This window comes from Macaca fascicularis, chromosome 1 (assembly GCF_037993035.2).
Source record: "Macaca fascicularis isolate 582-1 chromosome 1, T2T-MFA8v1.1".
In the NCBI taxonomy this organism is placed as follows: domain Eukaryota; kingdom Metazoa; phylum Chordata; class Mammalia; order Primates; family Cercopithecidae; genus Macaca; species Macaca fascicularis.
In genome coordinates this window covers 125,478,969-125,590,851 of record NC_088375.1, presented here as the reverse complement: position 1 = coordinate 125,590,851, position 111,883 = coordinate 125,478,969, and the positions used below count along the sequence as shown (strand labels likewise).

Sequence of the window (111,883 nt, the reverse complement as noted above, 5' to 3'; positions counted from 1 at the left end):
GAGATACAGCAGGAGGGCATACCTCAAAATTGGAAAGCTAAAAAAAAATTTAAAATGATAACTTTGATACATGCAACTGTAATACATGGATGAATTTCAAAATACAGTTACATGTCACCTAACAACAGATACACATTCTGAGAAATGCATCATAGAGTGTACTTACACAAACTAGATGGTGTGGCCTGCTACACACCTAGGCTATATTGTATAGGCTATTGCTTTTAGACTACAAACCCATACAGCATGTTACCATACCAAATGATGTAGGCAACTGTAACACAATAGTAAGTATTTGTGTACCTAAACATAGAAAAGTTTCAGTAAAAATATGGTAATATAATCTTACAGGACCACTGTCATAGATGTAGTCTGTCATTGACCAAAATGCTATTATGTGGTGCATGACTGTAATTTAGCTATTTGAAAGAAGTCAGATTACACACACACACACACACACACACACACACGCAGAGGGTATATATTGTATAATTCCATTTATATAAAATTGTGAAAAATGCAAAGTGATGTATAATAATAGTAAGTAGATCAGTGGTTGCCTGAGTTGGGTGGAGGTTGAGAAGGGAGATGGGGTGACCAAGAGACATGAGAAAATTTTTAGAAGTGATAGATATGTTGATTGTGGTGATTTTTTTTCAGAACTTCACAAATCGTGCCCTTTAAATATGTCCTGTTGATTGTATGTCAGCCATAGCTCAAGAAAGTTGTTAAAAATAATACGTTATCCCAGTGTTTTGGGAGGCTGAGGCGGTCAGGAGTTTGAGACCAGCCTGGCCAACACGGTGAAACCCTATCTCTACTAAAAATACAAAAATTAGCTGGGCATGGTGGTGCACACCTGTAGTCCCAGCTACTTGGGAGGCTGAGGTGGGAGGATCGCTTGAATCCAGGAGGCAGAGGTTGCAGTGAGCTGAGATCATGCCACTGCACTCCACCCTCGGTGACAGAGCCAGACCCTGTCTCAAAATAATAGTAGTAATAATAATAATAATACATGAGCAGGCCTTCGTGGCTCACACCTGTAATCCTAGCACTTTGGGAGTCTGAGGGTGGAGGATCATTTGAAGCTTGGAGTTTAAAACCAATATAGTAAGACCCTGTCTTTAAAACACACACACACACACACACACACACACACACACACACACACACACACACACCAGCTGGGCATGGTGACAGAAGCTCACAAGCTTGTAGTCCTAGCTACTCAGGAGGCTGAGGCAGAAGGGATCACTTGAGCCCAGGAGTTGGAGGCTGCAGTGAGCTATGATCACGCCACTGCCCTCTAGCCTGGGTACAGAGGGAGACCCTGTCTCAAAAATATAATAATACATGAAAAGAGACTTTAAAATCCTCCAAAGCACACAGGAACTTCATAAAATGAGATCATAGAGCCAGGGAGAAACTTGTATCAAACAGCAGTAACCTTATCTATAAAGCTCTTCAGAAAATGTTTAATGACCTCATTCAGATGTTATCATTTTAGGATGATTACAGGTTTGCAAGTGTAACACATTTAGCAGTTTGTTTTGCATACTGTCTAAGCTCCACATGGCCTCTGAGGCCCTTTGTGAACTGTGGCAGCCTACCTCTCCAACCTGTCTTCCTACCACACCTTGCCTTGAAATTCATGCTTCAACAATCCCAAGCTATTTATAGCTCCCCAAGCTCACCTGGTGTTTTATGTCCCTGTCTTTGAAGAAGACATGCCTGGAATGCCCTTCCTCTCTGGCCTCTTTGGCCAGGAGAGGTCATCCCTTCGTCTTTTGTCAATTCATGCCCTGTACAAGGTTCCCCGGTTACACTTTCTCCACTATCTTGTAATTAATTGTTTCATATCTGTCCTGTCACTAGCCTATCTGTAATCCCAGCCAGGGCATATAGCAGGGATGGCAGGGTCTCAACATTTATTTTATGGAACTGGAAATGCTCTCAGTGTGTCATGGTGGTATACATGAGAACCATTAGGATGTCTACAGGGAAGAAGATCTGCCAAAAGAGGAGTTTGAATGTTGCTGGATGAAGGGACAAAGCACGGTCCTGAAGTTGGTGGCAGTGACACTCCTGCAGCCTGAACTAGAGCAGTTGGTTCTCAATAGGATGGCAGGGCCACCCAGGGGCTTTTAGAAATGGAGGGGGAGTGCAGCTGGCATTTAGTACTGAGGGGCCACGGTGGAAGCAAAGTCCTGTGCAAAGAAGAATGCTCTCGTCCAAAACGCCAGTTAGAAACACTACTCAAGGATAAAGTGTGTTTTCTCTGTAAAGACGGCAAATGGGCTGGGCACAGAGGCTCACGCCTGTAATCCCAGCACTTTGGAAGGCCAAGGGGGACGGATCATGAGGTCAGGAGTTCCAGACCAGCCTGGCCAACATGGTGAAACTCCGTCTCTACTAAAGATACAAAAAATAGCCGGATGTGGTGGCAGGTGCCTGTAATCCCAGCTAGTCAGGAGGCTGAGAGAGAAAGGAATCGCTTGAACCCAGGAGGCAGAGGGTGCAGTGAGCCAAGATCGCACCACTGCACTACTCCAGTCTGGGCGACAGAGAGAGATTCTGTCTCAAAAAAAAAAAAAAAAAAAAGACTGCAAATAATCCTTTTCCCTAGTGCTTCATGTGAGTGTGATGTGCAGCTAGTGAGGAGACTGGAATCCTCTCCCCGAAGTGCTCACTCTCTGCACTTACTCCTTGACCCCTGGGGATCCTCTGTCCCCTGAACTTCTTTTGCTCCTCAAATACACTGCCTACTGCCTACCTTAGACCTTCCCTTCATCTGTTCACAGGGCCTGAAGTGTCCACCCCACCTTCCTCCTGCCTTTCTACATGGTTCTTACTCAACTCTTAGCATGCCACTTCCTCCAGAACCTTCTCTCATTCCTACAGTTGGCCAGGGTCCCCTGATATAAGCCCCCAGAGTACTCCGCTTATCTCCTTAGTAGCATTTATCACAATAATAAAATACTGGTGAAAGGAGAGAGGGGAGACAGTGAGAAAAAGGAAGGCAGACAGGGAAGAGGGAAGGAAGGGAAGAAGACCTATTTGGCTGCTTGAGGAGAGTGGAAAAGCACAAGTTGTTTAAAAACTGAGTTTGGACAGGGCACAGTGGCTCACGCCTGTAATCCCAGCACTTTGGGAGGCTGAGGAGGGTGGACCACCTGAGGTCGGGAGTTCAAGACAAGTCTGACCAACATGGAGAAACCCTATCTCTACTAAAAATACAAAATTAGCCGGGAGTGGTGGTGCATGCCTGTAATTCCAGCTACTCGGGAGGCTGAGGCAGGAGAATTGCTTGAACCTGGGAGGTGGAGGTCACGGTGAGCCAAGATTGCACCTCTGCACTCCAGCCTGGGCAAGAAGAGCAAAACTCCATTTCAAAAACAAACAAACAAATAAACAAAAAAAAAACTGAGTTTGACCCTTAGCTCTGCTCCTTAGTAATTGAGGACCTGGATGAGTTATCTAAGTGATCTGAACCTCAGTCCCCACATCCACAAAATGGAGAAAAAGGGTGCTCGCGGCAATTAGATAAGTATATGGAAGTGCCTTGCTCAGTGTCTGACACATGGTAAGTGCTCAAAAAATGTCAAACCTTTTTACCTTCTCTCTTTCTCCCTCTTCCCCAAATGGAAGGGCAAGTAAGGGTGAAAATTTAACTGAGAAATGTGGACTGAAAAAGCCTTAGTACCTAGCTTGCTAGAGAGAACATCTATAATCCTCCTAAATGGGTTTGAGAGGCTCTGTGAACACAAAAATGTCTTAAAGGAAGCCTGTGGTCAGGGGATGAACAGTCATAATTGGTGAGAGTGGAGGCAATGGGTAGAATTCATAGACATTGGCATGGTCGTGTTGCTCAAATATTCATAAAAGATCTACCCTTTTCCGCACAATCCCTCCAGCATGCTAGCAAGTATCTGTAGGATGACTACACTTGGTTTCTTGGAAAGAATGTGACCCAATGAGGAAGTGAGACACCGCTAAAAATTTACTTAGTTCTTATGCCTAGTGTTCCATTATTGGAAGGCTAAGCATGTGGGAATTATTTATATCCTACTGCTCAAGGTCATCACCAAGGTCTGATTGCAAAAATTCAAAAAATTGCAACCTCAGGCATAAATGGGTTAATGTCTCTGAGACCAGAGCCCTACCAAGGTTCTACTAATGCAAAACACAATGGTTTGGGAAGCGTCAGTGACAACTATCTGAGGTGGAGTCTAGCCACTAAGGTAGAAAGAATTCCAAATGATGACAATTTGGATTGGTATGATTTGCCTAAACCTCTGGGCACATTTGCAATCCCATTATTAAAACTGATAATAACATCATAAAACAGTGTCATTATCTTCAGAGGAGAACATCTGAGCAAGCATGTTACCCTAAAGGCAAACGGACTCTTAGAAGTTAAGTACATGGAAGACTTCTAGGGTCATCATAAGAGTCTCGCTTCCTTTCTAAGCAAGCCACCCTACTGAGTTTTTGAACAATATGGCAGTAATGAAGTTTTACTAGGCAACTTATTTGCAACTTCCTTTACACCTGACACCATGTAAATTAAGAGTACTTGATTGTTTTGCTGGCAAAGCAAAGGCAGCCTCTAGATCTGCTGTTAACCAGTGATAGCACCCACCTCAACTTTAGTGAACACTAAAAGGTATTAATATATCTTCACCAACCCTGTAAAGAAAGAGAGGTGTCTCCTGGTTAAAGCCCTAAGCTACTTACTTACTTCTCTTTCTCAGACAGGCTTCTTAAACCTACCATCTTTGATCTACAAGTCCTAAAGGGTTTCCATGCTCAATTGCCTTTGCCAACTCCTCAAGGTTTTAAAATAGGAAGTCCCTCATCCTGGGACCCTATCAGTCTCGGGATGATTGGTCACCCCAGCTCAGAACAGATTCTCTCCACCCTACCCAACCGCTAACATCTGTATTATCTGTCTCCCCCAAGCACTTAATCTCTTTTCATACCTTTTTTTTTTTTTTTATAATAGAAAGATACCAGAAGGAGGTGATAAAGAGAGGCACGTGTGGGAAATATATACAAATCCACAGGGGGTTTTCTTAGTTTTCAACTTTTTTTTTTTTGACACAGGGTCTCACTTTGTCATCCAGACTGGGGTACAGTAACATGATCTCAGCTCACTGCACTCTCTGCCTGCCAGGCTCAAGTTATCCTCCCACCTCAGGCCCACAAGTAGCTGGGATTACAGGTGCATGCCACCATGCCCATCTAATTTTTGTATTTTTAGTACAGATGGGGTTTTGCCATGTTGGCCAGACTGGTCTTGAACTCTTGGACTCAAGCAATCCACCTGCCTCGGCCTCCCAAAGTCTTGGGATGACAAGCGTGAGCCACCACTCCCAGCCAGTTTTTAACTTTTTTATGTTTTACATTTACCTGCTTATTGTAGAAAATGTGAAAAATCGAAAAAAGTATAGAAAGACAATGCTTCATCGTAATTGTTTCTTGTGTTTCGAGGACACAATACATAAAAAATTGCATACGATGCTTTTTTCATCTAATGTCAAGAACATTTCCCCATGTTATTAAAAACTTTGAAATGAATACTTGTTTTTAAGAGTTATATCCACTACATGGCTATACTATAATCATTTCCCTAATGACAGACATTTAGGGTATATCCAAGTTTTCAACATTTTCTTTTTTTGTTTTTGAGATAGGTTCTTGCTGTCACCCAGGCTGGAGTACAGCAGTACAGTTACAGCTCAAGCCATCCTCTCACCTCAGCCTCCTGAGTAGCTGGGACTACAGGTGTGTGCCACTACACCTAGTTAATTTTTAAATTTTTCAGTAGAGATGGGGTCTTGCTATGTTGCCCAGGCTGGTCTCAAACTCTTAGACTCAAGTGATCCTCCTACCTCAGCCTCTCAAAGTGCTGGGATTACAGGAGTGAGCTACTGTACCTGGCCTCAATATTTTAAAATAACACAACAGTAAAACATCCTTGCCTGTATTTCTAATTATTTCTTTAGGATAGATTATTAGATGGGAAAGTATTAGGACAGAATATAAGTATTTTAATGCTCTTAATATAAAAACAAAATGGATTACAAGCATATTCATCAACAGTGTGGGAATAATATATTGATATGCTCTCTGCAACACTAAATTGTAATTTTTTAAAATCTTTGTTAATTAAAAAAAGGTATTTTAGTGTTTTAATTTGTAGTACTTCGATAATTCATGAAGTTGGACATTTTTCATGTTTATTAACCATTTTTATTCCTTCATTTGTGTATTATCTCTGTCCTTTGCACATTTAGCTATTATCTACAATATGGTTGTTTTTTAATTACAAGTAATACATGCTCACTGTAAAACATATTAGAAAACGTTAATACTTATAGTACTTTATAACCTGCTCCTGAAAGAACTGAATCCAATACATTGTTAATACCTTTCCATGTCAACCAATATGCATCTTAGCTAGCAAATAAATTCAATTGCTGCACAACATTCCACTGTATGGGTGACTTGTTTTCACTGCTCTTTTGGACATGTAAGTGGTTTCAAATGTTTGAATATTAAAAATGATTGTATGATAAGCTTCCTGGTACATTTATTTTGCACACTTGCCTGATCGTTTATGTAGGTGAAGTCCTAAAAAATGGAATTGTTTGGTCAAGAGGTACTAAGGCTTTTGACACATATTACAAAATCTCCCTCCAAAATGATCATACTTATTTGCAGCTCCAACAGCAGCTTATGAGAGGACTCGTTTTATCACATCCTCAGCAACAACGGGTAACATGATTTTTAAAAATCTGAAGTCTGATGGGCAAAAAAGGAGTCCCATTGTTGTTCTCGTTTGCATTTATTTAATAATAATGAAGCTGAAGTTCGTATGTGAGCTCATTGTGGTCACTTAAGTGCTGGTCCTTGTCCTTTGCCCTATTGGGTTGTTGTCTTTTTCTTCTTTGAGGTTATTTCATTGTTAGAGGTTAGGCTGTAAGGTAATTTCATTTAAATACTAAGTATTCGGTATTAACTCTTTGTCAGTAACACAGGTCTCCATTTGTCATTTTCCTTTTGATTTTTTAAAAGTCAGTATATGTAGAGAGAGTAAAAGCATGGCTCCTGAGACAGATTGGTTCTACTATTTACTAGCCTTGGTGGATGCCGTGTTAGGTGCCCTGTTTAGATACCCTTCACTGGCCAGTACACCTGTCTCTCCACTGTTGTGAGGTTGGCGGCTAGAGCTCACAGGTGCCTTTTTCTCTAGAGAGTCTACACTAGGGAAGGCAGCCACACCTGGGGGAAGGTTACGCCCCACTTTATCCTGATACAAAGGTACAAACACCTTTGTGTAAGATGGGGGCTAATTCTGCAGTTTGGTTTATGCTCTAGTTTCCAGAGCCCTCCCTCAGTGGAGCAGATCACGGCTAGGATTTCCTAAGATCCATTTTTCTTGGATCTTTTCCCTTCCCTATCCTGTTTCACTCTCTCCCTTATGGGTTCCTCCTAAAGAGCCCTCCCTCAATAAATTATAGGGATCTAAATCCCATCTCAGGATTGGCTTCTAGGGAAACCAACCTAAGATACTGTAAAATGGGGATGATGTTAGTACCTACTTCATAGGGTTGCTGTGGAGATTAAATAATAGTCAAAATAATAATAATAGCAAAATTTAGCACTTATATGTGCTAAGCCCTGTTCTAAACAGTTTATATGTATTCATTCATTTAATCCTTACATCAGTCAATGTCCAGGTATAATCCTCAAACATGAAAAAAGTTTAGAATTGTGCTTGGCATATATTTAGCACCAATAAATCTTAGCTATTATTATTTACTGATTTACTCTAGATTTCACATGAGAGATTAGGCATGTTAGCAGGCTGTTTCCCTGCATTTTGAAGTCTCTTTCCCATTCTCTTTTTCTTAGCTATTCCTTTGGAAAGCTCTTACCTACTCCGTGCCCTCATTTTTTCCTCCTTTTATTCTATTTTTATTTTATGTATATACACATACACCTACATATGTGTACATATGTACATACATATATACATACATATGTATGTGTATATATGTACACACATATACATACATATATATTTTTTGAGACAGGGCCTTGCTCTGTCGCCCAGGCTGGAGTGCAGTGGCACAATCATGGCTCACTGTAGCACTGGCCTCCTGGGCTCAAGTGATCCTCCCACCTCAGCCTCCCAAGCAGCTGGGACCACAGGTACATGACACCACACCAGGCTAATTTTTATTTTTTTGTAAAGACAGGGTATCACTATGTTGCCCAGGCTGGTCTCCAACTCCTGGGCTCATGCAGTCCTCCCACCTCAGCCTCCCAAAGTGCTGGGATCAAAGGCATCAGCCACCATGCCCAATCTTTTATTCTAAAAGATGGAGTTACAAGTCCACATTCTTGCTGAGGAAACTACACAACCAGTCTTCTAACTTTCTTTTAATCAAAGGAGCACTGTTACTCTGATAGATTTTGTTGGGGGAGGGAAGCAACAAATGTTATTTACTTGGTTATTCAAGTTTGCCTTGATTCAGTGTGGTCATTTATAATTCAGGGAAGTCTAGCGACCCTGGTTTCATCTTAAAGCAAAGCTTGGCGTATCCTAACAACTCCACATGTTGTGAGGCTATGTACATGCTCAGTGCTCTCCCCCTACTCCAACACACTGGAAAATGGTCAAGGAAGCCTGTCAGCAGTGTGAGCACCAGGGGGTTTCATCTAGTATTGTGGAAGTGGTGTGGTAAAAACTTCATTGCTGTGTTCCCAGCATCCAGCAAAGTGCCTGGCATAAAATAGGCATTTAAACATAAATGTTATGGAGCAGATCACAATACGTTTTTAAACAGATCCCTTTCTCTTTCTCTTTCTCTCTCTCTCTCTCTCTCTTTCTCTCTCTCTCTCTCTGATTCAGGATCCCCAAGAAGACTAATGTGCATTTTTTCGTTTGTTTTCCATGGCATTGACATTTATGAAGAGTCTGGGCTAGTTGTAGAATGTCTGCAGTTCTGGATTTATGCCAGAGTGCTTTTTAAAAAATATAAATCAGGACCAGGCGTGGTGGCTCATGCCTGTAATCCCAGAACTTTGGGAGGCTGAGGCAGGTGGATCACCTGAGGTGAGGAGTTCAAGACCAGCCTGACCAACATGGTGAAACCCTGTCTACTAAAAACACAAAATTAGCCGGGTGTGGTGGCATAGGCCTGTAGTCCCAGCTAATCAGGTGGCTGAGGCAGGAGAATTGCTTGAACCTTGGAGGCAGAGGTTGCAGTGAGCTGAGAGTGTACCACTGCACTCCAGCCTGGGCAACAAGACCAAAACTCCATCTAAAAAAAAAAAAATTCACACACACACACACACACACACATATATATACACACATATACATATATAGAAAAATAAGATGAAGTTATTCCCATGTTTAAAACCTTCCACTGACTTCCTATAATATTTAGAAAATAAAGTCCAAACTCACTACCCTGGCTTACAAAGGCCTACATTGCCTTTTTTATGTTTTCTTCTTTCTCACAGTGGCCTTCCTCCAGTTTCTCAAGTCCACGAAGCTCTCAAATCCTGCAAAATCCTCACAGGATTTTGCATTGGCTGCTGCCTTTGCCTAATGTGCTTTTCCCTGAAGTTTGCTTGAAGGCTGCCTCCTTCTCATAATTCAAATCCCAGTTTGAATGCCATTTTCTCAGAGAGACCTTCCTTATCTTGGCCCCCAATCTGAAACAGTCACTTACTCACTCTCATATCACCCTTCTTTTAACTCTCTGCATGGTACCTATCATATTTTTTCTTTTTCTTTCTTTTTTTTTTTCTTTCTCCTTTTTCTTTCTTTTTTTTTTTTTTTTTTTTTTTTTTGAGACAGAGTCTCGCTCTGTTACCCAGGCTGGAGTGCAGTGGCGTGATCTCGGCTCACTGCGAGTTCAGCCTCCCAGGTTCATGTCATTCTCCTGCCTCAGCCTCTACAGGAACCTGCCACCACTTCCAGCTAATTTTTTGTATTTTTTTTAGTAGAGATGGGGTTTCACTGTGTTGGCCAGGATGGTCTCGATCTCCTGACCGCGTGATCCACCCTCCTTGGCCTCCCAAAGTGCTGGGATTACAGGCGTGAATCCCGGCCTCTTTTTTCTTTTTTGAAGCAGGGTCTAGCTCTGTCACCCAGGCTAGAGTGCAGTGGCTGGATCATAGCTCCCTGGAGCCTTGAACTCTTGAGCCTCAGCCTCAGCCTCCTGAGTAGCTGAGACTACAGGTGTGTGCCACCACACCAGGCTAACAAAAAAAAAATTATTTTTGTAGAGACAGTGTCTCGCTATGTTGCCCAGGCTGGTCTCAAACTCCTGGCCTCAAGCAGTCCTCCCACCTCAGCTTTCCAAAGTGTTGGAATTACAGGTGCGAGCACACCCAGTCCTGATATTTTTCTTGTTATTTATTTTTGTTGAGCTCCAAGAGATCAGGGGCTGTGTTCTGTTGTGCTCACTACTATATTCCCTGTACCTAGAACAGTTCCTGATACATAGCAGAAACTTAATACATACTTGCTGAATACTGTAATGAATAAGCTGAGAGCTGAGGATGAAAAGAAGCCAACCATTTAAGGAGCTTGGAGGAAAATCTAGGCAGAGAGGAGGTCCTGAGAGAACCTTGAGGCTTAGTCCGTTCTACGGCATGAAGAATGCCTTGTATACTTGGAGGAAAGTGAGGCAGCAGGAGGGAAAAAATAGGAGAGAAGAGAGAAATTGGCAGGGGCTAGATGGCTTAAGGCCTTTTTCCCCAATAGGAAGTTTGGATTTTATTTTATTTTTAATTAAATGGGAAATCACTAAAGGTTTACAAGTAGGAGAGTGACATAATCTGACTTATGCCATTTAAAAGATATTTTTCAATTTGAGTGATTAGGAAGATGGAAGTAACTAATATCAGAGATAGAAATCACATACGTAAGAGAAGATTTGCAGGGGGAAATAATTTTGGACATGTTGAATGTAATGTTTTACTTCCAGCTGGGTGAGGGAGCTCACACCTGTAATCTCAGCACTTTGGGAGGCTGAGGCAGGAGGATCCTTTGAGCCCAGGAGTTCAAGACCAGGCTGGGCAATGTAGTGAGACCTTTTCTCTACTGAAAAATAAAATTAGCCAGACATGGTGTCAAGGTCCTGTGGTCCCAGCTACTGGGGTGTAGGGGTGGGGTGAGATTGGAGGATCACTTGGCCCTGGGAGATTGAGGCTGCTGAGCCATGATCTCCAGCCTGGGTGACAGAGGGAGGTCCTGTCTCTCTCTCTATATATATAAAACTTCCTTTGTGGCTTTCACAGTATCCATACTTTAAAAGAATTTATGATTAAGAAGGAATTAATACCTACCTCTGAAACAGTACAGCCAACCAATTCCGTTGTTATTTACCAGAACCTGATATTAAAGATGGTTGTTGATAATAATAATAATAGGTATCAAGTATGGAGCAGTTTCTATGTGTCAGGCCCTATGTCAACCACTTAACAACCTTACCTCACGGAAGCATCATAGCTACCCTTATTAGAAGAGGCTTTATTATGTTTCATAGTTGGGGAAACTAAGACTAAAGAAGATAACTCATTCAAGGTCAATCAGATAAGTAAGTAGCAGAGTTGGAACTCAAACCCAGGTTTAGTTTGATGACAAAGCTGTTCCTTTAAGCAATTTGCCACAACATGCACCTAATGGGAAATGTTGCTCGGATCGCTGGTGATGGCCATCATTCACAGAGATACTGAACCCAGAGTTTTCTTGAACATAGGCTTTACCCTGTAGAAACATTTAAACTTTGTTTCAGAAGAGAAATATCTATTTGAGAAATAATCTAAGTAAATTCATCAGATGCTTTACCCCAGAGAGACTCTGGTCTTGGTATTTCGGTTTTTGTTGTTGTTTGAGACGGAGTCTCGGTCTGTCGCCCAGGCTGAAAGTGCAGTGGCGCAATCTCAGCTCACTGCAACCTCCGCCTCCTGGGTTCAAACCACTCTCCTGCCTCAGCCTCCCGAATAACTGGGATTGCAGGCGCCCGCCACCAGGCACGGCTAATTTTGGTATTTTTAGTAGAGATGGGGTTTCACCATGTTGGCCAGGCTGGTCTCCAACTCAGGTGATCCACCCGCCTCGGCCTCTCAAAGTGCTGGTATTACAAATGTGAGCCACTGCGCCCTGCCGGTATTTTGTGAAGAACAAACTACAAGGTGACTACTATTTGGGGGCCACCTTGACATGGAGGAGAGGTGAATGGAAATAAAACTTATTCTTCCCTGTGTCTTTAGAATGTAGGTGCTGAAACTGAGTAAAACTGCCACCCGATTTTCCTGGGAACCAGCGATTCTGCAGTCAACAGAAGTTTGCTTTTCCAACAGCTGGAAACGCCAAGATTGTGGCACAGCCTCAAGAACTGAGGCTGCCTTGTTCAGACTTTCACACGGTCCCTCTGTTCCTTCCACAGAGGCCTCTTTTTCTTCTACATCCCGCATCTGCCGCTTGGGACACTCATTCTGCAGGGCAGCACCAAGTCTTCCAAAAAGGCGGCGCTGGTTTTGTGCTCCATTTTTAAAGGGATCTAGGCCAGCCCCTATCTGAACTCCGTATGATTTTTTGTTTGTTTGTTTGTTTGAGACGGAGTTTCACTCTTGTTGCCCAGGCTGGAGTGCAATGGCGCGATCTCGGCTCACCACAACCTCCGCCTCCCAGGTTCACGCGATTCCCTGCCTCAGCCTCCGGAGTAGCTGGGATTACAGGCATGCGCCACCACTCCCGGTTAATTTAGTATTTTTAGTAGAGATGGGGTTTCTCCATGTTGGTCAGGCTGGTCTCAAGCTCTCGACCTCAGGTGATCCGCCCGCCTCGGCCTCACAAAGTGCTGAGAGTACAGCCGTCAGCCACTGCGCCCGGCCAACTCTGGGCAATATTTATTGCTCTACTTTTTAGTGTCTGAAGAAGAAAGAAGGGGACAGGAAAGAAACTTCAATTTGAGAGTTGAGGACACGTGCCAGAGCAGAGGAGGACCAAGCTCCCAAGTCCCCTGTCACCTTGACACGCAGATGGGTCGCCAGGACTGCGAAGAGTGGGGCAACCAGCGCCCCGCCCCGCCCCGCTGCGCCGCCAGCCATTGGCCGGTCCGAAAGACGCGGGGCGTTGTCGGTTTGAATGGAGCGCCTGGAGCCGGGGCGCAGGCGCAGAGGGCGGCGTTGAGGCCGGCGGAGCGGCGGGACCCCTAGGTGGCGGAGGGACGCTCGGGGGAAGCGAGGGGCACTAAGAGCTCTGGCCCACGTGACCTGCCGGGGGCGGGAGCAGGGGGCGCGCCGGCCTCCCGCGGTGCCCCTGCCTGGGGGAGGGGCCGTGACCACCCGCCTGTCGCCCGAGGCGGTCGCCGCTGCACCTTCACCGCGTACCCGGGACCCGCCGGCCCGCGGGAGGTGAGCGCTACCGCGACGAGGGGTCTGAGGCGTTTGAAGGGCTCTCGGAGGGAGGTGACAGGGAGGGGTGCGTGTTCGTGCGTGTGGAGCTTCTGTGTCCAGAGGTCTGGGGGCGACGTCCTTTGTTTTGGGCGGAGGGCGGGCGGGGGACTTTCGGGACCTGTGGGCGCTGCGGGGACGCGGCGTCGATGCTCAAGAAACCAGAAACTCGGCTTGAGGAGTTGCTGCTTTTTTGTTGGAAAGTCTTAAAATGAGAGTAAAGCGTAAGAATCTCACTCCCGAGTCTTTTTTTTTTTTTAAGGTAAAGAGTTTGCTAGAGTCCAGCGACTTCTTACTATTCTGAGTGTGAGTAACAAATTGTGAGTTAAAGCCCGAATCCCCGTGGAATGCAATCCGAGGCTGATTGCAATCACTTGGAGTCGGGCGCTTCCTACCTAAACCAGGCAGTTTGTGGCAAATACCTGCGTTGACCGTGTTTAAATTAGTGAACTTTCGGGCACCCACTGGTCGATTTACGGTAGAAATTGGTAGTTGCTGCAAAAAGTGTGAGTAAACATAAAACGTTAAGAAAACCCTTTCTTGAAATCTATAGAATGCCTTCAAATAAAAAATGAAAAAAAAATCTGAAATTTCCTTGTTTTAGTAGTAACCAATTAGAGCATTAACTCTGGTTAAAGAAAACGAGTAAGGATGGAAATTTTCTTTGCCCTGATGCATAATTTAACCGCACCGTAGAATTAAACGAAGTAGGTTCTTGGCTTTCCTTTCTGTCGGGTTTGCGTTGGAGCCTTCATGGGTTGTGTTGGAAGTTAACAGGACCAACCGAGCTGAGTTTTCAAGCTGCCACTTTAGAAGGGTGTTCCGAAGATTTCTGGCCTGATAATAGCCAGTGTGATTGCTTCTGATAAATACCACTTTTGCTTGGGTTCTCACTATTCAGGAGCAGCTTTTGTTGATTGTTTAGAAGTGAATAAACAACATTAAAAAGGGTAGATCACTGTTGGTTGACACGGTGTGTGTAAGGAGAGGGGGGCCTTAGGGATCAGGGGTGGTCTAACACTCCTCTTTACAACTACCATGAGTCGTTTTCACAAGCTATCTCCCAGGCTATTATTTATAATTTAAGTATTGGAGCGGTTTCAAAGTAGAAAGTTGCCCGATGTTGTTGTAGAGGCATGTCTCCAAAATCCTCTTTGGCCAGATAAGCAGTTTAGTTGTATTTTCTTACGTTCTTAAATCAGATATTCGGTGTTACAGACATAGTTTAATATAAATCTGAGACTTGGTTACTAGACTAATTAAAACAGTGATAAGATATAGTAGTTTTTAAAATGACCTTTTCATAAACATAAAATATTTCTAAGATCTATCTTAAAAATTTTGTAATTAGTTCTCTGGAATTTTAAAATTGAAAATGTGACATAGATTTAGGTTATTCTAAATTTGAATATATATTAAATCTGTCTATTTTATAATAACAGTTACTATTATTACTACAGCACTATGTTGAGTACTTTTGTTATGTATCAGAGCCAGGTGCTGGGTCAGGTGCTTTATAAATCATGTCTGTAATTATCACAGCACATTTTAGGTAAGTGTCATTATGCCCACACCAACTGAGAGTTTAGCATAAGATCATATAACTAATAAGTCACTGTGCTGAGATTTCAAATCATGGGCTGATCCCAAAGCACATACTGTATTTCTTCTGTGTGTCTGTTTAAATCTCTGCTGTGTCTCTGAATTCCATTTGTAGGGACAAGTTCTACTTTAAAGATGGCTTTAGGTGCTGTGTGTTGTAGCTTCGCAGAAATATTTCAGTCTTTCTGTTGGAACTATCTTGCTTCATTAACTTATAAATCATCTTATAAATCACATTATATTTTCAATATCCTCTTAATCATCTTTATACAAAACATAAGTGAAGAGTAAGACTTTTCTGAGTTTCTTACATAAATATGAATACAATCTTTCCTGTGGAAAAGAAATGTATTAAAGTCCGGTTTTCTCACTGTTACCGGATTCTTTGGCCTCATCATAATTCCTATCTTTTTCCCAGACAAGAAATGAAAGTTTGTTGGGCATCCCTTATGTGCAAAGCAATGTCTTTGGTATTGTGAGATGACAAGAGAATGCTTGCTATTCAGTAGTTGTTTCTGGTGTTTTTGTAGTATTTTTCTTTCCTCCCCATTCCTGCCTTATATGTTGCTGTTGGCTTATCTTCCTAGCAGAGATCCAACTTGGCTATTCCTTTCTGGGGAAAAAATACCAGCAAGGTTCCCCATTGTGTAAATAAAAGGCTGAGGCCGGGTGCGGTGGCTCATGCCTGTAATCCCAGCACCTTGGGAGGCTGAGGTGGGTGGATCACTAGGTCAGGAGTTCGACACCAGCCTGACCGACATGGTGGAACCCCATCTCTACTAAAAATACAATAATTAGCTCGTTGTGGTGGTGCACGCCTGTAATCCAAGCTACTCAGGAGGCTGAGGTAGGAGAATCGCTTGAACTCAGGAGGGGGAGGTTGCAGTGAGCCGGGTTCGCGCCACTGCACTCCAGCCTGGGTGACAGAGCCAGACTCCATCTCAAAAAAAAAAAAAAAAAGGCTGAATATGAATATATGCTTCTGCCACATATTCAGAGTCTCTCACAATTTGTTAACTGTTCTAACTTCTCAGACTTCTCTTTCACTACTCTGAACACTATGTGCTTATCCTGGAACACATTCTGCGCATTTCTACCTCTCCCTTTTTCTTGAGCTGTTCTTTTCCCTTGACTGTAATGCCTTTCCTTCATTTGGCTAATAAGATCAAGCCATCCTTCAAGGTGCAGTACAAAATTCTTTGCTTCCAAAATTTTTCCCTGGTCCTTTTTAGTTAGAATTATTCTTCCCATATTATCTCAAAACATTATTGAATAGAAACATTTATTTTCCCACAGAATGTTGATAACTTTTGGGAAGAGAAGATAAAATCATGCTTAATATATTTTGCTATGGAGAATTCTAAACTCAAACTCTCTAGGGACCCTTTCTAAGCATTTATAATATTTCCGCATTTGGAATTTATTTCTGCTTAAAAATGTGTTTGGGTCGGGCGCGGTGGCTCACGCCTGTAATCCCAGCACTTTGAGGGGCCCAGGTGGGCGGATCACTTGAGGCCAGGAGTCGAGACCAGCCTGCCCAACATGGCGAAACCCTGTCTCTACTAAAAATACAAAAATTAGCCAGGCATGGTGCTGGACACCTGTAATCCCAGCTATTCGGAAGGCTGAGGCAGGAGAATCACTTGAACCCAGGAGGTGAAGGTTGCAGTGAACCAAGATGTCACCGCTGCACTCCAGCCTGGGCGACAGAGTGAGACTACATCTCTTAAAAAAAAAAAAAAAAATGCTTAGTGGAAAGGACCATTTCCTTTCTATTTCACTGTTGAGCTTTAAAATTATCATGTATATGTATTAGTTGATTGAAGCTGATGACCATCATTGGTAGTAATAAATGGCTATGTTTACCAAAAAGATTTATATATAGTTCAGATGATCTAACCTGGAGGCAAGAAAAGTAAGTTATATATTTATTGTCTGATGAATGTTACCAGTTTGTATAGATCCATGGATGGAAGAAACAGACCAAATAAACAAACAACAACAACAACAACAACAACAAAAAACAAACAGACCAAAAGTTATTGTCACTTAAGTGCCAATCAGGATCAGATAGGTTAGACAAATTCAAAGAAGCACAAAATGTAACCTGGTTTGCAAACTTTTTACTGCCAATGGAGTAAAGCAGGGCTAGGATCTCTGATAAAGAGCTTTTCTTGTCTGCTCTGATTGCATACCTTGGACAGTGCCTGAAAGTCCACCTAGCTGTCTAAATGAAGTCTGTCTATTTTGACTTTCTAATTAGATAATTAAATGTGAGGCAGTTAGAGTTGTGTACTAGTTGATCTTTCTGTATGTTTCTGTCAATTCCTGGGATATGGAAAAAATGATTGCCTTTTCTTTAGGGTTAGATGCTGTGATCTAGCAATTTTGTTAATTTTGCAGTTTTTGGAGCATTGCTTGGAAGATACTGTTAGGAAACAGATTTGTTCCTTGCAGATTGTTAGTTGTAAATAATAATGGAGGTTGAACTTGATGACTTCTCAGTATCCTTACAAACCTATCATTTATTTTCCAATTGTTGGTCCTGTGGTTAATTTTTCTTATCCTAATGAACAAATTTGTAATTTAATATTTGTTGCAAATTTTACTAGTCTTACACTACATACACACGCATTGTATCTAGGAAGTAGATTTGTTAACTCCATGTAATGAGGAACATGAGTGAACACATTATTGCTAAATTGGCTACAGAGTTCTTGAAACATGAATCATGAATCAAGAATTGCTTGTTTGTTCAGTGAATTTTTTTTTGTGAAGTGCTACCTAATTGTTATGGAGATTGTAACGTAAGAGGCACTTTTAAAGATATTCTTCCCTTGAGAATAGTAAGACTATATTATAAATTGCTCTTATTGAAATAGTGAATAGCATTCTGTCTTCTTGCTTATTTTGATAGTCTTAAAAATGGTTCTACATGCAGTTTTCATCAAGTAAAGTATTTTGCAACTTTATGTTCATTTACTTATTCGTTAATTTGTTAAACATGTAAATGCTATATGTTTCTTCTTAAGGAGTATGAAATTAACATTTTATAATGATTGCAAAATTTATTTAGAATTTCATTAAGAACTCATGGATGAGAAAAATATTTTATTTTTTTAGAGACAGGATCTCACTCTGTGGCCCAGACTGGAATGCAGTGGTGCGATCATAGATTACTATAACCTCCAACTCCTGGGCTCAAACAGTCCTCCTGCCTCATCCTCCCAAGTAGCTGGGACTATAGACACAGTCCACCACACCTGGCTGATTTTTTAATTTTTTGTAGAAACAGGGTCTTATACATTGCCTGGGCTGGTCTTGAACTGCTGGTCTCAAGTGATCCTCCCACCTTGGTCTTCCAAATCACTGGGATTACAGATGTGAGCTACCGGGCCTGGCTGAGAAAAATATTTACATTTAATATCAGTATCTGTGGGGAATTGGTTCCAGGACCCCCTGAGGATACCAAAATCCATGGATGCTCAAGTTGCTTATATAACATGGTATAGTATTTGCATATAACCTGTACATATCTTTCCACAAACTTTCAATCCTCTCTAGATTACTTATGATACCTAATATGATGTAAATGCTATGTAAATAGTTGTTATACGGTAGTGTTTAGGGAATAATGCCAAGGAAAAAAGTCTATACGTGTTCAGTAGAGACACAACTATTCATTTTCTTTCCTGAATATTTTTGATACGCAGTTGGTTGAATCCACTATGCAGAACCCACAGATCTGGAGGGCCTACTATAATTTAATTTAATTCTCAGGTAAATTAATTCTAATACCTCTCTTTCTGCTCCATTTTATAAATAACAGCCCAAACCTCATAGTGGATAATGGGAGACAATTTCATTGCCAGTTTAGCTATTTGTGTAATCTGGATGCACTTTGGAGCTATTGCTATGAGTGTCCACACTAATTCCCTTTATTAATTTTTTTATTAAGGAAAAAAGAGGCACAATGGAATTCTGAACAAAAGGAAAAGAGATTTGATGTGTTGATAGCTGCTACCTTTTTGTTCTTTCTTAAAATACTGCTTCCTAGCCAATGCTGTGGCATGCACCTGTAGTCCCAGCTACTTGGGAGGTTGAAGCGAGAGGATCACGTAAGGTCAAGAGTTCCAGGCTGCAGTGTGCTATGATTGTGATGTGAATAGCCACTTTACTCCAGCCTGGGCAACATAGCAAGATCCCATCTCTAAAAAACAAAACAACAACAAAAGATAGTGCTTCCTTTTTTGGCCAAGAGAAGGGATCAGAGGAGTTAATATTTTGTCTTTCTTGCATGCTAAACTTGTTATTAATATGAAAACCTTATTTCCTCTAGGAAACTTCGTCAGTATTCCCAAGGCTGTTTCTTTCTACCTTCCCTCCTCTCACCTTACTGCTCTGTTCCCTATTAACCTCTAGCTGTACTTAACTGACAGAGCAGTGAGTACTCATTAGAGTCTGGTTTATGTTATAACTGAAATACTTAAAAGGACGTTATATAGAAGAGGAATTGGGCTTTATTGTATATGGCAGCAGAAGGAAGAAGTAGAACAAATGGGTAGAAATGGAAGGATTGCTCAAAGTATGGAAGAGTTTTCTTATAGGAATATTCAAAATTAGGATTAGCTGCTTTATGACCTATGTAGGAATGCTATAGTAAAATAGTGGACTAACTGACCTCTAGGATTGTTTATAACACTGAGATTCCAGGACTTTATGATTGTTTATCTATGAATTTATCTCATATATACATATGTATATCCTTCTTTGTCTTTCTCAACTGTTATCTCAGAGGTTATAATTTATATCTGATGTGCTGTAGCTCTCTCTAATGTATCGGTATGGATTCGTTTTTGTTTTAAAATTCTCAGTCTTTATCACTGAAGATTTTGCCTTTATTCCTCTATTTCTTTCTCACCCTCCTATTAGATATATTATAGGGCTGCTCATTTTATTCTCCTTTTCTCTGAACTTCTCTGTGTTATTTTTCGTCTGCTTATCATTCTCTCTTTAGCTGCTTAACTAGTACATTGAGGGTTTGTTGTTGTTTTGGTGGGGGGAGACAGAGTCTCGCTGCGTTGCCTGGACTGGAGTGCAATGGCATGATCTTGGCTCACTGGAACCTCCGGCTCCCGGGTTCAAGTGATTCTCATGCCTCAGCCTCCCAAGTAGCTGGGATTACCGTCGTGCATCACCACACCTGGCTAATTTTTGTATTTTTAGTAGAGACAGGGTTTCACCATGTTGGCTAGGCTGGTCTTGAACTCCTGGCCTCAAGTGATCACCTGCCTCGGCCTCCCAAAGCACTGGGATTACAGGCATGAGCCGTTACACCTGGCCTTAACTAGTACATTGAGTTATTAATATCAGTGTTCATGGTAGTTTTTTGTTTCATTTTGTTTTGGGGCAGTGTCTTGCTCTGTCACCCAGGCTGGAGTGCAGTGGCGTGAATATCAATACTTTTAGTAACAGCAATCAAAAACCTATAATCAAAATGTCCATCAACAGCAGAATGAAAAATACATTTGGTATACAATGGAATATACATGCAAGTTGTAGCTATGTACAACAATTGAGAAAAATCTCAGAAACATAGTGTTCAGCAAAATCATACAAAACTCAATTGTATCTTATTTAGGACTATACCGACATTTGTAGTAAAGTTGTAAAGACAAGCAAAGGAATAAGGAACAAAATTCAGTTTAGAAATCACCTTAAAGGGAAAAGGAAGGAGATGGGTTAGGTTGGACTACCCAGGAGACTTTAAAGGCAGTGGTAATGTTCTTATTTTAAACTGAATGGTGTTATATAAATATTTGTTGTGTCATTCTTTTTACCATATACATATTTCCCAAATTTCTTTTGTACCTACCCAATATTAATAAAAAACATTTTAAAGACCTTAAAGAGTCTAAGTAGAATATATTTTGAAAGCAAATGAATCCAACTATAACCTAAGTATCAGTGTGATATCTTCTTTGAAGAAATAAATTTACTGAGTTTGGAGTTGACTATTTCAAATAATTATTGAATTTTCATTTGATTTGTTAGTAGTAGTTTTTAAAAGTGGCAATTTTGTTTTTAGATGTTAATATGATACCTACTGTTATTCTTTTTTGTTTATAGCAGAAAATATTACATAAAATTATTAAATTTCAAACATTTTAAAAATTAAAGTACAGCTCTCAAATCTCATCTATTCCCACCCCTATTTAGAAGCTCCATGATGACAGTTAAGCCCTGTGCTGTCTTCTGTAGTGATTGACATGACAGCAGTCTGTGGAGTTAGCTTGTGATTATGTACAGCTCAGGGTTACTATAGGTTATTCTTTGAAAATAGGACTTCAAGCAAAGCATCTTGTATTCCTTTTGCAGAAATGTTGCTGAAGTGCTGCTGAAAGGGCCAGAGATGCAAGGATTTGGGACACATTTTGAACCTTTAAGCTGTCTGACATTGACCTCCTTTCGTTATTAATAAAGAAGAAGCAGGAGCTTAGGATGTATTAACACCAACTCATTAATATACTAACCGGACAATGTTCTACAAATAATTCTACACTGTAAAGGACTGGATTGGCACAAAATAAAATAATTTCATTTTATTCAGCTTATAATATGACTTGATGGAGGAAAATTTGATAAGCATGAGGGAAGACCATTCTTTTCATGTTCGTTACAGGTAAGACTATTGCTGTCTTAATGGATGACCTTTAATCCTTATTTTAAAATGTTTTTAACTCTGATGACCATTTCAAGTTTCAGATGAAAATACTCAAATATACCAGCCATAGTATTGTCTGTAGACAATATTTTCTTTTTGTTGTAAGTTTTTATGTCCTTTCTATAGAAAAATGGAAGTAGAGACCAATTGTGTACTATGGTTTGTTTAATGTTCCCTGGAAGAGTTTATGAATAATTTCTTTATAATTTGTAACTTTTTATATAATGCAAATATGTAAATGAAATATGTTTGAAAATCTTTGAGGCTAAAAGATGGATTTTTTAAAAATGTGGTCAGCTGAAGGACCTAACCTTTGCATTGTAATTTAATGGTGATCTTTTAGAAATGAACTTTTTATTTTTGATTTATTTTTATTTTTTGTAGTGTATTGTTTTGATTCCCTTCTCATTTCCTTTTTTGTATTTTTTTATTTTATTAATTTTACTTTTTAACTTCTATATTATTAGAGATGGGAGTCTCACTATATTGCCCAGGCAAGTCTCAAACTCCTGGGCTCAAGCAGTCCTCCTGCCTCAGCCTCCAGAGTAGCAGGAACTGCAGGTGTGTGCCACTGCACCTGGCTTTTTGTTTTATCTTTAAAGGAAATTTTATTTCACTACCATTATTACTATTTTAAATATTTACCTAATCCACATTAATGTAAATACATTATTATTAAAATACAAATAAGCACTGCTCAAAAGAAATATCACTTTTAAGCTTAATGTCTAGTGACATTTTGTGTTGTTTTGCTGATTTAATACATAAGACCACAGTTTTACATGAAGTAGTGGTAATCCCTAATTTACTTCAGAAAGCAAGTCAGGCTGAGGAAAGGCACCCACATTCTCTCACAAGCTTCACGGGCCCTAGGGAAATGGCCTGGCTCCTCTAGGACCTACAGTGTTCCCTTGGATGCCCAAATGGACTGTCTACATTCCAGGTAAAAGGTTGCAGATTGTAGGGACCAGTGTTCCCACCTTTGTTCTGCATCCACAAGTATCTTTCACAAATACAGCACACTCCCTTTGGCTATACCTTATATATAATATGTTATGCAAATGTATGTGTATTGGGGGGGATGCTTCCCACTGATCTAGATCAGGATCCAAATCAGACATACACATCAGGAAAGGAGTGAAGCAAGCCAGGAAGTAAGTGATAGCTGGGCAGAATGAAGGTATAGAGTGGGCAGGTCTTCCTGATTTTTCAGGAGAGCACAGGAAATCTGAAAATCTGAAGTGTGTGTTTGTTTGTTTGTTTGTTTTGAAACAGTCTCACTCTGATGCCCAGGCTGGAGTGCAGTGGCATGAGTTTGGCTCACTGTAACCTCTGCCTCCCATTTAAAGCGATTCTCTTGTCTCAGCTTCCCGAGCAGCTGGGATTATAGGTGTGTGTCACCATGCCCAGCTAATTTTTTGTATGTTTAGTAGATACAGCGTTTTGCCATATTGGCCAGGCTGGTCTTGAACTCCTGGCCTCAAGTGATTTGCCTGCCTCGGCCTCCCAAAATGCTGGGATTACAAGCATGAGCCACCAAGCCCGGCCGGAAGTGTAAATCTTTAATATGCTGTCTCCAAATTCTGAAATGTTGGCAGCTAATGCAAATTTTTTTTTTTAAATGTGGGTTGAACATTTTAAGGAGGAGAAAAAGCCCTGTAACAGACGCAACTCTCTAAAAAACCACACAGACAGGTGGGGGAGGTAGAGCTCGAGGTTTTGAGAAAGCTCCTCTCTAGGACGTAACATACACTTACCCTGGGACTCCGAGGCTGTAACCCTTCTGCACCTCGAGGTCCAGAACACCAAGTGTGAAGTCTCCATCTCCTGGCCTTGCCCACCTCATTGCCCTCCATACCTCCTCATCACACCCTCCATTCCCCAAACCCCATAGGTTCCTCTGCCTCCCAGACTTTGGCCCTTATTCCTTGGATGGCCTAGAATGCCACTACCTGTCATCCTACCAGGCACTGCCTGTTGCAAGCCAGGGTGCCATTCTCATTCCTCACTCCTGGAGGGTTGCATACAGACCTTCCTATTGCATCCTTCTAGATGGGCTGCTTAGGTCAGTGTCACCCACAGACACCATGCACCCAGTGACAGTCTGTGAGAGCATGCGGCCCACCCCCATCCATGTGTGGAGCTCAGCCTTCGTAAATGAGCATTTTGAAGGAATGGGTATTAAATAAAACCGGAATAGGTGGGCACTTTGTAAACATGATAACCAATAGCCAGTTTAATATTTAGTGATAAAATATTAATGACATCTCTATTGCAATTAGGAACAAAACAAAACTATCTGCACTATGATTATTAACATTTATTCTGGAAGTTCTGGTAATTGCACTAAATGATAAAATAAATGCAAAATGCAAACTTAAATATTATAATCATTTAGTAAGGTGATTAGGGAATATGTTCTTTTTTTTTTTTTTTTTTTTTTGAGATCGAGTATCGCTCTGTCCCACAGGCTGTAGTTCAGTGGTGTGCAATCTTGGCTCACTGCAACCTCTGCCTCTCAGGTTCAAGCAATTCTCCTGCCTCAGCCTCCTGAGTAGCTGGGACTACAGGCATGCACTGCCACGCCCGGCTAATTTTTGTATTTTTAGTAGAGATGGGGTTTGCCATGTTGGCCAGGCTGGTCTCGAACTCCTCATCTCAGGTGATCCACCTGCCTCGGCCTCCCAAAGTGCTGGGATTACAGGCATGAGTCACCGCACCTGGCTTTTTTTTTTTTTTAACCCCTTGAGACAGAGTCTTGTTCTGTTTCCCAGACTGGAGTGCAGTGGCATGATCACAGCTCACTGCAGCCTCAACCTCTCAGGCTTAAGCAATCCTCACACCTCAGCTTCCTGAGTAGCTGGGACTACAGCCGTGCCTGGCTAATTTTTAAAATCTTTGTGGAGATGCGACCTCACTGTGTTGCCTAGGCTAGTCTCGAACTCCTGGGCTCAAGAAATCCACCTACCTCGGCCTCCTAAAGTGCTTGAATTACAGGAATGAGCTGCCGTGCCCAGCTGGTAATAGATTCTTTATCAAAACTGTTACAAGTTAATTATTAGATAAACATCAGAATATTGTAGCAATTAATAGAATTCAAAATCTCAGAAGGAAGGTGTATCAAATTTTATATGTCTTAACATATTTAGGAAATAGGAGATTTATTATCCTGTAGAGTAAATGGTTCATGTTCGGAAGGTTCATGCCAAGGAAGTTAACATAGGTAAGATGAGGACATTTCTATTAAAAAAGAGTTTCAAGTAAAATAAAATGGAAGACATTTAAGATATAATTAAGATGAGATTTTAATATATGAAATGCTCTCATCCTACCTGTTACATAAACTTCCAGAAACCTGGGAATTATCTACTTTTTTCCTTTCTCATTCTGTATCCAGCATGAAGTATTGCTGGTTTCATCTCCTAAATGTTTCTCAGATTCATCTACTCATGTGTGTCCTTCCAGTTGTATGAAATGCTTGTTCCCTGGTGCCGTAAAGAAATATCACTTGAACATAAATGTATTTAGTAAGACATTTAAGACTTTCTGTATTTCCTGCAGAAAGGGTACACTCGCCAGCAGTTTTGCCACGAGAGTACACTGAACAAAGGAGACAGGGTCATTTATAACCTGACGCATCCACCCTACTGCTGTGTCCGGTTTCCATTGGCTGGAACGGGACCTCACATTCTGTATTTGTCCCGAGTGGCTAGCAACTTAGAACTTTTTAAAAGAGACAAAGGTAGAGGGCAACAAAGGAAGGAGGAAGTAACTTGTGGAATGTTGAGAAAGGTAAAAACACTTTTAAAGAAGGAAGAGGAACAGGTTATGACCTAATGCTTGCTTGGACCAGTATAAGCATGCTAGGGCAAATACTTAGGCTAAATTGTGGGAGCTAAGAACATAAAGTACATTGATTTCCTTATCGTGGCTAGCAGATATTTAAGAATGTTAGCACAGGTCTTTGAATAAATTTTGCTTCTAAGAGAAGCTACTATTTATTCCTAATTAGATGGGGAGGAAAGTCTTTGAAGAGGAACCTCTACTTTTTACACCACCATAGCTCAATTGAGATCCTCAGGATCTTCCTTCCAGACTCCCTCCATTCTTCACTTCTTGGAACCCATCATTTTGATTTGTCACGTAGTGGGCTCAGTCTCAAAACAGAGAGCTAACCGTGCAACCTCTCTGCTCAAAACCTAGGGTGGCTTCTTGTCACCGAGCCAAGCTGAACATAGAACACAAGATCTTCCGTTATCTGGCTTCTGCCTATTCCTTGGACCTTACTTCCTGCCATTCTTTAACTTGCACTTTGAGCTCTGGTTTCCTACATGTCATGCTGTTTTATTTCTCAGTGTCTTTGCTCATACTATACCCTGTGTTGAATTCCCTTCCACTTTCTTTGTTTAGCTAATTCTACTCAATATCTAAGATACAGCTCAGAGATTATCTCCTCCTGGAAACCATTTCTAAGCTCCATAGTTAGGCTCTGTGGCCTCCATGTGATTATATTACAATCTGTGCATTTTTCTTAGCACCACCAACTATATTAAAATTAAATGAATCTGTTTTTATGGTACTGTCTTCCCCCTCACCTCTCCCTTTGAGCATTAGCTCCTCAGCTATGGTCACTCCTCAGCAGCCATGATAATTAGCATGTTCTCTGGCACATATTGAACTTCAGTGGAATATGAACATAATAAGATGTTTGTCTTGCTGAATGTTTTGAATAGTATTGTGCTTTCTAATATGGTAAGAGCAGTAGATAAGGAGGAATGGCTTGTACCTCTACCTGTTGGAAGATCTTAGAATTGTCTTTTTTTCCATGATACAGTTTAGATCAAACATGGTTGCACATTGCTATAGGACTTCACCAAGGGAAACTTAAAAATCGGTACTGTCTGTAATAGGACTATACCAAACAAATCCCTGACTTTATCAGTGCTCTACAACCAGCATTCTGTATATTGATTGGATTGTCGTATAATTGGAGGTAATGATTTGAACTCTTTATGTTAGGCCATAGGCTAGTATAAGTTATTCTTCTGCTCTAGTAAATACTTATGAAATGTTTTATCCATCTGGTTCTTCCATTGTGGAAGTCCTCATCTATCCCTGGAGGAGCTTCTGTGGCACAATGAATTTGTAATTTTGAAATGGAATGTTTCTTGGGACACTAAGTCACCTCCTAAGCGGACATCAGAATGCTTTAATGAAATATTTTGCACCTATTTCAGAAGGTGGAGACTGATAGCAAAGTACAGTTTATTTCTAAGTTAAAAAAATTACATGGTTGATTTTTAGGAATTATTAAATTTTTATGTGTGATAATGGTATTGTGATTATATTTTTTGAAAAAGATTAATCTTTTAAAGATATATACTAAGGTATTTACAAATGAAATCATATGCTTTCCAGAATGTACTTCAGACTGATCTGGGGTTGGAAGAGTAACAATGGGAGTAGGAATGAATAAATAATATTTTGATTATATATGTGTAATTATTGAAGTTGAAAGATGGATACATTGGGTTCATTACACTAGTTTCTCTGGTTTTGTGTTTCTTTGGGAAATGTCATTTATGCTGCTTACTGTGAATAATAAACATTTCAATACTTTAATATTGTAAAAGTTAGATTATTGCACGTAAGTTGTGAAGGAATACAGATATGGTGTTGAATTCTTTAATTTTGTTAGCTCAATGTAGTTGTTAATAATGTGCTTTCTTGAATAGTTTAAGTTAACATGGAGTGATGCAAAGACCACTGGATTTGGAGACAAAGACAAATTTTCTTATCTCAGCTTTGCCATCCCATGACCTTAAGCAAGTCATTTAACCTGTCTCAGCATCAGTTTCTCCTTCTGTAGCAATGCCTATCTTAGAAGGTTGTTTTTATTTTATTTGAGAAGGTTATATTTATTTTATTTTATTGGAGTGCTCACTGCACCCTCTGCCTCCTAGGCTCAAGCTATCATCCCACCTCAGCCTCCTGAATAGCTGGGACTATAGGCGCATGCCACCACAGCCAGCTAATTTTTTTTTTTTTTTTTTTTTGGTAGAGATGGGGTTTCGCCGTGTTGCCCAGGCTGGTCTTGCACTCCTGGGCTCAAGCGATCCACCCCGCTTAGCCTCCCAAAGTGCTGGGATTACAGGTATGAGCCACTGCACCCCACCTCAGAGGGTTATTTTGAGAATTAAGTTTGATAAAGGTTAAAATCACTTTTAAGACTAAATTAACTTACAAAGTTTTATTTTTAATCATTTTCTTCCTTCTTATTCTATATTATTAATCATCTAACCATACAAAATGTAAATCAATATAATTGAGCACTTTTCCTTTTACAAAATAAATGAGAACAGCTAGATATATGTGGTAAATTGAATGGGTGAAAACTGTTTATTGGGGCTAGGACTGGTGATGGAAAAGGTTCATGCCCAATTAGAATACAGAGAAGGTAGAGCTAGGGTCTATGAAAGAAGATTCCACAACCACAGAAGTGGAAAGCATAATAGAGAAAATGGAGAGTACTCTTGTTTTGGCTCTTAAGTCCTGAATCCCATCATTTATTCTTAAATAGTATGTAAGCTCCTTGAAGCAAGAGTCAAATCTGGACAAAATTGATGTTATTAAGTCTTCTAGAAACTTTATATGTGGGATATATTTTAATGGAGGGGTATTTTCTTGGTTTTTCTTCTATATCTGGGTATGCTCTTTGTTTTCAACCCAACTGGTAAACAAAGGAGGTAATTCTATTCTCTCATAGAGACAGAGAGAATATGAAATTACTTTCTCTGTTACTATTTAATGATCTTCTAAAAAATTTATAAACCAACCTGCCCTATTTTGCAGGCATAAACCTATATTTGATTCAGATGTTAGAGATTTTTGCCAGAATATTAACTTATTTTCTAATAAAATACAACAGAGCCCGAATCTATCTAAGAATTAATCATAAACTAGAGAGTTTTGGACATTATTTCAGGTATTAGTCACTGGAATAACTTTTCTAAGATAGTCTCTCCTGTAGGGCATTCTTACTACATGGACTTCAAAGACAGCAAATGTAGCCAGCAAGCTTCCAGTTTGCTGTCATTGTTTCTTATGGCAATTATGTAAAATGCCTTTTAAAAAATGTGTAACACTTATGATGCCATTCAACCTATAGCTAAGTTTTATTGGATGCCACATCATTTGGATCAATGGTTCCAGTAAAATGTTCTGTAAACTTAAATCCAGAAGATCAGTCATTTGTGGTGAAGTTATTTATTTGAAGAAGATAGTTCTTAGCTTTATATGAATATAAGAAAACACTTTTATACTTCTGATTTTTAAATGTTGTTCACATGAATAGCCAGTTCTGCCTTACTCCTAATTTCCTGGCCAGCAACCCAGTCATCCTGAACTGACAGTGCTGTCACATGTGACCATTTCCCCACCTCTCCCTCAGTGACATGATGTGCCATCATTAGTATTCCATTGTATAGTGGCGTGTAATTTTTTTTACCCAGTACTCTATTGGTGGACATTTAATTCATTTGTGGTTTTTTGCTGCTGTAAATATCCTTTCATATATATCTTCTTAAATTTGTATACGTATACCTTAAGATCAATTCCTAGCACTGAAAATGCTTGAGATATAAATTTTAACATAATTAGAATGCTTAAATTAAAAACTTTTTATAGGAAAAAATTTTGCATATAAAATATATTTTCCATTTTTTAAAATATTTCTTAGAAGTTCATTGGTTTCAGTTTTTGACAAAGACAATCAGCTCAGGTACTTCATCTAGCAAAATAATCCTTTAATAAAAATCACATTTTGACTGGGCACGGTGGCTCATGCCTATAATCCCAGCACTTTGGGAGGCCGAGGCAGGCGGCTCTCCTGAGATCAGGAGTTTGAGACCAGCCTGGCCAACATGATGAAACCCCGTCTCCACTAAAAATACAAAAATTAGCTGGGCACGGTGGCGCACGCCTATAATCCCAGCTACTCAGGAGGCTGAGGCAGGAGAATTACTTGAACTCAGGAGGCAGAGGTTGCAGTGAGCCAACATTGCGCCATTGCACTCCAGCCTGAGTGACACAGCAAGACTCCATCTCAAGAAAAAAATCACATTTTTACATATCTTTTGTTGACTTATATCTCTTTATACATAGAATATGACAATAACTTCATAAAATCTTAGATCTCAATTTTTTCTTTTATGAAATCTCTCGGCCGGGCGCGGTGGCTCAAGCCTGTAATCCCAGCACTTTGGGAGGCCGAGACGGGCGGATCACGAGGTCAGGAGATCGAGACCATCCTGGCTAACACCGTGAAACCCCGTCTCTACTAAAAATACAAAAAACTAGCCGGGCGAGGTGGCGGGCGCCTGTAGTCCCAGCTACTCCGGAGGCTGAGGCAGGAGAATGGCGTAAACCCGGGAGGCGGAGCTTGCAGTGAGCTGAGATCCGGCCACTGCACTCCAGCCCGGGCTACAGAGCAAGACTCCGTCTCAAAAAAAAAAAAAAAAAAAAAAAAAGAAATCTCTCATTTTCAGAAATGCAATTGTAAAGGGCAATTTTCATTTTTGGAAGACAAAAATAGGCTTTATTAATTGTGAAATGACATGTAAAGAAACGTAAATATAGCTGTTTAAGGCTTCTGATTTAACCGCTTATCTTACTATGTATTTTAGATCTTCTCTCCTGTATCTAATTGGCTTGTAGTCTAATGTTGTAGCAAAATGTTAGTTACCTGCATTATTTTGCATAGACCCATAAAGTGAAGATGGGGCCGGGAATGGTGGCTCACACCTGTAATCCCAGCACTTTGGGAGGCCACGGTGGGTGGATTGCTTGAGGTCAGGAGATTGAGATCAGCCTGAGCAACATGGCAAAACCCTGTCTCTACTAAAACTACAAAAATTAGCCAGGCATGATGGTGCGCACCTGTAATCCCAGCTGCTCAGGAGACTGAGGCACAAGAATCACTTGAACCCAGGAGGCAGAGGTTAGTAGTGAGCCGAGATTGTAGAGTGACAGTGTGAAACTGTGTCGCAAAAAAAAGTGAAGATGAGCAAGCAGTAGCCATTAACTAAGTCATTTGAATTCTTAAAAAAAAAAAAGAAAAAGAAAAAAAGAAAGAAAAAGATACCTAGATAGAAAACTTGAAAATTACCTATTGGAATTGGCTACATACATCTGCTTGCTCTGAACTAGAAGTCTGCTTTGAACCTTTACAGTTGGCTCAGTTACTTTTGTCCAGGCTTTTAGCTTCATCAGATATATTTTCCATTTTATAATCCCATTTTAATTTATGGCTGTAAGGACCCTTGACATTTTACAGACTGAAAAACAGCACTCAAAAAAACATGTTAATTGATCTACCACTAGATATACAGAATATAATCATATTTGAATGATATTAGGGTGAGTGGTGGTTTAATTCACATTTCTTATAAAAGCACTGATTCTCAACCCTAACTGGTACTTTAGAATTACTTGGGGCTTTGAAAAAATACAGATGGCCAGACGTCACCCAGAGAGTGGAGTTCAGGGTTGAGAGTTTTAGAAAGTGCTCCAGGTGAGCTCTGCTGTTGTACAACCAGCATTAAGAACCACTGGCTCAAAGCTCATTCTAGTAAGGAGTAACTTAGTGCTGTTCCAAAAATTAAAACATTTCATGAGCTTAATCAGAGCTTTTCAAAGAGTGATATGTATGCCACTGGTGGTACATAAGGTAACTTTACTCACTTTTAGAGTTTAATAATTACATATTTGTTTAATGTGTATTAGAACAGGGATTCCCAAGCCCTGGGCCGCAGACCAGTACTGTTGTGGCCTGTTTGTTAGGAGGTAAGCTGCAGGTGGGCGGGGCGAGTCAGCATTTCCACCTGGGCTCTGCCTCCTGTCAGTGGTGGCATTCGATATTGTGAACTGCACATTCGAGGGATCCAGATTGCACGCTCCTTATGAGAGTCTAATACCTGATGAGATGTCACTGTCTCCAATCACACCCAGATGGGACCATCTAGTTTCAGGAAAACAAGCTCAGGGCTCCCACTGATTCTACATTATGGTGAATGTGTAGTAACAAAAGGAATAAAGTGTACAATAAATGTAATGCGCTTGAATCATCCCAAAACCATCCCCTGCCACCCATCCATGGAAAAATTGTCTTCCACAAAACCGGCCCCTGGTGCCAAAAAGGTTGGAGACTGCCATATTAGAATATAAATATAAGTATCATATCAAATTCACAGTTTCATGAGTACTGCTTTGGATGAAGCTCCATTTTTTTTCAATGATAAAGATAGTGTGCCAATTTAAAGGGAATTTGCCAAATTACAGAAATAATTAAACGAATAGGTAGTTCATACATATGGCAGAAATCATGAAGATGCTGAAGAAACACAATGGCAATTTTGGTGAGGGGCACCCTCTAAAATTTAGGATTTGAATCCGAAGTATCAGTGTTTTTTTCTCCCAGATACGTTTACAGTAACTTCATCCTTCTTTTTCAATTCAGGGACAGACTTCCAAACTTAGTATTTCTGCAAATTTTTGAATCATTATTTTCTAACTTAGTTTCCTGACACTTAGTTCTCTTGTGAAAATGTGCCTTATAGATCAAGAATATTTTGTTCCTCTATTTTTCTGTGGTATACGTGGTCATGTGGTGGTAAGAAGAGGAAGGAGACTGAGTGTGTGTTGTGTGTGTATGAGAGAGAGCGAGGGATGGATGGATGGATGGATGGATGGATGGATGGATGGATGGATGGATGGTCAGAGGGGTTGATGAACAAGTGACTAGAGTACTTGGATAACTTGGATACCTGGGTAGAGAACAGTATTAATAATTGTAGGGCCTCACTTTCCCACATACTCATCTCCTCAGACTCTAAGGAAGTCCAGAGGTCTGTTACAACTCAGAATTGTTTGGGAAATACTGCTATAGGTTCTTTCACTAGTAACATGGATTGCTCTGGGCCAATTAAAATGAGCTCCACATACAGATATTTAGCTATCCTGACCTCTCTGAGCAGGCTCAGAGAAATTTGAGTAGGCAAATTACCTCTTGCTACAAATAACTGTTTCACTGTTTCATCAGGAATGTATATAGATTTCAGTTATAGAGGCAGCTGCCCTGAACAAGAGTAGCCATATAGTCTACATTTAAATTATATTACTGGAAGTTAAAAATACTGTGATGCAGCTGTAATGTTATGTTTAAATGTCTGTCCTGTATAATTTTGTAGAATGGAAGCTTCTTGCCTAGAGCTGGCCTTGGAAGGGGAACGTCTATGTAAATCAGGAGACTGCCGCGCTGGTGTGTCATTCTTTGAAGCTGCAGTTCAAGTTGGAACTGAAGACCTAAAAACACTTAGTGCTATTTACAGCCAGCTGGGCAATGCTTATTTCTATTTGCATGATTATGCCAAAGCATTAGAATATCACCATCATGATTTAACTCTTGCAAGGTAATTAAGCTTTTAAATATTCTTCCTTCTGAAATTAGCTATTACATTAAAAAATATTTCTATTCAATTAACAAAAACTAACTTAATACATTTAATGAGTTCTACTTCAGTAGCATCACTTTTTAAAACTAACCTTTAGGTTGAACACAGTTTAATTGAATGAATAGTAGTGAAATGACCCTAGAGTTTAATTAAATGGATGAAAACTAATTACATTTGAATCCAGAAATGTAAGTTTTAAATATTTATTTAAAGTAGGTTTCAAAGCCGATGGGTTTTTCTTACCTTAAGCATGTCAGTTTGTCCTCTTGGAAAACTGTACTCTGGCTGCTTTATATTTTAACACCATTTGTATTTCAATACCATTTTTTTTTTTGTTTTTTGCTTTTTTCAGGACTATTGGAGACCAGTTGGGGGAAGCGAAAGCTAGTGGTAATCTGGGAAACACCTTAAAAGTTCTTGGGAATTTTGATGAAGCCATAGTTTGTTGTCAGCGACACCTAGATATTTCCAGAGAGCTTAATGACAAGGTAATACTGCAGCATTAGATGGTAGGTCTAATATTTTCATTCAGATGGCTTTGCATTTTAATACTATTTAATTATTCTATAGTTTATTTAAAAATTAATACCAAAAAAGAAAACATTGATAGACTAATAGAAGTAAAAGAGAAAAAAAAATTTAATGGAGAAAAAGAAGGAAATAGAGGTCTTTCTTTTATAAGTAATTATTTGATTGGTTCTGTATGGAGAGCCAATATAAAAATTTCTTTCCCTTGTCCATAATACTAAGGATATTACAAATATATATGATAAATCTGACCTCTGTTTTCAAAATGTAAACTTTGCTGATGTCTTCATTTAGGTGGGAGAAGCAAGAGCACTTTACAATCTTGGGAATGTGTATCATGCCAAAGGGAAAAGTTTTGGTTACCCTGGTCCCCAGGATGATGTAGGAGAATTTCCAGAAGAAGTGAGAGATGCTCTGCAGGCAGCCGTGGATTTTTATGAGTGAGTAGGGGCTGATATGGGCAATCATGTAGGCCCATCTAAGCTGTGGATCTGCTATACGTTCTTTATTCAGTAGTAAAGTTTTTAAGTTTGGCAAAGGTTTTAAAGCTATGAACTAGCAAAATCATCAATTCAGTTGCTTAAATGTTATAGTGTTATTAGTAGTAATCTGCAGCTTTCATTTAAATTGCAGACCAGTGCCACTTAGTGGCAAAAACAAGAAATATCAATGGTTGGGCTGTTATTTAGAGTAATTTAGTCTTTTACCAATAGAATTTCATACAACTACTTAACTATAGGGGTTCCAAGATTAACTCTGTGCTTGACCCTGGGCAGAAACCTATCTGAATAGTTTAATAAAGTGTTCCCAGCTATTTCCTATAATTGCTCTTCATCATTGATGTCATCCTTAAAATGTTGCACATTATGGCTGTAAGCTTCCTTACATTTTTTTCTGATAAAAAGAATTAGCTATGTAAATCACATAAATAAAATTGTTTTGCAAACTTATTTTTTCGTCACTTTTTGCTATCCCTTAGGGAAAATCTATCATTAGTGACTGCTTTGGGTGACCGAGCAGCACAAGGACGTGCCTTTGGAAATCTTGGGAACACACATTACCTCCTTGGCAATTTCAGGGATGCAGTTATAGCTCATGAGCAGGTACAGTGGAAGGCCTTGGAGCCAGACCATTTCCTCCATCAAAGTTCTGAACAGTGATTAGATCATTCTTCCATTTTATTTTAGCTACATCTAATTAAAATTTTCTGTTTCAGCGTCTCCTGATTGCAAAAGAATTTGGAGATAAAGCGGCTGAAAGAAGAGCATATAGTAACCTTGGAAACGCATATATATTTCTTGGTGAATTTGAAACTGCCTCAGACTACTACAAGTTAGTCTAATATTTCTGTAGATAAATGTAAAATGAATAGTTATTCAATCCCATTAATTTATAGGCTTTAGGTTTAAAATCTGATTGCAGCAGGACTTTTGGCATCTAAGCCTCAATTTCCTTATCTGTAACAGAATATATCAATACATCATTTTGGGGAATACTGTGAAGAGTGAATGAAATAATATATTAAACACTTAGCACAGTGCCTGGTACACAGCGCTCAATAAATATTATTGTACCTAAGATTTAATAGCAGCAGTATGACCCCTTTATAGTACTGGTTTTTATCTTTAAAAGTAATTGTTTTTAAATGAAGTTTTCAGCCTTTAATATCTTTTAAACCTACTTAGCATATGTGGTGTATATTGTGTATATGCTTTATTTCACTCAATTATGGGTTAGAAGAGATGCCAAAAGAAAGCCTGGTAACAAAAATATTTATAGTCTCTATCAGTGATCACTGATTTTTTTGCTCTACCTTCCCACCTTCTTACTGAGCAGTTCTCCCTTTACCCTCTTTCTGCCCATATTTGACTGTGTCACTGTAAGCTGCGTCCCCATTCACTTACCTGAGGAGTTTGCAATCCCAGCTCCTTCTGTGGCAGGATGTCTCTTATCAGTAGATGTGAGACATAGATGATAGAAAGTTTAGACAGCTTCAAGTTGCCTGGTCTGTGCTTTCTACATTGAGTTTTCCCTAGTTAGTGGGGATTGAAGGCCCTTATAGATTTTGGGTAGAAGCCAGTTTGACTAAACTGAAGACACAGTGATTGATTTGTATTTTGTTAAAGAATCCAATATGAGACAGTTCTGGATAATTTTGTCATCTTCATAAAAAGGTAAAATTGTTTCAGGCCTATCTAAAAAAAATTGAATAGCATTCCACTTTGCTTTAAACATTAACTAATGGTTAATATTTGTTGGTTGGTTAGGTCAGTTAGATATGAAATAGCCTCCCAAATAAAACATATTACTATGTACTATATGAAGGAGTATATATTTTGATTTTAAATATAAAAGTTTCTTATGTTTTAAAGCCAAGGGATATAGAGAAGTCTTAATTATTAAATGGCATACCTGTGTTACATACTGAAAGGTTCTATTATAAAATGGATAGTGGCTATTTGACTAAAGAAGCATGAATATAAAGTAATGAAACTTACTTTTTTTCTCCCTATAAGCAGGCTGGAACTCAGAACTTTATATATATTCCAAGTTGTCGGTTAGAAATATTTTTAGAACTCTTCTTTAGATTTTTTTTTTTTTTTTTTTTTTTTTAAATACAGAGTTTTGAGTTTTGCTCTTGTTGCCCAGGCTGGAGTGCAATGGCACAATCTTGGTGCACTGAAACCTCTACCTCCTGGGTTCAAGCGATTCTCCTGCCTCAGCTTCCTGAGCAGCTGGAATTACAGGCGTCTGCCACCATACCCAGCTAATTTTTGTATTTTTAGTAGAGATGGGGTTTCACCATGTTGGCCAGGCTAGTCTTGAACTCCTGACCTCAAGTGATACGCCCACCTCGGCCTCCCAAAGTGCTGGGATTACAGGTGTGAACCACACCCAGCCCAGAATTGTTATCAGGGCCAAACAAGAAGGCTGACATAACATTGTAGATCCATATCCTTCCAGATACAAAGCAGTAGTTTGGTAAACCTATGTTAGTAATTGAATTTGGTTCCAGAAAGATTTCTGATCATTTACAAATCAACTGTACCATCAAAGAATAATGGTATGCCAGAAAGCATTATGTCACAGGATCTGAGAGCAATTCCAAAAGTCTTTCAAAAATATTTGAAAAGACAGGCAGCATTAGAATAATTAGGTAGCCTCCCAAGGCGACAGATTTGAATGTATCATCATTAAATATGTAATTTTAGATTTGTTTAAGAAAAAGCTATCACATTACCGTATAGTAATTTGTCATATAGTTATAAATGATATGAAGTAATTACACTATTTGGCAGAAATGGTGGGAGAGCCATTTAAATTACTGAATCCAAAAGCATCTGTAGGTTTAAGCACTGATAATAATAACATATTAACATTTATACAGCATCTACTATGCACAAGATGCTATTCTAAGCACTTTTTATCTATACATATTAATTTAATCCTCACAAAAATCCTTTGAGGTATTTCTCCCATTTTATATATGGAGAGACTGGTATACATACTTTGCCCTTAGCTTAGTAATTGGCAAAGTTGGGATTTAAACCCAGTCTAGCTCCAAGATCTATACTCTTAACTGCTATGCTAGCTTCTCACTGACAATACCACAGTTAGAATGGGTAATGTTTGGATGCAGCATTCAGTATTTTTCATGAGTTGATGACTAATGCCCTATACATAAGAATTTTACCTAAGTGGTGACTAATAGCCTACACATAAGAATTTTACCTAAATATTTTAAATTTTGACAATGCAAAGGTGACGGTACGATTGAAAACAGATGTCATGTGGAAAAAAGCCAATACTAAAGGGAAAGTTTTTTTTTAATGTTAAAGATAGTATGTTAACCTCTAGAAACTCTTGATTTCATGTTTCAATACTCCTTTACTTTGGTGAATTGTTAGGATTCTCAAATTTATTCTGTCTTGAATCTGCTTTCTGTGTTTCAAAAAGGCCTTTTCATTTTGTCTAAAAGTAATGAAGAAAGTATGGGATATGAATATTAGGCTCTCAGAGATTTAAAGGCAGCAGAAAGCAGCAGAGAGGAAAAATTAGAGTTTTATTTTGTGATCCTTAAAGCCCAAACTGAGAATGATCATTATGTAAGAATTAATTTCTTCTTGTAGGAAGACACTACTGTTGGCTCGACAGCTTAAAGACCGAGCTGTAGAAGCACAGTCTTGTTACAGTCTTGGAAATACATATACTTTGCTTCAAGACTATGAAAAGGCCATTGATTATCATCTGAAGCACTTAGCAATTGCTCAAGAGCTGAATGATAGGTATGTTTTACATCTTTTGACCGTAACTAAGGTAAAATATAGATGCATTATTGAATCCCTAGAGTTTTTCCTTTGTTTCTTTTCCTGTGTTTACCTTAAAATCCCTTTTAAGGAATTTTCTTTTTCAGTGATATCCTCTGTATATCGTTGTATGAAGGGCTAGTCTGTGATAGAGGATTAGTCTGTGATAGAGGACTGTCTGCAATAGAGAATTAGTCTGTGATAGAGGATTAGTCTGTGATAGAGGATTAGTCTGGTTCCATATGCCCTTGACCCAAGATCAGTGACTAGGTCCCAAACTCAGTTACCTCTTCAGAAGTCTTCCTGGAGAAACCCCATCTTTACAAAAAGTACAAAAATTAGCCAGGCGTGGTGGGGCACGCCTGTAATCCCAGCTACTTGGGAGGCTGAGGCAGGAGAATCGCTTGAACCCAGGAGGTGGAGGTTGCAGTGAGCCAAGATCACGCCACTGTACTCCAGCCTGGCGACAGAGTGAGACTGTATCTCAAAAAAAAAGTCTTCCTAACTACGTAAGTGTAATCCCGTATCTACTAAAAATGCAAAAATTAGCTGCGTGTGGGGAGGGGGCGTGCCTGTAATCCCAGCTACTCAGGAGGCTGAGGCAGGAAGATCACTTGAACCCAGGAGGTGGACGTTGCAGTGATCTGAGATCACACCACTGTACTCCAGCCTGGCAACAGAGCGAGACTGCATCTCAAAAAAAAAAAAAAAAAGTCTTCCTAACTATGTAAGTGTGGGAATTGTGGTAAACTTAAGAGATAATGCCCAGTGTGAAGGGGGCAACTGCTACCCAACTCCAAATAATTGTTGCCAGGCAGGAATGAAAATCCATTGTGTCCACATCTTCCTGTTTTTTAAAGAAAAGTTGGAAGTGCTGAGTTTTATATGAAATCTGCTTTTTAAATGTTAGTGGCTAATTCAGTTGTTTTGTTTTACTGTATTAAAAAAACAGTATTTGCCAGCATTTAGTCTGTGATATTTGCTTTGGAAAATCGATTTTTTTTTTACCTCAGTATGAAAGAGAACTTTTCGATGCAGTTGTTCAAAATGAAGTATGCTACCTCAAGAGGTAGTGAGTTCTCTCTCCCTGCTGCTCAGACACACACTGAATAATTACCTGGTAGGGCTGTTATAGAAGGAAAATGGGGTAGTGGACCAGAATACCTATCCTTGAGATTTATTACTTTATAATGTATTTTCATATTTTAAAAGAATGTCTTCTATGTTGTAATACTTGACTATGAGTTTAGTATCATGTGGGTATTATTTTTTTTAATCTGGGTATTCTAATATGTCTATAATATCATGATAGTATGTTCTTTATATGAAAGACCAAGTCAATCCAAACCTTTCTTTATATCTTTAGTTCCTGCTAGATAGCTTTTATTCTATACATAGGACCTCTTTTTCAAATAACTGCATGTTCGCTTTGAATAATATTTTAGAATTGGTGAAGGAAGAGCATGTTGGAGCTTAGGAAATGCATACACAGCACTAGGAAATCATGATCAAGCAATGCATTTTGCTGAAAAGCACTTGGAAATTTCAAGAGAGGTATGAAACAAAAAAATGCTGTCTGTGCTGTTGTAATTTACAAATTAGAGGTTGGGGGAGGGAACCCTGTTATTTCTCTAGATTGATCATGTGGCTGAATAATAAATTTGATTATATATCATTCTCTTGTCATAAGAACCCCACAAAGCATTTTGAGGTACAGATCACAGTTATGTTTGTATTGTCTTTGATGTAGGAAGACAGGAAAGTGAGGCTGGGCATGGGTAAGTGGAAAGAGAGTACTAAAATATGCCCCTACTCTACCCGCATCTCTACATGGAGAAGTAGCATGGTATTGAAGGAAAAGCATGATTCTTAGAATTAAGGACTGCTTCCTCTTGTAGTTCTGCCACTTACTGGCTATTTGAGCTTGGAAACCTTTTCTGAGCCTCAATTTCTCTCATCTGCAAAATGGGAATAATAATATCTACCTTGCAAAGTGTTTTGATGATCAGAGCTAATGTATATTAAAAGTGCCTAGCAAAATATCTGGTGCTAGCTTAATAAACATTACTATTATACTATGGGAATAAAATATTCTAAGGAAATTTGATTCATATACCAAGTTAATGTGTCCAGGATAATCTACATTATTACTTAGTATGATCCCAGAGAGCAAGAGCAATCTAATGTTTAGAGAGCTAAAGAATTAAAAGAATACAATTAGCTGTCCTATTATGATATTTTAGAAACTTGCTTTTTCTTTCTATATTCTTTAAGACAACTATTAATGGAAAAAAATTTTCATTCATTCATAGTCTCATAATTCTAATAAAACTATTTTCATTCTTCCAGTTTTAGGTTCACTACATTTATAAATAATCTTCACCATTCTTTGTCTTTAAATACTACTCTAAAATATAAATGTTTGTGTTGTAGGTTGGGGATAAAAGTGGTGAACTAACAGCACGACTGAATCTCTCAGACCTTCAAATGGTTCTTGGTCTGAGCTACAGCACAAATAACTCCATAATGTCTGAAAATACTGAAATTGATAGCAGTTTGAATGGTAAGTAATAGGACTTTTAAAACCCAATTTTTTAATCCTCAATATTTACATTAAAGTTATTTATCACAAATTTGGCATATTCAGAGAGAATATATAACATAGGAAGTTCAACTTATTACACTCTTTTTGCTGTACACAGCTCTGTAAATATATATAATTATATATAATATATAATTTATAAATGTAAAACAATATTTTATAGTTTTTATGAATTTAGGAATGGTGATGGTATTGTTCTTTTCTTTTGTAAAAATACATTTAAATTCTTTCTCTAAGCTCATTCAAAAATTTATAAATGTGAAGGTGCCAAAATTTTTAAATGTTATTGTTTATCCTTTTTATTTCATATAGTTTTACATATTTGATTTCTGTTTAGCTCTTTTTCCCCCATTTCATTTCCAAGGTGAATTTTCTTAGGACTTTCTTTTTTAAATTCAGAAAATCTAAGATACTCTTTTTATTTTTCTTTCTTGCTTTTTTTTTGTTGTTGTTTTTTGTTTTTTGGTGGCAAAACCTATTTTTAGGAAACCTTCCTTAGGTGCCGATTTGTTTGACATTTCTATAGCGAGGAAACTTGCTATAATGTCTCTTTTTGAGTGAAAAAAAATGCTTTTAAAGAAATAAAAGGGATAAGATTAGGATCACATTTTAAAATTTCATCAGTATGTGATTCTGTATGAGATCATTTTCCTAAGCTTGAGAGATTCTAAGTCTAAAAAAAACTGACAAATATTTTGAATCTGGAAGTCAGTGATAAATCTACCTTTTTCCAATTTTTTTCTTTAAACTCATGAAAAAGGAAAAGAAATTAGTGGCTAGTCATCTGATTTAGACTTTCAAAGAACATTTAGTGAAAAGTCTGAAGCGTGAGCCGTATAATAATTTGTGACTGCATGCTTTGTGGTTGAATGATGTGCTAAAACGTTTTTCTGGGTTGAACTTTCTTTTTTTTTTTTTTTTTTTTTTTTTGAGACGGAGTCTCGCTCTGTCACCCAGGCTGGAGTGCAGTGGCTAGATCTCAGCTCACTGCAAGCTCCGCCTCCCGGGTTCACGCCATTCACCTGCCTCAGCCTCCCGAGTAGCTGGGACTACAGGCGCCCACCACCTTGCCCGGCTAGTTTTTTTGTATTTTTTAGTAGAGGCGGGGTTTCACCGTGTTAGCCAGGATGGTCTCCATCTCCTGACCTCGTGATCCTCCCGTCTCGGCCTCCCAAAGTGCTGGGATTACAGGCTTGAGCCACCGCACCCGGCCCTGTGTTGAACTTTCAAATAGGTTATGCCATAAGAGCTCTCATCTTTAAAAAGCAAAAGCAAACAGTCGCTTGTCTTCATGAACCCTATAGACTGTTCCTTTGTTCCCTTTTATAACAAAACCTGAAAAGACACCACTGATGTTCATTGTCTTTACTTCCTTGCCTCCCTTTCTCTCTTTAACCCATTCCCGTTGGGCTTTACCCTCACCATGACTCTGAAACCACCTTTCAAGGTTACCACAAACCTCCATTTTATCAAATATATCATTCAGTTTTCACATGTCAGCTTACTTGATTTTTCTCAGCAGTATCTATAGCCAATCATTCCCTTCTGAGAATACTTTCTTCATTCGGCCTCCAGGATTACTGTACTTTTCTGGTTTGCCACTCTCGTCTTTATTCTCTTCTCTCCTCTTCTTCATCTTTCTGTCCTTTACATTTGCACTGCTCAGGGTTCAGTTCTTGGATCTCTTCCTACCTTCTTTCTCTCCCTATTTTCCATCTGTCTCTCCTTCCTTCTTACTGCTTTTATCCTTTTTCCTTCTATTCTGTGCTTTAAGTCAGTGCTTCCAGTAGAACTTTTCTGTGATGATAAAAACGTTTTATATCTGCCATCCAATATAAAAGCCACTAGCTATATGTGGCTGTTGATCACTTGAAATGTGGCTACTACAAGAGGGGGTGAATTTTTAATATTACTTAACTTTGCTTAATTAAAATGTAGAGAGCCACATGTGGCTACTGGCTATTGGACAGTACAGCTCTAGATAATCTCATCTGGTTACTTGGCTTTTATATTGTCTATATACTGATTATTTTCAGATTTATATTTCTAGCCAAAATTTCTCTCATAAGTTTGAGACTCATTTGTTTAACATTTTCCATTGTCATGCCATATCTAATTGGCATCTAAAACTTAGCATGTCTAAAATGTTTTCTCCTAAACATGTTCTTCCTGTACCCCACCCTATCTCAGGAAATAGTATCACCATTCACTCAAGTAATCAGGCCAAAAAACTAGGGGTCATACTTGTTCACTTTCTACTTTTATTTATTTATTTATTTATTTTATTTTATTTTTTTTAAAGACAGGCTCTCACTCTGTTGCCTGAGCTGGTCTCGAACTCTTGTCCTCAAGAGATCTTCCCACTTCAGCTTCTCAATTAGCTGGCCTTGTTCCCTTTCTTTCACTCACTTCTACATCAAACCTATCAGAAACCCTGCCTTCAAAATGTATCCCTAATCTCTCCTACAGTTTACTCTGCAATGATCTTAGTATAAGCTACCAACAGCTCCCAGCAGAGTTCTAGCCTACCAATAATTTATCTTCAATTCTGCATCTCTCACACTTGCTTTTCCTCATAGGAGCCAGAGTGCTTTTTTTTTTTTTTTTAATTAAAAAAAAATTTTGGCCAGGCACAGTGGCTCACGCCTGTAATCCCCAACACTTCAGGAGGCTGAGGCAGGTGGATCACCTGAGGCCAGGAGTTCGAGACCAGCCTGGCCGACATGGCAAAACCCCATCTCTACTAAAAATACAAAAATTAGCTGGGCGTGGTGGCACAGACCTGTAGTCCCAGCTACTCAGGAGGCTGAGGCAGGAGAATCGCTTGAACCTGGGAGGCGGTTTTGAGATGGAATCTCGCTCTGTCACCCAGGCGGGAGTGCAGTGACGGAACTGTAGGTACCATCTCCTAGGTTCAAGTGATCCTCCCACCTCAGCCTCTCAAAGCGCTGGGATTACAGGCATGAACCATCATGCCTGACCTCAGAGTGCTCCTTTAGAACATATGTCGTTCCTCTGTTCAAAACCCTCCAGTTAGTTCCCATCACACCTAGAACTGAATCCTCAGTCGTCACCATGGTTGAAAGGCCCTACGTAATCTGAACCTGCCTGTTTCTTCAGCCTCTTTTCCTGCCATTCCACCTCTTGCTCACTCTGGCTCTATGAAGACAGGTGTTTTTTGGTCTCTCTTGTTCATTGCTATATCCCCAGTGTGAGGAGAAAGGATTTGTAAGAAAACTTGTCTATTTCTGGTGTTGGCTCAAGGTAGAAAAAAGGAGCCTTTGCTAAAAACCTGAATTCATGAATTCATAAGCCTCCCTGTATACTGGTTTGGAATTTGATTTATACCATCTGCACAGTCTAAGAAACCCTAATCCATTAAAGCACTTTTGGGTTAGAGGTGTTCCTAGAGACTTAGCAGAAGTAAGACCAAATAGTTTCTGGGGGAAAGGCATTCTTGATTCCAGGTCATAAGGGTTTCACAACAAAAAAATTACCAAATACATAAAGAAACAAGCCAAGATAGTAAGGAAACAAACAACAAAATTAGGTTATCAAGATCTTCAGATGTTAGAATTATCAGATATAGAAAACAAAATGACTATGGTGAAAAGTTTACAGAAATAACAAGGAAGTGAAACAAGAGAATAACAAAAATGTTAGGTAAACAAAAAAAAAACAAACTAATATTTATTGAGTGCTTATGATATGCCAGGCAGTGATTTAAGTGCTTTACATGTTTTAACTCATTGAATTGTAACAATTCTAGTAGTTAAGTTTCTGTTATCCTTAATTTACAGATGGGGAAATGGAGGCAAGAGAGGTTAGATAAATTTCCCAGGGTTACCTGCATAGTAAGTGGTAGAGATGGGAGTTAAACTTAGTCACTCTGGCTCCAGAATCCGTCTTATGTGATAGTTATGTCTTAATGTGATGTTAACACACCTGAATAATTGATAAAAATCAGTCAGGAGTTAGACATCAGTAATAGAGATTTGACCAACACAGTTAATAGGCTTCTTCTAATGCAATATTTTGCGAACTGTGTCTGACCCATTCATGAGTTATAAAATGAGTTGCAGTTACCATTAAAAATACACATATAGGGCTGGGTGCAGTGGCTCATGCGTGTAATCCTAGCACTTTGGGAAGCCGAGGCAGGCAGATCATGAGGTCAGGAGATCGAGACCATCCTGGCTAACATGGTGAAACCCCATCTCCACTAAAAATACAAAAATTTAGCCGGGTGTGGTGGTGGGCACCTGTAGTCGCAGCTGCTTGGAAGGCTGAGGCAGGAGAATGGTGTGAACCCGGGAGGCGGAGCTTGCAGTGAGCCAAGATTGCTCCACTGCACTCCAAACTGGGCAACAGAGCAAGACTCTGTCTCAAAAAAAAAAAAAAAAAAAAATCATACAGGAGGCTGGGCACAGTAGCTTGTGCCGGTAATCCCAGCACTTTGGGAAGGCCAAGGCAGGCGGATCACGGGGTCAGGAGATTGAGACCATCCTGGCTAACAGGGTGAAACCCCATCTCTATTAAAAAATACAAAAAATTAGCTGGGCATGGTGGCGGGCACCTGTAGTCCCAGCTACTCGGGAGGCTGAGGCAGGAGAATGGTGTGAACCTGCAGGGGCGGAGCTTGCAGTGAGCCGAGATAGCACCACTGCACTCCAGCCTGGGCCACAGAGTGCGACTCCGTCTCAAAAAGAAGAAACTTGCTGTGAGCCGAGATTGCACTACTGCACTCCAGCCTGGGCGACAGAGTGAGACTCCGTCTCAAAAAAATAATTAAAAAAAAAAACACATACAGGAGCCGGGGCAGTGGCTCATGCCTGTAATCCCAGCTCTTGGGAGGATCACTTGAGCCCGGGAGTTTGAGACCAGCCTGGACACACAGGGAGACCGCCATCTCTCCAAAAAACATTTTTTAATTAGCCAAGCCTGCGATCCCAGCTACTTGGGAAGCTGAGGTGGGAGCATCGCTTGAGCCCAGGAAGTCGAAGCTGCAGTAAGCCATGATCATGCCGTTGCACTCCAGCCTGGGCAACAGAGAAAAACCAAAAAACTACACACGTGTATGTGTGTATATAAAACTGTTGTGTGAAGATTTTGTTGTATGTTTGTGTATGTTCTAGGTATATATGTGTATTTTTTAATATGGGGTTACACCTTAAAAGTGAAAACCACTGATTTAATGGAAATATATTGACCTAACTGGTCAATTTCCATTATTTTTAAGTATTCATTAAATATTTACAGAAAACTGACAATAAAGCAAATCTCAACAAATTTAAAAGGATTTGTATCACATCTGTATCACACATGCCCTGAGCACAGTGCATTTAATTTAGAAATTAATAAGATAATGTATAAAACATTCAACTGAAAACTTAACACACTTCTCAGTAACTTACAGGTTGAAAAAGAAATCTTAAAGTTAGAAAGTAACTTAGGACTGAATTATAAAAATAGTTTCAATTTTGTGGCACACAACTTACATTGGTACTTAGAGCAAAATTTATGTTGTATTTAGAAAGGAAAAAGGCAGTGGCTCATGCCTGTAATCTTAACACTTTGGGAGGCCCAGGCGGGCGGATCACAAGTTCAAGAGATCGAGACTATCCTGGCCAACATGGTGAAACCCTGTCTCTACTAAAAATACAAAAATTAGCTGGGCGTGGTGGCAGGTGCCTGTATTCCCAGCTACTCAGAAGACTGACTCAGGAGAATTGCTTGAACCCAGCAGGCGGAGGTTGCAGTGAGCCGAGATCACACCACTGCACTCCAGCCTGGCAACAGAGCAAGACTCTGTCTCCCAAAAAAAAAAAAGGAAAAAGGCTGAAAGTGAGCTAAATATCTAAAAAAAAAAAAAAAAGAAAGAAAAAACTGAAAGAAGGCAAAAATTTTAAAAGAGCAGAATTTAATAAAATTAAAGATTCAATAGAGATGGTTTTTTTTAAGTCAAAATTTGGTTCCAAATTGTTTAAATTTTGACTAATTAAGTCTACAGCAAGACTGTTCAAAAAGAAAAGGGGACATAATAAATATGCAGAGATTAAAAAGAGATTCTGAGTAACGTTGTGACAAAATATTTGAAAATCTAGGAGAAATGGGCAATTTCTGGAAAAACAAGTTACCAAAACTGATCCAATGGTAAAATGTAATGTGAATGGTTTGCTAATCGCTAAAATTATACAGAAATTAGATCAGTAATTTAAAATCTTCCCACTAGGAAAATACCTGGCTCAGATTATTTTACAAGTGAGGTAAACCAGCCACTTAAGAAAACTAATTACAATACCTTACACAAAAATTGTATAGGCAACTGAATAAGTAGAAATACTTTTATCAATCTTTCTGAGAACCATAACCTTGATATCCAAACTAGATAAGAACAATACAAGAAAAGTAAATTACGGGCCAGCCTTACTCATGAACATAAGATGTAAAAATCTTTACAAAATATTAGCAAAGCAAATCCAGCATTGTATTTAAAAACAGGGAGCAGGGCACAGTGGCTCACCCCTGTAATCCCAGTACTTTGGGAGGCTGAGGCAGGTGGATGACAAGGTTAGGAGTTTGAGACCAGCCTGACCAACATGGTGAAACCCTGTGTCTACTGAAAAATGCAAAAATTAGCAGGCCACAGTGGTACACGCCTGTAGTCCCAGCTACTCAGGAGGCTGAGGCAGGAGGATCACTTGAACCTGGGAGGTGGAGGTTGCAGTGAGCCGAGATAGCGCCACTGCACTCCACCCTGGGCCACAGAGAGAGACTCTGTCTCAAAAAAAAATTCAAGTGGATTCAACATTAGAAAATCAATTAATGTTATTCACCAATGAACATAGGAAAGAGAAAATCACCCAAATATCCAAATCTGTTAAATATATTTCATTTAATAGTACTATTAAATGAAAATGTTCCATTTATAAGACACAGTAGCAGATTGGAGAAAGAATAAAATGCAACTACACACTACTTGCAAGAGAAATATATAATATAAGGATATAATAAGCCTGAAAGTAAAAGAATAGATGATTCGCCATGCAAAAACTAACCAAAAGACAGCCAGTATAGCTATGTTAATAGCAGATAAAATGTACTTTAAGGCAAAGGGTCTTACTAGAAATGAAGAAGGTCAGCTGAGTGTGGTAAGTCACGCCTGTAATCCCAGCACTTTGGGAGGCTGAGGCCAGTGGATCACTTGAGATCAGGAGTTCGAGACCAGCCTGGCCAACATAGTGAGACCCCCATCTCTACTAAAAATACAAACATTAGCTGGGGGTGGTGGCAGCGCCCTGTAATCCCAGCTACTCAGGAGCTGAGGCAGGAGAATCTCTTGAACCCAGGAGGTGGAGGTTGCAGGGAGCCGAGATCACACCACTGCACTCTAGCCTGGGCAACACAGCGAGACTCCATCTCAAAAAAAACAAAAACGTAAATGAAGGTCACTTTACAGTGGTGCTTAACAGTGATTAACAGTTCAATTCACCAGGAAGATACGTGCATTAAATGCGTCTGGGCTTAGTAGGCCTTTATAACAAGGCCTTAACGTACATAAAGCAAAATTAAAGAAATGGGAAAATCTACAGTTATAATGGGAAATTTTAACACATCTCTCTCAGTAATTGATGGATGATAAATCATACTCAAGTGGGAAGACAATTTTTTTTTTTCCCCCAAGACAGGCTCTTACTCTGTCACCAGGCGGGAGCACAGTGGAGCCATCTCAGCTTACTGCAGCCTCTACCTCCCAGGCTCAAGCAATCTGCCCACCTCAGCCTCTTGAGTAGCTGGAACTATAGGCACACGCCACCACGTCTGGCTGATTTTTATATTTTTTGGCAGAGATGGGGTTTTCCCATGTTGCCCAGGCTAGTCTCGAACTTATGAGTTCAAGGGATCTGCCCACCTCAGTCTTCCAAAGTGCTGGGATTACAGGCATGCACCACCATGCCCGGCTGACAAAATTTTATAACAGATTTCGGTTCTTCTCAGATTGATAAAAATTAAGTGCACTGCCAAACACATCACAATTATTTTATGGAACTTCATGAAGTTATTCACAAGTTTATATGAAACAAAAAAGTTCTGAGAAATACCAAAACATTCCTAAGAACATGAAAAGTGCTTTCTTTACAGATATAAGTAATAAGACAGTGTGCTGTTGGCATAAAGACAAACAAATAGACCAGTGGAATCAAGTAGAGAGCCTATATTCCTTGCATATATGGAAAATAATCTCACATAAAAATGAATTATTGATGGATTAAGGATTTAAATGTGAAAGACAGATTTAGAGCAGTAATAGTGATGATGCAGGAGAGGTGCAGTGGCTCACACCTGTAATCCCAGCACTTTGGGAGGTTGAGGCAGGAGGATCGCTTGCATCCAGCAGTCAAGACCAGCCTGGACAATATAGGACCCCTGTCTGTATCAAAAAAAAAAAAAAAAAAAAAAAAAGTTGGAAATGGTGTTGCATGCCTATAGTCCCAGCTACTTGGTAGGCTCAGGTGGGAGGATCGCTTGAGCCCAAGAGGTCAAAGCTGCAGTGAGCCATGATTGTACCACTGCACTCCAGCCTGGGCAATAGAGCAAGACCCCTTCTCAAAAAAAGAGATGGGGGCTGGCCAGGGATGGTGGCTCACGCAAGTAATCCCAACACTTTGGGAGTCCAAGGTGGGCAGATCACTTGAGGTCATGAGTTCCAGATCAGCCTGGTCAACATGGTGAAACCCTGTCTCTATTTAAAAAAAAATAGGGTTGGAGGGCACGGGGGGGCAAAAGTGACGAACAGTACACAAATAGCCCATAAATAGAAGATACTTACTTCATCTCATCAGCAAAAATCACAGTGGAGTACTATTAGAAACTTATGAGGTAAACAAAAATTACTACCAGTATTAAAATGATGCAGGGTAATGGAAACTCTTATATGGATTATATGAAATAGTTTCATATAAAACTATTATATGAAACTGTGTGGATATGGTATTGATGGGATAGAAATTGGTGTACCCTGAAGTACAATCCAGCAACATTCTGGTGAAGTTAAAGATACGCCAATGTATGATCCAGCTGTTCCATTCCTGTTCTGCTCCCAGTTATATACTCCTGATAACCACCAAACTGGAAGAAATGCTTGTTCATGTACACTGAGAGACATTCCCAAGAATATCTGTAGTGTGCTTATCATAGCAAAAAATTGGAAGCAACCCAAATATCTATCACTAGTAAAATGGATAATTTCCTAGTCCACTCTACAGTCTGTTATTTTTGAGACGGTGTGGATAGTATAAACCAGTTATTATAAAAAGCCCTTGCCAAAAATGGCAATGAAAATGAATTAAGGTATACATGGCAACTTGGATGAATCTCACAAATATAAGGTTTCTCAAAGCTGGTTGCAGAATACATACAGTATGATACCATTTATAAGTGTTTCAAAACCCACACATGCTGTATTGCTAAGAAATACATGCATTTGTAATGAAAATGCATAAAAGCACAGGGAAGACAAGGTAAATTATGAGGGGAGTTATACAAGGGGAGTTTAATGTGTTTGTAATGTTTCATTTTTTAAGCTGGGTATTAGGTATTTCTTATGCCTTTTAAAATATTGCCTAATATTTTAAAAGATTAAATGGATATGGAAATTCTCTATATTTAATAACTTTACTGAAAAAAATTTAAGGCCTTGTTTACTTGTTTTCTGACTGGCAGTAAGTCTGTCATCTAATGAGATCTTAAAATGGAAAGGGGTGACCTAGAAAGGAATAACAGCGTGGTAGTGGGGATGCTATTTTGATTCTTTTCACACAATTGAAGGCCTACAGCCTTTTCCTTATGTTGTTATAAGGAATAAACCGCTCTACAGTTTGTTATTTTTGAAACTGTGTGGATAGTATAAAACCAGTTACTATAAAATGCCTTTTTCAAATTAAGGGGTAATGTTAGTTTCCAACCAAAATGTAACTTCCTTACATCAAAGCATTTTAGAGGGGAATGTATATTCTATTTTTGTGTAGCTGGTATGGAAAATCATTATTCTTAGAAGAATACACATTTGTACAGGTTTTCTCCTTCCATATGGGTTTGTGTATCAGATTTTAGAACTGAATAATGTAATGATGCTGAACTTGTACTCTTAAGGGCTCCCTGGTTTATTTGAATTAATTTTTTTTAAACAAAGGTGTACGCCCCAAGTTGGGACGCCGGCACAGTATGGAAAATATGGAACTTATGAAGTTAACACCAGAAAAGGTGGGTGACAGGTTTTATATTTTAAATTTCATGAACTATTATAAAATGTTTTAGTAACTTTTCATTTAATGAAATAATTTAAATAAGGCTTGCCCTATATAGATATCACTTTAAAAGTTGCCTGTAAAAAAAAATCAGAAAAAGTATAGTGCAAAAAGAATGCGTACAGTATGCTGCCATCTGTTTAAGAAAAATACATGCATATATTTCCTTTGTAGATTCCTAAAACATTTCTGGAATAAGATGTAAGAAACAGGCTAACAGTGATTTCTTCTGGGAAGAGGACTGAGTGGGTTAGGCTAGAAATACTTTATATACCAGTTTGAACTATTTGAATCATTTACCAAGTAAATGTATTACTTTTTTTTTTAATTAGATCAGGAAGATCAAAAGGACAACCTTTTTTTCCCAACTACATAGCAACTTTATTGCCAAGATAAATGAAATTTATGATCAAAAGGAGAGTTGTTCTTCTAGCTGCATTCTTGAAAAGCTTTTTTTTTTTTTTTTAAACAAGTACTTTGTGTTGAAGATACATCTTCCTTAGGCTTTTTCTTGGGGGAGAGGGGTGCATAGTAAAAGGGAAGGGACTTCATAATTAGAAACAGGTTATTGAAGAACACATCAAGACTACTTTCTTCCATTTCCTTTGAACTGAATATTACATTGTCAAAATAGGCTCTCAGCCGGGCGCGGAGGCTCGCGCCTGTAATCCCAGCACTTTGGGAGGCCAAGGTGGGTGGATCATGAGGTCAGGAGATCGAGACCATCCTGGCCAACACGGTGAAACCCTGTCTTTACTAAAAATGCAAACGTTAGCTGGGTGTGGTGGTGCACTCCTGTAGTCCCAGCTACTCGGGAGGCTGAGGCAGAAGAATCGCTTGAACCAGGGAGGCGGAGGTTTCTGTGAGCTGAGATCGCGCCATTGCACTCCAGCCTGGCCACAGAGCGAGACTTGTCTCAAAAAAAAAAAAAAAAAAAATTCTCGTTCTTTTATGTTTTTGTTTTTTTTTTTCGTGATGGAGTCTTGCTGAGACTGGGACTATGGGTGTACATCATCATGCCTGGCTAAGTTTTTTCAGAGACAGAGTCTCGCACTGTGTTGTTTAAACTGGTCTTGAACTCCTGGCCTTTAGCAATCATCCTGCCTCAGCCGCCTGAGTTGCTGGTATTATAGGTGTGAACCACTGTGCCAGCTGTGGTATATTTTTAAAAATACTTTTTATAAAATATCTTCATTACAGCAACTTTAGAAAATTTGAATACAGAAATAAAGATAATCAGTAATCCTGCCTCCTGATGGTAACTACAGTTATTTTGGCATCTATTCATCTGGCATTTTCATATGGATGTTATAGACACTATTTTCTAATATGTGGTAATCTATCAAGAACGTCTTTCCAGCTGGACGCAGTGGCTCATGCCTGTAATCCTAACACTTTGGGAGGCCGAGGCAGGCAGATCACTTGAACCCCGGAGTTTGAGACCAGCCTGGGCAACATGGTGAAACCCTGTCTCTACAATTAAAAAAAAAAAGATAGAAAAATTAGCTAGGCTTGATGTTGCATGCCATGCCTGTAGTCCCAGCTACTTGGGAGGCTGAGGCAGGAGTATCGTTTGCGCCTGGGATGCAGAGGTTGCAATAAGCCATGATTGTGTCACTGGACTCCAGCCTGGGTAACAGAGTGAGACCCTGTCTCTGGAAAAAAAAAAAAAAAGAAAAGAAAAAGGAACATCTTTCCATGCCATTAAATATTCTTCTGCCCTATCATTATAACAATAACATATGCTTTTTCAATAGTGATAGTTTATGTGTGAATAGTCTTCAAAAAACCAAAATCTAATTGTGTTAGAATCATATCCAAGATATTTTTATTCCAGCAATTCACAGTTATTTGGAAACTCTAGTAATTTTTAAAGGACTTTGTGATTTTTCCAAATGTCCAGCTTTTCTTTGTGAGTGGCTCTCAAATATAAATTTGTTAAATCCACAAATTATTTTTTAAAAGCTTTTAAGGCAATTTTTGTCTACTTTCTTCTTTTAGGAACATACTAATAAGTAGCAAAATTAATTTGCTATCTTCTGCCTACCTATGTAGTGGTACTAACAGTGTTATGTAAGAAGCTGACCAGATTTGACCTTGTAATTCTCCAAGAGCCAAGTGATAAAATTCTATCCTTAATTTAAAATATGTTTAAGTGTAATTAGTTCTTTGTATTGGTTTCTTTTCCTCATAATAAAGCTGTCAAATAATTCATTATTTCATTATTCTCAACAAAGTAAAGAAGCATACATAAGGAAAAAGGGAATTGCTTCGCCCTGTATTCTTGTTTTCAGTATTGTTGAGAAGTTCAAATAAATATATAAGGAACATTTTTAATTTTTCTTCTTGGGTTTTGGGTACAGTTTTATGTTCTCACATCAAGGACCATTTTCCTTTTCTCTAAACAATAGACCATGAAATCCACTGTAGTAAATAATTTCCCCTTATAATGTGTATGTGAAAAGGAATCGATGGCTTGGTTCACTTACTAACCACATGTTTTAAAAACAGCAACAAGGCCTGGCGCGGTGGCTCACGCCTGTAATCCCAGCACTTTGGGAGGCCAAGGTGGGTGGATCACAAAGTCAAGAGATCGAGACCATCCTGGCCAACGTGGTGAAACCCCGTCTTTACTAAAAATACAAAAAATTAGCCGGGCGTGGTGGTGGGCACCTGTAGTCCCAGCTACTCGGGAGGCTGAGGCAGGAGAATCACTTGAACCTGGGAGGTGGAGCTTGCAGTGAGCTGAGATTGCACCACTGCACTCCAGCCTGGCAACAGAAAAAGAAGAAAAAAAAAACCAACAAATGTATTTATATGCGTATATATATATATACACATACACACACACACACACACACACTCTATATATATATATAAATGGGTTCTCACTATGTTGTCCAGGCTAGCCTCAAATTCCTGGGCTCAAGCAATCCTCCTGCCTCAGCCTCCTGAGTAGCTGGGATTATAGGTGTGAGCCACCATCCCCAGCTACATGTCTCACTCCCCTGTACGTTTATTTCAGTTTGTGCCCCATGGGTCACTTTTCTGGATTGGTGGAAATGTTCTATGTATTGATTGGAGTAGGGGTTATATGGCTTCCAATCATAGACTTAAAGTCTGTGCATTTGACTGTAATTTTACCTATGAAAAACTGTGTGTAACTAAAATTATTACATAGCATGAACCTTTAGACTTAATTATAAACATTTAAGACTGAATGTTAAAGCTGCAAATGTCAGAGCTATTGTATGTAGTGCATATTTTTCCCCTGTACTCAATAAATGTTATTTTGTTATTTGTAGGTTGTGTATTTACATCAGATCTAGACCTTTATAAATTGGTTTTGCCTATTGAGAATTTAGTACGGTATTAGTAAAAACAGTACTGTTTTATTTTTTAAAAATTACTGCTATGTTTCAAATATTAATTTTTATGTTTAAAAATTCTACATACATCCAAAAATTCCAGTTGTAACATATTTTTAAGTAACTCACGTCTAGAGTAAAACTTTGGCTCCTTCTCTGACCGTTCATACTTTATAAGGTTTTGGCAAACCTTGCTTTCTTATTCATAGGTTCTTTAAAAACCAGCATTTTAATGTTTTGATAATGAGAAATCCACAGTATGCATTTGGTACAAGATCTTGAAAATAGTGCAATATACTAAAAAAGATATTTTTAAAGAGATCTAAAATTCTTCCTCTCTCCCCCAGTAGTAAATAAGTGAGTATGTCAGGTTAATATTATGGGAAACCAGAAGAGAGCTGGGGATTTGGAGGTGTTTTTTCACCTACCTTCCATTTATAATTTTGTAGATACAGAACTGGAACAGTGAAATTCTTGCTAAGCAAAAACCTCTTATTGCCAAACCTTCTGCAAAGCTACTCTTTGTCAACAGACTGAAGGGGAAAAAATACAAAACGAATTCCTCCACTAAAGTTCTCCAAGATGCCAGTAATTCTATTGACCACCGAATTCCAGATTCTCAGAGGGTACGTTTAAGTTTTTGAGTATTGTGTTTTGAGTACCAACATTTGGGTTTTCTTGTATTCATACTGAATTTTTAGTAATTTAAATTAGACATGTAATATAAAATACCTTTGTATTCATATTTCCCTATCTTTTCTATCTTCTTCAAAATTAGAAATGGTAATTACTGTCTTAGTAGATAAGTTGCTCCCTTGTATTGGACAATAATTATTTTTCTTTTTGTTTTTTTTTTCTCGAGATTGAATCTTGCTCTGTCACCCAGACTGGAGTTCAGTGGCGCAATCTCGGCTCACTGCGACCTCTGCCTCCCGGGTTCAAGCGATTCTCCTGCCTCAGCCTCCTAAGTAGCTGGGATTACAGGTGCGCACCACCATGCCCAGCTAATTTTTATATTTTTAGTAGAAACAGGGTTTCACCATGTTAGCCAGGCTGGTGTCGAACTCCTGACCTCAAGTGATTTGCCTGCCTTGGCCTCCCAAAGTGCTGGGATTACAGATGTGAATCACTGCGCTTGGCCAATAATTATTTATTTGAGTCACTGTTGTTTGCAAAAATACTACCAGTTATTTCACTGCATTGTCTCCCAGTAAAACCACCCTCTACTCAGCTCAGAGGGCAGAACAAATTAAATTCAGATGCTCAAGAATTTTTAAATATTAATTTAGAATGAAGAGTGTCTGTTAGCATCTACTTCTATTAATCATATTATTGAAACTGTAATGATAGAATTACAAACTTTTGATGAAAAATGAGCCTGGGCAACATGGTGAAACTGTTTCTACCAAAAAATAAAAAGTTAGCCGGGTATGGTGGTATGTGCCTGTGGTCCCAGAGCCCAGGAGGTGGAGGTTGCAGTAAGCTGAGATCATGCCACTACACTCCAGCCTGGGCAACACAGCAAGACCCTGTCTCAAAAAAAAAAGAGAAAAATGAGCATAGCAAACAGTTTATTTAATTTATTTAGAAATAAAAATATGATGGGTTTACTGATAATCAGTATCAGGGAAATCTCAAATCCAGCTACCCTATAATCTGGTAAAAGTATCAAAGTAAATTACAAAGAAGGTACTTCATATTATCAAATCCATTTATCTGCCAGGCGCAGTGGCTCATGCCTGTAATCCCAGCACTTTGGGAGGCAAAGGTGGGTAGATCTTCTGGATTTAAGAGTTCGAGATCAGCCTAGCCAACATGGTGAAACCCCATCTCTACCAAAAATGCAAAAAATTATCTGCGTGTGGTGGCACACACCTGTGGTCCCAGCTACTCAGAAGACTGGGGTGGGAGGACTGCTTGAGCCTGGGAGGCAGAGGTTGCAGTGAGCTGAGATTGCACCACTGCACTCCAGCCTGGGTGACAGAGTGAGACCCCATCTCAAAAAAAAATTAAAAAATAAAATTGGCTGGGCACGGTGGCTCATACCTGTAATCCCAGCACTTTGGGAGGCCAAGGCAGGCAGGTCACTTGAAGTCAGGAGTTCAAGACCAACCTGGCCAACATGGCAAAACCCCGTCTCTACTAAAAATACAAAAAATAGCTGGGTGTGATGGCACATGCCTGTAATTCCAGCTACTCAGGAGGCTGAGGCAGGAGAATCGCTTGAACCCAGGAGTTGGAGGTTGCAGTGAGCCGAGATCGTGCCACTGCACTCCAGCCTGGGCGACAGAGTGAGACTGTCTTCAAAAGAGTAAAATAAATAAAATCAATTTTTCCAGCAATGAGAGCCTTTGAAAAAAAAGTTAACCTTTTTGTTTTAAGTTAGAGATTTCTTTTGTCAGCATTTCATTTATACTTATATCCTTGTAGTGTCTTTTGTCTCAATTTCTTTCCCCCAAGTCTGTGGTATTGTTATAGAATGCCTCGATTTTTATCAGTGGTTTCTTACATAGCTTTTCTGGGATAGCTATGACTAATAAAATTAAAACTTATGGGGTATATATAAATTCAGGGATATTTTTGTAGATCTAGAGCAGGACTGGAATTCAAGGAAGTCACGCCTTTGTTCAAAGTTTGGGGTCTTAACTAAGTTCACTTAGCTCAACTGAAAATGCCCATACTTTTGGAGCCATATATATTTTTATGTTCAGTCTTTAATTCTAGGCTTTTTGCTCCTAGGAAAAAGTCTTTTGTTGGTAATTAACACATTTGACTGTGGCTTATGTATATATCATTCCCAAACCTCAAATTTAACATGTTAAAAACTTCTCTTAATCACTCCTGTTTTCCTTGTCCCAGTTAAAGGGATACCATTTACTCTGTCCCTAAGCCAGGAACCCCAGTGTCGTGCAAGATTCCCTCTTTCACTAACCACATCAAATCTACTGTGTCCCTCAGATCTGCTCTCACCCTCACCCCTTTTAAAAAATATCTGCTACCCCAGCACTTTGGGAGGCCAAGGCAGGCAGATCACCTGAGGTCGGGAGTTCAAGACCAGCTTGGCCAACATGGTGAAACCCTGACTGTACAAAAAATACAAAAATTAGCCAGGTGTGGTGGCATGCACCTATAGTCCCAGATACTCAGGAGGCTGAGGCAGGAGAATCACTTGAACCTGGGAGGCAGAGGTTGCAGTGAGCCAAGATCATACCACTGCACTTCAGCCTGGATGACAGAGCGAGATTCCGCAAAAAAAAAAAAAAAAAATCTGCTACCATGTCTTAGCCTAGTACTTACTCTCTTACCTAGACTTCAATAGGTACCTGAACTGATCTCCCTGCCTTCATTTATTATCGCTAAACAAAACTGCTTAAAATTGACTATTGCCAGTGCTCATCTTATTTCACATAGGATAAAGTCTACATTTGTTAGTATTGCATACAAAGGCCTCTTCCCTCCTCTATACCTACCCCTACCCTTCAGTTCATCATCAATTGAATACTATTGCATATTAACCAGTATGAAACATCTCTCACCTCCAAATGTCTATTCATTCTTAAGGAGCCAACACAAATACATGCTATGAAATTTTCCCTGTTTCTCCTAAAAATTAGTTCTTCTCTCCTCCTCAGGCCCATAACATTTTTTGTATATGTGCCTCTATTATAATACATCATTATGAAAAAATTAAAATAATTACTTGTATTAAACATTGCATTAATCATTTCAGTTTTGAAGCCTTCCAAATGAAGTATAAATATAGATCTTGCTCTCCTCACAAATATTCATTTATTTGAAGTTTTTGTATTTTTTCAGGGTCTTCAAATCTAAGTATAATAAAAAGACCTTAGAAATCACTATGGTAGGAAAATACCCTTGTTTTCTTTCTTAGACAGCTCTTACAAAGAGGTAAGTGTACTTAAATTCCACTGTAGAATGTTTAGAACTGAATGCAGAGCCTGAAGTACAGGCCTGTATCACCAGTGTTTGCATAATTCAGTATCTGTAGTGGTTCTGTTACGTCTGAGGTATGTTTCTTTAGCTTCAGAAATACAGGAATTAAAAACTAGAAGTGCTTTTTGTTAGTTGGATTAAAATAAGATTTTATTACCAATATTTGCCATCTTGTATTCTTTTTCAAAATGTCAATTCTCATTTTTAATCCTCATCCTTTACCTTTTGCATTTAAATGCATCATGATGTTCACTGATGATCTAAAAATAATACTGGAATATTCAAATGAACTAGACTTCCTCTCAATATTTTAGAAAATCAGTGCAGATGCTATTGGAGATGAAGGGTTCTTTGACTTATTAAGCCGATTTCAAAGCAATAGGATGGATGATCAGAGATGTTGCTTGCAAGAAAAGAACTCCCATACAGCTTCAACAACAACTTCTTCCACTCCCCCCAAAATGATGCTAAAAAGTAAGTCATCTCTGTTTCTCCCCCGATTTTAATAGTTCTCTTTGATATTCTTGTGGTTTATTTCTGAGAATTGAGTTCCCATCATAAGAGATATAATAAATGAGCCTGAATCCAGGTATATCCGAAATGCTGCTATTATACAGTTCAAACAAGGTTTTTTCAGTTCCCTTATGTATATCTGTGTTTTTAGTCCAATGTGCCTTCTACTAACTATATTATACTACCTCCCTAGTTTTCTTTGAAAAATCTGTTGTGGAAAATGTGACTGTGAGCCAGGTGTGGTGGTGCACACCTGTAATCTCAGCTACTTGGGAGGCTGAAGTGGGAGGATCACTTGAGGTCAGGAGTTTGAGGCTATAGTGTGCAATGATCGTGTTTGTGAATAGCCACCGCACTGCAGCCTGGGCAGCATAGTTAAAGCCTATGTCTAAAAAATATATAAAAATAAAATCTGATTTTATTTATTTATTTGAGACGAGATCTTGCTGTTAGCCAAGCTGGAGTGCCAGGCCATGATCATAGTCAGTGCAGCCTTGTGCTTCTGGGCTCAAGTGGTCCTCCTACCTCAGCCTCCCAAGTAACTGGGACTCCAGGTACACACCACCATGCCCGGCTAATTATTTTTATTTTTTGTGGAGATGAGGTCTTGCTATGTTGTCCAGGCTGGTCTCAAGCTCCTGGCCTCAAGTGATCTTCCTGCCTTAGCCTCCCAAAGTGCTGGTATTCCAGGCATGAGCTACCATGCCCAGCCTTAATATAACTTTTAAAAATACAAATGAGGAAGAAAAGTAGTTATACATACTTTATGATTATATATAAAATGTCAATACTTCGTATCTGAATTAAGAAAGAAAAACAAAGACAGACTGAAGAGGAACCTATGGCTAAGGCTGAGGCTAAGGCCTGGCTGAGTTAGAAAGGACTAAAATAGGTTGCTTATGTTTTTCTATTTCAGCTACCAAAAGACTTCTTATACCATAGACCAAGACTTGCCAGCAGCACTTAACTGTTAGTTTACTAAATGATTTGTATCCAGGGCCTAGAATAAAAAACACTGTCCCACACATCCTGGTCTGAGAAATTATGTAAGAAAAACAGTTTATTCACTTTCTGAAATCTGGTCACATATAGTTACATTTTGAGTGAGCGTTAAATAGAGAAATATAGCCAAATCTGAATAACCCCCAAGTGGGTCATTTGAAGTACTCTAGGGTTCATTTTTCCCTCCCGCCAGTAAAAACCACACCCATCTAGCCAAAGCCCATCCGTGTCAGCGCTATAGCAGGAGGGCAGGGCAGGTATTGGGACTGGCAAGGCTGAAAAGATCTAGGTATATATAATAAATGTGCTTAGGGTTTTTTGTTTTTTTGTTTTTTTTAACCTTTCGCTTTCTTCTACTATTCTTAGCACCGTCTGTTCCTGTGGTATCCCCCAACACGGATGAGTTTTTAGATCTTCTTGCCAGCTCACAGAGCCGTCGTCTGGATGACCAGAGGGCTAGTTTCAGTAATTTGCCAGGGCTTCGTCTAACACAAAACAACAGCCAGTCGGTACTTAGCCACCTGATGACTAATGACAACAAAGAGGCTGATGAAGATTTCTTTGACATCCTTGTAAAATGTCAAGTATGTCTGTATGTTTTTTTCATTCTGCATACAGCTCAGATGCCACTGAGAACATTGGCAGTGTTATAATTCTCATTCAGGAAGGGCTTATTTTTTATTAGAGAGTTATTATTGTCCCTCATTCAGTAAAAAATTATTGAACACCGATTATGTTTCAGGTGCTATTCTAGGCATTGAGGACACACTTGATTTTTAAAGGATCTTACATTTTAGGAGAGACAAGTACATGTGTGTGTGTTTGTGTGTGTGTGTGTGTGTGTGTGTATAGAGAGAGAGAGTATGTGTGTGTATGTGTGTTGTATTAGGTAATCATACTTGCTATGAAGAACTTTAAAGGAGGATAAAGGGGTAGTGGATAAGCGAAGGTGTTGGTGGTAGGGGGAGTGTCTGTTTTAGGTAGGGTGGTTAGAGAAGACCTTTCTAGATTGTCATTTGAACAGAGACCTGAATGCAGTGAAGCAGTCAGCCATGTGACTATCTAGAGAAAGAGTATTCCATGCAGAGGCAGCAAGTCCCCTCTTGGATATAAAAGCTTAGCCAGTTCAAGGAATGGCAGATGTGACTGGCATGGGATGGGTAGGGGAAGGGAAGAGTCGCACAAAATGAGGATGGAGAAGTAATCAGGGCCTAGATCATCTAGGCTCTTGGAGGCCATGATAAAGTCTTGTGTTTTAGATGTATTAAGAAAGTACTGGGAGTATCCTCAAAGAGGATCCTGGCTACTGATGGAAGAATGTAGAGTGGCAAGGGTGTTAGTATGAAAACCAGCTAGGAAGATAGTATGGCAATGCAGGCAAAAAATACTGGTGATGTGGACTAGAGTGGTAACAGTGAGTAGTCAGCGTAGGGCTACATTATTAGTTATTATATCAGTTATATATTATGGTTAGTTGGCAGGATGTCTTAATAAATTGGGTAGAGGGTTTCAGGGAAAGAGAATCAAAGATTACTTATACCTTGAATAACTGGGAAATGAATGGTTCTATTTACTGAAATGGAGATGACTAGAGGAGAAGCAAGTTTGGAGACAAAAAGCAAGAGTTCTGTTTTAGACATGTTAAATTTGGTAAACTGTTAGCCAGTTCAAGGAATGGCAGGTGTGACTGGTATAGACAATGAAGTAGAGGTGTTAAATAGGCAATTTGATGTGAAATCTGGAGCCCAAGGGAGATGTAAACTTGGGAGGCATCAGCATATAGCTGGTATTAAAGCCCTGGGAAGAAATTACCTAAAGAATAGGACAGGAAGACTAAGCCCTGAGCATTTCAAAGTCTACTAGTTAGATGGAGGAAGATGAGCTGGCAAAGCAGCAACAGCCAGAGAGTTGGAAGGATACCCCGAGGGTGGGCTGGGGTGGGGTGGGGTGAGGTGTGGTGTGGTGGAAATCAAGTGAAGAGTGTATCTTAAGCAGTGCTCAACTGTGGCAAATGTTGCTAAGAACCTGAGTCAGATGATAACTACTAGATTTGATAACATGGAGATTATAAATAATTTTGAAAGATACTGTTTCAGTGGTATGGTGGGGACAAAGGATTGAGTGGGGTGGGAAAATGGGAAGTGTGAAAGGGGAGATAGTAAATATAGAAAACTTTAATGGGTTAAATGGACCATTAGCTAGAAAAGAAATACAAGGCAAATGTGGTTTTTTCTTTTCTTTTTTGGGGTGATAACATAGTTTACAGGTGGAAACGGTCAAGTAGAGAAGAGTCAGTGATGTAGGTAAGTCTGGGGTAACTGAAGAACACAGTTTTTGTGTAGGTGAGAGAGGGAAAGCAGAGTATGCATTTGGAGATGGGAGCAAGTAGGAATTCTCTCTGGATGCTTTTATTGTCTCACCAAAGAAAGAAGTAGTCATTAGTTAAGACTGGGGTTGGGGAGCCCTACAAATTTGAAGAGAAAGGAAGTGGGAAATAGATGACTTAGAGAAACTGAAACTAGGGGAAAGTATTAAGAATACTGTGCTGTGGAAAGAACCCACCTGAGGTTCACAGTCACTGGAAGTAAAACTGGTTGAATGCAATTGTGTATTTATCCAGTCATAACCAGCTGCTTGAAGCAGAGAGATAAATCAAGACTGATATTTTGCCAGGAGAATGGGATTTAGGGGAGAGAATGGTAGTTGAAGACATGTGCCAGGAAGTGATTTTAATAATGGACTTTAGAATCTAGGCTGTAAGAAGGGAAATAAAGAAATGAAAGGTGTGAAAGTAAAAAGTAGCAGTGGTCCCAGTAGATTCAAGGAATGCTAAAGATACATAACAGGCCGGGCGCGGTGGCTCAAGCCTGTAATCCCAGCACTTTGGGAGGCCGAGACGGGCGGATCACAAGGTCAGGAGATCGAGACCATCCTGGCTAACACGGTGAAACCCCGTCTCTACTAAAAAATACAAAAAAAAACTAGCCGGGCGAGGTGGCGGACGCCTGTAGTCCCAGCTACTCGGGAGGCTGAGGCAGGAGAATGGCGTGAACCCGGGAGGCGGAGCTTGCAGTGAGCTGAGATCCGGCCACTGCACTCCAGTCTGGGCGACACAGGGAGACTCTGTCTCAACAAAAAAAATAAATAAATAAAAATAAAGATACATAACAAACCATCAAGATCTATGAAGCAAAAATTAACAGAATTGAAGGGAGAAATGGACAGTTCTACAAAAATAGTTGCAGAATTCAATATCCTATGCTCATTAATGGATAGGACAACTAGAAGATAAGTGAGGAAAAGGAGGACTTGAATACACAGTAAACCAACTAGATTTAATGTGCACATATAGCACACTTGACCCAACAACAGCAGTGTGCACATTCTTCTGAAGTGCACATGGAACATTTTTCAGGTCAGTCCATATGTTAGGCCACAAATTCTCAACAGATTTAAAAGATAACTATCATATAAAGTACCTTCTCTGACCCCAAAGGATAAAATAAGCAATAACAGAAGGAAAACAGGAAAAACTCACAAATTTGTGGAAATTAAACTCTCTTAAACGACTAATCCATCAAAGAAGAAATCACAATGGAAACTATAAAATAGAGACAAATAAAAATAAACATACAAAAATGTATGGGACATAGCAAAGGCAATGCCAAGGGGGAAATTCATAGCCATAAATGTTTACACTAAAAAAAGACGAAAGATCTCAAGTCAACAACTTCACTTTACAACTTAAGGAACTAGAAAAAGAAGAACAAACAAAACCCTAAACTAGCAGAAGGAAAGAAAGAAAAATAAAGATTATAGCAGAAATAAATAAAATACAGAACAGAAAAAAAATAGAGAAAATCAATGAAGCCAAAACGTTTTGAAAAATAGATTAACAAAATTGACAAACTTTTAGCTAGATAGACTAATTTTAAAAACATTCAAATTACTAGAAACACAAACTTACCAAGAACAAATGATGAAGAAACAGAAAATACACCCATCGTAAGGAGGTTGCATCAGTAATCAAAAACCTCTTGATAAAAGCCCTGGACCTGATATCTTTACTGGTGCATTCTATCAAACATTTAAAGAACTAACACTATGCCTTCTCAAACTGTTCCTTCCAAAAACTGAAAATAACGGAATACTTCATAACTCATTCTATGAGGCCAGTATTGCCAATACCAAAGCCAGACAGACACTACAAGAAAAGTACAGATCAATATCCTTCATGAATCCAGATGCAAAAATCAACAAAATACTACAATCCAAATTCAGCAGCACATCAAAAGGATTTTACAACATGACCAAGTGGGATTTATTCCTAGGATACAAGGATTGATTGTTCAACATGTGAAAATCAATCAATGTAACACATAAACAGAATAAAGGGAAAAAACACATATAGGAAAAAAAAATGACAAAATTCAAAACTCTTTCATGATAAAAACTTAAAAATTAGCAACAGTAGGAAACTACCAGAACATAGTAAAAGCCATATACGAAACATGCACCGCTGACATCATACTCAATGGTGACAGACTGAAAGCTTTCCTCCAAGATCAGGAACAAGATCAGAATGCAGGTTTTGGCCACTTTTATTCTACTAGAAATTCAAGCAATTAGGCAAAAAAGAAAAAAAGGCATTCACATCGAAAAGGACAAAATATCAATAAAATTGACAGAGGTAATCAACAAGTTCAGCAAAATAGCATGATACAAAATCAACACAAAAATCAGTTGTGTGTTTATACACTAACAATGAACAATTGAAAAGAAATATAAAATTCCATTTAAAATAGCATCAAAAAAATAAAGTACTTAGGAATTAATCATTGAGACAAAAGACTTGTATAATGAAAACCACAAAACATTGCTGAAAGAGATGAAAGAAAACAAATGGAACAATATCCCATGTTCATGGATTAGAAGACTTAATGTTAAAATTTTGATACTATCCAAAGTGACCTACAAATTCAATGCAATCCCTGTAAAAATCCAAATGGCTTTTTCCCCCTACAGAAATAGAAAATATAGCCTAAAATTCCTAAAATTCATATGGAACCTCAAGGGACTTCCAAATATCCAAAACAATCTTAAGAATAAAGCTTTAGGACTCACATTTTTTAATTTCAGGTTATTACAAAACTACACTAATCAAAACAGTGCAGTACTGGCATAAAGACAGACATATAGACCAAAGGAACAGAATACAGATCCCAGAAATAAACTTTGCATGTGTGGTCAAATGATACACAACAGGGGTGCCAAGACCATTCCATGGGGGAAAGGATGGTTTTATCAACAAATGGTTCTGGGTAAACTAGATAGCCACATACAAAAAGAATGAAGTTGGACCCTTACCTAATACTATATACAAAACTCAAAGTGGATCAAAGACCTAAGCATCAGAACTAAAACTATAAAACTAAAGAGGAGCATGTGGTGGCTCACACCTGTAATCCCAGCACTTTGGGAGGCCAAGATGAGAGGATTGCTTGAACCTAAGAGTTCAAGACCAGACTGGGCAGCATAGTGAGATCCCATCTCTATAAAAAAAATTTTTTAATGGCATACACCTATAGTCCCAGCTACGCAGGAGGCTGAGGTGGGAGGATCACTTGAGCCTAGGAGTTCAAGGCTGCAGTGAGCCATGATCATGTCACTGTGCTCTAGCTTAGGCCACAGAGTGAGACCCTGTCTCTAAAGGAAAAAAAAAAAGGAAAGCCTCATGGCATTGGGTTTGGCAGTGATTTCTTGGTTATAAAACCAAAGGAGCAGGGAACAACAACAACAAAATAGACAAAATGGACTTAAAAACTTGTGCCTCAAAGGACATTATCAACAGTAAAAAGGCAACTCAACATAAAATACTTGGAAATCACATATCTAATAAAGGATTAATATCCAGAATATATAGAGAACTCCTAAAACTCAACAAAAACCAACCTGATTCAAGAATGGGCAAAGAACTGCAACAGGCATTTCTATAGAGAGAACAAGAGGCTAGAATATGATCATGGGAGCCAAATGGCTAATGCCGAAGTGAAGGATGAGAACACTCAATCAGAGGAAGTCTAGGAACTGAAGTGCCAAGTGTTGGGTTAATTGGAGGACATTGAAATTATCAATTTATGACAGGAGAAATGAGTGAGCCATGTATGTGTGGAGGCGGCACCGACTTAGGAGGGCAGTAAATAACTGCATCCTCTGAGGGTTGTGGGATTAAATACTCAGGGATCTATGTGCTTATCACAGTCCCTAACAATGTAGTGGGTATTCAAATATCAGCTATCACACTTCTATTCTTATTCTTGAGCTACAATGCCAGAAACTGTGGTGTATACTTGTAAGTACATGTATTTTTTATTTGACAAGTAGCATGTCTAATGTAAGAATCATAATACTCAAACTTGAAAGAAAAATTCAGAGACCAGGTATGGTGGCTCATGCCTGTAATCCCAGCATTTTGGGAGGCCAAGGCGGGCAGATCACTTGAGGTCAAGAGTTCAAGACCAGCCTGGCCAACGTGGTGAAACCCTTGTCTCTACTAAAAATAAAAAAATTAGCCGGGTGTGGTGACACATGCCTTTAGTCCCAGCTACTGGGAGGCTGAGGCAGGAGAATCAGTTGAACCTGAAAGATGGAGGTTGCAGTGAGCCAGGATCACACCACCGTACTCCTGCCTAGATGATGGAGCGAGACTGTGTCTCAAAAAAAAAATCAGTCTGGGCTATTTCTTTTTTTTTTTTGAGACGGAGTCTCGCTCTGTCGCCCGGGCTGGAGTGCAGTGGCCGGATCTCAGCTCACTGCAAGCTCCACCTCCCGGGTTTACGCCATTCTTCTGCCTCAGCCTCCCAAGTAGCTGGGATTACAGGCGCCCGCCACCTCGCCCGGCTAGTTTTTTTTTTGTATTTTTTTAGTAGAGACGGGGTTTCACCGTGTTAGCCAGGATGGTCTCGATCTCCTGACCTCGTGATCCGCCGGCTATTTCTTAACAGATTTAACTGCCTAAGACAGAGGCAGGCAAACTTTTCCTGTTAAGGGCCAGATAGAAAATATTTTAGGCTTTGCAGCCTATATGGTCTCTGTTGCAACTGCCCAACTCTGCCATTTAGTAGGGAAGCAGCCATATAGACAGTATATAAACAGATGTATTGATGGGAAAATGAAAATGACTTCATCTACAGAAGCAGGCATTGGGTTACAGTTTGCTGTCACCTAGCCTAAGACGCGATTTTTTTAAGGTAGTTCCTCATGGGTTTGTACATATTTCTAAAGGTTTGTTAAGTTCCACTGTTGATGCCTGTTAGATTATAACCTTGAACTGTCGTACTTAGATAGAGTTGACCTTGTGTTTTATCTCAGATTTTTTGTGACCAATTATAATTAAAACAGTATGACTTAATATAATGCACTTACTAAACCCATGAAGCAGCTATACCTATATAAGTCATTTTAAAGGAAAAATTGTATGCAGTTTCAGGTTTAAAGATTAATTTATTTCAGAAATCAGGCTGGGAACTAAAGAAAACAATGTAAAAACAAAGATTAATTTCTGAGAAGCCCCAAATAAGTTTACAACTGTGTTTTCTTGGTATGACTGACAGAGATATAACATAGCTTGGTGCTTTCTTTCCCACAGGATGTCTTTTAATCTCTTTCTCATACACTTTTAGGGATCCAGATTAGATGATCAAAGATGTGCTCCACCACCTGCTACCACAAAGGGTCCGACAGTACCAGATGAAGACTTTTTCAGCCTTATTTTACGGTCCCAGGCAAAGAGAATGGATGAACAGAGAGTTCTTTTACAAAGAGATCAAAACAGAGACACTGACTTTGGGCTAAAGGACTTTTTGCAAAGTAATGCTTTGTTGGAGTTTAAAAATTCAGGGAAAAAATCAGCAGACCACTAGTTACTATAGATGTATTTTTTTTTTCCTTTCAGAACACGGTAAGGAAACAATCTATTAATTTTTTCCTTAAAAGGAGAATTTATAGCACTGTAATACAGCTTAAAATATTTTTAGAATAATGTAAATAGTTAACCTTCAGTAGTCTATTAAGGCATTACTACTTCTCTGGACACGCGCATGTTTGAGGGTGGAGGTGTCCTGTAAAGGTGCCTCATCATCTGTGATTACTTGGGATGTGTTCTTTGGCAGCTTGTTAGGTTACTTTACCTAGTGTTTGTAAAGTAGGAAGTTAAGTGAATCATAGATTAGAATTTAATCCTCTTATGGAAATAATTTTTTAAAATCTTGACAATGGCATTTTTTTTTACACATAACCATGGATGTAGTGGGAAACAATGCTGTTTAGTAAAAATAATGTACTTGATCAATGTAAAAAAGCATATAAAATAGTCTTATTAAAAATCTAGTTTTTTTTTCTTCTCCATGAAAATCTATTTTCAATATTTTTTAGGCCAGTCAGTATAAAAGAAACTCTGCTTCTTGGGCTGGGCATGGTGGCTCATGCCTGTAATCCCAGCACTTTGGGAGGCTGAGGCAGGAGGATTGCTTAAGGCTAGGAGTTCAAGACCAACCTGGGCAACATAGTAAGACCCCCGTGTCTGCAAAAAATAAATCAGCAGCCAGGCGCGGTGGCTCATGCCTGTAATCCCAGCATTTGGGAGGCCTACGTGGGTGGATCACTTGAGGTCAGGAGTTTGAGACCTTCGTGGCCAACATGGCAAAACCCCATCTCTACTAAAAATACAAAAATTAGCTGGCCATGGTGGCATGCATGTAGTTTCAGCTACTTGGGAGGCTGAGGCAAGAGAATCGCTTGAACCCCTGGGAGGCTGAGACTGCAGTGAGCCGAGACCAGCCACTGGAGTCCAGCCTGGGTGAAAAAGCAAGACTCTGTCTCAAAAAAAAAAAAAAAAGAAAAAAGATAGCAAGCATGCTGGCACACACCTGTAGTCCCAACTACTTAAGAGGCTGAGCCAGGAGGACCACTTGAGCCCAGGAGGTGGAGGCTGCACTCCAGCCTGGGTGACAGAACAAGACCCTGTCTCTAGAAAACAAGTATCTTTTGTGTGTTTTGGGCTATTTGTTTAAAATATATATATATTTAAAATGGTCTCTTCTGTTCCATAATACTGCTGTAAAACAAACTTTTCTAAGTCCCAATATAAAAAAAACAAAAAGCACCATATGGTTAGGTCAAGAACCTAGGACACATAAATAGAAAACAGATGAAAACTCACAAAAATTAAGTATAAAAGATGTCAGCTAGAACATTAGTTGTCATTAAGCCTTGTCTTCCTTATCCCAGATACTGAAGGCAGTTTACAAGGGGATAACAAAGTAACTGTAGCAAAAGACAAGTATGGGACAGACCAGGGCCTGGAGTAACACTGCATCACAGACTGCAAAAGCCCATGCTTGGAACAAGTTGCCAACTTGTTCCACTCTCCTTGCTTCTGACTTTGCACAGCTGGGATGGGATCTGGGGATGTGGACCCCTATTCTTTCAAAAAGTCATTCAGGTGATTTGAATGGGCAAATAGAAATATTTATCTAAATGGCCAATGTTTTTTAAAGAGAGAGTCATAATCTGGAATTAAAGTGCTCAGCCAAAAAACAAAAAGTACTAAATTAAAACCTGGATTACATTATGTTTTACGTATACTATAAGGTGTGATGTCCTGGATAGCATTTTTAAAACTCAGGTAAGTTTCATGGGGTTCTTATAAGAAAATTCAGTAAGACAGTATACCAAACCACAATGTAAAAAGTTTATTTTGTGTATATAATAGTTCTTACAGCCTGTAAACATTCAACATTATTCCATTTAAACATTGTTTTTAATAGCTGTCTATCTACCCTGTTCTGATTTTCCTAAAAGCTTCACACTATATAGGCTGGGCACGATGGCTCACGCCTGTAATCCCAACACTTTGGGAGGCCGACAAGGGCAGATCACTTGAGGTCAGGAGTTGGAGACCAGCCTGACGAAACCCCGTCTCTACTAAAAATACAAACATTAGCCAGGCATGGTGACGCACACCTGTAATCCCACCTACTTGGGAGGCTGAGGCAGGAGAATCGCTTGAACCTGGGAGGTGGAGGTTGCAGTGAGCCGAGGTTGCGCCACTGCACTCCAGCCTGGGCGACAGAGCAAAACTCTCAAAATTAAATTTTAAAAAAGCTTCACACTATAAACCTTAATTTTAATGACATATTGGCTAGTCAATAAGCCTTATCTCTTTTCTGATAATAAACTGGCCCTGATGTGTTCAATTTGCTTTCATATTTAAGTCTTTCCTGAATTGCTGTCGTCATTCAACAGCAGCTGCACGTTGCCTTGCTAGCTGTCAAAGTAGATTTCATCCCCAAATGGATATCTGTAATGAAAGAATACAGAGGTGAAATTTTATTTAAAATTTTTTTAAAAGAATTTGTTTTTGGATTAAAAGGCATGCAAGCAGCTTTAATTCCATTCACAGTTACAGTCTATCACCTGGGGCATTCACTACTTTTCAGAGTCGGATCACAGTTCAAAAGACAGCTCTCACCTTGGGGTCAGTGTGAACATGTCTTGTCCCCAGAGGACTACTTTATATGCATGGATGTTCACAAATTTATTCTAAACTGCAGGTGTCTGTCAGGATTCATTTGTTATATGCCCTCTGTGTTAAAAATCTTAAAATCCTTTTGCACTTCTTAGAAAAAATAACCTTTCTGATGAAATACTAAAGATGTTTGCAATATTAAACTAGAATATATTAACATGTATAATTTTTTTTGAGACAAGGTCTTGCCCTGTCACCCAGGCTGGAGTACAGTGGCTAGATCATAACTCACTGCCACCTCGCCATCTTCTTCTCTCAGCCCTCCAAGTGGCTGGGACTACAGGTGTGTACCACCATGCCTGGCTAGTTTTATTTTTAGTAGATAGCCTTGAACTCCTGAGCTTAAGCCATCATCCTCCCTCGACCTCCCAAAATGCTGGGATTGTAAGCATAAGCCACTGCGCCTGGCCTAAAATTAAATTGTTACAGGCACATAAGTAACACTTCCTGGATCCAAAAATGTGCATTCTGCATTTCGTATTAAAATGAAAAAGCAAGTGCTTGGGATACAAATATCTGCATGAAAATTTAAAGACTTTATTCCTGACTGGTATCATTTTTAGTAAGCAGTTGAACATAACTTGTAGTGTGAATATGGTTAAAACAAAGGACACCTGATGTCTGTGAAATCTTGTAGTGTGAATATGGTTAAAACAAAGGACACCTGATGTCTGTGAAATCTTATAGTGTGAATATGGTTAAAACGAAGGACACCTCATGTCTGTGAAATCTGCTAAGGACAGGTACAAAATTTATGAACTGCTTTTTAAACAGTTTAAAATGAGGAATGCTTTTGATAATAAGAAAGACTAATGTAAAGTGCTGACTGATGTCCTGTCTGCAGTTAAGGAAGACACCCAACTTTTCTTCCTCATTATGGTATTCTCTGTGTACAGATTTCTAAAAATGCAAACTTCCTATGGACAAGACAATATGATCTGCTATAATATAAATTAAGATATGATAATATGCTAGGATTCTGAGTAACATGAAAAATAGGTCTTATAAAAAGCCCATAGACTTCATTTGGTGGGGGAAAAGAATAATGTCATTTTCAGTCGACTGACTCTGTAAAACAGATTACCAATGTTATCTAAATTGCCCTGGCAGTCTTCAGTTTTCTCTAAGTAAACATAAAGTAAAAGTGACAATAAGGATGCAGGTGTAGTAATAGCTGCAGAAAAGATGAAACTACGAAGCCACAATGACCTGTGGGCAGGCTACATAGAGACAAGCTGAGGTGTCAGTCAGACTGATCCTGGTAACGACACTCCATGGCTGCATGAAGATGCTGGAGGCACCAAGTGGGTGGCCTGAACTCTAGTGGATTCCACTAGGCAACGTAAGTTGGTTAGTGGGTTCCTGTAAGTGCCTATAACAATAAAATTTCTTTTTCCATGTCCCCAATTCAAACTGGTCTCCTTAACTATCCAGAATCAGTGATGCCTGCCATCTGTTCATCTTAAACACTTCCTACTTTATGGGATGTAAATATCAAAGAGAAGATGAAATTAAAAGCTTTTATATACATACATGTGTTTGTTAATTCTAATTGTCAGTAAAAATGTGAATGTTGAAGTTGGCACCTTTGTAGTAATCAGAATACTTGCAGAGAAGAGAAAGAGAGTGAAGAGTATACTTTACAGAGCTCGGAGGAGACTTGAGGCTGTCGTTTGTGCTGGTGTTCCTCTAGCCACAGGGGCTGCTGACTGGATCCTGTCCACATGGTCCAGCCACAGCACTTGTGGGGCTGTATGTGCTGCCTTGGTCTGGGCTGCCCACGGCTTCAGACTTGAGCTGGGCCTTTTCCACTGCAGGTGAACCTTCTGTATTCCCCGATGTGTCTTGGCCAGAGACAGGCTTGGCAGACTGGCTGCTTTCAGTACTGCTTTCTTTCAGTGTGCCTTCCCCCAGGATTCCACCTATCTCCTTGGGCTTTGTATCCAAAACAGGTGATTTCTGCTATAAAGTACAAAATTACATTTTAACTGTTTGATGTAATGTGAAGTCTCAGTAATCAAACATATCTAAAAAGTTCCCACCCTAATCTGTTGTAGCAAGCTCCAAACTCTTTCAAATCCAGGGTCCAGTGCTAAGTTATAATTATGTAAATGTTATTATACCTCACCAAACTCCACTGTACTCCCATGGAGGAGTGGGAACACTTAGGGCCTACTGGGTGGTCTAGTGGCCCAGCTTAGAAGGCGTCAAGAGAATTGGTCATCAGTATTGTTAACATCTCTAGCCTGGTGAGAATAATTCATTTGACAAATATTTATTGAGCATATATTAAGTTCTAGGTGTTAGAGATACAGCAGGAACAAAATACATAAAACTGTTCTCACTGGAACTTATATTTAGGTTAGAAGAAAATCACACAAGTATGATATATATGTTGAATTAAAGAGGCTATGTAAAAAAAGCAGAGAAGATATGACTGCTGAATGTGGGGTGGGCTGGTAGGGTCAAATTATAGTTTAAATCAGGGTGGTCTGAAAATGTGATATGTCATCCAGCCAAACTTAAAGTTTTGTAAGTGAAGGAGAAATAAAATCCTTTACAGACAAGCAAATGCTGAGAGATTTTGTCACCACCAGGCCTGCCTTACAAGAGCTCCTGAAGGAAGCGCTAAACATGGAAAGGAACAATCAGTACCAGCCACTGCAAAAACATGCCAAAATGTAAAGACCATCAATGCTACGAAGAAACTGCATCCACTAACAAGCAAAATAACCAGCTAACATCATAATGACAGGATCAAGTTCACACATAACAATATTAACCTTAAATGTAAATGGGCTAAATGCTCCAATTAAAAGACACAGACTGGCAAATTGGATAAAAAGTCGAGACCCATCTCACGTGCAGAGGCACACAAAGGCTGAAAATAAAGGGATGGAGGAAGATCTACCAAGCAAATGGAAAACAAAAAAAGGCAGAGGTTGCAATCCTAGTCTCTGATAAAACAGATTTTAAACCAACAAAGATGAGGAGAGACAAGGCCATTACATAATGATAAAGGGATCAATTCAACAAGAAGAGCTAACTATCCTAAATATATATGCACCCAATACAAGAGCATCCAGATTCATAAAGCAAGTCCTTAGAGACTTACAAAGAGACTTAGACTCCCACATAATAATAATGGGAGACTTTAACACGCCACTGTCAACATTAGACAGATCAACGAGAGACAGAAAGTTAACAAGGATATCCAGAAATTGAACTCAGCTCTGCACCAAGTGGACCTAATAGACATCTACAGAACTCTCCACCTCAAATCAACAGAATATACATTCTTCTCAGCACCACATCACACTTATTCCAAAACTGACCACATAGTTGGAAGAAAAGCACTCCTCAGGCCGGGCGCGGTGGCTCAAGCCTGTAATCCCAGCACTTTGGGAGGCCGAGACGGGCGGATCACGAGGTCAGGAGATCGAGACCATCCTGGGTAACACAGTGAAACCCCGTCTCTACTAAAAATACAAAAACTTAGCCGGGCGAGGTGGCAGGCGCCTGTAGTCCCAGCTACTCGGGAGGCTGAGGCAGGAGAATGGCGTGAACCCGGGAGGCGGAGCTTGCAGTGAGCTGAGATCCGGCCACTGCACTCCAGCCTGGGTGACAGAGCCAGACTCCGTCTCAAAAAAAAAAAAAAAAAAAAAAAAAAAAGAAAAGCACTCCTCAGCAAATGTAAAAGAACAGAAATTAAAACAAACTGTCTCTCAGACCACAGTGCAATCAAACTAGAACTCAGTATTAAGAAACTCACTCAACTACATGGAAACTGAACAACCTGCCCCTGCATGACTACTGGGTACATAACGAAATAAAGGCAGAATAAAGATGTTCTTTGAAACCAATGAGAATAAAGATACAACATACCAGAATCTCTGGGACACTTAAAGCAGTGTGTAGAGGGAAATTTATAGCACTAAATGCCCACAAGAGAAAGCAGGAAAGATCTAAAATTGACACTCTAACATCACAATTAAAAGAACTAGAGAAGCAAGAGCAAACACATTCAAAAGCTAGCAGAAGGCAAGAAATAACTAAGATCAGAGCAGAACTGAAGGAGATAGAGACACAAAAAACCCTCCAAAAAAATCAATGAATCCAGGAGCTGGTTTTTTGAAAAGATCAACAAAATTGATAGACCGCTAGCAAGACTAATAAAGAAGAAAAAGAGAAAAATCAAATCGACGCAATTAAAAATGATAAAGGGGATATCACCACCGACCCCACAGAAATACAAACTACCATCAGAGAATACTATAAACATCTCTACGCAAATACCTTAGAAAACCTAGAAGAAATGGATAAATTCCTGGACACATACACTCTCCCAAGACTAAACCAGGAAGAAGCTGAATCCCTGAGTAGACCAATAATGGGCTCTGAAATTGAGGTAATAATAGCCTACCAACCAAAAAAAGTCCAGGACCAGACGGATTCACAGCAGAATTCTACCAGAGGTACAAGGAGGAGCTGGTACCATTCCTTCTGAAACGATTCCAATCAATAGAAAAAGAGGGAATCCTCCCTACCTCATTTTATGAGGCCAGCATCATCCTGATACCAAAGCCTGGTAGATACACAACAAAAAAAGAAAATTTTAGACCAGTATCCCTGATGAACAACGATGCAAAAATCCTCAATAAAATACTGGCAAACCAAATCCAGCAGCACATCAAAAAGCTTATCCACCATGATCAAGCAGACTTCATCCCTGTGATGCAAGGCTGGTTCAACATACACAAATCAATAAATGTAATCCAGCATACAAACAGAACCAAAGACAAAAACCACATGATTATCTCAATAGATGCAGAAGAGGCCTTTGACAAAATTCAACAGCCCTTCATGCTAAAAACTCTCAGTAAATTCGATATTGATGGAACGTATCTCAGAATAATAAGAGCTATTTATGACAAACCCACAGCCAATATCATACTGAATGGGCAAAAACTGGAAGCATTCCCTTTGAAAACTGGCACAAGACAGGGATGCCCTCTCTCACCACTCCTATTCAACATAGTGTTGGAAGTGCTGGCCAGGGCAATCAGGCAGGAGAAAGAAATAAAGTGTATTTAATTAGGAAAAGAGGAAGTCAAATTGTCCCTGTTTGCAGATGACATGATTGTGTATTTAGAAAACCCCATTGTCTCAGTCCAAAATCTCCTTAAGCTGATAAGCAACTTCAGCAAAGTCTCAGGATACAAAATCAAGGTGCAAAAATCACAAGCATTCTTATACACCAATAACAGAGATCCAAATCATGAGTGAACTCCTATTCACAATTGCTTCAAATAGAATAAAATACCTAGGAATCCAACTTACAAGGGATGTGAAGGACCACTACAAATCACTGCTCAATGAAATAAGAGGACACAAACAAATGGAAGGACATTCCATGCTCATGGATAGGAAGAATCAATATTGTGAAAATGGTCATACTGCCCAAGGGAATTTACAGATTCAATGCCATCCCCATTAAGCCACCAATGACTTTCTTCACAGAATTGGAAAAAAACTACTTTAAAGTTCATATGGAACCAAAAAAGAGCCCACATTGCCAAGACAATCCTAAGCCAAAAGAACAAAGCTGGAGGCCTCATGCTACCTGACTTCAAACTATACTACAAGGCTACAGTAACCAAAACAGCATGGTACTGGTACCAAAACAGAGATACAGACCAATGGAACAGAACAGAGCCCTCAGAAATGATGCCACACATCTACAACCATCTGATCTTTGACAAACCTGACAAAAACAAGAAATGGGGAAAGGATTCCCTATTTAATAAATGGTACTGGGAAAACTGGCTAGCCATATGTAGAAAGCTGAAACTGGATCCCTTCCTTACACCTTATACAAAAATTAATTCAAGATGGATTAGAGACTTAAATGTTAGACCTAAAACCATAAAATCTCTAGAAGAAAACCTAGGCAATACCATTGAGGACTTAGGCATGGGCAAGGACTTCATGACTAAAACACCAAAAGCAATGGCAACAAAAGCCAAAATTGACAACTGGAATTTAATTAAACTACAGAGCTTCTGCACAGCAGAAGAAACTACCATCAGAGTGAACAGGCAGCCTACAGAATGGGAGAAAAATTTTGCAATCTACTCATCTGAGAAGGGCCAATATACAGAACCTACAAAGAACTCAAACAAATTTAGAAGAAAAAAACCCCATCAAAAAGTGGGCAAAGGATATGAACAGACACTTCTCAAAAGAAGACATTTATGCAACCAACACACACATGAAAAAATGCTCATCATCACTGGCCATCAGAGAAATGCAAATCAAAACCACAATGAGATACCATCTCACACCAGTTAGAATGGCGATCATTAAAAAGGCAGGAAACAACAGGTGCTGGAGAAGATGTGGAGAAACAGGAACACTTTTACACTGTTGGTGGGACTGTAAACTACTTCAACCATTGTGGAAGACTGTGGTGATTCCTCAAGGATCTAGAACTAGAAATACGATTTGACCCAGCCATCCCATTACTGGGTATATACCCAAAGGATTATAAATCATGCTGCTATAAAGACACATGCACACGTATGTTTACTGCGGCACTATTCACAATAGCAAAGACTTGGAACCAACCCAAATGTTCATCAATGCCGACTGGATTAAGAAAATGTGGCACATATACACCATGGACTACTATGCAGCCATAAAAAAGGATGAGTTCATGTCCTTTGTAGGGACATGGATGCAGCTGGGAACCATCATTCTCAGCCAACTATCGCAAAAACAGAAAACCAAACACCGCATGTTCTCACTCATAGGTGGGAATTGAACCATGAGATCACTTGTACACAGGAAGGGGAACATCACACAGTGGGGCCTGTCATGGGGTAGGGGAGAAGGGAGGGATAGCATTAGGAGATATACCTAATGTAAATGATGAGTTAATGGGTGCAGCACACCAACATGGCTCATGTATACATATGAACACACCTGCACGTTGTGCACATTTACCCTAGAACTTAAAGCATAATAAAAAATAATTAAAAAAAAAAAAAAAAAAAAAGCATGATATGGCTAGGCATGGTGGTATATGCCTGTAATCCCATAACTTTGGGAGGCCAAGGTGAGAAGACTGCTTGAGGCCAGGAGTTTGAGACCAGCCTGGGTAACAGCAAGACCCCATCGCTACAAAAAATAAAAAATATTAGCCAGGCATGGTGGTATATGCCTATAGTCCTAGTTACTAGGAAGGCTGAGGCAAAAGAATCGCTTGAGCCCAGGATTTTGAGGCTGCAATGAGCTAAGATCACTGAATTCCAGCCTTGACCACAGAGTGAGACCTTGTCTCCAAAAATAATAAAAATGAGTAAAGGCCTGAAGACAGTAACCATATGATATATGAATGAATACTGTAGAGCAAATGAACAGGAGGTACAAAGGCTCTCAGTTCAAGGAACAGTCAGGAGCCCTTGTGGCTGAAGTAGAGTGAGCATGGAGGAAGAAGAGGTGACCAGAGAGGTAGTGGATGTGGGGGAAGGGGAGACCAAGGAGGCTTCTAGGCCATTGTGATAACTGGCTTTCCCCTCAAGTGAGACAGGAAGTCACTGGAAGACTTCTGAGATAGGTGACAGGTAATTATTAACTATAAAAGCTGGAAGAAGCATCTTAAGGTCTTGTTTTTATGTTTGTTTTGGTTTTTTTTTTTTTTTTTTTTTTTGAGACGGTGTCTTACTCTGTCACCCAGGCTGGAGTGCAATGGTATGATCTCGGCTCACTGCAACCTCTACCCCCTGGAATCAAGCAATTCTCCTGCCTCAGCCTCCCAAGTAGCTGGGATTACAGGTGCGCACCACATAATGCCTGGCTAATTTTTTTGTATTTTTAGTACAGATGGGGTTTTGCCATGTTGGCCAGGCTAGTCTTGAACTGCAGACCTCAAGTGATCTGCCTGCCTTGGCCTCCCAAAGTGCTGGGATTACAGGCGTGAGCCACTGCACCTGGTCCATCTTAAGGTTTTCTAGATACATGTAGATGTGTTTATTTTTGTACGAACTCTATGGGAAGGGATTCTATAATTTCCCAGATTCTATTATGTTCATAACTATTTCAAAGGTTTAACAGTTGCAACTTAAACATTTCAAATGACAATACAAATTCCTCCCTCAAACAGAAATGGAAATGTCCCTTTAAAAGACTGATAATGGTGAAACACTTCTCACCATTCTACAGGTAAAAAGTATAGTCTAGCCAGCCAATGACACCGAAGATTTGGGGAAGCAATGTTTTTGATCCCTGGCCCCAGCCCACTCTTCCATCCAGCTAATCCTTTAGGGCCCTACAGTGCCTTCCCTAGAGCTCTGGGCCTTCAGTGATGCCTCCTCTCTGATCTCTTCAAAGATAGAAATTTCTGTCATGCTCACATGCTGGCTTCCTATGAAGGTTCGTATGAATTACCATCTGTTCTAACAAACTACTGTTAAATTGTATTTTACATAAAAGTTAAATCTAATTTTATTTCTTCTGAGGAAGCTGAACTAACTTTTGACCAGAAAGGGGAGAGACAGAGTGACTGTATCACTCATTATATAATTAAGGGTGAAGGGTAAGAGTAAAAACAATCAGAACTCTTCCAGAAGCATTTAGAACCAGTAACGAAGGGACAGCAAAATAAAAGAGTTGCTGACTTACACCGGGTACCACCGTGGGATGCTCTCGTGCCTCTGCGTCTGGTACATCAAATGCCCGGAGCACTTCAGGGCTCTTGTTGCCAGTCTGAAATCTCAAGTTAACATCTCTCTCTCTCAAAATCTCTCTTCTACCCTCATATGTTTTAGCATAAGGGCCTTGCTCAATGGGGCCAGTTTGGCCCCTATAATAGAACTCTGCATCACCTGCCCCACCATCAGGTCTGTAATCAATTTCCTCCTGCCGTCTCCTATCCCGTGGCCGAAGTGCCTGGGGAGGTTCTCTCTCAGGACCGCCTACATGTCTCAGCACATGAACTGATTTGCCAGCACCATAGCAGAAACTCTGTAAGGAAAAGAAATACATTTTCCTAAGGACTTAATGGCTAACCTACAAAAAAGTTATGAGGCATTTTATTCAGAGTGCTAACAAAATTATGTAATTTAACTTACTTGTGGCATTTATAGACATAAACATGTTAATTTGACTTTTTTTCATTAGAGACCTCTTCTTTAGATTAATACAAGGCCAAAGTGGCCCATAAAGCTTAATAAATCACTGACTATTCAGTAGATATTTTAATCAGCTAGACACATTTTGATCGAACTATAACAATGGCAGGCTGAAGCCTAGGTATTTAAATTAGCAGGTTCTAGTCTGATAATTATTCATGTTTCTAGCTTCATGCCCATCATACAAGGTAAATGCTGAAAATATTTAAAGTTGTATATCATTATGTAAACAATCTCCTGTACCTTTACTTTTTACAAATACAAACTAGCTTAAGTTACAGCTAAAATTCAACAGGTTTTGATTCACATTCCATGGGAAAAAGTAGGCAGCAGTTCCTGACAGTGTGGCTCAGGGACCCCTGCGGGGAAACCTGAGACTTTCAGGGGATCTATGAGATCAAAACTTTTCATAATACAAAGACATTATTATTTCTTTTTCACTGTCCCCTCCTGAGTGTGCAATGGAACATTCCAGATGCTAGAGTGACAGCCTCACTCGGACTCAGGAGATGCCTGCCTGCGTGTACAGTACTCGTATGTTTTAAATTTGTTTTAACTCCTAATATGTAAATATCAATAAATATAATCACCTTCAGTAAGAGCTGTTTGTGGGCTTCAATTTTTAAGACTGCAAAGAGGTCCTGAGAACAGAAACTTTGAAAATTTCTATACTAGTTTTTCAAACACTATTATTTGAAGACAGAAGCAGCCAAAGTCAAAGAGCATAACTTTCCTTAGGGAGCACATGAAACAAAAACAGATGGTGAAGACTCTGCTGATAATTTCAGTTTCAGAGACTACACTACGACTATAGAACTAATGTCACCTAACAAAAAAAAATACCCGCCAACCACATAATCCTGTAATCACAAGCCAAAACACAAAACCAAAAAAGAAACGATTTCAAAGTGAATAGAGATGGTGAATGTTGTATCCTTAGGGCAGAGAATTTCCCTTGGCACATCTAAGTTTTTGGTTTTATGCAACAACCGCTTTACTTGGGTAATAGCTAAAAAATCGATTAAAAAAAAAAAAAACACTGAACAGACCATGGATGAATGACGAGTAATATTTCTTCTTAATGTCTGCTCCTGGATCCCCAAACTCCTTCTCAGCATACCCACGTACTTCCACATCCCTTTCTGGTTCTGTGTCAAACTCAATGCTCTTCCCTTCTCACTGCTGCAAAAACTCAGACTACAAATAAGAAGGCCCCCTTTCTCAAGGAGACAGTAATCAACTTCCTATTTCCTGTGTATTAATTCACCAAGGTTAAAGGACAAATTTAAAAAGAGGGTATTATTCTAAATCACTGCTACATATGCAATCAAACTAGAGAACTACTTTCTTGATTAGAAAAATATACAAGTGGACGCCCACTGCCATGGCGACTCTGCTGCGCCCTGTCCTGCGCCGGCTCCGCGGGCTCCGCAGGCTTCCCGGCCTCCTGTGGCTTGCAGCAGAAATGCCTCTCCGGGTCAGGAGCGACGGCGCCGGCGCCGGCCCGCTGTACTCGCACCACATCCCCACCTCCCCGCTGCAGAAAGCGCTGCTGGCCGCCGGCTCCGCGGCAATGGCGCTCTATGACCCCTGCCGCCACGACATGGTCGCAGTTCTAGGGGAGACCACAGGACACCGCACCCTGAAGGTCCTCAGGGACCAGATGAGGAGGGATCCAGAGGGTGCCCAGATCCTGCAGGAGTGTCCCCGGATTTCGACGTCCACCCTCAGAGCCTGCCAGAAGGCTCCCTGGGTCGCGAGTATCTCCGTTTCCTGGATGTGAATAGGGTCTCCCCAGACACCCGAGCACCCACCCGCTTCGTGGATGAGGAGCAGCTAGCGTATGTGATTCAGCGATACCGGGAGGTGCACGACATGCTTCACACCCTGCTGGGGATGCCCACCAACATCCTGGGGGAGATGGTGGTGAAATGGTTTGAGGCTGTCCAGACTGGCCTGCCCATGTGCATCCTGGGTGCTCTCTTTGGACCGATCCAACTCAGTACTCAGAGCCTGCAAGTGCTGGTCTCGGAGTTGATCCCATGGGCCGTTCAGAACGGGCGCACAGCCCCATGTGTCTTCAACCTGTACTATGAGCGGCGCTGGGAGCAGTCCCTGAGGGCTCTACGGGAGGAGCTGGGCATTGCGGCACCACCCGTGCATATCCAGGGCTTGGCCTGAGTTCCTGGGCCAGCGGGGCCTGGCCTACTTCCCCCATCTACTGCTTCCCTTGGGGGCAGAGGGCTCCCTTGACTACCTTTGTTCCTCTTCTTTGAACACCGACCCTTGGACAACATTTATCACAATTTGTTATAGCCACTGCTGAGTGGCCTTGAGGACGAACCCCACAGGGAGCAAGCAGTACAGAGGCACTCCCAGGGGGACCAGCAGCTGTCCAAGGAGAACCATGCGTGAACAGTATCAGTCGTCTGGGCTCATGCTGGGATGTTGCAGCACTCCTGTTGCGACTCCTTCCAACCAGCCAGGTTTGCTGGAGGCCAGGCTGGGTGTCCTCACAGGAGTGAGTGCTACACCCAATTCCAAAAGCCCGAGAAGAGAGAAGCGGAGGGGGAGGCGAGTGTGTGAATAAAGGCTCCCATCAGGTCAAAAAAAAAAAAAAAGAAAAATATACAAGTAAGTATAATATATCTGTATCATTTAGAGGGGGGGAGGGGAGGAAAAAAAATCTGTATCACTTAAAAATCACCTTCTCATTAAGCATGACTTAGCCTGATTTACAATATCAGAGAAGCCCAGTAAGTTCAGCATTGCTTTTCTGTAAATCTTGCTAAATATTGACAGTGCTAATACTAACCAGTATTAATATATTAACACTAAGATTTAACATAAATCTTGCTAAATACTGACAGTGCTTTTATATATATATATATATATATACACACACACACACACACACACACACACACTTTTTTTTTTTTTTTTTGAGACAGAGTCTCACACTGTCACCCAGGCTGGAAGGCAGTGGTGCAATCTCCACTCACTGCAAGCTCCACCTCCCGGGTTCACGCCATTCTCCTGCCTTAGGCCTCCCAAGTAGCTGGGACTACAGACGCCCCCCACCACGCCCGACTAATTTTTTGTATTTTTTTAGTAGAGACGGGGTTTCACCGTGTTAGCCAGGATGGTCTCGATCTCCTGACCTTGTGATCCGCCTGCCTCGGACTCCCAAAGTGCTGGTATTACAGGCGTGAGCCACTGGGCCCGGCCTGACAGTGCTAATACATTAATACTAACCAGGATGGCTAATGCCATAATTATCAGCACTGGAAGATGAAGCAGCGCTGGAATTTCCTTCATGAGTGCTTTAATGAATTCCCCAGTTCCTTTTCCAATGTGCTTCAATGGCTCCGTTACAAATGTGGTGAATGTAACTGCAAGTGCCTAAAACAAGAGAGAAAAGCAACTTAATTTTCTCCTCACAGGGCTAAGGTACAGAATGAATCAAAATTCATTGTGCACTGAGGCTGAAAGTATGTTACATAAATTAAAATGCTGTTGTGCCATTTTTAATGTGAAAAATCACTGTGCAGTAGTATTTTTTGTTGGACAAAGGCTTATTTGCAAAATGACTCAAACACTAAATTTCTTTAAAATACAAGGGATTTCTGACTTACTTTAAGGAATTTTTACAAAATATATGCGATACCTTTGTTGGTGGGACCAACCAAATAGGGTTGACTAGTAAGAGCTCATAGTATTTTTGGCATGGGTCATCCTTATAGGTCCATGAACTTCTAAACCATTCTGTTTAGAGAAACAGACAAAACACTGATCATTTCTTTTAATGTTGCATTTCATTCCCAAACAAGACACTACTTTGGTTTTGACCCTCTGACCACCCACCAATCAGTTTTAAATTATCTTGTTTTAAGTAGACTCCCTGTAATGCTGATTTTTTAATTTTTCATCTTACGTCCAAAATCATGTTTTAAAAATCCATTCAAATTATACATGTTTTATGCAGATAAAAAAATTGTATTTTATAAAAATGTCTAAAAGGTAAACACTTTAAAAGCAATGCTTCACAAACACAAATGAGAACAGGTAAAATGGGAAGTCAAAATAAGACTGGTGGATTGTATCAAAGTCAATATCCTGACTCTGATATTGTACTATTAAAGCTGTGCAAGATGTTACCATTGGAGGAAAATGGGGAAAGGGTACACCGGCCCTCTCTGTAGTGTTTCTTACTATGTAAATCCACAATTACCTCAGTAAATTATTTATTTAAAAAGTCAGTTCTGGCTGGGCGCGGTGGCTCAAGCCTGTAATCCCAACACTTTGGGAGGCCGAGACGGGCGGATCACGAGGGCAGGAGATCGAGACCATCCTGGCTAACATGGTGAAACCCTGTCTCTACTTAAAAACACAAAAAACTAGCCGGGCGAGGTGGCGGGCGCCTGTAGTCCCAGCTACTCGGGAGGCTGAGGCAGGAGAATGGTGTAAACCCGGGAGGCGGAGCTTGCAGTGAGCTAAGATCCGGCCACTGCACTCCAGCCTGGGTGACAGAGCCAGACTCCATCTCAAAAAAAAAAAAAAGTCAGTTCTTTATGGAGTTTACAAAATAAAGTAGAATATTAGTTCTAATTTTTCCAAATCAGGCTTATATACATTGGCAAACTAGCCCGAGCTAGAGGACACATTTCACAGTCCACTGAAGCCATGAATTGGTTTAGTTCCCACAACTTTTTTTTTTTTTTTTTTTTTTTTTTTGAGACGGAGTCTCGCTTTGTCGCCCAGGCTGGAGTGCAGTGGCCGGATCTCAGCTCACTGCAAGCTCCGCCTCCCGGGTTTACGCCATTCTCCTGCCTCAGTCTCCCGAGTAGCTGGGACTACAGGCGCCCACCACCTCGCCCGGCTAGTTTTTTGTATTTTTAGTAGAGACGGGGTTTCACCATATTAGCCAGGATGGTCTCAATCTCCTGACCTCGTGATCCGCCCGTCTCGGCCTCCCAAAGTGCTGGGATTACAGGCTTGAGCCACCGCGCCCGGCCTCCCACAACTTTTTAAGAAACATTTATTTTGGAACCCATCTGCAGAATTCTGTATCAGTCATGGACTTGCATTTATAAAATGCCTTAGAACACTATTAAACCATCCCCATTGCTAGATATACACAACCAAAGGTAGTGAACATTCATGAGAATGTTTATAAAATGTGAAAGAATTAAAAAACTAATCTTTCCCAGAGTTAAAAAAAAAGTAAAGCTATAACATAAAATTTCACAAGTCAATAAAGGCCATTAAATTTAAGATGGATATTAATTCATATATACACTCATTCACTTGATTCACTTGTTTAATAAACTTCTATTGAGAATATGCCAGACACTGTGCAAAGGACGAGATGAACAAAAGCGAGCATAGGATCCTTCACACAGTCTTATGAAGGAAGACAGATAATATCAGAGCCAACATATATACAACTTCTATTCCTTCCCTGTGACTTTAGATGAGCATACAAAGTCACTGGTTTTAAACCTCAAATGCTTCTTGCATGTTCTTCTGATATTAAAGATTCAGTCATGGAAAGCCTCCTCTGTTATTTTATCATTCTCTTTGTTCTATGTTCTCTCATTCTCAGAATTTCTATCAAAATAAGGACAAGTGCACAAACACCTTACCCCAGATACTTCCAGTCCAGTCCATCTTCTCGGCACACACATTGTTTAATGGCTCCATCTTGGCGACTTCAGCCTGATGCTGTGCAAAAGCTAGCTGACCAAAACCAAAAGGGAACCAGGAGAGGCCGTTACCATGAAGGTTAGGCCTACACATCCAAAAGACCTTCATTCAAAGAGTGTCTTTACCATGCATCCAAACCAGACTGTTATAAAAGTTTTAATTTAAAAAATTCATATTATTACTATTTTTTCTCTTTTTTTCCTGAGACGGAGTCTTGCTCTGTGGCCCAGGCTGGTGTGCAGTGGCACAATCTCTACTCACTGCAACCACTACCTCCCAGGTTCAAGCAATTCTCCTGCCTCAGCTTCCCGAGTAGCTGGGATTAAAGGTGCCCGCCACCATGCCCAGCTAATTTTTGTGTTTTTAGTAGAGATGGGGTTTCATCATGTTAGCCAGACTGGTCTCGAACTCCTGACCTCAAGTGATCCGCCCACCTCAGCCTCCCAAAGTGATTATAGGAAATTATATTATATTATAGGAGGGATTATAGGAAAACATATTATTTTTAAAGAGTAGCTATTTCCAGTTCATGGAAAAGTACAGCCTTAATGCAACAAGTAAGCATAAAGTACTAACTACAATTGCCTTCTCTGTAAGTAGTTATAATGAAAAAGGAAAACTTTACTAAAAATAATGTTTTTAGTTCAGCCGGGCACGATGGCAAGGGCCTGGAGTCCCAGATACTCAGGAGGCTGAAGTAGGAGAATCGCTTGAACCCAGGAGGTAGAGGTTGCACTGAGCCGAGATTTCGCTACCGCACTCCAGCCTGGGGGACAGAGTGAGACGGTCTCAAAAACAACAACAACAACTAGTTCTAGCCATACAAATTAAATGACTACTTCTCATTTTCTTTTACAGTTGATGATATCCTATTTTGCACTGGATAATTTCCAGCACAATGACCAATATACAATCATTGAGGTGACAATACTCAACAAACTTTCCTTCCACATAGAATCTGTGTTTAATTTGTAAATAATTAGTTCTAGATACTATAATACTTACTTAGGGCAAAAGGTTAAAGAAATGTCATAATGCTTTAACCAGATGAAGTCACTGAAGTCACTGGCTACTTGACTTACTCTGCTAGACAGATCTAAAATTTTCTTTCAATGATTATGCTATGTTGATGGGAACAGTAGTGGTCCTTTCAAATTTCTATATACAGTATGATCCCAACTTTGAAAGATAATTAAAATCTAGAAAAAACTAGAAAGAAATACCTCAAACTACTGACAGATTTTCTCTAGGTGATAAAATTATAGGTGATTTTTAAAATTAATTTCTTTTTATCTGTCTTTTCTACATTCTCTGCCATGAACATAACACTCAAAAAATAAGCTAATTTTTAAAAGATAGTATTCTGGTATCATTTCTAGCAAAGAATAGAATGACATACCCTAAATTACCCACATGAGAATTTTTTAATGTATCCATTTAGCTTTATTCTTTTTTTTCCTTCCTTTTTTCGAGAAGGACCTCACTCTGTGGCCGAGGCTGGAGTGCAGGGGCACGATCTTGGCTCACTGCAACCTCCCAGGTTCAAGCAATTCTCCTGCCTCAGCCTGCTGAGTAGCTGGGACTACAGGCACATGCAATCAGGCCTGGCTAATTTTTGTATTTTTAGAAGGATGGGGTTTCACCATGTTGGCCAGGCTAGTCTTGAACTCCTGACCAAGTGATGTGCCCACCTCAGCCTCCCAAAGTGCTGGGATTACAGGCATTAGCCACCATGCCCAACCCACCTAGCTTTATTCTGACTTACATGCCCAAATGTTAACAGTAACTGGGTTATGAAAATTAGGACTGAACTTTTTTACCCACTAACTGGTCAAGGAATCAAAAAACAGTCAGCTAAGAATTGTCCGTTTAATTCCTCCCCAGCGTGGACCACCTCTAGTCACTGCCTCCAACCTACATCCAAGGCAAGATTGCTTTCAACAGATTAGTCTTCTTTCACTGTGAATAAATGTGTTAAAATTGTAAAACCCTTCATCCATGTAATACCTTATATAAATACATCCAATTCCATCCCAGACTGAACAGAAAGCTGATGATTAAAACACGTCTCAACTGAGTGTACCAGCGTACATATGTCCACAGCTCGGTAGCCACTAAAACCACGATGCAGAGCAGACAAAGAAGTACCTTAAAACAGAGAGAAGCAGAAATCAGCCACCAAAAACACTCAGGGCAGCTAAAAAGAACTGGACTCAAATGCACAAAATCATTTCTACAATTTCGCGGCTTGTTCATCAATAAGGCATGAGTGACTTAGTACAGGTTCTTAACATAATTATGGTGGAGTTTGGAAAGTATTTTAAAAAGGAAACTTAATGACGTTGCCCTTGCCCTCATCCCATCTTACCATTAACACATTATATGGATCCACTCCAAAGGAATCTTCAAATCGCCACTTCCATGTTTCAAAATCATGAAACTTAAAATTAATTAAAATATCACTTAGTGCATCATCCAAGGCACCTGGTTTCCAGTCTTCTCCACTGAGAAACTTCTGTATTTCTAACAACGTTTCTCTTTTAAGGATAATCTCGGCATCATAATGCATATCGCCTTTGTTTTCATCAGGCTAAATTAAATTTACCAAAAAACAAACAATAGAAAGAGAATTTTATTACTACTTGGTGAACCATTTTAAGACAAAAGCCAATTTGGAACTAAATATTAGTTTGCAGTATTTCATATGTATAATAGCCTGGGCGAGGTGGCTCACACCTATAATCCTAGTGCTTTGACAGGCCAAGGTGGGAGGAAAGCTTGAAGCCAGGACTTCAAGACCAGCCTGGGCAACAAAGCAAGACCCCATCTCTACAAAAAATTCTAACAATTAGCTGTGTGCAGTGGTGTGCACCTGGCTCCCGCCTACTAGGGAGGCTGAGGTAGAAGAATTGTCTGTGCCCCGGATTCAAGGCTACAGTAAGCTATGAGCACACCACTGCACTCCAGCCTGGGAGACAGAGTAAGATCCTGTCTCTTAAAAACAATAATAATAATATCCACCTGTCTTCACAGGCTAACATGAAAACCAAAGATAATACACGTGAAAAACATTCAAAAATTCTAGAACTCTGTGCAAAAAAAAGATACTGTAAATTTCACTAAAATACAGTTGATTCTTGCTATTCACAGTAGTTATTGTCTATAAAGTCACCTCAAACACCGATTAGCAAGTACTGAACCATTACTCCTATAATAAATATACAGTTTGGTTCATGCAAACCTCTGTCATAACATTTTTATCAATTGATCAATACATAACCTTGTTTTATGTGTGTTTCTGTACATTCCTGTTTAAGGACACCTTATTGAATATACATATAGTTCATTCATTAACATTGAATACATGGACAACTGTCGTATACCTTACGCTTGACTCTAATACACACCTCTCTAATACACACCTTTTCTCTGTAAGTACATCATGGCCTTCTTGCACTTAGAAACACTAGACCTCAGTTCAGCACTACATCAGAGGGCTGTTTTAAACAACGAAATCATGCTGTTTAATGATTGGTCTCAAAATAAATAAAAATAAAAATAATCACCACTCTCCCCTCAAAAAAGCATGAAAAAATATACCACTAAATAGATCCCCCCAAAAAAAACACTTGTTTGCAGTATGAGAGCTGAAACAAGACAACAGTTTTGGTTGCCTTGTTCCATCTCAGCTGGGAATGCATGCAACAGGCAACCCAAATTTTTTGCCACTCTTCACAGTGTCCCAGAGTAACCACAAAACACCTCGATTATTGACTTTGGGGTTACACAGACTTAATGAGGTCGATTCATAAATACAGAACCTGTGAAGAATGAGGATCAACTGTGCATTTTTATTTTATGATTCACTGCATGACTTTTCATTTGCTGAACAGTTTTCAGATAGCCTAAAATCTGTATTAGTACAAACAAGAAAAATAAGGATTTCAAAGAGCAACAAAATAATGGACTTCCATAAAATATATATTTATAACTACCTTTGTAAGTGTGAGTTCAGCTTAGCAAAATCACTGTAAACAAATTTTGCATTAATTAGCAAGTTGATACAAATAAAATTCCTTTTTCTTTTACAAACAGTAAATACACGGCGGGGCATGGTGGCTCATGCCTGTAATCCCAGTATTTTGGGAGGCCAAGGCAGGCAGATCACTTGAGGTCAGGAGTTTGAGACCAGCCTGGCCAACATGGTGAAATACTGTCTCTAGTACAAATACAAAAATATTAGCCAGACGTGGTGGCATGCACCTGTAATCCCAGCTACTCGGGAGGCTGAGGCAGGAAAATAGCTTGAACCCAGGAGGCAGAGGGTGCAGTAAGCCGAGAGCCTGGGTGACAGAGTGAGACTCCATCTCAAAAAATACATATATAAAAAAGTAAATATGAAAAGAAAAGAAACAAATGTGACATTATCACAAATCATCAGTAAGCATTTTTAAAAGCCATCATTAATATTAACATGTTTTAAAAATCAGAAACTAGGCCAGGCGCAGTGGCTCATGCCTGTAATCCCAGCACTTTGGAAGGCCGAGGCAGGCAGATCACGAGGTCAGGAGATGGAGACCATCCTGGCTAACATGGTGAAACCCCCTCTCTACTAAAAAAAACACAAAAAATTAGCCAGGCATGGTGGCGGGCGCCTGTAATCCCAGCTACTTGGGAGGCTGAGGCAGGAGAATGGCATGAACCCAGGAGGTGGAGCTTGCAGTGAGCCAAGATTGTGCCACTGCACTCCAGCCTGGGCAACAGAGCAAGACTCCGTCTCAAAAAAAAAAAAAAAAAAAAATCAGAAACTAAGTATTTTCAAGCATTTCCATCCTGGGTATTTTTGTTTCCATCTGTTTCCTTATCCAGGTTCTGTTCCACCCTGTACACAGCTGTAAGACTCAAATTATAGAGTGTACATTTGAGAACACATCTGCTTCTACAATTCCAGAATAAGGCAGCATTGTTATTCATCTAACACTCCCTTTTCTTTTGGTCACTTCTTACTGTACCAGGAAGATGGAGTATATGGCAAGTTTTGCCAGCCTACACTGTGCTGGTGCAAGGGCCTTTCATTTTCGGGGCTCTGCCTGTGACCACTTCTGGTAGGTGGGGCTAACGGCCAGATCAAGACCAAAGGCTGGTCTCTGACTCTCTCAATCAATTCTGGTGGCACACACAATAGGGAAAAAAGTCTGAGCTTTTAATGAGCTTTCTAAATGTTATAAGTTATTAAATTACACGTTTTCTTGATGTTTTCACTTTGGTAAGTGAATTAAAACTAAATTAATGCATTAAGTCTGGGAAGTTTTCACTTCCCAAAGTGAAAACAGTGACTTCTTAAAAATAGAAATTTTGGCTGGGTGCAGTGGCTCACATCTGTAATCCCAGCACTTTGGGAGGTCAAGGCAAGCGGATCACCTGAGGTCAGGAGTTCGAGACCAGCCTGGCCAACATGGCAAAACCCCATCTCTACTAAAAATACAAAAATTAGCCAGGCATGGTGGCAGGTGCCTGTAATCCAGCTAGTCAGGAGGCTGAGTCAGGGAGAATTGTTTGAACCTGGGAGGCAGAGGTTGCAGTGAGCCAAGATTGCACCACAGCACTCCAGCCTGGACAACAGAGCGAGACTCTGTCTCAAAAAAAAAAAGGAAATTTTAACAACAATTATGAACAATATGTCTATAAAGCAGCACTCACCACAGTAAGCAACAAGGAGAAAAACTACATAAAATACATTTTTCTTTTTCTCAGCATATACTGAGAGAAAACCAGGAGTAGGGTCAGGACAGAATTATCACCCCACCTCCTCACCTCTATTAACTGGTGGAGCAGAGCACAGAGCTGAGTAAGTAAATCCATACAAACTAAAGGAGAAAGAGCGGTCTGCACTGCTCATCTTCCACCAGACCACTGCAAAGCAATACAGTAGTGCCTTCAATCCTGTATGAATAGCTTCTGGTTAAAGAGTCAGTCAGGTGGGCTCTGTTAAAAAGCATCATGATGCTTTCACTTCTTTATATTATTTGAAATTAATGAATAAAAATATCCACTACTCTGATTAGTATCACACCATCAGATACTCACAAGTCCAAGCTTTCCAGCTTCAATTAAAATCTTATTTAAGTATCTCCTAAAAACAGGATTGCTTTGACTTTCATAGTCTTCCCTCTTTTTCTTTTCGCACTCATCAATCTGTAACCATAAAATCATTCAACATTAGTTAGAGTCAAAGTATAATGTAAGGGTTAAGTTTCTAGCCTAGTGCTGCCATTGGAATCAAGGTAAGGAGCTAGTTGTTTTGATCAAGCTTGCATTTATCAGCTATAATACATTACAGGGCAGAGCTGGCCTGCCTCCCCATGTTCTCTTTGCAAAGGGCAAGTAGGCAACAAACATGGAGCCCAGATCCAGTACTTAGCTCTAACCTGGCAGTTTTTCTGCTGACTTTCAACAACTTTAAAGCTAAAGATCATGAGTCCAGGAGGCAGAGATCCACAAGCAGAGCATCTGGACCAATCTGCCTCTTTCTAATTCCAAAGCAACAATTTAACAAGAGAAAGGAGGAAGGAAGGGCAGGAGGGAAGAGCAGAATAAATACACAGAGAGAGACAAAGGGACAGAGAAACAGAGACAAGATGAAGCCAGAATATGAAATGAAAGACACAACAGAATATTTCTTCACTGTGCATATGACTTTTGGCCTTTCATTAATGTTCCATCAGCAATTAATCATTCCATGCTGTATGGAATGCTCAGGAAGGCAGGAACGGCAGCTTCTCCAGGGTACCATCCACATGGTAAACCTTCAGCGCACAATTCTACACCGGAGCAGACTTCCTACGAACTTAGCTCTGCCACCACCAACCCAGAAGGCAAGTCGCTGAGGGTAGTGGATATTTTTCAAACATTAAAATAACATGGTGATTATCAACTTGTATTTTTTAACCGAGTGTGGACCACGAGTTCAGCACTGAAATGCACGTCAGTGGATAAACGCGACAATAACTGAGCAGCACACCGACTTAAAATAAGAAGCGCACAGAGCAGAGGAGGACACAGAAGGACGCAGCAGTTTCCTTTGCTCTCAGGCAAGGTTTGTAAAACCAGTTTATTTTCTAAACCTTAAAGAAACAACTTAGAAAAAAAAAAAGAAAGGATTCGAGACTCCATTTTACCAATCATGTTTCTTATAACGTTTAAACCAGTCACAAATAATGGAATAAAAAAATTCTGTAAAAAGGTATTTCTGCATTTTTGCTATGCAACCAAACTTTTGTGTAGCTCACTATACAGTAATAATACACAAAGTGAAGCAATTTTTTTTCCTTTTCTTTTTCTTGTGGCTTCCTCAAATCATGGGAGCGAAGCAAATTTTATCCAAGCGCATTTTCTCAAGCACTCAGGTGAGACAATATTCGCATTGAATAAGAATCACAAGCAAGTGGGTATAGACCTTATTGGGCTCTATCTGGATCTCAATGAACAAACTCTCCCAGTCTCTCAAGCTGGGACTCATTCACTCTTTAGCAATTCCCTATCCCTTAACACCCGCCCCGCTTCCCTAAGCCACCAACATTTGCCTACTCTACCTCATAAAAGTTTAATACCTGCCTCTTATCTTCAACCCATCACTGCCTCATTTCAGACCTTCAGCATTTCTGGAGTTCTGTAGCCTCCACTGATCTCACTGACACCCCCCCGCCCCCGTCTCCATTCCAGGGCTTACCTCCTTACCTCCACACTGCTACCAGTTCGCCCTGCCTACGCAGCCAATTGAAGGTGGCTCCCACACCAAATAACGACTCCATTCACATCCCTTGACTTATTTATTTTTGTGTAAACTCTTCTTTAGCTACATTTTTTTAAAGAGGATTGGATAAGTGAAGGAATGAATACTATTACATGCTAAATTATAATAATCCTTCTTAAGAGTAACTCTTATGCTTATAAGCTGGTAATAGACACATTTCTTCATTTGCTACATTTGAGAGTTTACTATGCCTCAGCACTGTGATAGGTGATAGAGAATTAAGATGAATGAAACGTATTCCTTGCACCAAGAAGTCTGTAGTCTGGTAAAGAAATACTTACAACACAGAGATGTCAATGTTATTACAGGAAAATACAAGGTACTATTAGAAAAACCAAAGCTACAATAACAATGAGAAACCAAGGTCAGAGTATCCAAAGAAAAATTTGACCTATAAAAATCATATGGTACACGGAAACACTAGAAACACAAATGTATCAGCAGAGAGCGATTTAACATAATATAAAAATATAAAATTTATGAATGAAAAAAACTAACCTTATAAGTTAAAGAATCAAGTTTGTGATAACATTCTGATATTTCATCAGCATATGACAAGTCAGGACTGACATCCTTTTCCCCTGAAATACCATATTTTGCCTAAAACAGAGTATAGAAACATTTTATTTCTTTATAGTTTAGTTACAAAAATAGCCTTTGGTTAATGAAGACTAAGATTCTGACTTCATCATTTCATGACTCTGCATGTTATATTCTTAAATTATACTGAACCACAAAAACAGTTTCAAATGTACACACTAAGAACTAAAATCATATTATTTTGCTACTTCAAGGGCTTTACATTCAAATTCAATACTAGGTAGGTTTGAAATAATTTTAGATTAACAGTGTCAGGAAAATATTCTGCATAATTGCTAATCATGGATCCATGACCCTCATAGCTCTGTGAAAAACAACAGAGCTAGACTATTTCCATCATGGGACTGAGAAGGTCTTACACACACATGCACATATTTTTTTTTTTAATACCTGCGATTTTCTCATTGTTCCTGAAGCAGCGTCATAGTTAAGCATGTCTGTGGGGTCAATCCAGTCATCATCATGAGCATAACCAGCTACTAGCAACAGACATTCACAAAGGAGCCAAGAACACAGCATCCTGTATAAGGCAAAAACAATTTTCAATATATATAACGAAATAGAATTATTTTTTAAATAAATTGGGTTTTGGGTTTTATTATTATTATTTTAGAGACAGGGTCTTGCTCCGTTGCCCAGGCTGGAGTGCAGTGATACAATCACAGCTAACTGCATCCTCCAACTCCCGGGCTCAACGGATCCTCCTGGCTAGCTGGGACTACAGGTGTGTGCCACCACGCCTGGCTAATTTTTTTTTTAATTTTTAGTAGAAACAGGGTCTGTGTTATCCAGGCTGGTCTCAAACCCCTGGCCTCAAGTGATCCTCCCACCCTGCTAGGATTATAGGCAGGAGCCATTGTACCCAGCCAGATTGTTTTGTAATGAAAATACTTCCTTCTAGAGCTAAGATAACACTTTCTGAATAGTAACTAAGGAAGAAGGTACATTAATAATAAATTGGTATTCATATATAAAAAACATGCATGTATGCATAATATGCTCATTGAGATAAGAAAACACGCATTTTTCCACATGGCCCAGCAATTCCATTCCTAGGTATATACTCAAGAGAAATGAAAATGTATGTCCACACAAAAACTTGTACATGAATGTTTATAGCCACATTTTTCATAACAGCCAAAACGTTTGGGAAAAACCCAAATTTCCATCAACAGGGCCAGGTGTGGTGGCTCACGCCTGTAATCCCAGCACTTTGGGCGGGTGGATTGCTTGAGCTAAGGAGCTCAAGACCAGGCTAGGCAACAACAAAAAAAAAAAACAGAAAATTAGCCAGGTGTGGTAGTGCAGCCTGTGGTCCCAGCCTCTTGGCAGGCTGAGGTGGGTGGATCACTTGAGCCTGGGAGGCGGAGGTTGCAGTGAGCCAAGATCACACCACTGTACCCCAACCTGGGTGACAGAGTGGGACCCCGTCACAGAAACAACAACAACAACAAACAAATTTCCATCAACTGATAAATAAATGAAACGTGATACAGCCATGCAACAGATTATTCAGCCATAAAAAGGGATGAAGTACTGACACCATGCTACAACATAGATGAACCTTGAAAATGTTACGTTATATGAAAGAAACCAGATATGAAAGACCACACATTATATAAGTACATATATATGAAATGTCCAGAATAGGCAAAGCTATTAAGACAGAAAGTAGATTAACAGGTGGTTAAGCCTGAAGGTTTGGGAGTATAATAGCTACAGGGTTTCCTTTTGAGGTGATGAAAAATGTTCTAAAATTGTGATAATGGTTGCAAATACATGCAAGTATACCCAAAACCATGGAATTGTATGCTTTTTTTTTTTTTTCCAGGCTGGAGTGAAGAGGCACAATCCCAGCTTACTGCAGCCTCGCCCTCCCAGACTCAAGTGATCTGCCCACCTCAGCCTCCTGAGTAGCTGGGACTACAAGCCTGCACCACCACACCTGGCTAATTTTTTTTTAATTAATTAACTTTTTTGTAGAGATAAGGTCTCAGTATATTGCCCAGGCTGGTCTCAAACCCCTGGGGTCAAGCTATCCTTCCACCTCAGCCTCCCAAAGTGCTGAGATTACAGGCATGAGCCACTGCGCCTGGTGGAACTGGACACTTTAAATGGTGGATTATATAGTATGATTTATAGCTCAATAAAGTCAATTTAAAAACAGGTATTTTAATGAACCTCCTTGTGTTTTTGGAGTTTTGTTTTGTTTTGTTTTGTTTTTTTGAGATGGAGTTTCGCTCTTCTTGCCCAGGCTGGAGTGCAATGGCGCAATCTTGGCTCATTGCAACTTCCGCCTCCCAGGTTCAAGCGATTCTCCTGCCTCAGCCTCCTGAGTAGCTGGAATTACAGGCATGCACCACCATGCCCAGCTAATTTTGAATTTTTAGTAGAGATGGGGTTTCTCCATGTTGGTCAGACGAGTCTCAAACTCCCAACCTCAGGTGATCCACATGCCTTGGCCTCCCAAAGCGCTAGGATTACAGGCGTGAGCCACCACACCTGACTCCCTCTGTGTTTTTTTTCATTTTAACAAATGATAAATAAGAAAAGTGGGAAATTGCCAGGTACGGTGCCTCACGCCTGTAATTCCAGCACTGTGGGAGGCCAGGGTGGGTGGATCACTTGAGGCCAGGAGTTCGAGAGCAGCCTGGCCAACATGGTGAAACCCCGTCTCTATTAAAAATACAAAAACTTAGCCGGGCATGGTGATGTGTACCTGTAATCCCAGCTACTTGGGAGGCTGAGGTGGGAGAATCGCTTAAACCTAGGAGGCAGAGGTTGCAGTGAGCTGAGATCACACCACTGCACTCCAGCCTGGGTGACAGAGTGAGACTCCACCTTAAAAAAAAAAAAAGAGAGAGAAGTGAGAAATTACAATTCAAATGAAGTGACTAAACTTCAAAACCATTCAGAGAAAATAACCTGCCTTACCTAAGCCCCTGCATAAACAGTCAAATAATTTAAACATTAGTAACTCTTCTATATAGCTATTTAATTAAAATTAAATAAAATTAAAAATTCAGTTCCTCATTCCCCCTAGCTACATTTCAAGCACTCAATAGCCACGTATAGGTAGTCGCTACCATATTGGACAGGGTGGATACAGAACATTTGACCACTTTTATCATCGAAGAAAGTTCTGTTGGATGGCCTATCTCATACCCACCACATGTAAGAATCAGGCAAGAGAACCCCAAGATGACAAAGCCCTGGGCCCTGTCCATAAACAGCTTACAGTCTAGTTGTACAATAAAAATAACTCCAGGCTAAATTAAATACTCCTGTTCCCCATGTGCCTTGTATATTCTTCTGGCATTGGAAGCAATGAAGTTAGCCATTTATCGGTCTGTCTCTTCCATTAGCTCAATGGCTCTCAACCTTGGCTCCATATTAGAATCACCCAAGGAGCTTCTAAAACTCCCAATGTTTTGGCCATATCCCAAAACAATTAAATCAGAATCTCTGGGATTAGGACCCAGGCACTGGAATTTTTTTAAGCCCCTCCAAGTGATTCTTATGTGTAGCCAAGATAGAAAACCACTGTTAAAGAGTGAACTTCTCTAGGGAAAGGTAATATCTTACTTAACTCTGAAGTCACCTTCCCACTCACATCTCCACCTTGTCCCTCCATCTCCCCAGCCTCAACACCCAGCCCAGTGGTTGGTACGTGAAAGACATTCAGTAAACGTTTGTTAAGCAGCAAATGCAAATAAAGCCATAGCAAGGACTCAAGGATTTTAGAGGTTCAAAGGATAAAGAAAGCACATCTGGCCAGGCACAGTGGCTCATGCCTGTGATCCCAGCACTTTGGGAGGCCAAAGCGGATGGATCACCTGAGATGGGGAGTTTGAGACCAGCCTGATCAACAATGGAGAAGCCCCATCTCTACTAAAAATACAAAATTAGCTGGGAGTGGTGGTGCATGACTGTAATCCCAGCTATTTGGGAGGCTGAGGCAGGAGAATCGCTTGAACCCGGGAGGCGGAAGTTGCGGTGAGCCAAGATCGCGCCATTGCACTCCAGCCTGGGTAACAACAGCAAAACTCCGTCTCAAAAAAAAAAAAAAAAAAGAATGCACATCAACTGGAGAAAGTGGAAAGACTGCAGCACAGGAATGAGAATCTGAAGTAGGGGTAACATGTTAAGTGCTCAAGATGGGGCAGGCAGAGACAGAGGGCAAAGTGTATGCTTCAGCAATTGCAATTGGGAGGATGGATACAGTGAGAGGTAGAGGTGGGTGGGTGGTGATGACACTGCTGAGGAAAAAAGCTTATGACTAACTTCACCTGCTGTAATTCTCACGAGGGATGGGAGCCAAAGCTGGGAGCAGTAGATCACGCCTATAATCCCAGGACTTTGGGAAGCTGAGGTGGGCAGATCACTTGAGGTCAGGAGTTTGAGACCAACTTGGCCAACATGGTGAAACCCCATCTCTGCTAAAAATACAAAAATTAGCGGGGCATGGTAGCAGGCACCTATAATCTCAGCTACTCAGAGGCAGGTGAATCGCTTGAGCCTGGAAGGCAGAGGTTGAAGTGACCGGAGATCACGCCACTGCACTCCAGCCTGGGTGACAGAGCAAGACTCCACCTCAAGAAAGAGAGGGATGTGAGCCACACTGCAGGAAGATAAAACTAGCACTAGGCCAGGCGCGGTGTCTCACGCCTGTAATCCCAGCACTTTGGGAGGCCAAGCAGGTGAATCACGAGGTCAGGAGTTCCAGACTAGCCTGGCCAACATGGTGAAACCCTGCCGCTACTAAAACTACCAAAAAAAAAAAAAAAATTAGCCAGGTATGGTGGCATGCACCTGTAAATCCCAGCTACTTGGGAGGCTGAGGCAGGAGAATCGCTTGAACCTGGTTGGGGGACAGAGGTTGCAGTGAGCCGAGATTGTGCCACTTCACTCCAGCCTGGGCAAAAGCATAAAACTCGGTCTCTAAAAAAAAAAACAAAAAATAAAAAATAAAAAACTAGCACTAAGTGCGAGGAGGAGGAAAACCTGGATTCATTATCCAACAAAGTGGCTGAAGCAGAAGAAAGATGTGGTACTCGGCCTAAAAGAGTGGTGGCAACAAAACCAGGAAGGACACACGTGGCACACTCTGAAGATCAATTCTACAGACCTCAGCCTACCAGCAACAAAAACAGTGATGTTAATTTTAAATAGAAATTCAGAATGAGAATATGGCTGTGGAAGGAGTTCAGCATTAACTTGTTCAACATTTACCAAATACCTACTGTACACTGGGCACTGTGTGTGTGTGTGTCGGAGGTTTGCTCTTGTCACCCAGGCTGGAGTGCAATGGCGCGATCTCCTGGGCTGGGCTATGTGTGTGTGTGTGTGTGAGACAGAGTTGCGCTCGTCACCCAGGCTGGAGGGCAATGGTGTGATCTTAACTCACTGCAACTTCTGCCTCCTGGGTTCAAACGATTCTCCTGCCCCAGCCTCCCAAGTAGCTGGGATTACAGGCATGCGCCACCATACCCGGCTAATTTTTTGTATTTTTAGTAGAGAAGGGATTTCTCCATGTTAGTCAGGGATTTCTCCATGTTGGTCTCGAACTCCCGACCTCAGGTGATCAGCCCGCCTCGGCCTCCCAAAGTGCTGTGGTTACAGGCGTGAGCCACCACGCTGGGCACTGTCTTAAGTGACAGGGACCCCAGGAATCTACACAGACAAGGTCTTCTTCAGGAAGCTTACATTCTAGGGGGGGAGGACAGCAAGTTGGCAAAAAACAAAACAAAAACATGTAACTCGAGATAGTGATAAATCCTAAGAAAATAAAGCAAGACAGTGTTACATATGGATTAGACGATGCTGCGTATTTCAGGGTAGGCCCCTAAAATCCAAGACGGCCACAAATGCTTTGTCACTCTCCCCACGGAGAGATGTCGAGTGTATTTCCCCCTCTCCTGAATCTGGGCTGGCCCTGTGACTACTGAACCAAAATCCTTTGGTGGAAGTGGGGCTGCAATGGTTCCGGGCCTAGCCTTCAAGAGGGTCACCTGCTTCTACTTCGCTTTGGAACATGTGATGGTTAACTTTAAGTGTCAACTTGACTGGACTAAGGAATACCTAGAGAACTGCAAAGCATTCCTTCCGATGTGTCTGAGGGGGTTTCCAGGGAAGACTGGTTTGTGAGTCAGTTGACTGAGTGTGGAAGATCCACCCTCTGTAGGGGCGAGCACCACTCAGTCATCTGGGAACCCTAATAAAACAAAAAAGAGAAAAGGCAATTTCTTTTCTCTCCTGGAGCAGGGACACTCTTCTTCTCCTGTCACTGGACATCAGAACTCCAGGCTCTCCAAGCCTTTAGACTCCAGAACTTACACCAGCAGCCCCTAGGTTCTCAGGCCTTCAGCCTCAGACTGAAAATTACACCATCAGCTTCCCTGGTTCTGAGGCTTTCAAACCTGGACTGAGCCAGGCTACTGGCGTTCCAGGGTCTCCAGCTTGTAGACAGCCTATCATGGTACTTCCTGGCACCCATAATCATATGAACTAATTCCGCTAATAAATTCCCTCTCATCCATCCATCCACCCACCCTCATTGGTTCTGTCTCTCTGGAGAATCCTAAGACAGAACATATGTTCGTGGGAACACGCCCCTCTTGGAATCCAGCTGCCACCTTGTAAGAAGGCCAGTCACACGAAGAGGCTGGGTGCAGGGGCACACTGAGCTCCCAGCCTGCAGCTAATATCAATGGCAGTCATGTGGCTGAGCCATCTTGGTGGTTCCAGTCCAGCCTCTGGTGACTGACTTAATGATGCAGCCAACGTCATGCAGAATAAAAGAACTATCCAGCTGAGCCCAATCACACCCCATAAAACCACAAAATCACCAGTGGTAATAAAAGTGTTGTTTAAAGCCTTTACACTTGACCAGGCACGGTGGCTCACACCTGTAATCCCAGCACTTTGGGAGGCTGAGGCGGGCGGATCACAAGGTCAGGAGATCGAGACCATCCTAGCTAACACAGTGAAACCCCGTCTCTACTAAAAATACAAAAATTCAGCTGGGCATAGTGGCACGCACCTGTAGTCCCAGCTACTTGGGAGGCTGAGGCAGGAGAATTGCTTGAACCTGGGAGGTGGAAGTTGCAGTGAACCAAGATCGCACCACCGTACTCCAGCCTGGGTGACAGAGCAAGACTCTGTCTCAAAAAGAAAAAAAAAAAAAAAAAGCCACTACACTTTAGAGTGGTTTGTTACACGTAAGTAGGTAACTACAAGAACATTTAAGGAGAAAAATAAGATAATCTTAGGAAGATTTGAAGAACATCCAGAGAGAAGACACAGCAAGTATACAGGCCCTGAGTGGGGAAGAAGCTGAAGCAGTCAAGGAACAGAAAGGAGGCCAGAACAGCTGGGTCTTGGGGATGAGCTGGGAGGCAGGGAGGTGGGGAGGGAGGGAGTGGTAGACCACAGTAAAGAGTGTGGTTTTTACTCTACGTGTAACAGGAAGCCACCTGAGGCTTTTAAATAGAGGCATGATAGAATCTGGTTTACATTCTAAAAGAAATTACTGTGGCTATTATGTAGAGATTAGAATGGAAAATTATCAGGAGGTTAGGAGGATCTGTAGTCATCCAGTTGAGAGATGAAGGTGACATGAGCTAAGATAGCAGCAAAGGTGATGAAAAATGGTCAGATTTTTAAAATCTGTAGGTAGACCCTACTACATTTGGCAAAGTGACCAGCTAATAGGTCACTAGGCATATTTCTTCTTCCTTCTGGACAAATGATGACTGTATGTCTCAGCCTCTCTTTGTAGAGTATGGCCGCATAATAGTAAAGTTCTAGCCAATGCAACAGGTAGAAGGGATACGCACCACATCCAGGTCTGGCCCATGAAAACCTCCCAGCTGCCTTCTTCCAACCTGGGAATGTCCAGGACACTGAGCCCTGGAGGAGGGCAGCCAAACTATGCAGGTGCCTGGGCCCACCTAGAAGGCCACCCACTAAGTGGGAATATAGCTTTTCACTTTCATGTGAGCAAAAATCAACTTCCTTTATGGCATATCCTGAGATATATGGGTTTATTTCTTATAACATCTCTTGCTACTCTAATACAGAAATACACTATAGAAATTGCTGAAAATTTGGATGTAGGTAAGGACAAGTGAAGATTTGGTACAATTTCTAGGTTTGTGGCCAGGCCAACTGGGAGAAAAGACTGAGGAAGACAGCAAGTTCTGAAAGACCAAGAGTTTTGTTTGGATATAGTAAATCTGAAGTGTCCACTGATGTCCAAGTAGAGATTGTAAATATGCAGGATGAAGCTAAGGAGAGCAGTGGGACTGCATTTGAGAGCCCTCAGGATGTAGACGGGGTTTAAAAGAGATGGACTGGGTAAGATCACCAGAAGATCTATTATGAGGACAAAAGACTGAGTCCAGGGCAAGCCAACATTCGGGGATCAGAAAGAAGAGGAGGAACTAGCAAGAGATACTTCTAATGAGTGCTATGAGGCAGGAAGAAAACCAAGAGAGGCTGGAATTCCAGAAGCCAAGTGAAGAAAGGAGGAGAGAAGAGACAAATAAGTTGAATGCTGCTAAGAGGTCAGGCGATCAGAAGGCAGCAAACTGACCCCTGGATTTGGCACAGCAGCTTTAACAGAGAAAGCCTAGCGGGAACGGTTAAAGGAATCATTCAGGTGGAGGTTTCGGATCAAAGTGACACAGTAACTCTACAGTGGTACCCCCATCTACGGTTTTGCTTTCTGAGGTTTCAGTTACCCACAGTCAACTGCAGTCTGAAAATATTAAATGGAAAATTCCAGAAGTAAACAGTTTCTAAGTTTTCAATTATGCGCAGCTCCGGATAGTGTGAGGAACTCTCTTGCTGTCCTATTCCATCCCACCTGGGACGATGTCCACAATGTAGGTGTCACACTCCAGTCATTTAATATCCATCTGGGTTATCAGATCGACTGCTGTGGTATCTCAGTGTGTGTATTCAAGGAATCTTTACTTAATAATGGTCCTAAAGCACAGGAGTGACAATGCTGGCAATTCAGATATATCAAAGAAAAGCCATAAAGTGCTTCCTTTAAGTGAAAAAGTGAAAGTTCTCAACTTAATAAAGAAAAAAAAGGGCTGGGCGCAGTGGCTCATGCCTGTAATCCCAGCACTTTGGGAGGCTGAGGCCAGCAGATCACTTGAGCCCAGGAGTTCGAGACCAGTGTGGCAAACACAGCCTGTCTCTACTAAAAATACAAAAATTAGCCAGGCATGGTGGTAGGCACCTGTAGTCCCGGCTACTTGGGAGGCTGAGGCAGGAGAATTGCTTAAACCCAGGAGGCAGAGGTTGCAATGAGCCAAGATTACACCACTGCACTCCAGCCAGGACAACAGAGCAAGACTCCATCTCAAAAAATAAATAAATAGGCCAAGCGCAGTGGCTCATACCTATAATCCCAGCACTTTGGGAGGCCGAGGTGGGCGGATCACCTGAGATTAGGAGTTCAAGACCAGCCTGACCAACGTGAAGAAACCCTGTCTCTAAAAAAAAATACAAAATTAGCCTAGCGTGGTGGCACATGCCTGTAATCCCAGTTACTCAGGAGGCTGAGGCAGGAAAATCACTTGAATCCAGGAGGCAGAGGTTGTGGTGGGCTGAGATCGCGCCATTGCACTCCAGCCTGGGCAACAAGAGTGAAACACCGTCTTAAAATAAATAAATAAATAAAAATATGCAAATTAGCCGGGTATGGTGGCACACACCTGTAATGCCAGCTACTTGACAGGCTGAGACAGGAAAATCGCTTGAACCTGGGAGACAGAGATTGCAGTGAGCTGAGAACGCACCACTGTACTCCAGCCTGGGTGACAGAGTGAGACTCCGTCTCAAAAGAAAAAAAAAAAAAAATTAAAGAAAAAAGAAAGAAAGAAAAAAACTCATATGATGAGGTTGCTAAGATCTATGTTAAGAACAAAACTTGTATCCATGAAATTGTACAGGAGGAGAAAGAAATTCATGCTAGTTTTGCTGTCGTACCTCAAAGTGAAAAAATTCCAGCCACAGTACATAACTGTTATTATTGTGTATTGTTATACTTTTTCTATCTTGTTAGTTATTGCTGTTAATCTCTTACTGTGCCTAACTAATAAATTAAACTTTAGCAGAGGTATAGATGTATAGGAAATAACACAGAATATATATAAGGTTCAGTACTCTCTGAAGTTTCAGGCATCTACTGGGGTCTTAGAATGTATCCCCCAAGAGTAAAGGGGGGACTCTGTACTCCAACACACTTCCCCAACTCCTACTTCTGGCCAACATGGAGTAACAGGGACCAGATTTACCCTCCTGCCTGAACAATCAAAGCTCTTCACAAAATATATAGAACAATAGTTTCTGGCCGGTTGTCGCGACTCATGCCTGTAATTCCAGCACTTTGGGAAGTCAAGGCAGGAGGATCACTTGAGCTCAGGAGTTTGACACCAGCCTGGGCAACTTAGGGAGATTCCATCTCTACAAAACTTAAAATTTAGCTGGGTGTGGTGGCGCACATCTATATTCCCAGCTACTTGGAGAGGCTGAGGTGAGAGGATCACTTGAGCTAGGGAGGTTGAAGCTGCAATGAGCCGTGATCATGCCACTGTTCTCCAAGACGGGTGACAGAGCAAGACCTTGACTCAATTAAAAAGAAAAAAAAAACCCACTAAAATCGCTGTTATGCTCTGGAGATACTTAGAAATACTGAATAACTGTATACTGTATTGGAAAAAATTAAGAGTTCAGCTAAGGAAGAAAGCCATGGAAGAAGCAAATACCAGAGAGGAGAGTGAAGGCTAATAAGGGCAATAGAGGGCAAGCCAAAAAAATGCAATGGGCAAAAACCAAAGAGGGGCTTAATTTCAAGAAAGAGGTATCAAGCATATTCAATACTTCAGAGAAGTGGAGAGGAATAAAGTCTGGAAAAAAGCCATTAGATTGGTTAATTAGTTGGCCATTTATGACCTTTCAGAGAATGACAGTGAGAAGCCTAATTCTCTAAGTGGTTAAGAAGTAGGTGACAAAGGGAGTGTGTAAACTGGAGACAGGCTCCAAGATGGGAGTGCATGAAATCAAGGTTACAGGAAGGGTTCTTCATAGGCAATGAGGTTATGCACTCCATAAATAGAAATGAATGAAGAGGGATGAAGACAAAATTTCAAAAGCAAAAAGAGAAGTTGACAGATTTCATATTATAATATGATATCAAGTGGACAGAGAAATTACTGAGAGTAATTTGCATTTCTAACACTGTATGTGAGGAGGTTAAGATGGGGGAAATGGAGAGTTGAAGCGGAAAAAAAGTACTTACTACAGGAGGCATTATACAAAGGGAAGTGAATGAAAAGCCTGTCAAGCAGTTGAGAGCTTTTTTTTCTTTTTTATAGAGACAGGGTCTCACTATGTTGCCCAGGCTGGTCCCGAACCCCTGAACTCAAAAGATCCCCCCGCCCCCCGCCTTGTCTTCCCAAAGTGCTGGGATTACAGGTGAGCCACCGTGCCAGCCAGGCAGCTGAGTTTTGACTGTGACATCCACAAAGTCATACTATTGGCAACTATGTTACTTTCTCCAATAATAACCAGCAGTTCCATAGATTTCTCCAGGGATAGAGATTAGCAATGTAGAAATGATGGAAGACCGGAGGGTAAGACAGAATAGAAGAATCAGCTAGAAATTCAAGCCCTCCTGCCAGATCCCCATGGTCACTGATCGAAGGCTAGAACTCCTTGAGAAATCCTAAAACGAATCTCACATTTCCTCCAAACAAAGCTGCATCTAAACCTGCTGGAGAGCTTGTTTAAAAAAAAAAAAAAAGGATTCTGATTCAGTAAATCTGAGGTAGGTCTGAGATTCTCCACTTCTAACAAGCTCCTGGTGATGCCGCAGACCACACTCTTGAGTAGCAAAGTGTTAATCAAAAGTAACCATCCTAGCTGGCTTCGTTTAATGGTAGCACCTATGTCATTCTAGTACTTGTCAGGGGATACTTCTCTCTCTCTCCCGCAGTCCCTACTAGTTTTACCATTTCTCTCCTGTCTCAGGCTTCGGTACTAATAATTTTTAAATTATAATATATATAATAGTAGCTAAAGGCCGGGCACGGTGGGTCACGCCTGTAATCCCAGCACCTTGGGAGGCCAAGGCGGGAGGATCACCTGAAGTTGGGAGTTGCAGCCCAGCCTGACCAACATGGAGAAACCCCGTCTCTACTAAAAACAAAAGTAGCAGGGCGTGGTGGCGCATGCCGGTAATCCCAGCTACTCGGGAGGCTGGGGCAGGAGAATCGCTTGAACCCGGGGAGTGCAGGTTACGGTGAGCCGAGATGACGCCACTGCACTCCAGCCTGGGCAACAAGAGCAAAACTCCGTCTTAAAAGGAGCTAATATTTTGTTACTATGTGCCAAACACTGTTACATTAATTTAATCCTCACAAAACTACTGGAAGTAGTACTCTTATCCTCACTTATCTTCATTTTACAGATCACACAAAGTAACCTGCCCAAGACCACTAGGCTAGTAAGTGGTAGAACCCAGACTGGCTCCACCTAAACTGCCTCTCCAGGGCAAAAGTACTAACAGGCTCTCAGGGGCTTCTCTGAGAGGATAGGGTCTTAGAGTGGAGAAGACCTGTTAGAACGAATAGTTATATATTTTACTATATAAAATATATATAGTAAATTATAGTCGCTTCTAGACTGGAGAATTACCAGGAAACACAGATCTCCGTGCAGACGGCCAGCCATTGAGTACAAATGGTTTCAACGAATGCACATGAGTAATGGGAAAGGCAAGACTAACTTGGATTAGTAGAGTCAAATCCTGTATTAGGCTAGAAGTACCAGGGCATACGTCGGAAGGTTGCAACTTAGTTCGTGTGATTCTGTAGTTTCTTGGAACCACGGCTCTCAAACTTGTCAATCTGCATTTTTAACAATTTCCCAGATGACGATAAAGCTAGTCTGGGAAGAACACTTCACAATCACTATCATAAAGAAAACCTAGGCCGGGCGCGGTGGCTCAAGCCTGTAATCCCAGCACTTTGGGAGGCCGAGACGGGTGGATCACGAGGTCAGGAGATCGAGACCATCCTGGCGAACACCGTGAAACCCCGTCTCTACTAAAAAATACAAAAAACTAGCCGGGCGAGGTGGCGGGCGCCTGTAGTCCCAGCTACTCGGGAGGCTGAGGCAGGAGAATGGCGTAAACCTGGGAGGCGGAGCTTGCAGTGAGCTGAGATCCGGCCACTGCACTCCAGCCCGGGCTACAGAGCGAGACTCTGTCTCAAAAAAAAAAAAAAAAAAAAAAAAAAAAAAAGAAAACCTGAATTGTTTTTCACCACCTAGTTATAAACCTACAGCTTATGGTGTCTCTAACTTTTTACACTCAAATCAGATTTGAAGTCAAGCGCGATGGCTCATGCCTGTAATCCCAGCACTTTGGGAGGCCAAGATGGGAAGATCCCTTGACCCCAGGAGTTAGAGACAAGCCTGGGCAACACAACGAGACCCCTTCTCTACAAATAAAATTTACAAATTAGCCGGGCGTGGTGGCGCGCACCTGTGGTCCCAGCTACTCATGCGGCTGAGGCAGGAGAATCGCTGGAACCCGGGGGGCTGAGGTTGCAATGAGCGGAGAGAGCGCCACTGCACTCCAGCCTGGGTGACACAGCAAGACTCCGTCTCAAAAAAAAAAAAAAATCGATTTGGAGGTTGTTTTGTGTCCTTTTTTGTTGTTGTTAACTGTGTTAATTCACAAATTTGAAGTTTTAGAAAATTAACTACAACTAAATCTGAGCTATTCTGTTGACAGTATTTATTCAAATTATGCTTAAAGTTTTCAGAGATAACCAAAGCCAACATAATTCACCCTGCGCCCGGGTCTCGCTTTGCACTCGCTGTGCCTTCTCCGTAGGCCGCTCTCTGGGCCCAGCACCTCCCCGGAATGCGCACAACCACGGCGGACAGGCAGCCGCCGGCGCGGGAGCCGAGGGAGGAGCCCGAGGCACCCACAGGCCGGAGCCGACGCTGCGCAGCGAGCACGGTTCCCGCCCCGGGTCGCGCCTGCGACCTCCCCAGCGTCCGCGCCGCGAGTCCGCGGTACCCGCCGGGGCGTAACGCCCCGCCCCACCCGCCGCACAACACACCCAACTGCACGGACTCACGTCCGGGATCCCCTGCCTGCCTCCCGAGGAAGACACCTGCCCAGGCCGGCCGCAGAAGACGTCGCACAGCTTGCCGCAGCCCAGTGTTTCAGCGTGCTTCCTGCGCCTCCTCATCGATTTGCTCGGCTGGCGGCTGCGTGTCCCTCCCCCGTTGCGAGCCGCTGATTGACCTTGTTGATTGGGCGGGGCTAGTAGCGGGACCGGCCTCAGCGCGCGGCTGACTTTGGCCACGGATTTTCTTTTCATCTGCGGAACTCTTTCTGCGAAGGAAATCTCGCCTGGAACTCAAATATATAGAACGGATAGAAAACATATTTTCTTACTATTAATGTATGTGATAAGTTTGAATGTGTAACATTCGCCATGAAACGCAAGCATGATTTTTTTTTTTTGAGGCAGAGTCTCACTGTGTTGCCCAGGCTGGAGTGCAGTGGCGCGATGTCGGCTCACTGCAACCTCCGCCTCCCGAGTTCAAGCAATTCTCCTGTCTCAGCCTCCGGAGCAGCTGGGACTACAAGCGCGCACCCCCACACCCAGCTAATTTGTCTTTTTAGCAGAGACGGGGTTTCACCGTGTTGGCCAGGCTGTTCTCGATCTCCTGACCTCAGGTGATCCGCACGCCTCGGCCTCCCAAAGTGCTGGGATTACAGGCATAAGCCACCGCTCCTGGCCACAAGCATTTTTTAAAGGGAGAATCACGGATGACAACTGTAGTTCTACTCAGGGCAGGACAAGGGAAAAGTGCACACTGTAGGGCAGTTGGAAATAGTGAAGTTTCGTTTTTGTCTTTAACTGCTGGCCTTGCAATCTCGAGAAACTGTAAAGATGGTAAAACTGTAAGATGGTAAATTTTACCATCTTAACCATTTTTAAAGGTACAATTCAGTGGCATTAGATACATTCACATTGTTGTGCGACCATTACCACCATCCGTCTCCAGCACTCATCTTGCAAAACTGAAACTCTGTACCCAGTAAATGGTAACTCCTCATTCTTCCCCTCCCTTCTTCCCAGCAACTGCCATTCTTTCTGTCTCTATGAATTTGACTACTCTAGGTATTTCATATAAAGATTCATACAGCATTTGTCTTTTTGTAACTGATTTCACTTAGCATAATGTCCTCAAGGTTCATCCATGTGTCAGAATTTCTTTCAAGGCTGAATAATATTCCATTTTATATATATGGCAGTTCATTCAGTCATCTGTTAATGGATAACAGGTTGTTTCCACTTTTGTCTACCGTGAAATAATACTATAAACGTGGATATACAAATATCTGTTTTTTAACCCTTTTGGGTATATACACAGATGTTCAAATATCTGTTGCTTTCAACTCCTGAGCAATATATACAGAAGTGGAATTGCTGGATTATGTAGTAATTCTATTTTTAATTTTTTGAGGAACTGCCATACTCTTGTTTGTTTTGTTTTTGTTTTTGTTTTTGTTTTTGTTTTTGAGATGGAGTTTCACTCTTGTTGCCCAGGCTGGAGTGCAGTGGTGCGATCTCGGCTCACCACAACCTCTGCCTCCTGAGTTCGAGCGATTCTCCTGCTTCAGTCGCCTGAGTGGCTGGGACTACAGGCGTGCACCACCATGCCCGGCTAATTTTTGTGTTTTTAGTAGAGATGGGGTTTCCCTATGTTGACCAGGCTGGTCTCGAACTCCTGACCTCGTGATCCGCCCGCCTCGACCTCCCAAAGTGCTGGGATTACAGGCATGAGCCACTGTGCCGAGCGGAACTGCCATTCTCTTTTCCATAGTGGCTGCATCATTTTACATTCCCACCAAGAGTGCACAAAAGTTCCAATTTCCCTACATCTCTGCTGACATCTTTTTATTTTTGTATAGTAGCCATCTTAATAGGTGTGAGGTATCTCGTTGTGGTCTTGATTTGCCTTTTGCTAATGACCAGTGATGTTGAGCATCTTTTCATGTGCTTATCAGCCATGCCATTTGTATATCTTCGTTGGAGAAATGTCTATTCAAGTCCTTTACCCGTTTATTTTGTTAAGAGACAGGGTCTCACTTTGTCACCGAGGCTGAAGTGCAGTGTCATGATCATGGCCCACTGCAGCCTTGAACTCCTGGCTTTGCTCATTTTTTTAGTGGGTTTTTGTTGTGTTTTAGTTCCCTGTATATTCTGGATATTAACCACCTTATCAGATAGGATTTGCAAATATCTTCTCCCACTTTTTCTTTTCTTTTCATTTTTTTTAGAGACAGGGTCTCCCTGTATTGCCCAGGCCGGTGTCAAACTCCTGGGCTCAAGTGATCCTCTTGCCACAGCCTTCCAAAGGGTTGGGATTACAGGCATGAGCCACCACACCCAGCCCCGTCTTCTCCCTGTTAGTGGGTTGCCTTTTCACTCTGTTGTGTCCTTTGACTTCTTACTGTAAAACAAAAATAAAATTCTAAGCCCCCCAACCGACTAAATAGACCCATCCTGTCAGCCAAGGGCATTCTAAAGTAAACCTGAGGCCGGGTGTAGTGGCTCATGCCTGTAATCTCAGCCCTTTGGGAGGCCAAGGCAGGTGAATCACTTAAGATCAGGAGTTCAAGACCCAGCCTGGCCAACATGGTGAAACCCTGTCTCTAGTAAAATCACAAAAATTAGCCAGGCATAGTGGTGGGCCTCTGTAATGCCAACTACTTGGGAGGCTGAGGTAGGAGAATCACTTGGACCTGGGAGGTGGGTGTTACAGTGAGCCAAGATCATGCCATTGCATTCCAGCCTGGGTGACAGAGCGAGACTCCGTCTCAGGAGAAACAAACAAACAAACAGAGACCTTAACACTGATACACTTTGTAGCAATAAGATACCAATGTGACAGCAAGTCCATCCCCCTACCCCCACCTCTGTGTTGTCCCATCTTTCTGGACTGAACCAATGTACATTTAACATGTATTGATTGATGTCTTATGCTCCCTAAAATGTGCATAAAACCATGCTGTGGCCCAAACACCTTGGGCACATCTTCTCAGGATCTCCTGAGGCTGTGTCATGGGCCATGGTCACTCACATTTGGCTCAGAATAAATCTCTTCAAATATTTTAGAGTTTGACTCTGTCGACATTACAATTTTGAAAAAATAAACATTTTAAAAATAAAATTTGGGGGCAGGTGTGGTGTCTCATGCCTGTAATGCTAGCTTTTTGGGTGGCCAAGGTGGGAGGATTGTTAAGAGGCCAGGAGTTTGAGACCAGCCTAGGTAACATAGTGAGACCCCCATCTCTATAAAAAATTAGCCCCACATTGTGGCATGTGCCTGTAGTCCTAGCTACTTGGGAGGCTGAGTGAGGCAGGAGGATCATTTGAGCCCAGGAGTTCTAGGCTCTAGTGAGCAAGACTTTGTCAATACAACACGATGCAATAAATTTAAAAATTAAACATTTTAAAAATAGAAATAATCTCTCAACTTGATGAGGCAAACACACACAAATAAAATTGGAGCAGACCTCTCAAAGTCCTCCCTGGGAATAATTAAGAACCTCTACACTACCCATCCACCCCAACTCCCCTTCCTTGCACTCCCAAATGAGATGGACCCTGAGAGTATAGATACTTCAGTCCTCTCATTTTCTCTTTTATGTGAACCTCAAAGAACCTAGTCACCCCCATGCAGAAGACATGTGGAGACAGACAAAAAATGACATATGTGACCAACTATTTATTGAAGCAAATATAACAATTTCTGGTGCTTATTATTTTGAGAGGGAGTCTTGCTGTGTCACCCAGGCTGGAGTGCAGTGGCACAATCTTGACTCACTGCAACCTCCACCTCCCACATTCAAGCAAGCGATTCTCCTGCCTCAGCCTCTTGAGTAGCTGAGATTACAGGCACACGCCCCCACACCCGGCTAATTTATTTTATTTTTATTTTTATTTTTTTTTTAGAGACGGGGTTGCACC

General features: G+C 40.6%; 2 protein-coding genes and 1 pseudogene across 37 annotated transcripts; 2 read left to right on the top strand and 1 right to left on the bottom strand.

The window, feature by feature from the left end:
• Nucleotides 1-13,208: 13,208 nt before the first annotated feature.
• Nucleotides 13,209-68,317, top strand: GPSM2 (G protein signaling modulator 2). Of its 3 annotated transcripts, XM_065533058.2 has the most exons (16): nucleotides 13,209-13,449; nucleotides 18,804-18,870; nucleotides 21,469-21,772; nucleotides 33,061-33,282; nucleotides 33,677-33,812; nucleotides 34,147-34,292; nucleotides 34,832-34,955; nucleotides 35,069-35,184; nucleotides 37,983-38,138; nucleotides 39,605-39,713; nucleotides 40,593-40,722; nucleotides 50,954-51,024; nucleotides 54,886-55,062; nucleotides 58,705-58,864; nucleotides 60,272-60,489; nucleotides 67,588-68,317. In XM_065533058.2, exons 3-16 carry the CDS (start codon nucleotides 21,717-21,719, stop codon nucleotides 67,825-67,827), a joined length of 2,061 nt encoding a protein of 686 aa, XP_065389130.1. In that variant the 5' UTR covers nucleotides 13,209-13,449; nucleotides 18,804-18,870; nucleotides 21,469-21,716; the 3' UTR covers nucleotides 67,828-68,317. The 3 variants fall into 3 exon arrangements, with proteins under 3 accessions (XP_065389130.1, XP_015306544.3, XP_015306547.3); XM_015451058.4 differs by lacking the exon at nucleotides 18,804-18,870; XM_015451061.4 differs by lacking the exons at nucleotides 18,804-18,870; nucleotides 21,469-21,772.
• A 1,317-nt stretch (nucleotides 68,318-69,634) lies between these two features.
• CLCC1 (chloride channel CLIC like 1) lies at nucleotides 69,635-108,086 on the bottom strand. 34 transcript variants are annotated; one of them, XM_065533109.1, is made up of 13 exons: nucleotides 107,972-108,086; nucleotides 106,609-106,769; nucleotides 94,194-94,323; nucleotides 93,702-93,803; nucleotides 91,478-91,585; nucleotides 87,759-87,980; nucleotides 87,398-87,538; nucleotides 85,330-85,423; nucleotides 83,352-83,449; nucleotides 82,940-83,086; nucleotides 79,176-79,517; nucleotides 72,138-72,455; nucleotides 69,635-70,265 (listed from the first exon to the last, which is right to left on the bottom strand). In XM_065533109.1, the coding sequence occupies exons 3-12, from the start codon at nucleotides 94,320-94,322 to the stop codon at nucleotides 72,183-72,185; spliced, it is 1,656 nt and encodes a 551-aa protein (XP_065389181.1). In that variant the 5' UTR covers nucleotide 94,323; nucleotides 106,609-106,769; nucleotides 107,972-108,086; the 3' UTR covers nucleotides 69,635-70,265; nucleotides 72,138-72,182. The 34 variants fall into 34 exon arrangements, 28 of the variants coding, with proteins under 28 accessions (XP_065389181.1, XP_065389156.1, XP_065389139.1 ...); XM_065533084.1 differs by having other exon boundaries at nucleotides 106,650-106,769; XM_065533067.1 differs by lacking the exon at nucleotides 106,609-106,769 and adding an exon at nucleotides 96,523-96,644.
• LOC102135990 (ubiquinone biosynthesis protein COQ4 homolog, mitochondrial pseudogene) lies at nucleotides 81,055-82,311 on the top strand (annotated as a pseudogene).
• Nucleotides 108,087-111,883: the final 3,797 nt, after the last annotated feature.

Coding starts and splice junctions, on each gene's coding strand:
- CLCC1 (XM_065533067.1), bottom strand. CDS start 108,085: ATGAGGAGGCGCAGGAAGCACGCTGAAACACTGGGCTGCGGCAAGCTG. Junction 79,518..82,939: donor TTATGGCATTAGCCATCCTG/GTTAGTATTAAT, acceptor TTTTCCTTACAG/AGTTTCTGCTATGGTGCTGG. Junction 72,456..79,175: donor ATCCCACGGTGGTACCCGGT/GTAAGTCAGCAA, acceptor TGTACTTTATAG/CAGAAATCACCTGTTTTGGA.
- GPSM2 (XM_015451058.4), top strand. CDS start 21,717: ATGGAGGAAAATTTGATAAGCATGAGGGAAGACCATTCTTTTCATGTT. Junction 55,063..58,704: donor GAATTCCAGATTCTCAGAGG/GTACGTTTAAGT, acceptor TCAATATTTTAG/AAAATCAGTGCAGATGCTAT. Junction 60,490..67,587: donor ACATCCTTGTAAAATGTCAA/GTATGTCTGTAT, acceptor ATACACTTTTAG/GGATCCAGATTAGATGATCA.